Raw genomic sequence first — 144,179 nt, 5'->3', positions numbered from 1 at the left:
ACTGGATCCGCCCCTTCCTCACCAGCAGAACCCAAAGGAAATCAACAGCGGAGTAGCCCAAGGATCATCGCTCAGCCCCACGCTCTTCAACATCTACATGGCCCCCTCGCCGCCATCGTCGGACAGCACGTACTCAGCATAGTATCCTACGCCGACGACACCCAGCTCATTCTCTCCCTCACCAAGAACCCCGTTACCTCCAGACTCAACTTCCAGGAAGGAATGGAGGACATCGAACCCTGGATGAGCAGCAGCTGCCTGAAGCTCAACTCAAAGAAGACAGAGGTCCTCGTCCTCGGACCTGCCCCCTCTGCATGGGACAACACCTGTTGGTCCACCACGCTCGGCAGCCCCCCCACCCCCACAGACCACGCCTGGAACCTCAGCATCGTACTCGACTCCTCCCTCTCCATGACCCGACAGGTCAACGCTGTTGCCTCTAGCTGCTTCAACACCCTCCGCATTCTCTGAAAGACCTTCAAGTGGATCCCCCCGAATCTAGGAAGACCATCACTCATGCTCTCATAACCAGCAGACTGACTACGGAAACGCCTTTTACACCGGAATCAACAAATCCCTGCTCCACAAACTCCAGACCATCCAGAACACCGCGGCCAGCCTCGTCCTCGGCCTCCCACACCAGGAACACATCACCCAGCACCTGCGTAACCTCCACTGGGTCCCCGTCGAGAAGAGAGTCACCTTCAAGTTACTCACCCATGCCTACAAATGTCTCCATAACACCGGACCCCAATACCTCAATAGGAGAATCTTCTTCCACGTACCCAATAGAAACCTCCGTTCGGCCAAACTCACCCTCGCCATACCCCGACGCATCTGCAGAGCCAGACCAGGCAGAAGAGCCTTCTCCTGCATCGCGGCCAAGACCTGGAACGAGCTACTGATCAACATCAGATGCACCCCCTCCCTGAACATCTTCAGGAAGATGCTCAAGACCTGGCTCTTCGACTGAACAGCTCTGAACACCCCCAACCCCCAGCACCTTGAGATCCTAATGGGTGAGTAGCGCGCTTACAATTCCCTGATTGATTGATTGACCAGAGATTTTCAGCAAATTGGTTAGATAGGTCTTCCAATATGAATAACCTTGAATGTTATAAAGCATATTTTGAATTTGATTCTTGTCTCAAGTGAGAGCAAATGTAGCTTAAGATATGGGAGATGTGGTACATTTTTAATTTCTCAGAGATCAAATGGGCTGTGGAGTGCAGGGCAGTTTTAGGGTCAGGAAGGCTTTTACCGATTGGCAGGAGTGGTGATTTCGCCCTCCTTTTAAAGACCTGCTTTTTGAATTCCCTTTACTTGCGTTACATCCTGTGGTGAGAGCACATGCCGGAGTGGCTCCTGGACGCGTCTAATTTGGGGAATATCGTTCTATATTCAAGTAAGGACTTCCTTAGTCTACATCCCTTGTGGTACTTCCACTATTCATAGGCCTTAGTATAATACACCTCCCTTGTGCACTTATTCCATTCTAATAATGAGTTTTTGTTCCTTCCATTTTTATTTTCCTACCATTTGGTTTGTTTCTTTAGATTAGCCCGTTCTTCCTCATTTCCTAATCATTTGGTTCGGGACCACACCGCCCCCGGGATGGAAGACAATCTTGCTGTACTATGGACTGTTCCTCGTTATTCTATATATCTTTCACAGGATATTTACTTTGAGGTAATCTAGTTTCAATATGATATACCAATTATGCCCCCCACATTTAGGTATTTTATTTACCTTTGTCTCTCATACCATATATCTCTAGTGTTTGCTCAACTATCAACCCTTCGCATTACGTTGGAGCTGGTATTCCAATTATATTAATACTCTGATTCCGCTTCACCTAGTTTCTATCCAAGTGCATTCTGCCCATACAAGGTGCATCCCTCTTCTCATGTACTAGGGTCACCATTCACCTGGGTTTCCTCACCTATACAGCAACTGGACATAGTCACAATAGGAATATGCATGTCTAGGAAAAGGATGATAAGGAAGCTTTAGTTCACAGAGACTGAGGGGATATAAGGTAACATGTTTTCACATGGGAGTGTGATATGGATGTACAGTGTATGCATGGATATAATAACTTGAGATAAATGTTGGTTTAGGTATGTTTAGAGGTCTGCTTGAGTTCTCTATGTTGTCTAAAGGTCGCTTGCTGAGGCATTTGCTTATACATTTTTTAATAGTGATTTTTTCCATTCTATATTGAATATATATCAAGGTCGCCTTGTTCTCCTCCCTCCTATCCTTATTTTCATTGGGTGTACATTTGTTATCCATCCGTGCGTGCCCTGAAGAAGGTGGGTGGTTGGCTGATCACTAGCACCGAAACATGCGTCGGCACCAGCACTAAAGCCTGGGGTACACCTACCAAGAATTAAAATCTATACTAAGTCATCATTATATGCATTTTTAAACAATATATAAAAAGAAAAGGAAAAATGCGAATGTATATCATAAATATTACATTGCTATGTTAGAGGAATTGCAGATATAGTTTTGAATTTGACCTTCTCTGTCAGTTTGTTTCTATGATCATAGTTTAGGATTATCTACCCCTGGATGTTCCACTTGAAGGCTCTATGTATGCTTTATTTTAATAGTATGAATGAGGGAGTGCAGTAATTGGGTATGGATAATATCTATTTCTGATGAGTGTCTGAGAGATATGCTTTTGATGGGTGGGAGGTTATGGTTTGTTGAAAATATATTTTTGACTAAATATATATTAATTATCTATATGGGCGAAAGTAAAAAAAAGGGAAAAAATGAATAGTTTACAGTATGAATAAAAAAATATTTTTGATACAATTTCATATGTACAATTGTTGAATTTATTTTATGTGGCCTATACATATTGATGACTCTATTTTTAGAGCTGGCTTGGGAGGTAAGGTTTTCCTTTGTTATTTGGGCTTTCATCAGAAACCACATAGGATTGCATTGCATGTTTGATATGGACATTATGATGGGCAGCCCTGAGTTGATCATTTGTAAGCATATACATTATTCTTTTTCATTGACGTAGATGGAAATTTGCAATTTGGGCACGCTTGTTAAATTGTGGCTCAAATGATAGTGTTCTATCAATGATGAAGCCCAGTGACTTTGCTGTTGTCGACAGATTGGCTTGGCATACGTAGTCTGTCATTGTTGTAATAAAGGCTGAATCAATGCTTTTGCTGGAGTTGCAGGATACTAATAAGAATTACGTTTTCTGAGAATTCAGTATTAAGGAGTTTTCATATGCCCAGGAGAAAATGTTTTCCATGTCTCTTTTGAGAGTTAGGATGTGCTCTATTGGGGGTATCATCCACATATTAATGAAGTTTGATGCCAGAGTTTTCTAAAACATGATTTTGTGGTTCCACATAAATATTGGGATGAAATTGGAACCACAAGTAATACCTATTGAAGTCTGAACATATGAGATTGGTAAGAGGGAAAATATTTAAACCAGTAGAACACTGTATCCTGTAAGCCGACTCTGCTTTCAACCATTTTCAGGAGAATTTTATGATCGGCTGATGAATGCTGTTGTCAGATCAAGTAGAATTAAATGCAATTATCTCCTTTATCAAGCATTTGCAGAATACCATTGAGGAAGTTTATAGTTGCTGATAATTCCCAGTATGTATTTTTGCCTTTGAGGAAGTGCCCAGTACCAGGAGTGAGAGGAAGGGTTACCATTCATGTTCCCAGGTACCTTTCGGACCTTCTCAATATTAAAAAATAATTACCTAACATTAGTGAAAATCTCGTGAATTTCTATGAGTAGCTTCAGAATGTGTTTGAGTGCTATAAACCTAATTGGGCCAATGTGAATCAACTGTTGTGACCTATTCTACCTACTTAAAATTGATTAATGGAAAAGGGCGGAAGGCCACGAAATGCCACGGATGAGACTGCTGCCCTCACAGTCACAAAGGATGGGTCGTTAAAGTGCTGTAATGAAGGTATGTCCAGTTAAGGCTGACGGGACCAACATTTCAAATTGCAGGACATCAAAGGGGAATCCCCTGCGTGCTTTTTAGATTGATTAAGATAACTGTTTGAGAGATGTTCTGCTATTTCACAACCTACTAAAAAAGTGCAAGAAGCAGCTTTTCAGAGTTAGCACCTATATCAAACCATTTATAGGCTGTTGCAGAAAGGAAAGGAAATGCTAAAGAAGGAGAAGGGGAGGACTGAGCTGATCAAATGAACTAAGTGGACAAGAGGAAGAAAGAGCTAGAAGGAACCCCAAAAGAGGAAAAGGAGACAAAGCCACTCTGGAAGGCTGATTTTTTAGTTGTGGGCAATTGGGTCAATAGAAAATGTGGTTGCCCTGCCTCAATTGGACCACCCTGAGTTTACCAAACTTCCCTAGACCCAATATTCTACCTTTTAGGACTGCCCAAGGGATGCCAACTGTTTCTTCAACACCGTGATTCCTGTAGACCAAAAGGATCCATATGTCAAATGTGTCAAACAAAAAACCCACTTCATGCGTTGTTGTTAGTGGTGACAGTTGATCAGCTCTGAAAACCTCTGAATTCCCTTCATTAACTTTCTTTGGTTTGTCCATTGATGCAGTTGGCATTTCAAACACAAGTGTTTCACTTCATATTACTCATCGCCTCCCCATTACCCTTTGCTGATGATCATGCCATTTTGTAGTCTTACTTTCACCACAAACGTACTGGGACTTGACCTATTATGCAAATTAAATTGCACAGTCTACTGCACTAATGACATTATTTAACTGAGTATGGCAAAGGCTAATTAATGTTCTAAAAATCTAAGGTGAATCCAATTGCACTGATGATTGAAGAAGAAGAAACGCTCCTCTAGTCCTCAGTACTTGCTGAGTCCTGAGGTGGAAATCCATCCTTTTATTTCTGCCTTGATTAAGCAAGGGGGTCTAGTGCCTACTTTGAGTGAGTGAAATACTCCCATTTTACTTATATAAATGCCTGTCAAGAAACGTATAGATTTGTGCAAGACCTCAGAGCTATTAATGCCGGTAAAATACCCAGTGTTCTGGTTGTACCGGATCCTGTAAATATATTGTCTTGTATTCCTGCTACTTCTAATAGGTCTATTGTTGTGGATCTTTGGTCTGACTTTTTCTCTATTGCTTTCCATGAGAATAGTCAGTATCTCTTTGCATTATCATTTACGGGGGTTTGGGGGGGGGGGGGCAAATAATGTGGTGTCTTCTCCAACAGAAGTAAACTGAATCACCATCAATCTTCTCTCCAGCTTGAAAAAAGGATCTGGATAGTCGTCTTCCCCACAGGATCTGTGTTGGTTCAATATGTAGATGTTTTGTTGACTGCTTCTGATTTACCAGACCAATTCAAAGTTGACTCCATATATCTTCCCACTGAATTGGCTATAAAAGATCATAAGGCATCAAGTTACAAATTACAATTCTGACTTTCCTATTTCAGCTATCAAGGTCACAATATCTCACCAGGGGAGAAGCACTTATCTGTGAAGCGCATTAAAGCCATATGTAAGTTACCAAGACTATCACTGTCTCTTAGGTACACACTTTATTGCTAATGGTAGGTTATTGTACACAGTGGATAATGGGATTTGCTTAAACTTCTCCAACACAACATAAAGAAACACACTTGACAACGTTTTCATTAGACTAGAGAAGAAGAGATTTTATTTATAGATTTTTGTAAAGCGCATAAATGCCTAAGGGTGTATTGGCGCTGTTGCCAGCAGGAACCAGAAGGCTACAGATGAGACATGGTGTGTGCTCTAGTTGGTAAACAGCCATGTTTTTAAAAAGATTTGCTGAAGGATAGTAAGTTAGGACTGTTCTTTTTATCTATTGGGAGCGAAATCCATGTTTTGACAGTTCCTACAATGAAACTCCTACCTCCCCAGTTTGCTCTGTTAAATCTGGGGGTCTGTAGCAGTTTACTGTGGGAGGATCTTAGGTTTCTGGGCTGTGCATACCAGATCAGGTGATTCTTTAAATAATGTGGAATGGTTCCATGCAGTGCCTTGTATGCAAGACACAGGTATTTGAACTTGATCCTTTTTTAGGTCTCGTCTGAGCCAGCGCATGTGCTGCACTGGTGAGACATTAAGTGAGTGGGCTTTAAAAAGCCGACCACAGCTTTTTGTGTGGCATAGAGCGTGCGGTTACGCGCACAGTTACGAGCAGAGGCGCCATCTGGCTTTCCTCTCGCTCTCCCAAGCGCACGCACCTCGCTCCGCCTCTCTGTCTTGCTCGCACTTCAACGCCCCTCCCCCACCACAGAGCGCGTCTCGCGGCTGTGCGATCTAACTAAGGGAGGTACAGCATGCATCCGTTGTATTATTTCCAAACAAGACTCCACGTCCATTGTAAACACCTTTCACTCCACTGAGTTTTTATTACACGCATCGATAGACACAGTGGGGACTCTTACGCGTTTCTTATACTTCACGTTTTCATTTCATTTCACGTTTTTTGTCCAGCATGCTCTGTTGACTGTGAGTCCCTGCTCGGGCTCAGACTACACACATGGTGATATACTTCCGGGTATGGGATTGCTTCTATATTCCGGGTCAGGTCAGACGCGGGAACACTCTCATCCGACTTTACCGCGGGAGACGCAGAAAACATTGCGAAGATTGTTATGGGTGAGTGATAACTTTAGACTTTGTATCCACACAGCATTTAATGTTGTCATTTTGCCGCGGATATTGATGGTTACACATATTCAACTTTGCAGTCACCCCATCCCCTTTCAACCCCTTCGCCTGCCTTTCAACCCTCATGGCTGACATTCCATTTCCTGCAATCTTCACCTTCCATGTACGTTATCCCATGCCCCACTTTCCCCCTCGCCCTCCCAGAATCGTGTTTCCCTCACCTATCTTTGCTTTTTCGTCTGTCGCCTGCAATCTTTCCCTTCCCCTCTCTCTCTCATGCCCCGTTCTCTACTTCAGAAGCCCACATCTGCCTTCCACTCTTTATCTTCTGCTCTTGTTACCTGTCCCCATGCATTGTCTCTTCTGGTCACTCTTTGACATCCTTTCTTCACTGCCCTGCAGTCTTTCCATATCTTTCTCTGTCACCAACCTTGCACTCCCACCCACTCCTCAACCCTGCAGTCACTCTCACTCCCTCTTCCTCCCTCTACCCCCTCACCGCAGTCTCCTCCACCCTCCCCTGCGCCCCCCCTTTTGCCCCACGTGCAGTCTTACTCTTTTCTATCCTTCTGTCCGTCCGCCTCTGCAGTGGCAGCCCACCGTGCTCCTTTGCTGCCCCCTTTCTCTATGACCCTGAAGTCTCTCCAACACCTCTTTTCCCACCCCCACCTTCCCTCCTTCCTTCATTGCACCTCTTCCTGTCCATGGTACTGTCTCTCCCTCACCTGTCATTTTATCTGTCGCTCTGTCCCGGTTCAACGCATTAATTTGTCCACATGTACCAAGACAAATTAAAAGCTGTCTTCAGAAAGCAATGGATTCTGCATATTATTATTTTGTGAGCCTAATAGAATTAGGGTTTTTTTTGGCATGAAATACTAATTTCAACTAAATTTTTCATGAATCCTTCTTAAACAAAGTAAGTAGTTTTGTCGATGCAAATTTCAGTCAGCTTAATTGCCCTACTTAACTCTAGTCCCGCACCCGATATTAAAATATGCTTTAACTTCTTGACGGCTTGGCCTCACTGACCCTGGAACAGAAAATTTGGCATTAAAGACAGTGGAGTTCATAGCATTACTGTCAAACATTATTACCGCATGCATGTCTACTAACACTGTGGAGTAACTGGCGTTAACATGGTTTCTGCTATTCAGGGGCGTTTTCACAGGTCCCTGCAGCAGAGGGGGTCCCAATCTTTCGGGGGGCCCCCTATCCTTCAGGTGTTCACATTCAGCCCAAGGCCCATGAATATCTGTGAGACATGGGAGACACATGGGACACTCATCACATTCGGCAAGAGGACATCACTTCGCGTTACGCCACTGCCACTTGTAGTTTACTCCAGCTGTTACATTGTGTTAATTACCAGGAGATGTAATGGTATTAACATTACAGCTCCCGAAAATTAAAACAACACTTATAAAGCATCAGCATCGTTCTAATGAGGGATAAATGGGAGTTTAGAAGGGTACAGCTCCACTTGTAAAGATGAAAATTGGTTACAGCTTATTTACATATCCAGGTAGCATATCACTGTTTTTGCGAGCACTTTTTCGTATTGTTTTAACAGTTCATGCATGTACAGGACAACAATGCACTTTGGTGAGATGGGTGTGATAAAAAGATATAAAGATGACATCACCACATGACTATGTATGGTTACAGTAGCTGGAGATTCAATATGATTATTATGTTGTGTACCTGAATAGACTTTCAGTTTAGTTTCTTCTATTTTTGTAGGAGCAAGCCTCTGACGAAGGGCAGGACCCAAAATGCATTGGGCGTAGCTATGTTAAAGAAAAGGATATTTACCAATTAACAATGATGATGGATTCTATGTGATGAAAAGAACTAGGATCCTTGAAAGAAGATGAAATTAAATAAAATTTCAGCCTCACTCAGCACCACCACAGCATCACTTAGCACCACCACAGCATCATTCAGGGCCACCACAGCATAACTCAGTGCTACCACAGCATCACTCAGCACCACCACAGCATCACTCAGCACCACCACATCATCACTCAGGGCCACCACAGCATCACTCAGCGTCACAACAATATCACTCAGCACTACCACAGCATCACTCAGCACCACCACAGCATCACTCAGTGCCACCAAAGCATCACTCGGCGCCACCACAGCATCACTCGGCGCCACCACAGCATCACTCAGCGTCACCACAGCATCACTCAGGGCCACCCCAGCATCACTCAGCACCACCACAGCATCACTCAGGGCCACAACAATATCACTCAGCGTCACCACAGCATCACTCAGCACCACCACATCATCACTCAGGGCAACCACAGCATCACACAGCGCCACAAAAATATCACTCCACACCACCACAGCATCACTCCGCACCACCACAGCATCACTCAGCACCACCACTGCATCACTCAGCACCACCACTGCATCACTCAGCGCCACCACAGCATCACTCAGCACCACCACAGCATCACTCAGCATCACTCAGCACCACCACAGCATCACTCAGCACCACCACAGCATCACTCAGCGCCACCACAGCATCACTCAGCGCCACCACAGCATCACTCAGCGCCACCAAAGCATCACTCGGCGCTACCACAGCATCACTCGGCGCCACCACAGCATCACTCGGCACCACCACAGCATCACTGAGCACCACCACAGCATCACTGAGCACCACCACAGCATCACTCAGGGCCACAACAATATCACTCAACACCACCATAGCATCACTCAGCACCCCCACAGCATCACTCAGTGCCACCACAGCATTACTCAGCACCACATCTGTATTACTCAGCATCGCCTTTGCACTAGTACACCACTACATCATCATCACTCAGCAAGACCAGAGTATCATTCAGCCTCACCTCAGCATCATCCCCGCACCAGTCACCACCACCACTACCACCTCAGCATCACTCAGCACCACCTCAGCCTGCTCTCGGAATCTGGCATCTGTTGATTCTCCCCTAGCGTCTGGCCGCTGCTAGTGTTATAATACAGGTACTAGTTCCCAACCTTCACCCTCCGATTGTTTATGCCCCCTCAAAAAAAAGCTTTAGCAAACAACCATTGGAATAGGCAGAAACAAGTTGCCAGCATTGCAAGAACAAAAGAAAACTGAGGAAAAACTTTATTGTAAATACTTTTTTAATATGGTCGTTCAGTTGTACATAATGCCTTCTTGGTCATATATAAGGTAACAAAAATGCTTCTGACACTTTTTTATTAAAACTTTTCAGCATGCTGCACAGCAGCCACACTTCTCTACAGCACAGCTTAAAGACATTGGCAAAGTCAATAGATCTGGCTAAACACTTATTAGGCCCCAAAGGCGAGACCTATTGGCTATGCCAATGCTTGTCTGACTGGGAGCCAGTGCAGTGTTCTTAAAACACTGGTGACTGACTGATATTTCGGGATGTCTAGCAGCAGACGAGCTGCTGCATTTTGAAGTCACTGTAGCTTTTGTAGGTGCTGTGTGTGGATATTCACATACAGAGCATTTCCATAATCCAATCTGGAAAGGGCTAATGCTGTCACCAGTGGTTTTGCAGGTCTAAAGATATAAAAGGGCACATTTTCCTAATTATCTTTAGGATAAAGAAAATTGTGGAAGTGAGAGTGCTGATCTGATCCTTAAAGGTCAGTTTATCATCAAAGATGACGCCTAGGTTTTACACCGTCTTCCCTAGTGCTGGAAGATTACCCAGTGTAGATGGCCACCATTTAGGTGACCAGAAGGAGGTGTCTCTGCCCAAGAGGAGAACCTCTGTTTTTTCGCTGTTAAGTTTTAAACAATTGGAACTCATCCACTGATTTACCTGCGACAGACATTTGCTAAATTGATCTGCGGTGTCTTCCAAATTGCTGGAGACTGAGACCACAAACTGAGTATCATCAGCATAAGAGACAACTCAGAAGCCGAAATCCCTAATGATTTTAGCCAAAGGGGTGACATAGAGATTAAAAGTGTAGGGCTCAAAGATGCGGTACACCCACAAGGCAATCTGAATTGGTCAGATGAAAAGGCACCCATCTCTACCGATTGCACCCGTTTGGAGAGAAATGACTTCAGCAACTTCAGCGCTGTACCATTTATACCTGTGTCTGCTAGCCGGTTTACCATGATTCACCTTGTCGAAAGCCGCCGCCAGATCCAATAGAATCAGGGCGACCCTACCTCCTTCATCCAGAATAGCTCTCAGTTCTTCCGAGGCCATGACCAAGGCAGTCTCAGTGCTATGCCCTTCCTGGAATCCGTATTGAGAAGGATTTAGTATATCCTTAGATATTATGAAGGACGTGAGTTGTGTGTTTAGCGCCTTTTCTAATACCTTAGCCGGGAAGGGTAGTCTAGAGATTGGTCTATAGCCACTGGGTTCGGAGGAATCTAAGTTAGGTTTTTTCATAAGAGGAAGTACTGATGCTATTTCCCAAACATCTGGGTAGGAGCCTGAATTAATGATCTCCTTAAATATGATCACTAATTGCTCACTGATAATTTCAGGAGCAAGATGGAATATTTTTGGGGGGCATGGATCTGATGGAGCCCCAGCTTTGGCTGTCCTTACCAACTGTGATGTCTGTTCTACATTTAGCGGAGAGAAGGATGTGAAGGATTTGGACAGAGATGATATCGTAACATTCATCTGATTTTCCACTTATCTTTAGATCGCTATCAGTAAAGAATTTGTAGACTACCTCCACTTTATTCTTAAAAAATTGAGCAAGAGAGTTACAGAATATCTTGCTGCTATTGCCAGAGCAAGGTTCTGGTATTTTGGCTAGGCTTTTTACTGTCTGGAAGAGCTCTCTACAGGAGTTCTTGGCCTGCAGAATTGTTTTCCGAAAAATACCTACGTTTCTCTTTTATTATTAATTTTTTATAGTCTGTGCATATTTGATCTTTTCTAATGGATCGTAGTTTGCTCTCCCTTGCCTCTCTTTCCTTCTACAACTTTGTGTGTGGGCTCTCAGCATATCCGTGAACCAGGGCTACAACAGAATTTTCCACTTGGTAGACCAGGTCTTTTCGGGGGCTAATGGATCGACTGCTGCTTTGATCCAGGATGAAAACTTGCACGCTGCAGAATCAGCGTCAGAGGTCAGGTTGGGCTTAGATCTGGATAGGAACAATTGAAATGTGAGGGGGTCAATATTTTTCCAGTCATGGCCTTTAGCTGCTACGTGGCGTTTTGGACTCTTAAAGAAGGTTGGGAGGTACTGAGTGTGAACATTATTGCTTTATGGTCTGACCAAAGAATAGGCAGCATTTCTGCGACTTTCACGGTCAGGCTCGAAGTGAATATACCATCTAAGATATGGCCCGCAACGTGGGTGGACTACCTGTCTTAAGGTGAAACTAGTCATCGAGTCAACCAAACACGCTGTATCATGGTCCTCTAGTTTTTCCAGATGAAAGTTAAAATCCCCTAGTATTGAGAAATCAGCTGATTCGATGCTAGATTCAGTAAAAGTGCTTATGATATTAACGAAAGAATCTATTGGGCCCAATGGCCTATATATCAGAAAGCCCTATAAAAGTATAATTTTCGTTCAATTTTATTTGTAACCAATGTATCTTGCAGTCAGAGATGCTTCCTACTGACAAACCAGAGACTGGCAAATTATTTCTAAAGACAATTGCCAGTCACCCACCTCGCATGTCTGCCCGGTCAGCTCTAAGCATCGAATAGCCTGCTGGGATGGCTAAGATCAAGTCTGGGTCACTTGTTTCGTCCGCCCATGTTTCGGTGATAAATGCCAGATCGAATTTATAAGTGCACATCATTTCTGCGAATTCAAGTTTATGTTTTACTAGGGATTGTGCGTTAATGAGCATGCCATAAAACATCTTAGGAAGTCCTGGTTGCAGAAGCTTAATTGTATTAACAGTGGTGCTGGATCTAGTCTTCTCATAGCTCAAGCATAGATTGCACAGATCACATTGCGTAGGCTCACCCTGTGGGTCTAATGGGACACAGATAGGGTTCCTAGCTGCAGTATTTATTGCTAATAGATCTTTCTTTGAGTATTTGAGAGTAGGCTCTACTTCTGATGGAAACTGGCGCAGACCGGCTTGCCTTTGGCACCCCACTGCGCGTCGGCACCATAGTCCTCTTTCATGTCAGAAAGAGTGGGGTATAGAAACAACTATACTGCCGACCTCCAAGATGGCGTTGCAAACGAAAAGAGAGTGTGTTGCCCCTTCCTCCACTTAAACAGCTTGAGAACACTGCGGTAGACCGGAGAGAGGAAGACCAACGCAAAGATTGGTATGTTCACAAGGATTTATATATTACACAGGTTAAAAACAAACTTGAGTTAACATATTCAAAATAGGAGCATATTCGAGCCTAACGTGCAAGCAGTAGTGCGATAGTTAAGAACAACCAGCAGGCTGTAATGCGATTGTTTAAAATAATTTAGGCACTCCTCTGCAAGCCTTAGCGTGATTAGCTGTAATTAAAAAGTACCCCCAATGTGTGGCACCTCCTAAGCCTCGAGGTATCTATGGTTTGCTGCGCGTCAGCGCCATAGTCCTCTTTTATGCCAGAAGGAGTGGGGTATAGAAACAACTATAACGCTGACCTCCAAGATGGCATTGCAAACGAAAAACAAGTGTGTTACCCTTCCCTTCACTCAAACTGCCTGAAAACGCAGCAGTGGACCGGGGAGAGGACCAACACAAAGATCGGAATGTTCACAAGGATTTAGATAATATACAGGTTAAAAACCAACTCGGGTTAACATATTCAAAATAGGAGCCTCTTCGAGCCTAACATGCGATCAGAATTACAATAGTTAAAAACAACCAGCAAGCTGTAATGCGATAGTTTAAAACAATTTAGGCACCCCCCTGCAAGCCTTAGCGTGATTAGCAGTTATTAAAATATACCCCCAATGTGTGGAACCTCGTAAGCCTCGAGGTATCTATGGTCCGCCTTTGTAAATCAGAAACAAGCTCTTTCCACTGCCCTTGCACCGGGACTTCCTAATGAATCCAATCCATTCACCCTGATTTGTCATGAAAAAGATGGGTTTGCCACTGGGGTACAGGTGCAAGATCAGAGAAACCATAAAAAGCCCATAGCCTATTATCCTTCTGTCCTTGATGCAGTCGCAGTGGGTCTTTGACCCTGTTTAAGAGATGTAGCCGCTTCTGCCTTTCTAGAAGAATGTCAGAGAATATTGTCCCTGGTACTGCTCTCATTGTTGCTGTACCCCATGCAATAGCTTTTCTCCAGTTTACCACTGAAACTCAACATTTATACACAGCCAGATTGTTCCATTATGAAATTCTCATATTGTCCACATCTCACATTATCTTAGTTTATTGTTCCCTTTTGAATCCGGATTCCAAGTAACCTACGCCCCAAGAGAGAGAGAGAGAGAGACCCATCTGACTAAGGCCAATATTAATTTCTTTGATGCACCAATACCCAATTGTGAACTCACCTCCTATGTCGGTGACTCGTGTCTTAGAAATGATTGTGACACGCTAGTGGCCAGTTATGCTCTACATACATTATAAGAAGTTGTTGAGAATCAATATTTATCACCGGTGCTCTCCGCTCAAGTTGCTGAATTGATCACTCTTACTTTTGCATGTATACTGGAGTGCCTATTGACCTTGGGTTCCCTGAATATATCAGGGATTCTCTACCTCTGTAGATCTCCCACATAAAATAACACTTATGTAAAGGGTTTGTTGTGCTACTTTTCAGTCTTGCCATTGTTAAGTGTGCTGCCCATCAGTCATCTGAGGATGAAGTGTCTAGGGGCAATCTGTATGCTGATGAGACTGCTAAGAAAGTTGTGTTGACCCAAATTCTGATGTGACTGTGCATATCCCAAACTGATGAATCTCTTGTATTGTATTTCATATAATCTATGTGGAGAGCTAACCCTGGTGTCTACAGTCTCAACTTGAATGTCCTCATTCAAGTCCACTGTCTCCAGAAGTCCCTTCAGGTTCTGGCGAGCTATAGTTACTTCTGCTGCGCTATCCAACATTGTCTGAGCCCATTCTCCGTTCTTGAGTTGTGTTCTCAGAATCCTCGGCATGTCTTATCTTCAGACCTGCTACTTTCTTCTTGGAGAATTGAGGTTTTGTTTTTTTCTGAACGTGTTGATCGTCTTTGGACTTCACGCGTTCTTCTTTTTGATCTGACCGTCCTCTTCTTTCGGATGTCTGTGACGATATCTGAAAGGTACGAGACGAATGTGTATCAGTATCTTGATGTCTGTCAGGTTTTCTCAAATTATCCCTTTTCCTGAGGTTATACCTTCTTTCAGAGGGCTCCTTTTGAGGAGACATACCTCGGGATTGAGAATCTTTCTCTTTTGAATGTTGTTTGTTATTTTCCCACTTCTTTTTAGAAGAGGTAGGATTGTTTTTAGTAAAGACCTTTTCAGGGCTTTCAGACAGTTGTGGTTTAACTAGTTTCCCTCCCAAACTGTCTAGGCCTAATTCTTAATAGGATTTTTTCAATTATTCTGGCTTGTTCTTGTGGTTGTTCTGTTACATCAAATTCCCTTAATTTCTGGCGGATTGCCACTGATGCTGCTTCTCCTTTAATATTAGATAATATTATTGTTGAGACCTGGTCGAAATTTTTCAGTAACTTCATACCTAAATTCACAGCAGGCTCTGCCCCGTATTCCTTTTGAATTTGTTTCAGGACATCAGGTATTACCGCCGTAGACGGAACACCATGTGTTTTTTAGTGTAGATAGCAGCAAAGACTGTGCCCCAAGTGGTGCAGTCTTCCAGATGTGGTGTTATCCCCATTGGTAAACAGATTGTTAGAATCCTATGTTTATCATAAGGGCTGGTATTTGGAAATACCGCTTCGATTTGAGTAATTTTTTGAGCTATCCAGAACGGAATCTGTTCACGATTTGTGGGCATTTTACTCATGACTGCATATAAAGTCTGTGGTGTGATTTTCAGCGCATTCCCCTGGTGAGAGGTTTGTTTTGGAATGGCTATTGTTGGTTGGACTGTGAAAGTCCACATGAAACATTGAACCATTTGTCTATATATTTTGAATAACTCCTTGAGTTGAGCAAGTAATTCTACGTCTGACATGTCTTCAATGTCAGAATGAGGTGTGTAGCCAGCTAAAATCGGCCATGTTGCTCCTGGTCTACCTAGTGGACCAAGCCTGGTAATGTGATTGTAATGTTTTAGGAACCCTTTAACACAGAGATCATGCTCCTGGTATGTGAGTGGAATTTCAATAACCTCAAAAGGAATATATTCCCCAGGTGGTTCATCCTCTTTGTAGAAGTGAAACGTTTTAGTTACTGGATTTGATTCTGGGACTACTGTCCATGAATAGAATACCTCTGCCTGGTGAGATTCATGTGCCTCTATCACAAAAACTGCTCTATCACCTCTTGGTGTTAGGCCGTGTTTAATAAGTTTTAGAGTGATGGCTCTCCTTAAATTTGGAGCGATGATTTTCGCATTCTCATCGGTTTCATTAAAACCTGTAAAATCAAAAGCTGCTGCGATTTCGTCGGGTACAGCTCCACCGGTTCCGGTGTTATTATCCTCGTTTTGGGACATTGTTTAATGAAAATTGCAGAGCAAGTTTCAAGGGAATAAAGATAAGGTGCACAATATTTTGGAACACTGTATCCTTCAACGTTGAACAAACCAAATAGATAATACATGGGCTTTTTGTCCTACTCAGCTTTGGTGGATATTATCCCTACCCACTCAGACGTCTTATGGAGTATTATGAGTAGGGGTCTCTGAGAAAAGCATGACTGAGTTACTTCAGTATCTAGCGTTAAACTAGTGCCTTACCAAACCGTTGGACATGCATAGCGCCAGGACACCCCAGGGTAGCCGCTGCGCTGTACAAATTTTATTAACATGACATAACATAACATGTAGTGTAGTCCCTATAATCCTGATAGGCTCTGCGCATTGGAATAATATACACTATAGTTTTGACGTAGGACTGAGTTCAGTATGTCTCTAACGAGTACATTAAACTTAATTACTTATGTGTGCCAGCTAACTCAGAGGTCACTAGAAACTTCTCAAATAAACAAGAAGGAATTCGTTTCTGACAACCGCATGAACATGACAACTTTGTTTCCCTTAGAATCGGACCAATCTCAGAATCGTGGAAACAATAGATTACAGTTTCAGTCAATCGTGCATGCTTTGTTTCTACAGAGTTACACAGAAATAGATAGACGGGCGTTTTCAATAAAAAAGCTTTATTGAACAGTCTTATTTCTCGTGCAAGAGATATGAACTGCTACAATCGTAAGACAGAATGCGAAGTATAATACGTACAGCGTTAGCAGTAAGATGAAATAATACTGCAATAGCATGGTTTATAGCTATGACAGATATTCATAAAAATACATACATAAATAACACAGGTTAAAATCTTAATACTCATCTGATGCTTCTAGCTAGTTCTATCCCAGTGTACCTAACCTAAGTGTAGTACGAGGTAAGAAGTAGGAGCTGTTTGTCTATAGTCTAGTTTAGCTATAGTTGCCAAGATTTGCCAAAAGTCCCTCTAGGTTCTAGTCCGCTCCATACCTTAGAATGCGTGAGGTTGGAATCTCTTTCCGAATCTCGATCTCTAACACCCCGCAAGGGGAGTCAGAAACACTGGAGCTGGATTCTCTGCGAGGAGGATGACAGTGTCTGGCCAGTGCGTCAGGCGGGGAATTGACTTCCTTCCGTACTTGCCATGGTGAGCCGTGACGTGCAAGTAGGCAGCCGAACCTTGGTTTGCCATGGTAAGTGAAGGTATATTTATACCTTGAAGGTGTTTAGGAATGCCAGTATTGACATAAAAGTCGGGCAGAAGAACGTCATGAATGAATCCCTAAGGAATAGATGTTCATGCATAATAAATGAGTTCTTGGAGAAATCAATATCCAAGCAAGGGGAAGTCCTAAAGGCTTAAGAGTCTGGTTTTCCAAGAACTCGTTGTGACGTAGATGAACGGATGTAGGTGGCCATGCCTGTATTTGGTTAGCATGGATAATGCCTAAATAAGGGTAGGATTTCTATGCCTAAATATGGACAATGCAAATTGTGCCTATATAAGGACATAAATCGGGAAACCTATATACGGTATCTAAATCGACACACAACAGTATCAAGGCTCAAAGACTTATCTGATTTAAAGGATTATGCACCTGATGCAGAAAAGCAGACATGGATTTAAAAAAAACAGTAAAAAGTTACCCCACATCTTTTTCTCCACAACCTCATCAAGATGTACCCTTTTATCATCCGGATCACCAATGGTGGCATGATCTGTGCAACAAGCAGTGCTTAATTTGTAAAAGAATAAGTGCTGTGGCCCAGGTTTTTGCTTAAAAGCCTGAGACTGGCACTAAAGAATGTCAGGGGTGCCAAATACCAAAGCTCCCTAATACTGAAGCCTCTTTGATCCACCACTGGACACTCTCTGCCTCTTTATTTCACTCTTGCACATTCTTTTTTATCTTTGTTTTCTCCCTTTGCCACTGTTTTCTCATTTTTCCATCCCTCCCCCTCTCCCCTTTTGTGTTTTTTTTTCTTTCTTTTGCAATGGGTTAAAGTAGGGTGATGAAAAATAAGCGTCGGTTTCTAAAATAAGTGTCAGTGGGCTCCACCTGCAACCACCAGCTCAAATTAAACTCTGGTCTCAAGAACCCATTGCTTTGTTCCATTCTTACCTTCTTTTGCTCAATCATATTGTCAACTCGTGAGCTACCTGCCATGCACACAATTTTGGGAATGGGAATAAAACCCCACCTGCTGCCTCCATTTGCAGATGGATTTCATCCAAATGCCTAAATAATGTAATTTTTGCTAAGTCTTAGTAATTCTTTGTATGTTTTCTGGCTGGATTGAGACATACTGGGGTACACTATTGGACAGACGCTATTACAGTAGCAAAAAGGCTAATTGAGGATTTCGTATCGAGGTTGGGTTTCCATTTCAGTTATCCCGTGACAAGGTCTCTAATTTCATGTCCTCAGTAGATGAGGAATTGTGCAACGCTTGGAGATCCAACAATACTTCAAATGTGCATACCAGACCTGAGTCATTAGGGAAGATTGAGTGCTCTAATGGTACATTGAAAAATAAGCTAGTGAAAATCTGTTCTGAAACTAATATTAGGTGGCCAAATACATTACCCTTGGCACTCTTGTCAATTTAAGCAATCCAGACTCAAATAACTAAACTCAGTCCCTATTAGACTGTCATGGATTGCCCCATGTTGCTGCCATCAAACCCTCTATTGTATCCAGCCTTACTTGATCTGCTTTTACATGATGACTAAGTTCTCTAATACTGCAAACAACTCAATCACTGCCTCTACAGCTTCCATTCTCTGGTTCGACCTGCACTTCTCATTTCTCTGACAAAATATGAAGCCTAGAGATTGATACCACATACATGCCCATCACTAAACGTTTGCCTACCAGTCACTGTAGCGTGGTCCTCTCCAAGTTCTTATTATGGGGCCACTGCCAAGTACTGCGCGATACCGACCTGCATACACAGCAGCCACAGCAAGCAGACCACCAAACCGGAGAGCCCTGTTTGACTACACCAGCTGTGCCTGTGGCTCCGGCTTCTATTGGCCCATCACTGTGCCTCACCGGAACACCAGGCTTCATCAGCTGGAGCAGGAGTTTCAGATGTTGCATCTTCTTAACCTCACCAACTTCAGGATGCAACCCCTCCTTCCTGCGGATACCACCTCTGATTGCAGTAGTTGGCAGGTCTCCGACTTCTGGGTTCTGTGGTGGGTATGGCATTTCCACTGCCATATGCCTTGCTGTTTAGCTCATGAGATGGTAGTGCTTAGTGGTAGCAGGAACCAAGATATTAACTGCGCTCTACCCACTCGTAGAAGTGGTGCAGTAAATTCTATCAGATTTCACTATACATCTTCTAGGACGCCACTGCGTCAAATCCTCATGCCTGCCTCACAGCAGGCGTAAGACTGACGCAGGCCCTTTCACATGGGGCTTGCACCATGTGAAAGGATACATTGCTGGAGGTGCGTCAGTTTTCAGACACACCCCAGCAATGCGCCTACAGATACGTCAGGAATACTGACACATCTGTAAATCCTTGCAACAAGGTGCGCCGTGCAGTAAATACGGCGCATCCATGGTGTCACAAGGAGGGCGCACTGAGAAGTGTCGCAACGCTGTTTTCATGCAGCGATGCAACACTTCTCATAAATAAGGCCCTATATGTTTGGAACTTTATCTACAAGGGCAATGCTCAGACCTGTGTTTAAATTCCACTGTGTCTATTTCCCTGATAGTTTATCATTCCTACTTTCCTAACCAAACCATCACACCCCTTGCTATTCATGTTCCTGGCACTGCCCGAGGACAAGTTTGTGATATCATAATGACAGCATCCACATGGGCTACAGTGAATGTCATGACACCTACTTGTTTGTGATACCCCCTGAAGGTTGGCAGGATACTCAACAGGGTCCCGCCTCCATGAAACACCAATTCCCTGATAATTCCTAAAAGGGCAGGGCGTTGGAGGGACCTGGCAGAAAAAGGAACTGCTGGGAGGGAGATATGAAGAGATAACAAATGTTGATATATATATATATATATATATATTCACTTAAAAAAACATAGGTTTCACACATGTTATAGTTAGCTGGACATTTCACTCGTAAAAAGCCAATGAAATTCCCCCGTTATAGTTAGTTCAGATAACTCGCGTTAGTTCAGATAACTCGCGCCCGCAATCCACTGCAAATGACGTCACATATTACATCACTCATGACATGGTCAGTGGCATCTCTCATGACATCACTGATGACATCATCCTTGTGATAGAGTGGCGGTCGCGCGAGTTATAGTTATCTGAACTAACTATAATGGGGGAATTTCATTGGTTTTTTACGAGTGAAATGTCCAGCTAACTATAACATGTGTGAAACCTATGGTTTTTTAAGTGAATTTGCAAGGTTTTTTAAATGCTAATTCCTAACTATAACGTGTGTGAAACCTATGGTTTTTTAAGTGAATTTGTAAGGTTTTTTAAATGCTAAGTTAAGTATGTATTATTATATTTTTTATATATTTATTTTACAATAAACTACCTATGTATATAGTTATAGATTGACTGTATCCTGTAATATGGAATGGTCGTTTAAAATGTTTTTTTTTTTTTAAGGTTTTTCACCCCGCAAATTTAAAAAAAATAAAATGTTTTTTTCACCCTTCGGGGTCCTTCAGGGACCCCCTGACAAAGGCTAGGGGGTCAGGAACTCTCTACCCTGCCCCCTTTTCACGTTCTCCCCCTTTCTTTTTCACTGTCACACACCAAACACACAAAATGGCGGCCGACACTTCCTGATTTCGACCGATTCAAATGTTGACTGACATGGAACCATCAATCAGAATTGCGCTCGCGCACGTTAGGGTGCGCGCTTATAGATATTTATGTACTTTTAAATGCAATTTTCTCAGGAACTATTGAACAGATTGACACCATATATGCAAAAGGCACATGCCTGACCCGAGGACTACCTCTTTGCCAAATTTCAAGTAATTCTGTTCAGCCGTTCGGGCTGTACCTTCGACTAAAGGTCCTATGGGAAAATGCATGGGGAAAACGTGTTTTGGGACCCCCCTTTTTTCTCAGTCCCTGCTTGACGAATCACCCCGAGACTTTCAGGGTAGGAGCTGAGCGGCGCGCCCCATTAGTTTTGAAAATTTCGCGAGGATTCGTCAACCGGCGCCAAAGTTATTCAAAATTGAATTTTCAGATTTCCTATGGAAACACTGTCCTAACTATAACTATCTACTGGCGACCGCCAGTAGATAATATATATGTTACTTTCATAATCAGTCGACGGATTACTTTGCTCGTGCATCTACATTCATGCAAGTATACCTTTCTTGAAGAGGATTAGTATGTGACTCTCCTTATGTGCATCAACTCATGCTACAATTGTTCACAAGAAAACAAACTCATTAAAAGCATTACCTTTCACTAAGCTTCCTTTTAATAATTATTCAATACAGATATTTCTTCTCAAGCTTTACCTGAACGTTATTCAAATACTCTCAAGTTCTTGAACATCGAGTATCGCTTCACAGGGCTTGCTGTTTTTTGTGTCGTACTTTATGTTCACTAATGACTCTTTTATTATCTCTTCTAGATTTTTCAGGAATTAACTCAACCTTGAGGTAAGTATACTTTTGTTCCTAAATGGTTGTGGACCTAGAATTGTCTATATGTCAGAAGCGATTATTGTTTGCAAACTTGTGCGTTCGTAGTTCTAACTTTGTCCAGAAATAAACATGTATCAAGCAATGTGTTGTGATTTTGAAACAATCCATTGTAATCCAAATAAAACTGTCTGTGCACACAAAACTTTATGTGGAGACCCGGTAGTAATCAAAAACAGACTTAATGTCCTTAACTTTACTAGCAGTTTCTTAACAACAAATGTAAACACGTTAAGGTATCCATATCAAAGATGTAGTTCCTGTTTATATTTCACATGTTTTACTTAATCTTTCATTCCCTAAGTGTGTAATATTTTAAATCTTTGAAGCTTGCACTTCATTGTAACAATTTTAATTAATTGAAACAATAAAAATGTATTCATTCCCTAAGTGTGTTGGCTATTTCCCGGATATTTCTGTATTTCTTTTCGGGTAGCATATTAATCTTGAATAGTGCATATTTTCAACTGAGCTGCCTCCATAACAGTCCACAATTGAGAGCTTTTGAGCTGAGCCGGAATGCAGTGAGAGCTTCTCACAGTGAATATCAGTGGCTCAAAAAGCTGTTCAGAATACATGGTCGTTGAGTCCTTGTCCTCTCCATAGAGCAGTGGTTGTGTATTTCAGTTGCAATTCTATGCAAAACTGTGTGAAGGAGGTACTGCAGCTGTCAAAATATTGAAAAGGAGAAAGTAAAAGAAAATTCAGAGTTTACAGGTGAGTGGATGCATAGTGTATTTGGGGGTGGTGAAGTGAAGGAGATGTGACGAAGTGAATTCAGGAAAGAGTGAATAGAGGGTGCTGAAGAGGAAAGAGATGATGTGTAAGATGTACAGATGGAAGAGATGTGGAGAGAAAAGGTGCTTACATGTCTAGATTGAGAAACTCTGAAGACCATTCATTACCCCTTCCACAGGCCTTGGTAATGTTTCATTCACAGTATTGCAATTACATAATTGAAAACTTTCAATATTCATTATTTTCAACAAAATCATTGTTGTTACTCATGTATCTTAGATAGATAACAACCACTGAGAAAGCCAATAGCAATGGCTAGTTTATGGTATAGTATGACAGTTTTTCTGAAATATCTTTAGGCCTCATTTCCGATCAATTACAAACCCAAGAACGGTCCTCTTACAGAACCGAATGGGTCTTGATTTTTTTACCGGCTGCAAAGGAGAGAGTTTGTGCCACAGTAGGTTGTGTACTGTTCTTGCATACCTAATGTTTCATTGAGGTTACATAACCAGATCAACCAAATGTTTAATGGTGTTAAGGAAATTCACAAAATAATGATGTATTTGGTACTGGTTGAAAGACACATTTGAGGATTTGGGGATGAAGGTAATAGAGATATTAGCTGTTCTTGTCATACTTTTTGTATTAATAAAAGCCTGTATGTGCCCCATTCATCACCATCTTTTGTAGTGTGAAGTTGCGTCTAGATTCACATGCTATGCATAGATTATTACATCATCGGCTTATCTTCCCTGTGAAGAGGGAATGGAGTAAAACATGCGTTTTAATACTTACTGGCCCACTGCTACCTTCTTGTGTGCGTCTATGTCTTAACTTACAGTGTTCAAGAAAGTATGGTCTGAGGACCATATAGCTGCCAGGCATATGTCCTGTATTGAGATTATTGGCCATGAATGCCAGTGAGGCCCCCCTCTTCCTGATAGAAAGAACCTGGGATCCTGCTTCCAGTGGCCGTCAAATAATGTTCTGAGTCTCCTGCATATAATACACCACCCTCCTGACATTGGGGTGTTTAAATCCCTCTCTGCTGTATCAGTAGGTGGGGGGAACAATTGATGTGGAAAAGGGAGGCGACCCTAGCTAAGAAACTGGGGGTGTGCTCTTATGATAACTGTGACTCTATATATAGTTAGGTACTTGTACAATAAGCATTTGCAATCTGCTAATTCTCTGCCGAGATGTCAAAGAACCTAAGAAGGCTGTCTTCAATGTTAGAAATGTGGGAGAAGCTTTATGTACAAGCTCAAAATGTGCCTTCATGATTACCCCTCCAAGTACTCGATTCAGATACCATCGTGGTGAATGAAGGGTGACCAAAGGGCACAGTCTCTTAGCCCCGTCCATAACTCTTTTGATGGCGATTAACTGCCTTGTGTGGACTCTTTTGTATAAGCTGCTATTGCTGATAAGTGTACTTATGATGATGCATAACAGAAACTGTAATCCATTTGGTGTATGGGATAACTTACAATTAAAGTCTCATCTGACATGGAAATTGTTCTTGTGGCACCACACTAGATATTTTTTCTGTTTCGCAGCGCTGCACTTCCAGTATCATTAGGGAGGTCTGTGCGTCTCCCTGGTGATTCTCAGGCAGCTGTAGATGACTGAATTCTTCTCTCTCAATAGCCAAGCCAATTGCTGTTCTCTGGGGGCAGGGTGGATACTTTGCCCTCCTGTATTATGAGTGTGTCCATGTGTGATGCTATCTTCACCCATGCGCCCTGTGCTTTCTGTACTAGGCAGAACCATGCTTGATGAAGTCACCATGGGCTAGTAGAATCAGTCATGTATGTTCTAAACTCCTGTATAACGTGTGGAATAAGAGGTACGGGGAAGCGTACGCATACATCCCTTATCAGTATTAAGGGCAGTGCAGTCTCTATTGACTGTGGATAGCACTGTCTGGATGCAAAGGATCAGCATTTTTTGTCTTTGACTGTTTTAAATAAAGTTCTACCTGAGGAAAATGACATCTTCTATGAACTATTTTAACTCCCACTTGCATGTTGGGTTTGTGGTTTGGCTTAGCTCATCTGTGTGGCTGCTTCCTAGCCCTGGGATGTGGTTTGCAATGAGTTGTAGGTTCCTCGCTAGTACCCTCTTGGAGATCGATTGTGCAAGTTTTGATTGAGGGTAGGAGACCTCCCTTTCCTTGTTTGTTCAGGTAAAACAGAGGTTGGGTAGTTCATTAGGATCTGCAACCTTTTTATTTCTATCCTACTCTGTAAAGCTTTTAGAGTCAGAAACATGTTTTATTTTTTAGCACCAAGTCATCAATATACTTGGTTGTCTCCTGGCCGGACCACAGCCCTCTCACAGTGAGCTGTGTTATGTATGTAAGGGTCCAGGTTTTATGGCATTTTATTTTAAACATTTCCGTTTGCATTTATACATATTTACATTTTGACCATTTTATTGGTATTAATCCATATTTATTTTATATTTTTAGAATAAATGTAGTCATAAAATGGTATACTTCCACAAATAATTAACTGCTAAAGATGCACTCCTACTTTGATGCCTGTCGCGTTTTAGAAAATTAAGTAGTCAAATAAAGCACATCTTACAGGTAAACATTAACATTATATGCAACTATATGTTAACATCTACCTGTATTTAAGGGAATCTGGTCTTGTTTTTAAATCCCCATGGTGTCTATGTGCTTAGCAGTTGGTCTGGAATTCATAAAGGACAACAAGGAACAATTTTCTGTAATTTTCCGCTTTTAAAAATAAATACAGACAGGAAATAGATTGCTTTCTGTCTTGAAGTCCTTTTCCCTGTCAGGTATGAGATTGACTCTGCTGTGTTTATATCTTCCCCCAGGAAGATTTTCTTCTTTTCTGGATTCAGATTTTTTTTTTCAATTCACAGTAAAACCAGGACCATTTCCATGTCCTGCATTGCTCAAACATGGTCACTCTTACCAACCAGTTAAGGATAAACTTGGATAGATGGTCTCCCGAGGTGGGCTGCAACCACCATCAGGGACTTGGTTTTAAAAAAAAAATGCTCAGTGCGGATTTTATGCCAAAAGGTAACACCTCCAACTGGTAATGAACATCCCACAATCACAAAACGGAGGTATTTATCATGTGGGAGTAAGCATCTTTTAGATCTACTTTTCCCAGACAATCTTTTCTTTCCAGCAGGGAAATTAAGTCTTGTAGTGTTATTATATGGAGTCTTGACAAACAACAGATCCAAGATAGACTGCACGGTTAAGTTCTTCTTTGGGTACCAGGAAGAATACAGAGTATATCCCAGTGTCTTTTTTTAATGCGGAGTACTGTTTCTATAACCTCCTTTTGTAATAGCTCCTGAACCTCCGCTAGGATTATCTGCTTCTGGTCTTTTATGTACATCTCAGTTTATTTGGTTGTATTGTAGATGGTGGTGTCTTTATGAATTCTAAGCAATACCCATGCCTTATGTGATTTAGCACACATTTGTTTGAGGGGTGGGTACTCCCAGGTGCTTGGAAAGAAACCAATTACTTGCCTCTAAGTATGGTTTTGCAGCTTGATGCTCTTCTAGATTCACATGCTTTGCACAATTCTGCAATTAACTGGTTAGGCCTGGAAGTGTTAATATACAAAACCTTTTTCTCAGAGTGCGCGTAGACATACACCATAAGCCCACAGTGCCCCACTATGCATCCACCATTTTAGATTTTTTCTTATTATTACAATTACCACTTCTCTACTCTCCTTCAATGTGAATGAGGGGCATGTCGCATGTGAATCTAGAAGAACTTTAAGCTGCAAAACCAGAATTACAGGCAAGTATCTGGTTTGTTTTGCAGCACCAACTAGCTTTCACATTTACACACTTCGCACAGATTAAGTTTCAGCATTGCCTCACCATAGTGTTTTGTGAAACTGTGTTCTAATGACAATGTGGCTGGAGTACAGATGTCCTGCATTGTTAGCCACAAATTCTACGGTAGCCTCCTTTTTTCCTAGGTGAATGTGCTCTCAGGCTTAGATATCAGCGTCCCGTTTGCCAGTTGATATAGCTGAATAGTTTTTACTATCCATCTGGTGATGATATTCTTACTGTTGGGCCCTTAGGCCTGTGACGAGTGTTGTACAAAGAAATGCTTGTTTTTTCAAAGTTTCATGTGCAACTAGCATATAGTATATGACTGCCCTTCTTGTGCCTAGATTATTCCTCTCTGCTGGCTTAAAATCTTCTGGGGGGAAGGCTAGTAGCATTATGTATTGGCTGAAGCAAAAACATGACTTAATCTGTGGTATGAATTTGGGGCGTTTTATCATCTTATCCTTCTATATGGTTATGTACATGCTACTACACTGAGAGTTCCTGTAGCTCACTCACTCTCCTTTATAATGTGCTCGCCGCTAGAAAGGCTGTCCTTAGTAGGAGATGCTTAAGCAAGGCTTTATGCTTGGGTTCAAATGGTGGCTTAATTAGACCAGATGGGACAGTGCGTGCAGGGAACAGTCCCTTAGCTCACCCCATAAATCTTTTAAAGAGAAATCCTTAAAGAAGGATAAGTCAAGATACAAGTAAGTTAGATTAATTATGATTGCATGGTCCGGTATGCGCTTTGGGAACGTTGTTAGCCTGGCATCATAACAAGGGTCTTCTCCACTTTCTGGCATAACACGTCCTAGTGGATAGCTTACAAGCTTCTTTAATGATGTGTTTCTCTGGCAGCTCCAGGTGACTAGATTTTTGCAATCTCATGAACCAAGCCAACTACAGTAGTTACTCCGGACTTGGATGAATACTTTAGCTCCCTGCATTATACGGGTGTTCTTGTGCAGAGGTATCCTGACAAAAACATGTTTTGAGAGTTGCATCAGGTGTGAGAACCAAGGCTGCTATGGCCACCTGGGGCAATCAAAATTAGGGTCAGGTAGGAAGCTGTGAAGTTTTCCAGGACCACTGGAATAAGTGGCCCTGGGCAAAAATATCATACACAAATAATCCCATACAAGCTTCTCAACTGAGCATTCCCAAGTGACAGCGCGATGGCAATGCCTGGACACGAAGACTAGCATTTTGCGTTTTCCGATCTTTTTGTACTATGCTTTAAGGGTAGAACATTGTCTTTTCTAAAGATTTCTTTGGTTCCCATTTGTGAGAACTGCTCCTTGGCCTACATAGCTCATCTCTATGTATGTTTTCTATCCCTGGGACGTGGATTGCAATCAAGAGAATGTTTCTTGTGATGGCTCTCCTGCAGATGGTTTGTGCCAGTTTTGATAGTAGGTAAGAGATTGTTCCTCCGTGTATGTTCAAGTAGAACATTGCAGTTTTGTTGTCGGTCAGTATTTGTTCTATATTTGTGATTGAAAAGCTTTTAAGACTAAGAGAATCACTTTGAGCTCCAAATTGATGAAATCCCGGGGTGCTTGCTGAGTATTCCACAGTCCCCTTAACTTCAGATTACCCATATGTAGGCATCTGTTATGATGGCCTGCAGAAGGGGTTTACTGAACATTCTCCCATACGACATATTCCCCTGCTTTCCACCATTTTATTTCCTTACAGACATGGTTTGTTACAACCAATAGATCGTCCCAATTTCACATTAGTTGCTTCATTGGTTATTCAACCACTCTTGGATGGGTCTTCTATGGAGTCTTGTGCTTGAAATAAGGTGAATTGAGGAGGCTCTAACTGCCAAGTTTCATTACTGTTCTCACCATCAGACATAGGCGTCTGGTAAAGAGGAATCTGGTTCATTATTGCCTGCACTCTCTTTAAGGTCAGGTAGTCAATTGCCTTGGCTCTGTTTAAATACTCTCCAAGGAACTCTTTGTTTCTGTCATCAGGAAGGATTTCTTCAATTCACTGAGAACCCCAGTTGGTAATCACCTTCTGTACACTGGAATGAGCTTCCCTTAACCAGCCAATCCTCTAGGTATGGATAGACATGCATGGTTTGTTATTTCTAAGACATGCTGCCATCACTGCCAGTGTCTAGGCGACTGTGGATGCAGACTTTATGCCACAAGGTAACCCCTTTTAATTGATAATGAACTCCCTTCTTCACAAACCTGAGTAATTGCCTGTGGGTAGGATTCATCAGGGTGTGATAGGAGGTGTCTTTCAAATCTATAGTTGCCAGGTAGTCTGCCTTGACCAGTATTGGAATAGACTCTTGAAAGTTGTCATCTAGACTTGGGTTTTTATGAACCTGTTTACAAACCTTGGGCCTAGAATAGATTGAATAATCTCATCCTGCTTTGGAACCAGAAAATATTCAGGATACCACAGCATTTCTCTCATTTAAGGGAAGAGTGTCACATTGTTCTCCGACTGCTGCTTGCAGTACTTGTAATAGATCTATCTTGTCACCTTGGTGTTTTGGTGGTGTTGTGGGAAGTTTACACTCAGATTTAATACAATAACCATGTCTCATTCGGCGTAGCACTTATCGGTCTGTTATAAAGTACTCCCAGGTGCTTAGCAATTCTTTTTTTTTTTTTATATTTCTTTTTATTAAACCATTTCGACTGTCATACATAAAAGGACACAGTAGCAGGCGACAGCAATTCCAATCAGATTAGAGTCTTACAGTTCAAAAATAATTACAAGCATCTTTTCTGGCGGTTAGGGGTTTTCCATAGCCTCATCCTCAGTTCGCTGGCAGGGTGGGGGACATATATTCCCTCTATACTGATTCCAGGCTCCCCATACCTTGTTCCGCTTCCCAGGGCACCCCCTAGCTACAAACACTGATTGCTTAGCAATTCTTTTATCCTGCCTTTTATAAGTAATGCTTGTGGGGGGAAGGGTGTTAGGGGGAGGGGGGTTCATCTACTGAGGAGTTGCTTAGACCCTATGGAGTTTCTGCCCTTCATCTTTCATTACAGTGTAGATTGGCTTCATTTGTCTGCTCCTTTCAGACCCAGCTCCTCTTCTAATGGAGGGTTTGTAGACCTGCAGGGCCCCCCATAGCTTTGGTTGTTTTATTCATCAACTTCAGTGCCTCTAAAGCATGATCCGTCACTAGGCCAAGCAGGTAGTTTCTTTTGAGGTGGTGGTCTACTAGGTTTGCCTGAACCTCTGGCTTAAACCCAGAGATGCGTAACCATGCGTCTTCTTACGACTGTACCGGTCATAAGCTGGCTGTGCCTGCGGAGTCTAGGTCCAACTTAGGCAAGAGGTTGCTATATTTTTTGCTTGGTTTATAACGTATAGTTTCTTACCTGGCGGTGTAATTTTGCAGCTTGAAGAATTTTCTGGATTCACTATGCTGTGTATTATTCCGCCATCTAGTGATTGGGTCCGGAAATGTAGTATTTCTTTTTTTTTTCATAGCCAGTCAGCGTCAACATCGTGCTTCCTCTCACCTTTGGTCGCCATCTTCAGATTATTTTTTTATTTTTTTTAATTGTTCGTTTTATTTATTTCTTCCTCTTGTCTCATCTTTCTGGCGGAGGAGGGTGGGTTCGCTAGTGAATCCAGAAAATTTTTCAAGCTGCAAAACTACACAACAGGTAAGAAACTACGTTTTGCAGCGTGAATCTTTTCTGGATTCACTATGCTGTGCATAGACTTTGTAGCGGTTTGCTAGTCTTGTGGCGGTTGGGTGGAAGAGGAGCGCTTTTTTGTGAAAATATGTTGTAAGACCTTTTGTCCTACTTGTGCTTCTTTATTCATTTGAATATCCACGCAGAAGTGCTTTGTGAACATGTGCACTGAAGACCATGTTGCTGTTTGGCAATTGTCTTGAATAGGCGTATTTGCTAGAAAAGCTACTGTTGCTCCTTTCTTCCTTGTTGAGTGAGCAAGCGGTGCTCTTTGTAATGATTGACCTGCCTGTTTGTGGCACAACATTGTGGCTTGTGCAATCCATCTTGCAATGGTATTCTTTGCGACTGGTAGTCCAAGAAAACTGTTGGCAAATGATACAAAGATTTCTTCTGTTTTCCTGTATTCTTTGGTTCTTTCTATGTAGTATATGACTGCCCTTCTGGCTTCCAGGCTGTGTAATGCCCTTTCTGCTTGTCTTTGGTTTTTGGAAAAAACTTTGAATTTGTATTGCTTGGTTTACGTGGAATTTCTATACCACTTTTGGCATAAATTGTGGATCAGTTCTCATGACGATTCTGTCATTATGTATTTGGAAGTAGAGCTCATGCAGTGTTAGAGCTTAAAATTCACTTACTCTACGTAGTTATGTAATTGCAACTAAAAACGCTGTTTTTAGTGTGAGCATTTGTAGCATTGCTTTGTGGATTTATTTGAATGGTGCCTTCATCATTTGAGATGGTACTAAATCGAGATTCCGTGCAGGTGGTGGCAGCTTTTTTGGAAGCGCTATTCTTTTTGCTCCTTCTAGGAATCTTCTGACCACATGGGGTGTGAAGAAACTCTTCCCTGTTTCTCCCCTTGTGTACGCTACAATTGCTGCTTAGTGTACCCTTATAGATGTGTAGCTCAGTTTATTCTGTAGTACATATGTTAGTATTTTAGTACTGTTGATTCTCTTGTAATCCTTCTTGAAAGTTTTTCTCTAAGGCACCATTGAGAGAATCTTTTCCATTTGGCTGTGCAACACTTCCTTGTTGTAGGTCTTCTCGCTTCTTCGAGTACTGCCATTGTGCTCTCTGGTAGTCTGAGGTGAGTAAATTCTAAGTCCTCAGGAGCCATGCTACCAGGCTTAGGCTCTCTGGTTCTGGGTGTAGCACCCTTCCGTTCTGCATTGTTAAGAGGTCCTTTCTGTTGGGGAACTTGTGCATTGCCCCCAGAGTCATCTCCATTATTTGTGAGAACCAGGTTTGTCTGGCCCACTGAGGTGCTATGAGTATTAATGGTATGTGGCTGATCCTGCATTTGTCGAGTACCCTGTGTAGCAGTGGTATCGGGGCAAAAGCATAAGCAAATGTCCCTGACCAGTCTATCCATAGCGCATTCCCTAGGGACTGTTTGCATGGTTGCCTGGATGTGAAGTGTTTGCATTTTGGGGTGTTGCAAATAGGTTGATTTGCGGAGTTCCCCATTTTTTGAATATTTTTAGGATTTCTGATGGATTCATGTCCCATTAGTGGGATGCTTATGCTTGCCTGCTCAGCCTGTCTGCTCTACATTGTCCTTCCATGGAAGATGCATTGCTAGAAAGTCTATTTTCCTTGGGATTGCCCATCTCCATAGTTCTTGGAGCTAAGGTTGATAGTGTTAACGATTGTGTTCCTCCTTGTTTATTGATGTAAAACATAGTAGTTGTATTGTCTGTTTGGATAAACACCCTCTTCCCGTAAAGCTCTTTCTGAAAGGCTTTAAAGGCTAGGAACACTGTCTTTAACTCCAGGAAGGTGATGCGTTTTATTGCATCCTGTTGTGTCCACAATCCCCTGACTCTGAGGTTGTTCATGTGCGCTCCCCACCCTAGCTGGGAAGTATCTGTTGTAATGGTCACTGTTGGAGTTGGTTGTGAGAGAAGTCTCCCCTGTGCTATGTTCTTTCTGTTCCACTATGCCATCTCTCGATGAACTGTTTGCTTGAAAACCACTAGATCCTCCCAACTCCCTGTTGCCTGTGACCATCACTGTTGAATCCATTCCTGGAATGGTCTCATGTGTACTCAAATGTTTGGTACTAGATGAATGCATGAAGCCACCATCCCTAGCAGTTTGCCCACTGTCCTCACTGTCAGAGATTGCCCTTGTTGTGTAGATGTGTTTCCTTCAGTATCGCGAATGTTCTCTTTGTGCTTGGAAATACCTTTTCTAGTATTGTGTTGATTTCTGCCCCTAAGCATATCTTTACTTCAGTCTGCTAGCACTGTAAATTGGTAGTGTGTTTTGTTGATCACAAATGTCAATAGGTCTTTTTGTCTGCTGTTCATGGGGGGATGTGCAAGTAAGTTTCCCTTTAGTCTATAGTTGCCATGTAGTCCCCTTCCTGTATCTGAGGTATTACTTCTTGTAAGGTTGGCATTTTGAATTTGAGTCTTTATGAATTTGTTTAGGAACCTTAAGTCTAGTATTGGTCATAAGGTTCCATCCACCTTTGGTATGAGGAAGTACGTGGACTACACACCTTTATTCCTTTCCTTGTATGGTACCTTCTCTATGACATTTTTGTTCAGAAGCTCTTGTGCTTCTTTGAGCAAATGAGATAGTTCTTTTGCTGAACGAACCTTGTTGTTTGGTCTTTTGCTTGGAGGTTGTTTTGCAAGTTCTATGCAGTATCCGTATTGTATTATGTTTATTATCCATTTGTCGGATGTAATTTTCTTCCACTCCTGGAAGAAGTTGCTTATCCTGCCTCCCGCTGGTGTTATATGTTGGAGGAATTGTTTGTTCTTTGGGGCATGTTCTTTTTTTTTTGTTAAGTTTGTCTGTTGTTGCACCCTCTGAGATCTTGTTTGAGTGTGTGTAAACCTTGCAGTGAAGTCAGTTGGAGGTGGATTGCTGTCCCCCGCTTTGCGGTTGGCCTCTTCCTCGAGGGCGCCCTTGAAAGGATTGCCTTCAGTGTTGTTATTCCCACCCTTGCTGTTGTTGGCCCTGCTTCTGACCCTGGCTTCCTCCTTGGTCACCTTATTGAAAAGTTTGGTGTGAGGTTACAGGCTGGTGGTTACCTCTGCCTCCTGGTCTCCGTGATGGTGCTCCCCTACGCATGCCTCTGAATTGTAGTGCCCCATTGGACCTGGTTGTCTCATTCTTTCTTTAATTGATTTAATTTCTCGTCCACAGCTGTTCCAAATAGTTGTTCACCATTGAACAGGGTGTTTAATATGTTATTTTGTACTTCTGGTTTGAAACCTGAAATTCTTAGCCAGGCATGCCTTCGCTCAGTGACCCCAATCATCATCTGTCTGCTAGATGTTTCTGCTGCATCTAGGGCTGATTCTAAACATGTGTTTGCCATGTTTTTCTCTTCTTCCACTAAGTGGCTTGCCCTTCTTTGGAATTGATCTGGCAGATGTTTTAGTAGTTCACCTACTTCCTCCCAGTGTTGATATGCAGGTCTATTGATTAATGAATTTAAATTTGCGATGCGCAACTGCATTGCAGCACTTCGTTCCACCTTTCCCCCCCATGAGATCCATTCTCTTACTCTCTTTGTCTGGTGGTGTCCCCACATTAGTGGGTACATTAGCTCTCTTCCTAGCCGTGGAAGTTATCATAGAACCAGCTGGCACTAAACACCTGATTATACATAGGAACCTTTGAGGAATGTTTGTATTTTTTCTCACCCCTTGGTGTTACAGCCTTGCATGTAGCAGGTTCTTTAAAGGCTTCCTTACCCTGGTCCAGCACACTCGGTTCCTGGCGGTCTGGGTAGGTCAGCTGCTTTCACGTGAATTCACGTCGGACCCAATCGGTGTTCCTTTTTAGCCGCCAGTACCGTTGCTTACATTAGTAGCAACCTTATTAGGTTAAAGACCCTAGGACGTGGTATGTAAATGTTACTTTACCACTTATGTAGACAGTTTTCTCGTTGATCCTGATGAATTGCCTAGATCCTCCTGACACAACTGGCAAGAAACATGTCGATCCAATAGAGTAGAGCTACATGCCTAGACACTTAACTCCTAGCACTTAGCCACTCTACACTATTTTAACACGGCAGTTTACCTCTGGAATAAAATGTCAAATAGGACTAACTGACCCGTTTTTTATCCACTTTCTGCTACATCTTTTTACACTAGGCCCCTCACCCCCAAGCATCTATCGGCAGGAACAAAAGATCCCCGACAAAGAGCCCCGATTTCGGGAGCCCGTCAAGAATTGCAGCGCCGACTTGACGAGGGGCAGTGCTCATATGATGAAGCATGACACCTAGCTTGCTGGGTGTGTGAGAGCTCTAGTTCCCCCAAGGGGAATTTTCCCCCTTTTTTCCTGTTACTCTCTCTTCACGACTGGTTGGTTGAGACATTTTCTCCACCACTCTCGGTCACCGCCTGTCACTATACACGAGGAACTCTGTACCCTTCTTGCTTTCATAGCATGGGAAGGAATTGACTTCATGTTTGTGTAGGCAGCAAGGTCTCTAGGGAGAAAACAGAATTGTGGTTTTTCCTGCTCTAACTGCACTCCATAAGTGTCTGCAGCCTTCTTGATCACCTGATTGTACATCCCAATGTCATCTGGTGGTGAGGGCCTCTAGGAATACGAGTCTACCCCTTCTGATTCGGCGTAGAGATCTTGCCACTGCATGTCTTGCGCCTCCGAGGTCGCCGAACCGTGATAGGTTTGGTCCTCTTCCTCTCCTTTGGCTTCGAAGTAGTACTCATCTTTCTCCTCTGCCTCAACCGGTTCTGGCAAATTTCGGCAGCTCTAGTTCTCCGACATCTTTTTCAGTTTCAATTGAAATTTTCGGCTGAATTTTGAATTGTTTCCTTTTCTCATCGAAATCCTTCTTGCAATGCAAGATACTCGCCATTTCATCTAAGAGCCCTTTCTTTTTCTTTTCTAACACAGACGCTTGTGTTTCGGCGTCGAGATTTTCGGCCTTATTTTTGGAGCTTGTCAATGTCTAAGCTTGTTTAACCCTTTCTTTTTTAGACGTCGAAGACTCATGCTCTTCGACTTTGTTCCAGGGTTTTTGCCATCTGTGAGTCCTTGTCAAAGGAACCGAAGGACTGTTTGTCCTTGGACGCACTTGCGGTCGTCGAAATGTTTTGACGCCAAGGCACCTTTAGCGGACTTGAAGACACTCTTTCATGGGTCGGTTGACTGTTTGGGGGTGAGTTCTCTTTTCAGCTTGAACGACTGGGATGTGCGCGTCCTCTTTGCCTTCAGGCCCTTCGGCAAGGTTTTCCTCTTCTTCGCTGGAGAGGCCCAGGGCTCGAAGCTAGGGAGGTGGTCCTTGACCCTGCATGTTGTAATTCGGTCTTCTCTGCCTCTCTCACCCTTAAAGTCTTCGTGGTGAGCGCCGAGCATGCGTTGCAATCTTCGCTTCAGTGGTCCAGCGGCAGGCAAAGGTTACAGATCGGATGCGGATTCTTCTGTGCGTACTTGTGGTGACAATTGTCGCAGAACTTGGAAGGTGTCTTGTCCATTACCGCGCACAGGGAGCACCCAGTATGCCCATTCTCCATAGGACGTCGAAGCTTTGGTCTTTCTCTTTGCTGTGTCTCGGGTTAAACCGACTCAAAGGCCGGTACGTCAATAAAGTTATTTTCTTGGTGTGTTTTCTTTTTCCCATCGATTCTTCTCTCCATACTTCTGGAGCGCCTTCCGTATTTATCCAGACCCAACGGCGTAAAATAAGAATCTGAAGATGGCGACCAAAGGTGGGAGCTTCCGGAGGAAGCATGTCGACATCACAGAAGGACACCAAATTGTGGTAGGTCGACGCCCACTGGCCACAAAAAAAAAAAAAAAAAAAAAAGGAAATACTACAATTACGGACCCAACCACTAGATGGCGGAATAATGCACAGCATAGTGAATCCAGAAAAGATTCACGCTGCAAAACTGTTCTTGCCCTCTTTTGGTACTCTTCAGGTAGGTTAGACAAAGTCCTCCATGTCCTTCCAATGCTTGTGTGCATATCTGTTGAGAATAGTGTTCACAATAAAGTCATTGGGTGGTGGCCACCCTCTTCATTTTTCTGCCAGCTGCCATTATGTTTTTGCTTGCCATGACTGGTGATGGCCCATGAGGCTGGGAACATGACCCTGTATTTCAATTCTAAAGAGTCATTGCTTTGGTGGTAATAAGTTTGCCAAAAACTCTTCTCCACTGCTGAATACTGTGAAACATGGGCAGAATGGTTTTGTTCTGTATAGAGGACTTAGAAAGGGGGTTACTGAGTATCTGTTGGATACACTATGTCCATCAGTATTTTTATTTACCCCCATGATACTTTGATATATCAACCAGCGAATACTGCCTTGACAGGTACATATCCATATCTTCCAGGGGAGAAGCTCCTTTGACCTGCTTCCACAAGGTTATCTCCTCCTCCTGCGTATCAATGACTAATTCCTGTGTCAGGATGTGTGTAATGGTATTCTTACTTTTAAATTTGTACCTCCTGTGGCATTTCTTTCAGCCGAGATATTACAGGCTATGGTCTCTGCTCTATTCTCTTGGGCTTCAGTCTGTTATGGATTCCAGGAGCTGCAAGTGCATGGATACCCGATCGGGCGATTAGCCGCACTTTATAAATCTTGATTGTTATTGATTTATGGAGACAGTCTCCTCGAAGGCCCTTTTATTCCCCCTTTCTCAAAGCTCCAGTTCTAACTGCAGTGCCCTCTTTCGCTCCTCGTTGGAGGCTTGTTTTCCCTTTTCCCCAACGGGATAACACCTTTTAGGGTACTTGTCCCTCCTGTACTATTTAAACTAGTGCCCTCAGAAGTCGAGCCAGTGCTTTTCAGCAGATCCAAACTGATGCCTTTGTCTATTTGCCCCAAAGAATTGGAAGACTATTTAGCTCCTTTAACTGCAGGTTATTTTTGTGTTGAGGGCTTCAAATTGTGCACTAGGGTTTTTCCTAAAGGCTCTGGTGCCTTGATTGGCAGCCTGGATATATTTTCCCTAGATGGCTCAGACGGCTTTTTAACATGAGGCCCTGTAGGCTTAGGGTCAACTCTATGGTCCCCGACTTTTGGGTTGATTTCCTCATGGTCAGAGTCTAGGTGTCTTCCCTGAGCTTCCTCTTGATGCACGCATTTTCAGTTTTTTCAGCTTGAAAAGCCTGGCCATATCTGCAGCTAACCAAAGAGCTCTCTATACTTTGTCTTTATAAACCCAAGGTTTTGGTTTTAAATAAGCATGTAAAGCATGGGAAGTTTGTTGTCGACAGGGAAGTTCGTATGGCAGTTTAGACATAATTCAAAGATTTTGTTCCTAACCAAAATAGCAGAGGAATCTCAGTGATCTCACCTCGACTATCATTCTACCACTATCTCTAATCCCCCCTGAGGTTCCCAAAAACCTCAATGAAGCACAGCTCTTAGATGCCCGCTACTCGCTTAAGGACTGTAAAGACTCTCTTGAGGTCTTTGAGGCTATCTTCTGGAGCAGTCTCGACAAACCTCTGTACCAAATGATAGAAAGAAAATTAAATGGAGCATGTAGTGGGGCATTGTGGGCTTATTGTAGTCATATGCAGGCTCTGTTTAGTTCACTGCCCACACAGAAAATGTTTTTGTAGATCAACACTTTGGGACCCAGCTGCTAGATAGTGGTATTGTGCAAAGCATTGTTAATCAGAACACGATTTGAAGCTGCAAAAGTCCTTTATCTTTGCGTCTAGAGGTGTTGTATGTGTGCTATAGGTGGGTGGCTCCATGGAGTAACTAGGGCTTTTAGGGCAGTTCCTCTAAGGGTGCCAGCTCTAGCCTTGCCCCCCCTCCAAAAATCATCTTGGGCATCTACAATTGCTGCCACAAGGGTGTGTAGGATTTGGCTCCAGACACCCTCCTTTGTAGTTGGGCCAAACATGATGCCCTCCCCTGTCCCTTTCTGTCTGCTCCCATACCCCATCTTAAAAGGTGTGGTGGGGTTCCATACACATGTAGAATCCAATTGCCATTTCAAGAATTCAAGGATTGGGTCTACCAATGGGCCAAAGCGATGATTACCCATAAGGGACATATCCACTGTGTTGGCCTGCACCTCTGGTTTGAAACCAGAAATAAGCAGCCAGACGTTCACATCTCTAAAAGAAGCCAGCTGTCTGCTAGCTTATCAAATTCATCTAGGACCGACTTTATGCAAGAGCTGGCAATGTTTTAAAGTGCTTCTAGAACAGACTTTGCCCTCTTTTCACACTACTCTGGCAAATGGGACATAAGGTCCTCCATATCGACCATTATTGGTGGGTGTACTTATATAGGAGGCCATCCGGAGGCGGTTGGAATAACCAATGGTATATAGCCAAATCAATCTCTCAGCCCTCTTCCTTGTGATTTGATATTATTAAGGAATCAGACTCCATGGTCTTGTATGTATTTAGGGTACTGGGAAGATAGTCGGTACTGCTTCATTCTAGGGATCACTGCCCTGAAGAATATTATTCAAAAATGTGCCTGCCTTGAAGGATATAATGGATGCATGGGTAAATCTTCCATTAGTTAACAGGATGCAAGGTCTCTAGAAGAAAGCAGATGTCCTATTTTCTACTGCCATTTGCACCCCAAGATTCTCTGCTGCCTTATGAACCACCCTGTGGTATATAGAAAGGTCATTGCGTGGTGATGGTCTGGAAGAGTATTTATCTACTTTCTCTTGGGGAGAATGCCTCTATGTACCCCCATATTTTGTTTTCTCCCCCATTTGCCCTGACCTGTATCCTCTATGTTGGTGTACGTGTATAGTATTTCCTCCTCCCTGTGCTCATGTTTTCCGCACTCCTTGTGGAGGTCAGATTTTTCGCTCAAAGATTTTAGTTTTGATATTTTTACCAGCAACATGGGTGCCCTGCCTCTTGATGGCTCCAGATGTTTTCTACCTTGGTGTACCGATATGTGGTCTTGAGTCTTTCCCACGTGAGGAACTTCTGGAACAACTTCCTTGGAGGTCTAGTTCTTACTGATTTTCTCCCTGGCCTCCTCAGTCTCAACATCTTCATGCTCAGAAAATGAGTTTCCTCCAAGCACTGCACCTTTCTCTTACTTTTCTAGCTCAAAGATCTCGGTCTTCTTTGCTCATGATTAATGTGCAAGTAAAACCTAGTAATGTATCCGTCTTGGGCTTAAAAAGTGAACAAGTGCAGCTCACCAGGTGCTGCTGGAACCTCTTATTGCCCGATTCGTTTCCTCAAGTTACTTATTTTTGTAGTAATAAACCTTCAGACTAAAAGTAGAAGCGAGACCAGATTTTTCTTAAACACTACATACTTCTGTTATGCTTATTGATTTACTGCATTTGTAAAGAACACTTATCCCCTTGGGGCTGTCACAGCACTGGAAACAGCCTATTCTATCCATGAAGAGAATCACTGCAAGCCAGTCAGAAAAAGGCTATTAGTCCAAAAATGAAAAGGCCATGTTTTTAGTTTCTTCCTAAACCAAAGGTAAGTATCAGCAACACAGATGTCCAAGGATAAGGAATTCCACTGCTCTGCCACCAAATGGGGAAGATGATCGACTGCATGACCCAACTTTCTGTACTTGCTTTGTTCTGACCAAGGGTAAATTCCGAGATCTTAAATCCCAGGTGGAGTTGTAAAACTCCACCCTCGTCTGCAGAATTTCCAGCCCAGTCTTGTACAATGCTTTATAAGCATAAGAGTTTAAAGCTTGCTCTTTTTCCACTATTAAGCCAATGGAACATCAAGAAAACCAATGCCAAATCGGTCCATATTACAGATTAACCTAGCCATAGCATGTTGGGTTACCTGGAGTCTCGCAACAGATACTCTGCTATGCCAACAAATAGGCCATTGCTGTAGTCCAGTCTGCTAGTCACCAGGGACTGGACAATAGTCTTTTGTCAGAGAATAGGAATCCATTTAAACAGTTTTCTTAAAAGCTTCAGAATGCCGAGGCAGATGGCCAAAACGTGGTCTTGCATGGAAAAACTATTGTCTATAATGATTCCTTTTTTTCTTTTAGCCAGTTTCTTGGGGCTAGGCATCTTCCCCATAGAATCTGGCCGCCTTTTTCATCCTGAATCAGGTGGGGACCACTGAATAGTAGGCTGAGTCTTTTTACCAAATATTCTTGCAATTTCAGGGCAGCAGTGTGAAATATTTTGGTGAAAGAGGTTCCTCTTTTGAGGCTAAAGGCTACATAGCTTTGTTAGTGTTGGATCCTTTGATTATCAATTTTTACTCATGTTTGTCCAGCTCTGTTTATTAAACCTATGAGACTTCAAAAAATCCTGTGTGGTAGGATGATCTTCACCACTGGTGCAGCTGTAGTTTTTGGTACTGGCACTCGTAGACCATTTTCCTTTTTAGGTCTCGGCTAGCGTAGGCTGCGCACATGCGCAGTCTCGCTGGTGAGATTTAATGTTAATAGGTATTTTTGGTAAAGGGCTTTAAGCCCCACCCCTCTTTTCCATTGGCAGGCGTCACCGTTTATGGTAAACGGTGGCCAGCCATTGAAATAGAGTTGGTGAGGACGTATTTGCTCGGCTTTTGAGCCGTCCCACTTGGACGGCCTCGCGTGCTTTCCTTCTGCTGCAAAAGGTTTTTTATCTTTAGGGGGCCATAAAGAGAAGAAACCTTTTAGCAAGCGAGGCCGTCCAAGTGGGACGGCAGAAAAAGGCGAAGAAAACATCATGGCGAGCGCTTGTTAAGAAAGGCAAGAAGTTCCGCCCCTGCCTAAATGGTCTGAAGTTACAGAGAGCTGCTGGCACCTAGTCCCGCCATTCAGTGTGGATAGTGCCTACCACTCCCAGACGCTGCGTGGATATAGTCAACCACAGTCTGGGTCTGCCACTGCTCCTTTCTTTATCTCTTCTGAGGCAGATTGCGACTGTGCGACCATCAGGCGCGCATGCGCCATCCTCGGGGGCGTATATTCCTTGCACAAGTCTGTTGTTGAGGCACACGTTGCTCAGTTCCTCAGTGCGCATGTGCAGTGTGCGTGAGCTGGCCCATTGTGCCACCTCCTTTCGCACTTTGCATGCCGGCACGCGTTCAATCGTTTCTCGCCCGACTTGTGGTCTCATGGAGTCTTCCTTCATTTCATAAATTGTGTTCCTGGTGATCACCACCGGCAGTAGTTCTCTAGCATCAGCAGCGAGGCAAGAGACCGAACCTGGGCAGTGAAAGGCAGGGTGGTGGTATAGCTTGTTTATGTTGAACTCACAACATTGGTATGAGGATGTAATCTGGCACCTCAGGACCCACGGAACTGGAGACATGGTGAGACTAGACTGAGATCACGGTGGATCCAGGGACACCAGAGGCCGAATGGATGCGAAAGTCGAGGCATAAATCACAGAGCATCACGTGTAGATGCATGCGGGGGAACTGGTGTAGCAGCAGGACATCACTGGGGCTCGGAGAGGTTGCATGGCGAGGGTGGTTTAAGCAAGTGGGTTCTAGGCTCTTCATAAGTGCAGAATACGTTTTCACCCTGCTTTTGCACCGCTCCACACTACTCAAAATTAATACACCATCTGTGTGCGGGTGCAGAGGTGTCAGTGGCCCAGCATCGGCCATTGTAAACAGCCACCTGATGAGATCATGAAAGCAACGTGGGTGTCACTGCTAGAGCTTTGGACCTACTGCCCGTCACGTATTATTTGAGGTTGTCGTTACTCGAGTTATAAGAGCCTTACTTTTCAATGTGGGAGGTGGAGCGCAGTGATTACTTCACTCAAATGGCTCCTGCAGCCTCCTACAAGTCCGGCGTAGTTTGTGATTTGGCTGCCCTTTTATTTTTGGGGATACTGCATTGTAGCCCGCCATGTTGAGCTTACTGACCCATGTACCTGGGAATGTTGAGGAGGCTGTTTTCTTGCACAGACCCTCCTGGAACAGTATGGCCTGAAAGTACGATACTCTGGTTTCAGAACGAATGTATGGTCAATGGAATGTGGCCTTCGCTGGGTTAAAATATTTCAGCTACATTTTTGTACACCATAGGGTAATGGTACAGAGGGATGTCTCCGTCATGCTCCTTTTGGTAATTCTAAAGAAAATATTTGGACAGCCCCATTTGCTTATGGTTAACCTTTTGCATGTTAGTTGTTGGTACAGATGTATATGCTTCTCCTTTAGCTTTGCTCCTCAAACATATGGGCTATATGCCTTTGGAATGTCACTTGAGATAACTAGGTCTGTGGGTCGTTTCTTGTGAGGAGCACATTTAATGAGCCTCTGCTCTCTTAAAATCGATCATGATATAACTTTATTCCCATGTAAGTACTGCAGTTATCTTTTTGAATTTTGACTTTCTTCCTCCAGGCCAGCCCAAATTTTCCTTTGCATACCATGTCAAAGTTTTCAGGCTCCAGCTGAAACGTGCAGACAAGAATTTTGTTGAAAATGACCCAATAAATACAGCAAACTGCACGTGAATGCCATCCAACAGCCCCCACCTCCTATTCCAGCAGCTCTTATTTCAGTATGGCAGACTATCTAATCAGCGGCAACACAGGCTATGTCCCTGAGGATGGTCTTACTGCCCAACAGCTATTTGCCATCGCAGGCGGCCTCACTTACAAGTAAGATGCATGCTTTTTATACCCTGCATTATATTTCTATGTTCATTTTAATCCACAGTGATCTTCACACACAGAGCCGTCAGTCATTGTGTGGTCACTTGCTTCCATGTTGATGTTTAACTTGTAAAGGACCAGTGTATTCTGAGGGTGCATTATCTTCCAACCGCTCGACAGGTTATTTCAAGCCTGCACTTCCTTAGGAGTAACAGTCTTGTTTTGTTAGGGTTTTAAACCTCATGTGGCCATAAGTGAGCTGTTTCTGGACCTTTCACTGACAAACTGGCTTTTACATCTCCAAATGTATTCAAAACTGTCCTTGATCTACCTTCTGAATATTGGTTTGGGGCTAGTGTTGAATGGGGAGAGGGCATGCAGGCCTCGGTTTGTAAAACGCAGCAGCAGGTTATTTAAGGTGTACGCGGTTTAGCCTCGTACATCAGAAAAGGCTAGCTTATGCAGTTTGTTGATAAGGTGGCTATCAGTAACACCTGTAGAGTTCTCGTCAGTGTGTCAGATAGCACTTTGTGAAAATTAAATGTTGCTTCCCCTCAGACTCTTAAGTCGTCTTTCCCCTTGTAGATGGTCTTTCCAGTTCAAGGGACTATAAACAAATGGACACTAGACACTTATTAAGTCCCTCGAAAGTGCAAGGATGAGTAGAAACTAAGGCCACGCTTCGTCTGTTATGGAAGGTATACTGATCATGCGCTCTACTGAAACTTCCTTTCGTCAGAGCTCTGTAGGGCTCTGAAAACTGTGTATAACATTGCAGTTGTAAAACTTTCCAGAGAAAAACAATAATGTGGTTTGTTAGAATGGCACTTAAGATGACCCTTATAAAGAAGTGGTTCAAGAACGGTTTAGGTAGGCTGTTTTTCTCTAAGGCTGAATATGCAGTGTATGAGCTAGAGCAGCTGTCCATTTGCGCATCTTTGAAATTAGGGCAGAAAAGTTGGCTTTGATGTTTTGTCTGGCTCACTTTGCATACAGTTTCCACTCATAACATATGATAATTAGACTAGAGATTTTGTTAATTAACATTATAAATACCGTTATTGTTGGTCTTATCAAAAGAGCTAAAGGTAGGCATTGTATTAATCACGGATTTCGCCACTCTGTTTTAGGTTTCATGTAGGCGTTTTACGCAAGCATTACATAAGTGGAGCTTGTTTGTGTCCGAAGGGCCTGCAGATTTGTGGGTCAGCAGAGAACTAGAGCCGTCTTACTTTGGCCGCATGCTTTTAAAATCAGGGCTCCACCTTCTTCCCAGTGTGATCTTGATGTCTCGTGCTAGTCCCACTGACTGCAAAGCTTTTTTTATTCTTAACGGAGTTCATCTGGTAGTGGGAGGCAATGGCGGGCGAACTTGATCCTTGTGTTTGGCATCAAATTGACGCAGGAATTTGGGAAATCCAGACTGGCAGGTGCATCTATTTCTTCTCCTTTAATCTAATTTCGGATGTTAAGCACTTGTTTCTTAACACATTTAGAAATTGAACACGACTTGTGATTTCAGTGTTCCCTAAAGTACATGGCAGTAGTTCTTCTCTTTTTTTGTATTGGAGCATTTGCATAGCACACAATACGTTGCTGAAGTCTTAAACACATGGGTAGTGCATTACACCTTCTGAGTGTGCGGTTGGAAGTGTCTTTGCTTTTAGCCTCTGTGAAGTGTTTACATATTGTGCGTATTGACCACTGGGGTGCAGTAAAGCTTTATATGGGAAGCATTGCTTAGTAGTGTGATGGATTTTTTTTTTGTCATTTGTGTTATACTGACCGCTCCGATTAGTTCTGTAGGTCTCTTCATTGAGTCAGTAGTTTTTTTTTTCTTTTGCGTTTTAAACCAGATTTATTTTGCTGGCTGTGGCAGGAGGTTGTCTATTCTTTGATCTTATGGATTGGGAGGGGTGGAGTTTACAATTGTAGCTGAAGGAATAAGAGATCTATCTGCCCTCATAGAGTGCGTTAGCCCTTCTTTAATGTTTTCGATTATGAGACATCAGGCGAAGAGGATTTTTAAAGTGCACTGCATTGTCACCCTCCATTTAGTCGTTCTAGGATGCTGAGCTCAGACTGACTATTTTGGACCCGCAGTGTGGATTCTGTCGAGTCCTCCATTGGAAAGCCATTTGTAGCAGATCTCTATGGGCTTAATAAGCCTGTCTGGTTATTATTGAGTGGTTTGTTATGCAGGCAGTTATAGTTTGTGCCGATCGCAGGTTCCACGATCCTTTCATACATTAGGCCTGTTCCATTGACAATTTTTTAATGAAATATTATATAACTTATTTTCCCTCAAAAACATTGAACCATGCGGAAAGGAACCATGCCTAAGGGAATCCTGTGTCCTCTGCTAGAGAAAGACAGTAGACATTGATGTGCACTTTAGAGTTGAAATTGTAATGGCTTGGCTTTCGAAAGGGTTTGGGTTGAGTCGTTTATGCAAACAAATGTACAGACACATTTAGTTATTTCATTGTATGCCAGAACACTAAGTTAATATGCGTCATGTGAGCTGTTCACTCTCAGCACAGCCTATTGATTATTTCCACCCAATTTCATTTGAGATGTCGACCCAGTTTCCCTGACCTGGTCTGCAGTTATGCACTACTGTTTTAACCTGGAAAGCTGTTCAAAACACTTGACTGATTAGAACCTGCATTTGGGAGCTTATGTTGTTTCACGAGGGGGGGGGGGGGGGGAGGCTTTACTTTTGCCTGTCCTTTTATCTGTTTGAAGTCTATTGTAAGGTCATGGTTGGTGTAAATATACAGATTTTTTTTTTTTTTTTAAGACGGACCCTCCCCCCTACCCGGCCTGCTCAATTCAGACAGAGTAGATAACTAGTTCAGGCATGGGCTGTAATAATGAGTTTGTGTCAAGCTAAATATCATCTGGGTACTAAACTGTATAAAAGTGAAACATTATTACACCGCTTGATATCAATCCATTTGATCCCTGGACTTAAACTGTGACATGCTTGTTGAACACTTTCACCAGATCAAAAATCTTGGCTTTTTATCTGTTTTTCCGGTAAACCTGATGCTTTCACAGCTAAACTTAAAAAAACAAAAACCAGCTGATCGTCAGACATTGCTATTGGTGTTGTATGTTGTCCACATGGGATTTTGTTTCTGCATCGCTTCACAAATCTGCAGGCTCATTAACTGGCAGTTGTTCTGTCTCTGACATCAGTGCCCAGAACTTTTACTTATGTTGGTTTTACTATTAAAGGCAAAAATCCTACTTTTGAATATAGAGTGAGTTCTTAAAAGCAGGTTACTCATATTCAAATTCTAAAGCTAACAACTTCACATTATCTGTTGCATGGATATATCACCCTCCCAGGCCGGCAGGCAACAGTTGATCCCGTATCCTAGAAGTTCTCTCCTCTGTTATGTTGAAGTCAGCAAATTATATTGTGTTATGCGATTTTTAACATTCATTTCAGCAATGCACCTTGTAAAAGACCCTCCTCCCTGATGGAGTATTTTAGGGCCTTCGACATTCATCTTGTAGTCTTCCTACTCATGTCGCAGGACACTTGCTTGGTCCACTGTTCTCTGCAGGATATCCAGACCGAATGCCCAATTCCTTTAGTATGGTCAGACCATCTTGCCATTACTTTCACTATCTCAACCCCCACTATGCCTAGAGCTCAGATGCACAGGTCAGTCTCCCACTCTGAAAACGGTTCGAAGTTTAATACCTCTACTCTGAACTCTATGCTAAAGACAAACCCTCTGGCTTTGAGCTACTCAGTGAAGGCTGATTCTTCTAGGCTTGATAACTGTTTTAGATACTCACTGGATTCTCTGTTACACATCAAACGTGTTATCAATTGTAGATCTCTTCCTCCAGCTCCATAGTTTGAAAATGCATGCACAAAAATAAACAAGCATTGAAAATGCAACAGGTCTCGCCTTTGGTGAAGTTAAAGCCTTTTGCTTATAGCAAAGCAACTGGCTTTAACGTAAAAGGCGAGACCTATTGCATTTTAATGCTGGTTAGAAGTATTGTGGCTCAGGTTAAAAAAAACCAAAGTCTAGTCGCAGCCGCAACCTTCTTTAAAGTCAGAATCATCTTTTCTAGGGTACTTAACTCAGAACCATTCTCAAAATATAGCGACCAGCATTAACATGTATGCTTTTGAAACTCTAGTACCTTTGGCTTTATATTCCTTGCAGGCTGCACACCAAGGCTTGCTGAAAGCCTTGCTTAAATTAAGAAGCACATATCCAACCAATAACTCCATACGTGAAGTATGCAAATCATGCCCATCATTGATCATGGAGCAAAAGCAATAGATTTGCTAAACATACTGTTTGACCATCTTCTCCCAACACCTCCCATTTCACTCCCTACATTATTTTGGTGGGCAATACCACCTTTTTCATGCTTAAGGTCACAATCCACTTCTGCTGGGGACACACTAGGGCTTACCCAGAACGTTAACACCAATACGATGTGTGTAACTGAAATAATAGTTGGACATCATAAGTAATAAGTTATATTTTTATTCATGTTAGAATTTCTGTCAGTGTTTTGAACGTTAATGTTTAGAGAGTTTTCGTACAGTTTCCAATGTCTCAAGATCCAATATAAGAAATCAGACAAGATCACAAATGGAAAAAAACATTTTAGAATGGTCGCAAGATTTACTCTCTTGAACACTGCTGAACATTTCTTTTCCCCAACGGAGTTTACAATGAAAGTGTGCACTGTATTCACGTTCCACATCAACATAATGGCATCATTACATATAAACTCTTTAAAAATATACTTCTTTCAAAAGACTTGACTACTATGTACACTACAAAAATAAATTTTCATATAAATAAATTATATGGCATACTTTTATCTTTGTAATTGAAATGACACAAACCCACTCCTACCGCAATAGGCAAGCGATGAGACCCAGTTTGAATTTTTTTCCTTTTAACTCCTCGCACTAAAAAGTTACAATGAGTCCATATTGTAAGTGTTATATACTCTTTCCTATTTAACATTAGTAAGCACTCTATACAAATAAAATTCCATTAGAACGTAGCTGTAATAGAGTTTCCAATAGAACTATAAATCCCTGCATTTTGTTCGTATTAAACTGGCATGACAAATACTGTGAAATAAACACATAATAGAAAAATATAAATATCACAGAAAGTTAAAAAACAAATTAAAATAAAACATTTGAAAAAGTTGCTACCAAATTGAAATCTCCCACGCCAATGTGACTACAGGAGAGTAGGATCTCATGTGCGGGAAGCAGCAAAAAAAAAAAGAAGAAAAAAAAACGAACAAGTACAGAAGTACAAGATGGACAGAATCTGCTAAAAAAGACTGGGAGCACAAGAACTACAAGATCAGATAGAACAGCTTTCCCCGATTTTGCAACGGGTTGGCAAGAGGCAAATGCAATAGCATAGTCCTACAAGTATAACATGTACATTTGGCAGCTGGAAGTGTATAAATAGCAGCCTAACAAGTTTGTTGCTCGCAGTGGCAGTACACAGTCTTGCTGTCAGCAGAATTTTCACACAGGGAAGACTGCTAGTGGCTCGAAAGTGTAACTACAGATTTGGCCTACAAGTGTGCTCACAGGAAGTGTGCTTACACTGCAGAATGAGGCTGGGCTATTTAGTCACTGAAATTTCATAAGCAAGTGCCCAATATGTTGTTTCTCAAATATGAGATTATTGCAGTGCTTAATTTGAGCCTGTGATTTCTGGTGCATTGCACCTGCACGTGATTGTAAACACCGCCGCTTGTGACAGTCTGCCACAAGGTGGCGGTGTCTAATTTAGAGAAGACCATCAACAGTTAATTATTCATTCAATATACATTAAAAATGACTATTACCTGCTATTCTTATAGCTTTGGGGGCCTGAAATAGACTGAATTGTCACACTTGTGGAAGTGCGATGGTTAGTAGTTGTGTGGTTACAGCAAGCTGCAATGGCCTCCTGACAAGAGCCCTGGCAGGTGTTTTTTAACTAAGCACTGGGTTATTGAAATAGCTAAGAATCTTAATTCTCAGACGGTCAACCATACGCGTTTTATTTAATCTGAGCGACCAACAAAATAGCAACACTAGACCCACATTAATACATTAAATGTGTCGAAAATTATGCTATTGTGACAAGTATTCAGAGGAGTGTAGGGCCACTACGTTGTCACATATGTTGCAACCTACAAGAAACGCTGCGTGCTGAATAAGTGGTCCAATAGCACATTCCTGAGGAAGTGATGGAAATGCAACAAAGCTCTTTAAATCGGATGCCATCATGCTCCTCTCAACGCAAGTTAATGCCATATTGCTTCCTGAGAGAAGGGGCCCAAAGGGAAAAGCATGCCTTTGTAGAGATGCAGAGTGTGCAACAAGTGAGCACACACAACTACTAACAGGGAGCAGGAAATAAATGAATTGTTAGCTGAAGTAAGTCTGGGACTTCTGTTAAGTGCTCAATGCTAGTTTCACCGGGGGCTCAGGGACGGAATACAACTCCCAGCAACAAGAGTTTTATAAGCACACTAAAGGCAAGCATAAAGTAAAATAAAAAAAACATGTTTGACAAAACAGAAGACAGAGGAACAACTATAGAACCTGCACACATTCAAACCTACGTTAGACACCAGGATTACCGTGTTCTTCATATTTGCGCATTTAAAATATATTTATATATTTATATATATATTTATATATCACGCATAGCGTGTTTGACCATGAACTGTAACATTTCATACTACCACAGGGTTGTGATATGCAAAATAAAAAAATACCAATATAAAAAAAAGACATACCGTTACAAAACAAAATCCAATAACATGAGCAATATTTGCATAGAATTACACAAGTAAATTATACAATATTTAAGCAGCAGCAAGATATGCTGAAATCTATGACTAGATTAAGCTTGGTTGTGGCACGAGAGCCATGTATGACAAATACAGACCACCCACACACGCATACACAATACACTTTAAAGAGTTGTACAATCTCAAATTATACTATTTTACAATGTTCATTTTTATAATACATGTGTACACCTTTTAAATATTTATAGAAATATTTAACAAAATATTACAATAGGTTACAGTAATAGTAAACTGTTGCCCTGATGCAGCATATTCTCTTCCATATGTTCAACAAGTTCTTGTCAAGGATCTGGAGAGAAGGGGGTTCCCATCTTTGGCCTTTTGCGCTTTCTTCATTCACCTAGAAATACATAAGACATTCATTTGGCATAGAATCTTTTATCAAAATAAGAATTTGTCACCAAATACTGGCCTACTGCCCAAACCATGCCAGGAAGTAGGTTCACCCAACTTTTTATTTTACGTATGTAGTATATCATACCCATTAGCAATTCCGGGAGCGTGGAATGTAATTAAGTCCCCTGAGGCAGTTCACAATCCCATTAAAACACCCAGACTAGGTACTCCTATTAAGAATAACTTGGTTGACTCGTATACTTTGGCTCAATGCTTGGGAGGACTGGCTTTATAACTGGAAGTACCTCTAATACCTTCATCATTCTCAACCTATTGCATGTGAAGGTTGATAGTGCTTCAAAAACGTGTCAGAATGATGAGATCCGATTTCACTTTGACAGGGGAGATTAATTGGGTTAAGAAAAGGTATTCAGCTTCCAGGAGCTTGTGTTCAGAATGTAATCCATACTGGGCAGTAGCTGCCTCCACATACAAAGGGTGGTGAGATGGGTGGAGGAAGCGTGGGGGGGGGGGGGATCTATACAGATATACACATCTATACAGATATACACATATCTATACAAATATACACATATCTATACAAATATACACATATCTATACAAATATACACATATCTATACAAATATACACATATCTATACAGATATACACATCTATACAAATATACACATATCTATACAAATATACACATATCTATACAGATATACACATATCTATACAGATATACACATCTATACAGATATACACATATCTATACAGATATACACATCTATACAGATATACACATATCTATACAGATATACACATCTATACAGATATACACATCTATACAGATATACATATCTATACAGATATAGATATTTTTTTAAAGGTACTTACCTTAAGCTGGCAGCCGCCTCCGGCATTGCGTTGCGCCTCCTTCCTTGTCCCAGTAAACACTGGGACCCTGTGCAATCCCTGTGCTGCTCTCATGCGATGAGAGCAGCAGGGGGATTGGCCTGAGCGGGCTGAAAAGACACTCCACTCAGGACAGGGAGTCTGTGCTGTTTTAGTGCACGTGTGTTTGGCTATCTCGGGCTGGCCAAACATACATGCGCACTTCGAAATGGACATAGCACTCTTCCTTCCCCCAACTCCCATGGCCAAGCCCGCCCCTCCCTACAGGCGCTGGTTCAGAGCTGGCAAATGAAAAATAAAAAAAAAAGATAGAATGTAGTTTTATTTTTCACCTGCTGGCTCTGAGCCAGTGGGGCGATGCTCCTTCGCCATTGTGGAGGAGCCGCCTTCGATACTGGTAACCTAGACTTACTTTAGGCAAGAAAATAAATTCTAACTAAAATAAAACAATAGCGCTGGACACTTACGTTAACTGCAGTTGTTGCGGTGCGACTTTTCTTCACATTCAACGTCCTGTAGTTCTATCACTTCCACCTTAGAGTTCCTTCGCTCATGGTGTACATTAAAAGGCACATGGGGATCGTGAAAAGTCCTAGGGTCCATTTCATGATAACCCTCGTAGGATGGGAAGCCCCCACAAGAATTATGGCTGTGCAGGGATGGGTGTACAGTGACAGTAACTGAAGCAGAGGCAGTCACAGTAGTGATAGGCTGGCAGTAAGCTTGTCCGCAGGCCCCCATGGCAGTGAATGCTGGATTTCTAATGTTCTGCGAATGGGAAGCATGCCCAGAGCGCTCCCGGCTGCTGGGCACAGAATGCCCTTCAGTAGACATTTCAAAAGCATCCCTGCGCGGCCTGTGAGGCGGCATATGCAGTCCTTCCCTCGCTTCCAGCCGGGGATACTGAATGTTTTGATGCAATGGCAGCTGGGTTCTAGCAGCTGGATTAGAAGGCGGCCTCGCACTGGACGGTTGACCCCTTGCAGCATCCGGGTGGACCACCTGAAAGTGAAGTGAACAAACCTAGTCATTTTGCGTACAAACAAAAGGGTGCGTCTTTTAGAAGTAATTTCATAATCGGATAATTCAAACACTACTTACGGGGCATATTAAGATTTTTAACCGGTCTTAAACCGTGATGTCAACCTATCAACAAGGCCAATTTACTATCTCAACTACTCATCTTGACTATTTTGGAACAAGATTAATATTCACCTTTACCCCGCGCCGCCCTTCACTGCACCTCTCCTCAATTATTAGAAAAGAGCCTTTAACATAGCATTCCAGGGGGGGGGGGGAAATCGGCTAGGTGCCAGTGGGGAAACTGATTGGGTGACACCCCCACCCCAAACACTTGTTCAGGAGGATTAATTAGCATCGACCAACTGAAGTAAACATGTAGAACTTACGGTGGATCTTGGAAAGATGGGATTCCCAGTGGCTTCCACTATGACGTGATGAGGGGAGGGCCCAGTGCGTGGATGAGCATCATACTGCTGGAACTCTTCACTGATCCCAGACACAGTCGTTTGAGAGCTGTACTCAGAGTCCGAAGTGTCTGATCCATTGTTGGTATGACCTGGAGGCACCGTAAACCTCACTACGTTGGGTGGTGGCTCTGGCGAAGGCATCGGCAAGCTGTCTCCTCCATTGGCAACTGAAACCTAAAAGACAAACATTTGTTTTTCTAAGAGCCACGTTACAGCCGACGGATAACCCAATACATAACAAACGGCAAGACTTAAAATGCATTACGCCGTTTAAGTCACAAGAAGGTAAAACAGAAGTACAGTGCAGTTTTGTACCCATTTAAGATATGTACCCAAATCACTGGACTCAACCAAGCTGAATTTTAAAAAGTTCTTCGACATGTACCCAATTTGTATCACTTGCCAAAATGCCCATTTGTATGAAAAGAATGTTTCAACGAGAACGTCTTTACTTTCGACGCAATTTGGCTATATAGGACTGTTCAACATACTGCAGCTCAAAAATGTCGACAAGTTAATTTTTTACAAGCAGAAAAGTGTTTTGAACATGCAATTTTTGACAAGCTGCGAATCAGCAATGTTGCAACTTATTGCAGGTATGACCACTTTGAACGGGCATCTTTAATTTCCAAAGGCACCCTGATCCTAACCCTAATGGGGGGGGGGGGTAGTGCTTTTGATGCAAGTGTGAGTTTCTAAACACAGGAAACCTCTTTTGCTGGTTATTTACCATAAGACTGACAATCGCATGGATCTGGCAAGTGAAACATGTGGACCAAAACTAGGTCAACCCACAGCCATGGATAAAGGACCGTATAGAAGCAACAGCCAACTATATACTGGAAGTAACCATTAGCACAGGCAGGGAAAAAAGAGCAGTACTGCAATTACTTGCACTCAAAGATGGTCACGGTACCGGGAACAGAGCAGTGAGGTCAGAGCCGCCGAGCAATGCGGAACACTAATTTTAAATGCTTAACGTCTCCATAGTTATTTATCTTCTGAATGGCGGATGTTCTTCCGATTGTTGCCTTATTTAAAATCGAAATAGGAGGATTTATTTATTTTTTTAACACTCTGCTGTGTTAATAAACCTACAAAACCTTCTAAAAGATTATTCAATTTAACCAAAATACTCCAGATTCCGTATTTGCTCACAAGACTGAAGTGGCCATTGGGTTTAACAGATGCGTTTTACATATTAGTAACTTGCACAAACAATTGCGTGGGAGATCGGACCTACCCATTGTTCTTTTGGGCAAACATGCCACTTAAGCTTGGACCAAGCCACATATCACAGATAGTATGGTGGAAAGCTGGAATGCTACAAGTGATTACCAGCAGCTAGAGCAATTGCAAGCATCCCCCCCCCATCACCTTTCGTGTGCTTGATGTACGCCCCTAGTGGCAGGGGTATGGCCAGACATGGGTCCCGGGCTCTCTGTGCCACTGCAATCAAGCTATATGTGGCTAATGAGCCTTAAATATGGGCGAAACTGGTTTTGGGTTGCTTATGATCTAGTTTAGGGAGTACCTGGCCTGGCAGTTTGGACTGGACGGTTTCTACTGAGCAAGGTAAAGAGTGATTTGCGTATGCTGGGTCCAAACTGAGGTGGCACAGTGAGGAAAGCAATGGGTTGGGATGCGACAGAGCGGTTCCCAGTGGTTAGACAAATTGCAAGCATTCTTCACATCACCTTTTGTGTATTTTATGTGAGAGAACAGATACCAATAGTTGAAAATAAGCCAACGGCTAAAATACTGTGCAAGGTCACACTAGAAAGCAATTCCTCTTCCTTCCAAAAATGGCAATTCTTTTTAGAACGCATGCTAACCTCAGGACAGGGACCAAGGATGGACAGCAGAACTGGAAGTAGCACCAATCCATTCAAGACGCCAAGAATGGTTAAGATGGCCAAAACAGCGAAGAAGTACCTGAAAAAGTTTTGAAACAAATTAAATATTAGTCTGCAGCAGAGCAGCCACAAATTAAGTAGTTTACTGAAAACACAACTAGTACATGTTTTTACCTTGTTTGCTACATTCCACAACCCAAAGTGTTAGTTGGAGGGAAGAGAGAAATAATTAGTTGGTAAATAAAACAATCAAAGCCTGTGCACTATGTGGCAGTTTTCACGCATGAGTAAGAGACACAAAATATGGCATGCAAACTGAATAGCTGAAAATAGCGAGTGCACAAACAATACAAAAAGAGGGGAGGGCGTATTAGTGAAGACCAAGCAGAAACAAGAAAGCAGCAGAGGATGGAAAACGCACAAAGTGTACCATAAGAGCAAAAGCTGGCCTCTCCCTGAAGCTAAAACCACTGAAAAACACTCCAACATTTTACAGCAGAAACTTTTAATTAAATCTCTAATGATCAGAAGCAAAGCTTTATCTGATACATTAATCACAACTTTCCGCCTTGAGTTCTGCACAGTCCGGTTTTACCAAACAGCTCAAATGGAACTTTTTTTTTTTTTTTTTAATAAAAACACAGGAACCAGCTTTGGAGCAAAAGAAAAGGCAGCTCATTCTGTGGTAAGCTTGGGCATTGTGTGGAGTGGGAGAGCTGCACAAAAGCTGGGCTGCACTGCGGGCTGGTCTTTTGTTGGACAATTTAGCATCTCTGAATACACTTGTTTTGCAGCCGCCAATTGAAAACATAAAGGCCAGAGGAGCATGGCAGGAGGAGGAAAAGTGCCCTCCTTTTCCCACCATTGAAGGCCAGTGGCGGGGACTCTCCGTGAATACCAAGGTAAGAGTCGTTTTCTTTGCTGACTAGATAGCTAGGGCAGAGGCCTCAAAATAAAGACTCCATTTTGAGCGCACGTTCTCACTTTGGACCGGAAACGCAGGCTTCGGAAAGACCGGATGTCTCTCCACTCTACGGGCTCGGCGCACTCTAGTCTGTTCGGATGCACACTTGTCTCGCGACTGGTAACAGAGATATGGCCAATCGGTGTTATACGCCAGATTTCTAAAAAGGGCCAAAGGTCTGGCTGTGAGACAGGGTGGGTTTGAATTGGCTTGCAGCCTCCACACCCATTTCCCCGGCACCCTCCTCGCACCGCTCTGGTTCAGCTCGGAGAACATATCCTCGTAAAATTACAAATACCCGGCTACTCTAAACATCTTGGAACCTCTGAACTACTTTAGCAAGCCTAGCGAGTTTTTGTCCTCGACCAATGTAAACTGTGCGGAACTCGAGACCGCGCCATAAATCAAAGAACATTTGCAGCGCATCGTTCCAGCGCTAGAATAAACACGGCCGATTACATCTGTCCGCTCACTGTAAACGGCCCTTGTTAATTTATGCAATCCTGCAGCACATGTCTAGGCCCGCCAACTCTAGCCAGAAGTGTGGAATGCTGGTGAACCCCTAAAACGATTATGCACACTGCTTGCTAGGGAAAGAGCCTGGAAAAAAACAGGCAATACGTAACACGGACTGATTAAGATGATGGCAAATGAAAAACTGTGACAGAAACCAGCAACATAGCTACAGTTGGACAAACGAGAAGCTACGTAAGGAATGACGGAACTAACCCAGATCGCCGTACATGATGGAAGCCATCACAAACCGCTTTTGTGAAAAAGTGCCGAGTATACGGTCAATTTACTCGCAGCGTTTCAACAAATCCGCCATCTTGGATTGCTGCAGCGAAACACATCTTAAGAGGCACGCTCTGTTAGACCCGGACTTTGTTTAATGGCAGCATGGACATGCCTTAGGTGCATTTTGAAACCCAACACTTGAACACCCTTTGCCACAAGGGCACTTCGACAAACCTCTGCACGGAGGGGGCGGGGGGACGCGGGCAAACCCTGTGCGGTAACCATGGTATGTGCCATCCCCTTTGTGTTTCGCAGCCCCTCCCCAATCCCCCCCAGTTTGTTTGGGGGTTTTCTGCCCATAAATCCAGCTACAAAGAAACAGTGTTACCGCTCAGATCACCCAGAGCTACACTGCTCGTTTTAAGAAAGGATCAGTTTCACTGCACTTCTCAAGTTCTCCTTAAAAAAAACACGGCACCCCTCTCGCTGCCGAACACAGAGTCTTAATTAAATCCACAAGTAACAGCCCCTTTCTTCCGAAATGTGGAATTCGGCTGACGTGATTTTCATCCCAAAAAACTTGCCTTTTCAGTTTCAGCAGCCGGACAGACCTCAGTAACGAGGCTTAGCCAAACACCAATTTGTTGCAGGAGATTCCCACGATGGCACGGGATGTTTACATTTCTACCTCGCTGCTTTGAGAATGGTGTACTTTAATGTAATGGGGTACAGCTTTAAGGCTTTCCTAGCCATGGCAGGAATGCATGGGCATCCAAGCTGCACACACTAGCGTAGAAAGTGGTCACGAAAACACTTGGCAGCGGGGGCACAGGTTTGAGTGTGCAGTAACAAGGGTGCTCTGCAAACATGCCAACGTATCATGCACAGCCGTTAAACAGCAGGCGACTGGAGCAGCTAGAACATAAAGAAGGCACTGTTTGAAGAACAAAGTCATACTATAGAAAAAGAAAAAAAAAAGCACAACTTTTACCTCACAATAAAATCAAATTCAGATCCTGCAAGCATCAACACGCCAAGAAGAGTGGACACGGCTCCATCCAACACTGGTGCGAACATGTGTTCCAGAGCAAGGACAGCTCTCCGGTTCTTGTCACCAATGGCAGTTAAAAAAGCCTGTAAAATTACAAGTAACAGTGATTAGACCTTGGTGCTCAAGATACATTGGCTCGCAACGTAACTGTCCCCCCAATTAGATTGTACACAAACAGCGACAGTACTCACATTTCCTGATCTTGGCCAACATAACTCCCTTTCTTAAACCTTTATCCTTGCCTAGTTACATGAAATGTGATTGTGCCTCAAAAAGGAGTATAGGAGGACCCTGGCTCCAATGTTCCTACTCCTGCAAAGGTCTTAAAGATTTTGCACCCTGTGTTGGCAAATTCACATCCAGTGCAAAAGTACTGGGAACTACCTACCAAAGCAACGTGGACCGTGAACTCCACTCCAATACCGACTGATGCGATAAGGATGACTACAGGCACAGCACTCAGCTTTATCCCGATCAGCCCCATCATGCCAAAGAGCTCCACCGTCATCAGAGCAAGCACCATCACCTGAAAGGATACACAAAAACACTGTAAACTGTTTGGTCAGACCACCAAGAAGCAATGAATGGTTCAACATGTTAAATAAGTAATCTCAGATGAGAGCACAACAGTTCGCATGGGCTAGCAATGTCTGCCACAAGCATACTGTGCCATCTCAGTCTAGGGATTACTTCAAGATTTCCCATCAGGACTTGCAGCACAATATAATGAGGCGGCAGAGAGCACCAAAGGTTTTATTTTAAAGTGGACGAGAGTAGTCCGATGTTCTGCTCAAGTTAGCCTGTGCATGCTACCAGAATAGCCAGCTAACAAGCGCAAGATGCGCATTTAAACACTTTGTGACCAGTGCTTTGAATAAAAAGGCTAAGTTCGCACATTGAATGAGGACTGCCCCCTCTATTGCATGGAACGGAGTATACAGCGGTGCTTTCTATTGCTTCCCAAACCATGTACTACAGTTTAACATGGACCTGGTATATCAGAGTTAAAAAGAACAAAGTTACTCTGAAAAAGCGACATCCTAACAAGAGCGAGTTAGTAGCAGGAAGAGGTGAGAGCGTTACAGAATGCGGGGCAGGCAGATTCTGCCCATTTAAACACTCTACATGTCGAACAATTATTGTATGCTCAATTTTTGCCTACTGCAACAGACGTCCAATCCACAACACACAACGGAGCACCCCTTGACCAAGTCAGTCCAAAAAGGGGTGCTGGGGTTTCTGCAAATCTGACTGGTCAATCTCACAAGCAGATTCCCCCGAGAGCAGCTTAGCCATCCACTCAAGGCCCAAAGGGAACAGTAACGCTAGATTTATAGTGAATGAGCTGGTATGAAAACACTTCTGTAATGCAATGGAAACAAATTCCGATTGCTAGAGAGATGTCGAGAAAGCACTACCTGGACAACCCTGGTACAAAGCACAAATCCATTTGACATCTACAATTTTTTATATGCATACAGAAATATTTTTGGTAGACGTCAATGTGAAAAGTCAATTCGTTAATTCCCTTCCGCCATTCTTAAATGTTTGGGGTTTCTTTTTTTGGGGGGTGGGTCAATCTGGGAGAAGTTTGACTACTTAAGGCTAAAAATATTCGTGCTATAAACCTTGTGATGCAACTACTGCTTCTATGCAATATTTTATTTTTTACATTATACGACTACACATATATGCAGTTTATGTAGGTTATAGGTACTTGGGTCAATTGTTGTTATCACGGATGATCCATCTCATTAGAATAGGCATTTACGAATGGGCAGGGAACACCTAACCAACAAATAAGCTTTTGTTCTTAGTTAAACTCCTCCCCATTTAGACAAGTACACCCAGTAAAAAAAAAAAAAAAAAAAAAAAAAAAAAAAAAAAAAAAGTAGAGCTTCAAATCGACGTTAACTATGCAAGGCAATATAAAATAAAGTTGATAAAAGGCTCCTTTTAGAAAAGTGCTGCTCGTATGGCGCCCACGGGGACAACATTTCTCGGCAGGAGTACCCCGCTCAGGGCCCAGTTCCTTCAGCGCTGAAGCTCACCCCATCTCTTTTCCTGGCCCCTCCCTGCCTCATCCAAGGTCGAATAAACATTTCATGAATGATGTAAGAGCCACACTGCACCAGAGGCCCAGACATAAACAAACTCTCGCCGACTATAGCAAGAGCTATGCTGAAAGGAATTCGACTGCCACAGAGGCCCTTATAAACTTACAATGATTCCAGCTGTCCAGGGGTTCAGCAGGAACAGGGCACACACCAGGAACGTGCAGGCCAGGACCACGCTGATGAACAGGAGGAGCCAGTGGCGGAGGCCGATGTACTGCTCCCAGAAGAGGAAGGGGTAGCCGTTGGGGTAACTGGCCACCCCCAGGCTGGAGTAGTTGTTGCATATTACCCGCACTTTCTCAATCGCTTCCACGAAATCTGACGTTTCACGCAGTCCGTTGAGGTAGAAGGGAAACTGGGCGTATTCGATGGGGGGCGACGCTGGAACTGAAGGAAGGGAGAAAAAAATTAAAAAATAAACAAACGTTTTGACCACTGTCGATTTCAGCTAACGTACAACACCTTTAAGATGCAAATCCACCAATAAGACAAGAGGGAGGCTAGATGGAAATGGATTAGGGTGGGAGGAAAAAAAATTGACTTCGCATAATGGCTCCGATGCCGCATTCGGCTAGCGAACTACCGTACTTTAACAACCCGGCTAATTAAGCCCCTAACATCATTGCGCCCAATAGCAGTACCGCGCGTTGTCGTTTCCTGAACGTTATAGTGTGCAGTACAGGATTGGATTTACAACTGCAAACATAAGAGCATAAAAAAACCTCAAAGAGGGCATATGATCCTGAAATGTTTCAAGTGCGATGTAAAATCAGGATCAGCGAGAAAAAGAGGGAAAAAAAATCCGCTGGGGTGGGTGGTGGTGGGCAGTAATTCAAATAACAAGCGTTAAGTTACGGTCTGTGTGTTCTTGAGCAGGCAGGGTCATTCTGTTGACTTGCTAAACATGATTTGGCTATTATAATCTCAACTATAAATTTTCATTAAGACAAGACTTGGCTGGCTGCCAAGCGGCTCTAGGGATCGGATACAGTACAACGGAGCCACTAATATTTCCAGGCACTAACCTCAACTTAAGCCTCCTCATTTAGGCCCTTCTTGTTCCTTACCCTGCCCTCTCTCAACACCACCCTGCACACAAACTACAGACAGCAGGCAGTCAAATACTTTCAGGGCAAAAGCCAACCAGGGAATCTAAACATACTCCCATGAACGCCCCCTCCCCAAAAACACACAATGCACATATGATTGGTAGGTTGGTTTTAAGAAAACAAGGGAAAGGCGGGCTCAAAAATGTCAGTCCAACTTTAAAGAGGTGGCATAAAAGTCTATCACACAAATGAAACAGTTGAAGAAAACCGGACAAAGCCAAGGCGCTCTAACTTCACAATAATCACATCTGAACCAAGGGAGCCCTTGATTCCAAGTCTGGCACTGCTGCCCAGCTATATACAGTCACCACTCCTACAAGCATGAATCCCACAAGACTCGTATAGAATATTGGATAGGGTTGCCACTGCATAGCTGGAAGGCATTAACAGAGCCCTCAAAAAACTGCCACTTTAAATCAAGTCACAATCTAAAACATACACCGATGTAAGGGCCTCTCAAGTTCCCCAAACTCTTTAAGCTTAAACTGAGCAAGTCCTGCACGCACAGTTGAGGCTAACGCTTAGTAAACTTCACACAATACATGTACTCACTGGTCTTCCTGGATTGGTCTGCCTTATCATAGATCCATTCGGAGGGGCCCGGTCTGAAACTGGCCTGGGAGGCAGCATAGGCCACAGGGTCATTGCTCACCCATGCCGTCAAGTAGACGTAGAACAGGTTGGGATTGATGATGCCGTCCGCATCTACCAGACGTTGTTTGGTCAACTGTAAAAAATGAAATGGGGGATACATTCAGAGCTCTACTTGGCTTTCAGATTTCCACAAAGCACAAGTCGTCAAAATTACCAGCTAGTTCCGTACCAAGCTGAACACAGTCAACACATATGGCATCCTCGATATGTCACAAAAGTTCAAATTTGGGAAAATGTTTAGAAGTTCAGTTTCAGGACATATCACTTAGTCAGGAAATTTACAAAGCCAATGAAGCAGACAATGAAAAAGCTTAAAAAGTTCAATTATTCAAATTCTGCTATTAGAGAGACCTGGCCTTCAAAGGCTATTAGTGAACGTTTTCTCCAGGGTCTACAGATGGGATAGGGACAAACAAGGCTAACGGAAAGACTACTCAATAAAGCTATGACTGTTCAAATATTCAATATTACGTTAACGGGGCAGGGAGAAGAGGCAAGGGATTCATGAATGTGCTCTGAATTGCCATATCACAGGAGATTTGAGGAAAAATCTGTAAAAACCATGACACGTACTCTGACCTTCACCTGCAAACTACACTAGCACGCCCTTTGGGAAACAAAAAACATGCGACCAGTGTCAAGGGGTAACATGTTTGCAGATGCCAATCATCATGGGGCTAAAATGTATAGTGCTAAAGTGCTCATTTGTTATACAACCCTCCACCCGCCCCAAAAAACGAAACCTCACGTGTCGGTTGAACAAGAATTATACTGGTATGGTTCTGGTCAGACACTGACTTGGTACATCCAGTGTTAGTAAATCAAAAAGCGATTTTAGAGAGACATACGATAGTTAAGATCTGGATTCACTTTATATAAAAGGTTTTCCAAATTGTTGGATGCAGAGCAGTACGCCACAGTGCGCTGCACAACCAGAACTTGCAGACCCTCTTTTAGGCACTGCACAAATAGTTTTCTTCATCTGCCCGTTCCTTGCTTCTCAACGCCACCCCTCGCTCTCCCCTCCCATCACTGACGTGGCTCATCAGTAGCAAAGGTGCTACGAGCCCTAATGAAAGCAATGAAATTGGGTACCACCGTCTCAAGGTAGACCGATACAATAAACAGCCACTAACTGGGGTGAAATGGGCCCTTGCGCCAATTTACTTGATGCACTATTGATCGTTGTGTTCCTGGGATTCCTCTCCCCCCCCCCCCACCCCCCCCGTTCTAGTTTGCGGACCTTCGCCCAGGAAGACAGTTTTACAGTGTTCCAAGTTTGGCACCTACCATTATATGCAAATGTATGAAATAAATAAAAGGTAAGCCTCAGTGTTTGCACAGGCTCCATACGATTGAAGTTCATATAGCATTGTTCTAGCCCAGGAAGCCACCACAGACAACTCATGCTACCGGCTACCTCTCCAACTTATTTTATTAATGCTCTTTGACCAGAGCGTAGGCCACCGAGGGCACGTGGAGCCTCAGGCTTTACGTCACAGGACAAACATTGATACAATGAACTGGCCTAAGTGTCTACTGGCTGTAGTATCTCTGCATGCAGAGTTGCAGCATTAAATCATAAGACAACGTCACTAATTCACAACTTCACTTCCTTAAATACCGAGCTCTGGTCACTTCTTGGGCAACACAAATCACCAGGTCCAAGGATGTGGACAGATTGTCACTCAATCCGAGAGTTTAAATGGACAACGTCACAGTAAAACAAAAAAAACAAAAAACTGCAGGTGGGTTGGGAAAATTTACTCTAGCAAGCATGGCTTGTATTAGACCCTTTGTGCGAGGCGAGTGCACCCGGAGTTTGGGATGTGTCCCTTGACTCAACCGCCTCCTACAACCATAGTAGTCTCCTCCCAGAACCACCTGCCCCGATCAGTATCTTTTCCACTTGCGTCCTTTCACTGGTCTGCATTCCAACTTTGGCAGTGGAAGGATTGGTCAGAAGGAAGCATTTTAGTGAGTGGGTGATTAAAATCATACAGGCATGCCAAACACTCGGGATTTTCATTAGCGCAATCTTAAGTGTGGAAAGAAAACTAATGGGATACCTGGCTGAAGTCTATTTCCTTGTCTCGGTTTCCAGTTTGTACCAAAAGATGGTAGGCAAGTACTGCATCGTCCGAGCCATTACTGTAGTCCTCTTCCGTGATGCTTTCAGCTTCCCATTCATGGTCAAAAGCATCCTGCAAACCTATTAAAAGCATAAACAGTCAATGGGTAGTAATATCACCGTCACCTACCAGCCTCCGACAAAGATTCACTGTCTTGCTACAGAGTAGCCTATTTGCAGCTCCTCATCTGTACAGTGCAAGAAATGTAGATTCTCGAACTTTAATAGCTCTATGGAGTTGTACTAAAAAACCTCCAGTTACAAGATAAAACGATGCTACCATTTGTGTCAACAGCATAAAACAGTTCAATAGACAGCAGCTTGCATTGGCTAATTTTCAAATACCTGTACACACACTCACTATAGAAGCTGAGAGATCAAAGGCAATCAATGGAAGTGTATACTAGAAGGCGTCAAAATAATGCAATCTGGTAACACAATTCACCCAGCCCCATCCAAACAGTGCTTGCATCCTGGATAAGCGGTTGACGAGGCAATGCGCAGAGAACAACCGCAAGAAAACAGATCCATGCCAAAACAGAGGAGAAAACGGAAAACAGCCAAGCAGGTCAAAAGCACAATCTGTGGTAGGAGGATGCGCACAACACCATCAACTAGCTGATGCTACTGCGGATAGCCAAAGCCACAGGTTCTTAGACCGAACTTGAAATTCCACTGCAGGGACGAAAAAAAGCCAATTCTTGACTTCAAACAGAAACTCAGCTGCTCCAAGCCCAGCGTGAGCTAACACGAGTTTGTCAATTTGTTCCATCTGTTAAACTTGTGCAGCTAATGCAAGTCCTGGGATTCGCTGCCAGCATGTGTAAAGATCACAGCCAACACCTAGCTGGTCTCCCCCATGCCACCCTTCCAGGGCTTGAAGGTGTGACGGGGGATCCGGAGTGAAGAATACAATTTTCATTAAGCAAGAGCAGGCGAGCGGTCATTGGAGACCGGAAGCCAGAGCAGTCCTATAAAAGTAGCCCCTGAGAACAGGGGGCAAACTACATAGCCTGCAGAGCTGAAGAGCTGCGGAGGGGGGGCAAGGGGCAAACATTAATGGAGATCGCCGTCCAAGGCAGAGCCTGGTTACATAACACCAAGATTCCCAGATCCATACGTGATGTGCTGGTCCAGTCAAGGTTCCCTTTTGCATTTTGGAACATGTTGTCCTGTTTTATAATGGAACAAACAAGACAACTAGTCCCAGAATTCAAAGAAAACAAGCATTGGCATAGCCAATAGGTCTCGCCTTTGGGACCTTATAAGTGTTTAGCCATGCAACAGTTGCATAACTAAATACTTATAAGGTCCTAAAAGCGAGACCTATTGGCTATGCCAATGCTTGTTTTCTTTGAATTGGCTATGCAAAGCGAAAGTGAAAGTGATCGCAATCACGATCAAACATCAAAGCGGCCGTGCGGCCGCAAAAGTGAAAGTAATCGCGGGAAAGCGCGGCGCGCGCGCCCGCGCACATGCACTGTAGCTCTAGGCTGGCCTGGTAGCACTTTTTGGTGCCCTCTCAATAAGTCTCGCCAGACCAGCGCATGCGCTGGGTCAGGCGAGACCTAAACATGGACTAGAGCAGCACACCAGGCATGGACCTACGACACTTGGCAGGGCTAAGGGTAGTCCAAGTACAAGTGAAAATTCGGCCCTGCTCACTCTTCCAGAGTACCACTGCTCCTCCATCACCAATGACCCATGGCACCATAGCAGGCCCCAGTCACCTCTTGCTGACACAAAGCCCTACTACTGCAAAATAAAGTGCTGCAAAAATGCTAAAAATGTGCATATTCGCGCCGCAAAATTTGCTAACTTAAGCTTCAATATCCTGTTCTGGAAACACTAGACCATTAAGCTTGAGCACATACTCTAAATATGCCTGGTCATATCAACACAAGGGCCTACAGGTCAAGAAGAAAAGGATGAAAATTCTAGCGATAGCCTACCTTGCAGCCAGTCTCGAAAGTAGTGCAACCACATTTTGGGAAGCTTTTGGTCTTCTTCCAACAGTATGTACTTCACGCTGCTGAAACTTTGGTGCAGATCATAGAGTAAGTGCTGAGCATGGGCATAGTCCACTTTTTGTGTCACCACATACATGTTGTAGAATGAAAAGTACTTGAATTGTGCGGCAATGAAGTCATATTCCCTAGTTTCCCGGGGCACAATGTCTGTAAGGTCCAACCCATCCCGCACACAGGTAGTTCCATAAAGGCTGACACCAAGCAATCCCAAAAACAGGAAAATTACCATGATCTGAAATTTAAAGAAATTTTAGTTAGTAAACAATACCAAATAGCAATAGAACTAACAGAGCACAACTACAGTCATTCAAAGGTAACAAAATGCAGAACATAGAATCCTTTATTTCCAGGGAGAAGTTAGTAAGATGCAAGTAAAATCTTGGTAATAGGAGGCCGCTTTTGCTACCAGCAGAATGGTGCGGAGGGCTTACTATCCAAATCACTATGAAATGTTTGTACTTCACAATTTGATGTGAAGAGTGGGCAAATTATAACCTACTGCACAACAAAGTGGATACATGTTCATTACAGTTTCACAATCTGTGAGCGAATGACCATTATTTTGGGTACCAACTCAACAAGTCATGTTGATGGTTCTAAAAGGGGCATGCAAATGCCTGGATTTAATAATATTTTTGAAACCTGGTGCAGATATCTCACTAGCGTGTCAGGGAAAGACTTTGAGAACATGAGTTAAGCTAATAGTCAAACCAAATTCGAGCACTGTACAAGACAGAGCACTAGCACTACTGGGTCGCAGTCCAAGAACCTTTGAGAAGTGGATGAAGAAGGAGTAAGATAGCAAAATAAAAAGAAGCAAAGCAGTTCGATGTCAAACTGTGTAAAATCAACTACTAAAAACCTTCAACTGTGCATGAAATTACCTTTGTTTTTGGCTTTAAAAGGAACGGGGCGTAATGTTTCTCAGCAAAGCAGGAAAGTGTCCACTTGGCACATGGGGGCTCAAGGCAATGTATTCCTGAGTCAGATACGTGGGAAAGTAAATCCCTTGTGGAACTTGCACTTTCTGGGCTATTGGCGGGGAGGTTCTCCTGCGGCACAGCAACTGCTGGCTGTACGGATATTTCCGAGACTGGCTCAGCCGTTGTGTAGTATGCCTGGGTGCGAGGATCGTACTCCGTGCGCAGCTGTACCGTTGACTGCATAGTGATCTGAGTTTCGTGTGCAAAACTATGACTGCTGTAAGGTGGCGGCGGGCTGTACTGAGAGCGGTTGCTGGGGTCTCCATAGGCTTGAGGTTCAACTCGGATCACCCGACTGGCACAGGGTCTGTAAAGGAACAAAGACAACTGTAAATACACTTCCAACGTCAAACTGGACACTTTGATTTCTATAAAGAGGGGCTTCCTCTATTAAGAGGTCCAGCGGACCATAACTCGTTTCATCCCAGGACACAAGTAGGTACTGCAACAACCAGATTTTATCTTCACTGACCCCAAGAAATTCCCATTCTTAAGCAGAATCTCTGCATATTGTCACTATCATTTCTAAAATGACATGCATACAAAATAGTCTGCTGATTTTAAAGAGCTTTAGAATGTATGGTGCGGATGGAAAAGGCCACATTATTAAATAACTTCCACCAACCTTTGTACCTCAGTAGTTTAATCGAACACTCCTTTATTCATGAAAATGCCAGTGAAATAGTTTTGTCAAAATGCTTAAATACGTGATTCTAATAGGTCTGGGGCCTTAATTGAGCTATGTAGTAGGTAGTGACAAAATTAAAGAGGTTTGAGAGTCAAAAACTGCTTTCCAAGTCAAGAGGAGAGATTGCCAAGAAGGCGCAGGGCTTCAAATACAGTGGCCTAAGACGGGGAGATGTGCACTTTACTACGCTTAGTCAACAGCCTTAAAAGGCACTATCTTTTTAAAAGTACAGCGATGGCAGAGCAAGCTAAGGTGCACCAAGTACAAAAGCAATGACTATTCAAAACTACTAATTGGCATCACATTTCAAGAAAAGGGGCTGCTGCATCCTCTGCACGCAACATCTCAGTGGTGTTCCGACATCCAACAAAAAAACAAACCTCACGCTGCCGTAAGCGCTGGTCAGGGGAAGCAAGCACTTGAATGGTAAGGGCTTGCAGAAACCGAAGAGAATAGTAAAATCTTTTTAAAAAACTACGTTGTTTCTCTCGCTTGTCAGCCACCTTACCTTGTGAAACAGCAGAAAATATCGAGTCTGCAGTCTTCGCGCCGGTAGAGGTCCATGCTGAGGATGGCAGGGAAAATGAGCAGGACCATGGCAAAGTTAAACACCACCACCACTGCTGCCTGGAAGGCAAACACACCATGAACACTCAGATGAGTTTTCCTGCTGTACTCAGCGAGATGCATCTTGACAAAAAACGCAATACAAAGGAAATTGTGCAGTGTGATGTGAGGATCTGGTATACGGTCATGTGCAACCCCTTGCCTGTCTGATACAGCTTTATTTAGTTTTCACTTTAAAAAAAAAATAAAAACGTGTATTTTGGGGTTCTGTTGGTTTAAGTGGAGATTTGACAATGAACAGAGCACACAAACACCGGGCTGCCTGCGCACGCACACACCGGAGCCCCCCTCCCTCGCCCGGTTTCTATCCCAGGAGCAGGCCGCGCGCACCCAATCGCCCAGCGCGCGCAGACGCCACAGCTCCCCTACACTGGGAGCCTGAGCGGAGGCATCTGCAAGGTATCAGTAATCCCCGGCTTGTAAAGCTGGCGGCTGCTGCTGACTGATGTGGGAGAAGAATGGGGAGTCTGTGCTGGATCTGGGGCGGGCGCAGCTCGCGAGGCCGCGCGGCTGGGGCCCTGCCCAAGGTATACGCGCTCGCTTGCCATTCCGGGCAGACCACACAGCGCGCCGGAGTTTGCTTCACGGCCGCGGGCGAGGAGCAGATGAGAGGGCCTGTCAGCCGGAGCTCCACCTCGCTGCCGCTGCCTATCTGCGAGCTTCCTTCGGAAACCTACCTCCTTTTGAGGTAAAGCTTCTCAGGCCGTTCAGACGGCGCTTGCGGCACGTGACTCTTACTGAGGGAGGTTAAAGGAGGGGCTCCAAGAGGCCGCAATTAATACCAAAGCTGGGACCGGCGACTTGCCCCCTTGGCACTACCAGCTTCCTTGTAAACAAGCACATGTGCTTGATAGGGGGCGGTTCAGTGGTTTAAAAAAGGCGAAAGCAGCAACCTTAAAATCCGAAACTACGTTTTCTAAACAGGACAACACATTGACCCACCTAGGGGAGCAAGTGGACGTTTTGATTAGTAGGGGAAAATAATGCATAACGAAATAATGCAGCACAAGCTGTCAAACTTCTGATCAACTGATGTGCCAGATAAGGAGAAGATTAAGACAATTACCAATATGCCCCTGGTACCTATACTGCACCCCTGACCTACAGTCACATCTATAATATGCATACTAATCACTCAAGGGCACTGCGGATTTAACTAAAAAGCATCTTTGGAGATAAGCAAACCAGGTTTAAGCGTGCATTGAGTCAATCAGAAACAATGACGTTTGCCTCTAAATGTGCAGGAGGGGTGATCAACATGAAACTGCAATTTGGATTTTTGCACTGAGAAAAGGTGAGGCGCATTATTTGAGGGTTCCTGCGCGCACAGCAGGGTTTGGGCCGGTTGTGCTCTTCCGTAGTGCAGAAGAGGGTGCAAATGCTTGTGTTGCCCATTCCATTATATTGAGTGAATAGAATGCAAGCTCCTGTCTGTGCAAAGCGAAATTGATATATCAGTTGCACTCTGGTGTGGCCATGTGAAATGTCTTTGCCGATACACCGGTGGCATATTACTGATGACAGTGAAGCATACCCAAAAAAAAAAAAAAAAAGGGACGGATACATTTATCTCAGCCACTGGCAATTGCATCCGAATGAATCTTTATTTTAGACACCATGCGACCTCAGTTTGGAGCCAGCCATATGCACATCTGTCTTGACCCTGTCCCTCGTGGTAACAGTCCAGCCCGAAGTGCCAAGCCAGGTCCATCCTGAACCGGCACACAAGCAACTAAGGACAGGTTTCACCTGTGGGAGGACCTGGCAGTTCGGGCTGGACTGTTCCAAAGACTGATTTACATAAGGCTGGGTCCAAACTGAAGAGGCATGGTGGGCCAAAAAACGATTGGGATGCAGCCCAAGCGATTGCCAGTGGGCAAGATTAATTCAAGCATTTCATCCATCCCCTTGTTATTGCATTTGATGCCCCAAGACTGCTGGGTATGCCCAGATGTGGTTTCCAGGCTCACTGTGCCACTGGAACCAAACCCTATATGGCTGAAAAGCCCTAACTAGGGGGAAAACCGGTCCTAGGTTGCTTGTGTTTTGGTTCAGAGGACCTGGTCTGGCAGTTCAGGCTGGATTGTTTCCATGCAGGGTCACTGATTTGCATATGGCTGGGTCCAAACTGAGGTCGCATGGTGGTCAAAAAATGATGGATAGGGATGTGGCCCAGAGCGATTGTCGGTGGCTAAGATTAATTCAAGCATATCAGCCATTACTTAGTTGTTTTTGCCTATTACGGACAACGGCATAGGGGCAAAGAGAACCCTGGTTGGTGTGCTAACTGTGCAGGAAAAGTGTGGTATAGACTTTGTGTACCCCCTGCCTCCTTTTAAACTAAAAGCTGCTGTGAAAAGGGATAAACGGGGTCATGCCACTCCTCCCGCTTTGGGACTGTTCCCACAGGACCGATGGAAAGGGTCAAGCTTTTTCCTCTATTGGGGATCCACCATCTCCACCCTTCTGAAGTCAGGCTTATGGGTTTCCTGCAGATATTCGGACAGCTCAGGACAAGACTTACTATTGGCGTCTACATGTACAAAGTGCACAATGGGGCCCTGAAGGCCGCACAAACCAGTCTGATTATGCCCATATCCTTGGAACCCCTAAATGTCAGGGAGGCTCTTGCACAGCAACACTTTAGTTTTAAGGTCTGCTTAGTTTCCATGCAGAACTCTTGCCTGTGCTTATACTAACGCAATGATTGTGTGCTCTGACGAGTACTTTAGTACTTTGTTTGCCAAGCTGGCACATAAGCCCTGGATCAGTAAACCAGCGCAGAGTTCCTCAGCAACAGCTAGACTGAAAATCTGAATCTTACAGCAGTGGGCCAAAACACCCCTGCCCCCTTTTTTTCCCCAAAGGGCTGGAATTACAATGTGATCCACATTATGAACTCTGACAGTACACAAAAATAAGCGTTGAATGGGCATCTGCAATGGGAATTAATCTAGTCTACGACCCGAGAAGAAATATACAATATTCCAATGCTTTTAAGAGAAGACCATCTCATACTAAGCTATGAAAAAAAGGTTCTGTGTTGGAATAGTCACTGACATTTGTAACTACCTTATTTAGCTAAGGCACACTGTGCAGTTAGTGTTCACTGCTAGAGTGCATACACTGCCTTTAGTAAATATGGTGAAAAAAAAATAATACCACAAAAAACCCACAAACCAGTGTGCATATGCCAACACTTGCAACTTTGGTTGATACAGCAAAATCGGTTTTCTTGTCCCAGGTCAACGTAAATAGAAGAGGAGGTAGGAAAAAGTAGGCATATTTAAGGATTGAAAAGCACAAGCTTTGAAACAGACCACACACTAAAGCAAACAAAAATGCTGACAGGCGTTCAACCGGTGAAACCAAAGCATTGCTTGGAATTTCAAATTAAGAAAAGTGGAAAAATAAAATTAACAAAGTTAAAGATGGCTTTGATTTGCTCTTTCTTGCATGTAGGATTGATCTCGCAGTAACCTAAAGGTTTTGGGTCTCACAGGTTTGTGACTCCAGACTGGCAACCAATAACAGCTGCAGCACAAGCCTTCAAGGCCAGGGCGTACTCTAGCCAACTGGGTAAACATAGGACCTTTAATGCCCCTTATTAGCTCCTGGGGCTGATTAGGAGTGTCACTTCACTGCGAATTTGCTACCAAGCAGTGGAACAATTCAATAACCATGAATAATTTCCCTAAAATACCGATGGAAAGAACATGGTAACACAAAAAAGCTTCATCAGAAAGGAGTGGAAAGCAGGGTATCGCCCAAGTAAACAGGATATAATCATTCAGAGAGACGCAAATCAGCAGGTCAATACATACAAATTTAACATCAAACAAATACAATGCTTCAGACATATACCAAACCCTTCTCAGACATCTATCGACCATTACTTAGAAAAACAAACAGAGCGCAACAGGTTGGCTTCCATTAATGACACTTCTCAATCTCTGATCAAACTACCACTTACGTTTGCCGCACTGGTTTGCGCATAGGGTAAAACCCATAATCTTTAGCATGGACTTGTGCTACCTATCTCTCATGAATTTGCAGCCCAACTCATGGGAACTCTAGATTTAGTTACATGGATTGAGCGGTGCACGTGTGGAGAGAGCAGGCTTGGTGATCAAAGCAAGTGAAAAGTTTCAACAACAAAAAAAAGCATTCACTTGTACAGTGCTCTGTGAAAGAACTAGTTTCTCTCACAGACTACCACTGCGTCAGACCTTTATAAGCCACTACAAGAGTCAAAGGCTTTCTACAGGTTTTTCAAAGTTCGGGAACACAGCACAAACTCTGCTGTCTGATCAAATGTCATGTCAAATAGCATTACACAATGCAGAAATATTTGCACCTTCCTCCAAACCAAGTACCACTTGCAGCCTCGCACGTTCCTCGCTTCTTCACGTGCCATTTTTGATCACATATGGTCAAAGGTAGCCACCATTCCTTCCTCAAACGTAGAAACATTTAATCTCATTTGTAGCAGGTCATTTCCACAGAGTTAAAGGAATAAAAATAAAATACTCTCAGGAGCGGGTGCTAAGCTAGCCTTTAAACCCCACTTGCATGCTTACTTGGAGTGAAAACGCCCGCAAAGCTGGGATGGGTATCAAGGCAGCCATAAAGAAGGCAGTGACGTTGCTGATGGAGGTCAGGGCCACACTGGCCCCAGTGCGCTTCAAACATTCCCCAGTCCGATCCTGCAAAACACAATTACAAGGGATATTGAAATAAACAATTCCAGTACAGGTAAAGCAGCTTATTAAATTATATTTAAGACTAACAGATCAGACCACAAACAGTTTGCACAATTGGGTAAGTTTTCAACCCAGTAACAAAACAACTCCCGGGCAACAGATTTGCAAAGTCTCCTCTTTCCAGGACGGTACGATTTTTATTACTTCAGTCAATACTGTTTCGCCAAGGAACACATAAGTGGCACAACTACATTTGTTTATAAGCACATCACAAAATAAAGTGAAGCAATAAAAACACAGAGACCACACAGAACTTTAGTCTCAGTTCAAAGTCTAGCAAGACTCTTGCTCAACACAAAGTGGTTACCACAAAGGTTGAGATTGCAGTCACTGGCGGCTACGTCTGTGAACAAAGATGCATGCGGTAGATCTTGTCTGCAGAAAACAAAACAAAAGCAGGCAAATACATGTTGCTTTTAAAACAGACATGTCATTCAGCTCTGAAACTTCACACTCTGAAGATGCCAAGATGAAAGACAGAGGTGAAGAGGGAGCGGTGCCCGAAAGCTCGAGTTCCATCAGACAGGATGGCTGCATTCTTAGTGATAGCTACTTTACAAGGGATATGGGTAACAAAAAAAAACAAAAAAACCATTTCTCGAAATGTTGGAGGAAAAAAAGTATAGTAGACAAAAATAAAACAACGCAAGTGTACTAAGTAGTGTACTACTCAACCACAGCCTCACATTTTTGGCAGGAAAAAAGTTCGAGAAACGCAGAATGGTTTCAGCACAAATAATTCCCTACATTGATGGCTTCACTTTGTGGTTTAAAGATTATATTTAGCAATCACCTCAAATGGAATTCGTTTGTTCTGCCCAGTTTCACTGAACGCATGTGCCAGTAGGAAAACATCGTCCACACCAACTCCAAGCGCAAGAAAAGGCAAAACCTAGAACAACAAGCAGCAATGTTAGGAGGATGGCTTATGGTCTTGTTGCAGAGTTAATTGAAATACACAATGGGTCCTACTTTTTTACACAAGTCATTTTGAATAACATACATTTTAATGTAAAGTAACTATGTAGGCCAACAAGCTAGTTGACACAATTACTAGAGTGTCCTATGACCAGGGGCGAGGGAGTGGGGGTGGGAAGGGGTACGCCCCCCTCAAATGTAATTCTGATCAATAGATGGGTACAGGTGCTTTCAGTTGGGTATGGTGAGATGTCTGTAGGATTTAACCAAGAATGTTTACACAGACAGATAAAAAATGCGCCTAATCCGGCTTTTGAAAGTCCTCCAAAATGTTGGTTATTTTACAAATATTGTGTTCTCTCTTAGAACTCCTACCAATCCTCATTTCTTTCCCTTGCCACGGTCCCAGAGACTCCTCTCATGCACCCTGCTTGTCGTTCGGATTATGTCTTAACACTATATATTAGGTCAGCCGGATTGTTAGAAAATCTGAAGCTCACCAACCCCACAATCTTATTGACCAAGCTAAGCCACTGCCTACGAAGTCGAGGACAGACCGCGAGAGTCCAAAAAGTCGTTTTTACTGAACATAGTCAATTTTAGTAAGAAGTTCACATACATATGCATGGATTGTCCACACTAGCCATCAATCTTAGGAACTACAGGGATATGCCTTGACACATCTCCAACTATGCTAAGAAGAAGTTACCGTGCAAATCAGTTTACAAAGTTTGAGTGAAATTGTAAACACTTTCTCAGGGTGCAGAGATTTCCTCTTCATCCACCTTAAAACACCTACAATTTTGTGGCATATATATACTTTTACCAACTGCTTTATGGCATGCCAAAGCTTCAAATATGGGATCCAAGTCCTTGTTCAATTATAAGCTTAAAGTCCTTGCTTGTATTTTGAACACCCAGATCATGGCATTCATGGATAAGCAGCCCTTCGAAGTCTCAGTTCTAAATTAAAGGCTACTTGAATGCCCCCCCAAGAATCAATGTCTTAAGTACCTGAGTTGTGGCTGCATTAAAGGAAATTCCAATCAATGAGCACAGGCCCAATCCTGCAGCCACAGACAGTGCAACCAACAACACTCCTGCCAGACCCACGGCACCCTGAGACTTGGCACAGTCCCACCGCAGCATGGTTAAGCAGGCATAGGCAAGCTGTGGACAGAAGAGAAACAAATACACAAACGTTAAACATCACACAAAAATAAAAACCCACAAGTGATCTTGATTTAGTTGTCAAATAAATTTCACGCAACACAACTCTGCCTAAAATGTACAATATATATGCTACAAAAAGTTATTCACTTGAAAAGTGCATTTTACCATTAATAAGTAGCCACTCGCAACACGGATAACACTGATGTCAGAAAAGGACTTTAGTATATCGTCCAGCGTAGTTGTAGTGAAGGAGAGCACCTTCTGAGTAGAATTTTGTGGAACACTTCGATGAACAACCTGTAAAAAAAAAAAAAATTAATGCTCTAAATAGGCAGACAACATCTCCTTTTGAATAACCATGAAAATGTGCCTAGTGCAACAAAAATCACTTACAAGATAATGTCTATTTTATGAGGTCTGGTAAGACCGGTTATAATACTGCCTGCTCTGGTTTTGCCCAGGAGCATTTCCATCTCACCACATGATATCGGCCGTTTGGTACATTATTCCTCCTCCTAGTGAGTCACTGCAATGGTATGAGGGGGTATTTTATATTTAAAATTACACTTAATTTGACACATTAAAATGGATTTTACATAAGCATTGTATATAGGAAGAAATCGTTTGTTCTAATTTTTCACTGCACTAAGCTTTTAATATTTTATTCAGAAGTCAAAATGCAAGCCTTTTGGCTTTGCCAATGCTGGTTTTTGTGCACCACTCGTAAACAATAGGGAGCATGTGTAAGAAAAATGGCGGCCAAGTCCCCAGGCTCGCCAAAGGACGTATAGCGCGCTGCTAGCAGGCAGCTTACAGCATGTGGTTTTGAGTCTACTGGTAGAGCATTCGGACTCTTGATACACAAGACGGATGTCTTTTCGTCCACACAACCCTACAGCATGTCAGTAGTTCTATCAGATGTCCCTCGAACCATGCAACAAATATTCTTCGGGGCAGCACTGCTGCTTTTCTCGACTTTTAATTGACTGGCGAGTTCAGTGGGGGTCACGGGCGGCTCTGCAAAGGTCACTGCCTGGGAAACAAAGGCCAGATCATGTCACATGACCTCACCACGGCGACTGCAGCTGTGAACAGAATCTGGGCCTCCCTAATGTTTTCCAGACACCTCTGTTTTTTTTTTGTTTAATTTCACTGCGTACTCCAGCGAAGCACCGATACTGGCCAATTCTGTGAAAACGAACAAACTGATTGGCACAAAAGCTAGTATGGTGGCTTCCCTTTACAGCTACGAAAAACCTCATGCGTTTCACAGCACCCCTGCATTTACACCACGTGCACTGAAAGATTAATATGGTAAAGTAGGTGCATGAAATCAGCAATTCCCTAAAGAGGAAAACAAAAGCAAAGGAGAGGCCTCACCGCTCCCTGGGTGAACTGTGCATACAACAACCGGGGAAATCAGCACTGGATAAAGAAAATCCACTTCTCGATTCGTGCACTACTTCGCACTTTGAAGCATACACTGCAGGCTTTACAGATCCAAATTTGAGCAGATTTCAATCTAATTCAGCTATTGATTAAAGTAAATCAAAAACAAAGTGATTGTGCATGTATACCTTAAAAAGTAGCTATCACTGCCAGACTCAAAGTATATTTTAGTGCAAAACGTTACTTTCGCATTTCAGATGGCTCCGTATACTTATGCACCAGACATCTAGTTGTTAGTTATACTTTTGTTGAGGACACAAAAGGAAAGCACAGAGGGAGGCTGCATTTACAGGCCACACCATGTTGAAGCGATTTAGAACACCAAGAGATCAGAAAATAAAATGATAAATGGGCCCTTGGCGTTTATTTGTACGCTACCAAGACAGCAGGAGGTGGGTTTTATGTAGGAGAAAAACACAAACTGCTCTTTGGATAGTGTAACACCTTAAATAAAAAAATATATACAACAAAAGAAACCTGTGCTAGGACTTAAAACAGGCATACAAAGAAGAGCGCAAAGATGTGTTCACCAAGATGGGCCAACTAGGGTGGATTGGATCGGGCTGCATTAACCCTTGCGCTTAAAGGAGTCATTTAATTTTTTTGGTTCGAGGAAAAACATCTCTGGGCCCTTCGAACGTTTGGGTCAAACGGATAGCTCGAGTTGTTTTGCTTTAAAATATCCATTAGAGGATCACAATTTTAGAGACAATGAAGAGCGTTTTATCGCATAGTACTATCGAGACAGCCTAAAATTGTGATGATACAAGTATTAAAAAGGTAATTGGAAAAATAATGCAAATTGGATCACGAGTTATATGAGGGACTGGTGAAACTTAACTGGGTCATCAACCATCTTAAGTAATTAAGTTCTCAAACCATATAGTAATGGTTTTTTTCTTTACAGGGGTGAACGGTGTGAAGGAGCGCAGACTACCTTTCCAAGGCAGCCGAGAACAATATTGTGAAGAGACAAAAATAAATGTTTTTTACCTCAACATACATCCTCTGCCAGGCCTCAAGAATGGCTGCAGCCTTGTCTTCATTCCAGTTGATGTGTAAAACGTCGTCGTGTCCCCGGAAGTGCTCATACATTTGTTTGGGGGTCATTAACTGGAACATTGTCTGCAAAGCCTGGGCACTGCAAGTCACCAACAGGAGAGAAAAGAGAAGAAACATGAGCAGACTGCTTTTTACCCCCACAAAGTCAGAAAGGAGCACTTTGAACTAATGCAAGGAGTAAAAAAAAAAACAACAAAAAAAACAAAAACACAACACATTATGAATGGAGAACGGAAAGCAGCCAGGGCCAACTGTACAAGTGGCTGCTTTGTCACATGCAAAGGAGAACCACGTCGGCCAGGTGGTACGGCACTTACATTAAAATTAAACAACCCATTTCCTTTCTTGCGTATATAAAGCAGGAAGATAAGCACGGATACTCAAAGCAGATCAACTTTAGCAGGGCCAGGAGCAAAGGCTAGTCTGGGGTTGAGAAGCATTTGGCTCCGCCTGAAGAGAATTACCAGACGTGCACCCATGACACACTGCAGAATCAGTAAAGTACACAAAGGATGATTATTGTTTAACTGAAGCGCACTGCATCCCCTCCCCCAGGTTATTCAATCACGTTCTGCAGAGACCCGCAAAGTCTAGATCTGCAGGCCACCGATTGGCAGGCCCTCCCCCTTTCAGGACGTCCATGTATGCTCTGCTTCTGCAATGCACCTGGAGTCACTTCTTGAGGTCTAAAGGAAAAGCAGCTCGCGACGGCCTGAACGTACTCAAACCTAGATTTACTTCAAGCTAAAACATCTGCAACCCAAAACACTGGTCAATTTATTTGCATTACACAATCAAATACTATGCACTTAACTTTTAAATAACAAGAAAGTGTGCAGGGTGTTGGGGAGTCAAGTGAACCACCACAAAGTCGTCCAGAAACGCAAATCTGGCTAGAAGACCTGTCCACTGCGTGTCCCTTGCAATTTCAACATGATCAGAAAATGCTATTGCAGGGGACAAGCAGCTGACCCACTAATTTCTGTCATAATTCCCGTCACCAGGCTGAGTGCACTTCACCTCACAATAGGAAAACCCTCTTAATATGGTATTACCATTGACCGTGAAATCGCCACCAGGTGTGAGAGAGGGACAACAGTGAATAATACAGTTACCCTGGAGGCAATACGTGATAAAGAGAGGCACAATTTACATACCACGATTACATGCCTAAATATACTTTTTTTTTTTAAATAACAAAAAAACAATGAAGCTTCTCCATCTACGCACCAAGGATCCGGACCAACATTCCCATATCCACCAGGGACATCCAAACACCGCTCCAAGTTTTTTGGGGAAATGTCTAAAGCTACCTCTTGAATGAACGCAACATCATGATGCAGTAACAGTCCACCTCGACTGAGAAACCAGGTCTCCTTCCAGTCACTTAATCACTATTTTCTCTTTGACCCTGACCAGTGCTTCACTGCTGTTCGGCTAGATCAAACAAAAAAAACAAACTAGCAGTTGCAATGCTATAGGTCTAGTATTTACTAGAGTTTGAGCTATTCGCATTGTAAGTGACAATGCCTTTTTATTTATGTGTTTTTAAAACCGATAAATAGCAGCGGCTGGTGCAGGTAAGTGTGGTGGGGCAGTGTGCTGTCGACCGACAACTGAATAGGAGTTATTTAATTTGCCCTATTTCATGGTCTGTTGACATACCCCTGCAGCGCACCACCCCAGCGAGCTTACCCGCACCTGCCGCTGCTGTAAGTAAAAGGCATTTTCAATTACAATGCCAATAGCTTAAACTCTTTCAAAAATGTGAAACCTATTGCATTGCAAACGTGTTTGGCACCCGTGCTATATATACATAAAAAAATACATTAAAAAAAAAAACAGCAGGCAGGACGTGGCTTTTTGAGAAAATAGTGCTCAGAGGCTGTAATTCAAGCCTACAGAGGAACACACGTAACAGAGAGTGCCACCATGGGAGGTTACAAAATGACAAGGCGGTACTAAGGAGCGACTAGTAAGCCTTTTGACCAATGGAAAGCCACAGTTTACAGTGGACAATGAAAAGCCAATGAAAAATATGGGAGGAGCTTCAAGTCCCTACCTGAATACAGCATGCCTCGCAGAGCAGCGCATGCGCTGCCCTACCTCGAACTAAACAGTACATACTTTCAAACTAGTAACAGGCCAGCACCGCCCTTGAAAGGAATATGGACTCAAAACCATTTCACTCTGCTCTTTCCATATGCAAAGGAGATAGTTATTTAATATATGGTTCATAATAAAGTTCAAAAGTCTTAACGTTCTCTAATTTAAGTTAAATGCATCCTCAGTCTCATAACTGTGCATTTAATATAAAAAAATACAATTAGATAAAACCCCCAGGAGTAATGCCACATTATGTCCGAGTCCTGATCCGTGTACAACATCCTGCGATTCAGGGAAAGTGGCTTAATATCCCCATTTGCCCCGAAAATGTATAGTTTAATCTGGTTTTCGCGTTAAGTACTCTACTGCTCTTGGGCAATGTACGCACTGTATAAAACTGCAACAACAAAAATGGCAGAACTTACAATGTACTGCTCATCAAGGTTAAAAATAAAAGCCTCTCATACATTGGATCATCGGATTAAACTTCAGATGGGCAATCAGGGCATACCCAGCACAACCAAATACAACTGAACCCCCCCTAATTAATCAATCATTCAAGCACTCATGAGCAGCTAAGCGAAGCCACCCAACAGCACCTTAACTTTCTACCACATCTAACAACCGGAAAGACACCGAGACAAACTTCACTCTGAGATCACAAGAACACCTGGCAGCTCAAACACTATCAAATATTTTGGAAAGGGTTGCCGCCCCCCCAAAAAATAAAACTCGCCTCTCCTTACACATTCAGATTCCACACAGCCAACAGACCAGTTTATTCAAACCACACAGTACATGCACCTACACACAATGCAAATGACGGTTAATTAGGAGTGGACACCCAATAATACAACTAACTTTACACACGACGACCCCCATAGAAACTAAATCAACATTAGTTATGTTAAACCTTTATAAAGCACACGCACACCAACAAAGGCTTCAAGGCACAAGTAAGAACAACACAAATCAAAACCTAGCCTTAAGCTGGTTTAAAAGGCCAGGTTTTTACGAGTGACCTGAATCACAGATAGGCAGTTGTGGTTCCTATGTGAGAAGGCAGAGTTTTAAAGGTGCGGAGCAATCACAGAAAATCTGGCACCTCCCAACCTCTTCCTTTTAGTCTATTCATACCCGAGGTGACACTAAAAGCAGCAAACCATTGTTGACCTTAGATATAAAACTTTTCGTTTGACACACAGGAATGGCCATGCAATGGACAATCTTTCACTCATCTACAATGAAATAATAAACACAACCATATACACTAGATAAACCACAGATTTATATATACTCTATGGAATAAATAAGAACACTCTGATAACTACTACCCAAACAATTGAGAGACTACAACACATGGACTCAAATCCCACAGAGAACAAAAAGGGTGCACAGAAATCAGACAGCAACAGGAAATGACAAAATGTAGAAATGCAATACACAGGGGTTGGTAATTTATCAAGGAACTTTAGACCAAATCCCAACAAGCATTTCTGTCGTTTCCAATGGGACGCTAGGAAGCAGCACCCTGAGATTTGAAGTAATAAAAATAGGAGCTCAAAGCAAAGACTCTAGAACTACCAACTAAACGTTTTGAGAGCATTACAATGGGTAGAGCCTAACATACATGCCATCACCAAACCCACCTGTTTTGTAAGCTTTAGCAACCCACTGCAACTATAAGATCACAATAACGGAAGTCGACAAACCTTGAAAATGAACTAGGAAGTAAAAAAAAAAAATTGTTTAGCAAATACCTTTTAAATAGTCTAAAACTGACTAAGTACTCCCATTTAGAGTATAACACTTGCATGGACTTAAGAATACATTAAGTACTGTCTGAAGCACTCATGTGAGGTCGTGGCATAAGCTACGCTGTACACCATTGATCAAGGTTTTCTAAAATGTCTTGTAAATTACATAGAAAGTAACTTTAAAGCCATTTACCGGAGGAGTGTTCCATTGCTGTTCTTGACCGTACCACCCACAATCAGTTCTTCTTGCCAGCGCATGTACTTTTTCGACAGTCCATAGCATCCACCACTCAAAATAAGTGCCACATCAGGAGGCTAGAAGCAACAACAACAAAAAGTGAAGAGTTTATTTTAAATAAAATTACAATTTGTTTTACGTGTGTAGGAAATCAGCTTTTTCTACATGGCTATACTAGATATTTCGACTTTTGCTAGACCCTATTTTATTGCTAGTTTTTAGACTTTGCACACAGCCCTAAAACATGGAGGAATTGGCAAATCATAAATTGGCCTCATGGCATGAAAAGTTAACGATCATCTGTGCCAGCAGCATTTATTGTGCCAGCGATTGGTGGGACAAAAGAAAAAAATTACCTACCATTGTAGGGACATGTAGTAAATGAATGCTAACCATGTCCCACAAGGCCCTTAAAGCTATTTTCACTGTGGCAGGTCGAGCTGTCGTAAGTAGAAAACTAGAGTTCAGATACAAAACCTACTACTGTATCTTAGAAACGGGATCAGCTAGAATATTTATCCCACTATTTGTTATTAAAATCCAGTGGCAGTCAGATTTTTTTAATAAATATTTGGGAAAAGTAAATTTTTAGAAAGTTACACTTTACCCGACTGAATGGTCAGAAGGCTAATTAGAGTAAACCTCTGCAAGCTCGCGACCTGTGCTCAGCCTTTAATTGGTGTGAATGAGGGTGAAATGCCTTCCAGGGACAAAAAATAAGCTAACCAGAATGGGTAGAGACGACCTGTGAACTCACCAGAATATTCAGAGCGGGGCTGTGGGTATCCTGTGACAGCACAGTAAAATGCTGCGCGAAAGGTCTGTTGGACTATATGCAACACATGGGCCACATTTTAAGGGGACAGAACAGGATACCAAGACAATTCTTGTGGAACCCCTCACCCAGTTTGGTTTCTGATGGCCCCTGCTTTTGTCCTGAAAGACTCCTGTCTCTGGGTTTGTTGTGGGTACAGTGCGTGCTTCAAATGGGTTTTTAGTCCTAGATGTGGGAAGACACTTGTGATTTCCTTATGACACTCCCACATGGTAATTCAGCCATTACCACACTGGTACTTTACCTTGCAGATATGTATACTTTTTATGTCATAATTAGGACATTTAGAAAACAATTATGTAAAGGATAGGTATGGTTTAAGGGGTAATGGAGGGTGGAGGTAAGGTTTTTTTAGGGTTCGGTATCAAGTAAAAGGGAGGTAAGGGGTTGTTAGGGTTCAGGGCGGGCAGAGGAAAGTGGTTGTTTGAGCACAAGGATAAGGTTTGCAAACTTGAAAACTTTTCCTCCCAGCTGGTGAGACTTTAAAGTCTAAGGTAAAATCATTGTCCAGAACAAACCTGGTTGGTCTACCTGACCTGCACTCCATGTACAGCCTCAAATCACATCTAGTTCTCACTCTAACACAACCATTATCCATCAATTGCTCTTTGTGCTTTTTGGCATAATTTCTACTTAGTTCATATCTTTGGTTCCCCTTATTGGATTTTTGTGATTTTGTTCATTAAATTTCACTCCATTTTCCTAATTTGGTTTGGGATTTATTGCTGTGCATTTTTACTTTATTACTGTGTGGTACTGCATAAATACTTTACACACCACCCCAAGTCACACCGGTTTGCTCTGTACCATAGTTGCATGGATAGAGCTCAGGTTAATTTAGTGACTTTGATGGTTAACCCCGACATGAATAGGGATGTTTCCTTGAGGTGGGCAGTCAGCCACCCCAAACAAAAACCCAAATTCTTACAGTGTGGGGTTGGAGGGAGAAGGTACACACTTGAGAGCTTTGTGCACCCGTTTCAAACGAGCATTGGCAAAGCTAATATCTCTAGGTTTAATGTGCCAACTCATGTAACATTAGACTACCTGAGAAGAAGCCATCAGAGGTGGACAGAGTACTATAGTTGTAGAGTAGTCCTCGTTCTAAAAGTCACCAGCGAATGGCAGAAAGAGGCTACTTGAAAAGAGCCAATGACTGAAAGTGACGGCCCAAAGCCCACTTGATGTAGATCATTTACATGATCTGTGCGACAGCAGTGCTTCCAAAACCCAGATATAAAAGTGTTCAGAAATCTCAATGCTACTTCATTCAGAAAAATTCGCAACATAGAACAAAACTCAGATTGTTTTTCTTCTTCTTTTAACACACCAGCGAGAGCTGCAAACTTACTTTAGTTGAATTTTTGTTGGGGGCTGTGACAGGACATTCGGGATCTGTGGGATTCAGGCATGGCCGGTTCATATAACCCTGGCCGACCTCAGCCTTGTTAAGCAATTCCTCCCAGCTGTCAGTCTGATAATTTATTTTCTTTAACTCCTCCAGGAATTCCAAAGGGTCGAACTGTGTCCACTGTAAAGGCGCGTGCTTTCCACTGCAGAACACAACATTTGAAGAACGTGATCAAGAAAAGTCTTCAAAAGCAGCTATCATCTCATTGCATACACATACATATTTTTGGTGACACCTCAAGATCGAGAATCTTTGTATTCCTGTAAATTAAAGAAGTCACTATTCTGCAGCTGTGGAGTACACAACCCCTAGTTTGTTTTGCCCTCCAATGCAGAACTGCAAGCAGCACTGCACGGGTCTGTTTTTCAATATAATTTCAACATCTTTATTCAAGACTTAGTTGACTAATACCTTCAAAAATAAAATGAGCATATAGTAAAAACGATTATATATACACACACATACATATATATATATATACACACACATGCAGCAGCGTCTCCACCACATGCAGTAGGCCAGAGGAACACCAGCCACCGCTGCTCTATCACTCGGAAGTAGCACCTCAGCAGAGTCCCTTCCAAGGAAAGCAAAGCCATTGAAGCTCACAAACAGAGGGGACTGACGAGACCTCTACAGGCAGAGCAGGCTCCAGGGGGTGAAGCGGAGGCCCCGTTTAGAACTGTACAAAGGGCACGTTTCATCATCACGTCGGGTCGTCGAAATTAATAAAAATAAAAAAAACCCGCATATTGCACAATCACCCTGAGGACTCAAAGTTTAATTGTGAAATTATACTGCGCTGGAAGGGATTCAAACATCATTCCACCAGCATACTTGGGAGGGTGAGTGATGTATTCAATGACAAATGGTAACTTTTGCAACCTACAAAAAGGTGGTTTGCTAGTGCCGCAGTAAGGATACTATTTTAGGGCATAACGCGCTCTCCAGTCATACAGACACGGGGGAGGGTGTAAGAGCTCCAACAGCAGTTCGCACAGGATAATAAGCAATCTGTACATGGGATCAAATGATAAGATCTAGGGTGCCACTAATGATACAGGTGTGAAAAAACTTTGTGCGAATGTTTAAACTCCCTTAACTCCACACCCCCAGACAGCTTGGCAAACACCCAGATACCTGCCTCTGAGACATGCACGTCGCGTCAATTCACTAAAAACCTCCCCTCCCCTTTAAGCATCATCATCTCATCGAAATGCATCCAACTCGCTTGCTCCAGGTTTCAAACCACACAGCACAACCTTTACCATATTTTTAGTTAATTGCCCTGAAACTGAAGCAAGCACACTCTCCCTAAAGCGATCCTGACATTGCAGACAGGAGGCACTACTACACAAAACACGTAACCAGCGACCAGCACAATCACAATCAGTCCACATTTAACAAAGCGGCTCTGCGGATATTTTCGCCTTTGGACATATACTGGGGCACACTATGCAGTGGAGTTTGCATTTTCCCTTAGTGATATTTCCATGTTTTTAGACCCCACCCCTTTTCATTACCCTGTTTTTTGAGTGCTGCTCTTCAGTGTTTGAGCAGCAGGCAATTGCTTTCTTTTGGGGTCGGGGGTGTAAGTGGAAGTCCACAGCCCGGGATGTGAATAATGCAGACTTCTACAGTCCATATCTTTTAAAAACTTGTTAAGAGGGAGGAGGAGGTCTGTATCCCTGCTGCTTGTCACCACCCTGCATCAGTCGCCTAATTTATGTGGTGCAGTGTATGCGGTGACATGGACATCAGCACCAAAAGCTAGCAAGAAGGGCTGAATCTGGACTAACAATATTCTTTGCAGCATTATGGTATGCAGGGGCGAAAAGGTAATGGCGGTATTAAGAAAGGCAAACTATTTTACATGTTAAAAAACACATACGGGTACAGACTAGTCTTTGGTTGGCCACTAAGGTGACGAATTAAAAATCACTTTATTAAATGACTACCCTATCAAGACAGATTATATACATTTTCGTAGTGATACTAGACACCTAGGCCACTAAAAGAGAGGAAAGTAAGAACTTACGGTAGATATGCTGTTCCAGTTTGTAGTTTAGCACCCTCCCAAAAACAGTCCAAAGGCGTGATAACCAAACACGGATAAAGAGATTCAATAATCTGTCAAAAAAAATAAAAAATTAAAGTGTCTTAACACCAGAGAGGAAAGTACAAGCACACGAATAAGACACCACAGTAGGAACCCAAGAAGGGAAAAACTTAACAGAATATATATAAAAATAGAACACAATGGAAAGTGAGGACTTGAGAACAAAACGGCATACATACCTTGGTCACTATGTAGCCAGCTTCTGTGATAAGTTCTCCTGATTTATAGCATAACTGTTCCAAATTCCATTTCCTAAGAGCACAAAAACATGGACTTTCATTGGCAACGTTTTTAAAACCACTCCTGCTTTCACCCATCATATTTTCCCACTGCATCCACAAACTGTACAAGGACATAGCAGTGATGAATAGCCGCACCGCCTACTATTTTAACAGCAAGTCACCTGTAGAGTTTATTTTTCCAAAGCTTCCGCGAAAAGAGAAAAGCAATACTGTTTTGCCAGGACACCGATTTCACAGGTAACTAACAGCGGTTTAATGAATTCAGACAAGTCCTCTTTGGGACACACAATCACTTAATTCCATGCAGGTTATCTACATCCTTTAGAACAAGGTTGCAAGTGGAACAGGAAAGAACACAAGTTAGGCCTTCTGCATCTGCTCTGGGGACCTGCCTGCCGTCATCTCTCTCTGCCATTTGGTCTTGATGGTTTCATGCCATCAGACATTTCAGTACTCCATAAAGTTAATATTATATGCATACACTCTCCAAAACGGTTGTCTTTCCACTCTTCTGCTACTAAAACAGAATCCTCATTAGGAAGAATTAAGACAGCTTAACTGCAGCACAATCCTTAAGCGTCCCACCTGCTCTTAGCACAGTACACAATGAACACAATTCACACTGCCATGCGTTACCTGTTGTACATGTAGACTTGGACCCTACTGGCTTCAAGTGCAGAGTGGAGGTGTTGTCGAAGCGCTTCAGAGGTTAGTACGTTAGCACCATCTTCTTGCGGTGTTTGAATCATGAGCTGGGGATTAAACATAGCCTCCTCTCCAATCTTCTGGCGTGTGTAGTTTAATTCCCGACTCACTCGTCCACCAACTATTGGAAAAACAGACAATTTTATAGACAACTTGGAGATATGGTCATTGAAATCGAAATAAACCATATGATGGGCTGCACAAAAATCCACATTCCAACATTTTTCTCAAAGTAGGGGTGAAATCCTAATAATTGCAGCTTTGGCGTTGCACATCTTCAGTAGCCTATGCCATTTATTAGACAAGTGACCTGAAGAAATCTTAAACTCCAAGTCAGCCCAAGATGTTACAACTGAAGGAACAATCACACTCCCGAAATCTGTTTCATCAACTGTTTACTCTTTGCTGGTGTGATAAATGGCATTTAAAAAAAATAATGAGTTTATCTCGGATACCAACTAAAAAGCAGTTTAACCATCACAGCAACGATCAACTTATTTAATTGCTTTCATGAAGAATGTAAGATTGAATAAGAAAATCACTTCAAGTACACAAGCCATTTTCTGAAAGGTCTTCTGTATGAGCTGGACTCTAAAAAATGAGTACACAGGTGTGTAGATTGTCACAACACTTATTCCGCTTTCTAAACTCCAAAAACAAGACCTCTAGATGGATATTTGTGCACACGCATCACTTCCAGCTCGACAATCAGACTAGTACACATTTCGAAAACCTGGGAGCGGAGGGTCAACAAAAATCTTCAGTGAAACACACTGCTCAAAATTCTTAGAGCCATGGTTTTCCACTTTGGTGGGCAGTAGTCCATAAATGTGGGCATCTAATGGGAAAGTATTCGTATTTGGTGGGTGGAAAGAAGCAAGAGACAGATGTCACCTCTTAAATAATTGTATCACAGAATGGAGCCTTTCCAGAACCCTGGACATGGACGGACCCTCTCAGAACCTTGTTAGGCTAACAATAAGCACCCCGCCCCCACCCCTACTCAAGTCCAGAGATGGTGGCAAACCCAAGTAATGGTATAATGCATTCAAATGATCAGAATAATGCTCATGCCACTAAAAATCGCCCCTGGTCAGACCCATCTCAGTGGAGTTGGTTAGGTTATTCTACATAAGTACGAGTCGAGTCCTTCATATAAATTATTTCCCTTTCCTATTGTATCTAGACAGCTCAAAAGGTTCAACACTTGTGTCAAAGGGCTCCTGCTACACTGCATGGTCCATCTGTTCTGCAACAAGCTGGACAAATTACATTTCTGGTGCAACAGTACCCTAGTAAAACACTATACCTTCATGGCTTCACCTATTCAAAGTGGCTGCCTGGACATGTACGCATGCACCTATCAACATTTCACTTTTATATTAATAAATCAAATTTTAGGCTGACCAATTAAAATATCGAGAAGTCACCACATGTCAATTTCTAGTTCCTTATATAGTCATTTTTTTGCTCCACTAGGAGCATATACAAGCTCATCTATGCTCCCACGACACATAGGCCATCAATATCAGCATTTTTAGCTAAATTAAAGTTTGCTTTCAGAACACAATGTATAAGGGGCAAGGAAATCGAGTCTAAGGAAATCCCCAACTTTATACGGCAATGTATTATCAAAAACCGTGCAAAGAGCTGAGGAAAACACCTGAAATTAATTTGGGAGGCACAGCATCACTTAGTCTTGGGGTCCTTTCGATACTTAGCAGTATTTAATACTTTCTAATTGCAAAGCTCTGCATTGAATAGTAGACTAGAATAGCGTACTACAGGTTAGACAAGCGTTTAATGGGTAACATGAGTGGTTTTATGGAAAGGTTTACCTGTACTGAGCCAGAAAGTGAAATAGGCGGGCCCATCTACTACCTGGATGTTTTAAGATGCCCAAAACTAAGACTATCCAGTCAATGAAGTGATGTCCTTCTCATCTGCCACTGTACTGGGAAAAAGCCGGTGGTGTCCCTAAAGGAAATTTATAAGAAAAAGTGTCTCACTATTTTAACATATGGCGTGAGTGTGTGGGCTACATAAATCCCAAGCCCCTGCAAAGTGTACAAAATAGTGTATTAAGGAGACTCTTGGGGTTTCCTCCGATCTGTTCCACTCATAATGCCCATCAGGAGCTCGGGATGGAATATGTAGAGGGCACTATTAACCTAGCCCCTTTGGTGCTCCGGTGTTCCATATGGATAAACCCGCACGCCACTTAACTGAAGCTGTACAGAATTGTTTACGGTGTGACAGATATGGCCATCCGTTGGCTTCAATACGGGAAGTTAGGGTTGAGTGATCTGGGAGAGTCGCAAACCTTTCACCAGCCTGAAAGGATGTTGGAGCAGGATATGGACCGGGTCAAGTTGCTGTTTAAACAAGACACAGAACATGTTAGAGAATTACGCGAGTCTTCCTAAATTATGGTTCGAGAGCACGCTGCTCTGCATGTGACCCCGGGAATGGCACCATATTTGGGCTGGTTTGACTCCTCATGGAGAGGATGCTACCTACACCATTCAGCGTAGATTCCGTGAGATGGCACTCGAGTTTCCCTTTTGGGCAGTTGGGGGGGGGGGGGGGGGGGGGGTTTGTAGTATTGTGAGCCGGACAGATACATTGAGCGTAAAGACTGCACTGGATAATAAAACGTACATCTAATGAAAGAGCGAGTGCACGCATCACAAACAACCTGGGTACAGCAAATAATCAACCTAACCATTTTTAAAACAACCAAACCGGAAAGGATTCCATTTTGGTTGTACTCCTGGCACAGTCCTCAAGGAGGACCTCACTCAGTACAAACAACTATTACCAATGGTTTGATAGTCAAGTGCCAACAGAAGCAAGTCAAACAAGCAGTGGCAAAGTCAAGAGGTAGTGCTATTTTTAAAAAAGCAATGGCTCACATTGGAGTAAGGGTAGGACAGACGATGGTCGTTCAGCCACCCTGCCTTCAGAGCAACGACGGGCTCTGCCATCACCGTCAGTGATAGACTATCACTACGGTCTTCCACCCGGTACAATTGCATTAGGGGACTCTCTATTGAGTCTGGTTGTTAGGCATGAATTCGTGAATCAGATCAGCGATAGTGCGTCACTGTTTTTACTTCACATTCGGTCCAGATGAAGTGCCACCAGACCCGCTAGGGGCTAAGCAGGAACGAAACATGTCTACCTTATCACACTAGCCCTATAGGATCATTATATCCAATTGGGGCCTACCACTTAATTAGGCTAGTGCTCCCCGACTGCCCTATACCTACTTTAATACAAACACCCACTTCACTAACCAGCCCACTACCCACACACCCGCACTCACCCAACGTCTTCATCCCAAATGATCTCCGCCAAAGAGCCCCATCGCGGGTGCCAGGACATTGCAGTGCCTATCCGAAGAGGAGCAGGCCCAATGATGAAGCATGACATCCTCCGGGGTGTGTAAGGGCACACCTTAGAAAAGACCTTAGTTTCCCTTCCTTAGGAACTGCACACCCACCGTATTTCTCACTCACGTTTTATCCCCATCAAAACGTCCTATTGGTCCATTCCCAATGCAGCTTTAGCAGGCTACCGTTAGCAAATACTTGGTCAGAAAGGAGTAACTTGCCCCCCCCTTTTTTCGTTTTCAACTAATGAACCACCTCATGTCCTGTGCTACAAATATGCACTGCAGAAGTGGAGGCAGGTTAGGCAAGTAGATATGATGGTTACATTGTATGATGGGTATACTTCGTTAAGCAAAACAACTTAAGGATGGTAGGGGAGTATGGTCTCTAGAGACCCAATATAACAACAACGAATGGCTCAAATATAATTGTGACAAGTGTATACTTCAGATGTAAACCAGTCCCTCATGCATTCTAGTGGATGTGGAAGGATACAGCCAAACAAACCAATAGTAAGAAGGCAAGAGAAATACTTGTGTGCGCATCCAAGATGAGACGGACAATGCCCTATGCCACTGGTGAAGGCTCGTGGGCCAAATAATTCAATGGATAAAAGATGCTGAAACAATGCGTGTGCATAGAATACAATATTAGCCATGAATTGTGCAAGTGGTGTGACAAATGAACCATAATTTTTTTTTTTTTTTTTTAAAACACTTTTATTTTAACCCAGCATCAAGGACTATAAAAGCGGTGCAGAAGGTGGGCACAAGCAATAAAAAAAATAAAAAAAACGCACTCTACACAGACTACCCACTTCTAGCTAGAATGATTAGGAACCAATAGTGAGTGCATAAAGCTAATACCAGACACTCTTTATTAGAGAGCAAGGGGCTTGAAGGTGGAGAACCTTGCTGTAGAGACACGAAAATAGAGCGATCATTATTGTTTCCACTAACAAGACTTCAAACCTGGGAAATGATTAAAAACTGCTGGCTCGTCTCTGGGTTTGAGAACCCCACTATGTGGAGGCAACCTCACTTAAGAATCATAGCTTGCGAGGCTTTGATTCCAAGCATGTTAAGTTACAATGAAGTTGGGAACAGTGAAAAGAGACCTGATCAGATTAATGAAATGAAGAAGATTCCACCACAGAGATTCACAGGAGCGTCCTCCATGTCCGGGTTTACAACATTTCTGGCCTTTCAGCAAGCATGTGTTGGGCGAGAGCAGATTGCGGTTTGGGGTGTTGTATGAAAGGAGGAAAAGGGTCATATATGGCTTTGTGACAAATGGTAAGCACTTTGAATTTGATTCCCTTGTCTACTGGTCGCTAATGAAGAGTATTAAGATGACTGCGTTAGTGAGGATCTCGGGGAAGAATTAAATACAACTCTTACTGCTGTGCCTTGAATTATTTGCAGCTGGTGCAATGTATAATTTGAGATCAGTGGGTTACAATAGTTTAATCTTGAGCCTATGACAGCTTTGATCGCTGAGAATTTATTTTCAGAAGGCAAAGAAGATATTCGCTTTCTTAATTGGCATAGATGGAAAAAGCATGTGGCGGTGAGAAGTAATTTGGGACTACAATCCAGAGTGGAATCAAAAACAAACCCTAGGTTTTGAACAGTAGTGGGTGGTGCTGTGCGGCTTCAACGGGGGTGGGGAGCATTGGTTTAGTGCGATCCAATAAAACCCATGCAATAAACTTGGTTAATGGGCCATTGTTCCTTGGGGATGGGATGTGTGGTGTAGCCAGCAAAGTAGCCGGGTACCAGTGCTGACAGACACTTATGTGAGCAGTTCCTGAGGCTCCTTCAGTTCCCTTAGCCACCATCGGCAAAAGAGGCTCGAATGGCCACTTCTAGCCACTAAGACCATGAGTTGTTTAACAGAGAGCAAGCGGCTTGTTAGCAACATCAAGGAAGGCACCTCAAAAGTCCTAGGTGCTTGGAGGTGGGAGTAAATGATTCACTTGTGGTTAGACAGCTGGAAGTAAATGGGCTGACAGTCTAAATTAACGTCTTATTCCAAATACCATAGAGCAGAGTAGTATTAAAGAAAACGTGCTTTTTCATCTATTGTGGCTATAAAGTTAGTTTCTGCACAGACCCTCAGAGTTACTGTCTAATGGTGCCATCGAGAAGTTTGGAAGCCCACAAAGTAGAAGAGCAGGCCTTCTCAGTAGCCAAAACCTACCCACCAGGGTGGAAACTATAAGGCGAGCAAAAGTTTGCTTATGGTATTCCAACAGCTTTTAAACTGTCACACTAAAGTAAGCGTTGAAAGTAAAGCCTCACAAGAACTAATCCCAACGTTCCATTTCGAAAAAAAAAAAAAAAGTGTTTCATTTTGAGTAGGAAAAAAAGCGGGAAACACTTTCGCGGAGAATTCAGGGGAGGATTGCACAAGGGCCACTTATGTATGTATGTATGTATGTATGTATGTATGTATGTATGTATGTATGTAAAACAATAGTTACAAGGATGAACAGAAGGTGAAATAACTAACATGGTGCCCGATAGAAAGGAATAAACATCAAGTAAAGTGAAAAGACGAAACAAAAGCCATTTAAACTGCAGGTAGAGCAAGACGATTGGGAGTCAAAGGAAGAGGAGGGATGGTTGTGTATGGGGGGGGGGGGGGAGAGGTCTCCTCTACAAAAAGGAAAAACAAACGAGACATTGTAAGGTGGTGTGCGATTATAGAGTTCCCCACCAACGATCAATCAAGCATATGTGTTAATAAACTTTAATAATGCACCTTCTGCTATTGGAAATCTTATATTCTTAGCTATTGAAAATTTATCCAATTTCGGGTACTTCTGAACATCAACTCCACATATTTGTTGCTAACACCTCTACCCTTTCATTTGATGGATACCATTTGTAATTGCTGAGTTTAACAACTCATGGTAGGTCTCATGAGAAAAGTACTCCATTCCATTTTCAGCCATTACTTCTTTTTGCAGTGGGCTTATCTTGAATACAATATCTGTGGAGTAAAAGAATGGTGTGAAAAAACTAATGTAAGAAGTCTCTTAAAATAGAACGTTCTTGAACTAAATAGTTTAAGAGGGGCTGTATAATTAAATTCTTATTGGTCAGTGCAGAATAAAGGGTGGCCGATCCACTAGGGCAATGATATCCTATCAGTAAGGAGATGTGCCTGGATTGGGTACGGACAAATTGTTAGCAAGGGTGACTGCGTTATTGTGAATTCCAGATCCCCGTGGCAGGTTCATAATCTTGTTTAGTGTTAATTCCCCAAATATTCTGAGAAGTGCTATATCTTTGGTTCTCCATCCGTATTTTTACAAGCCATGTTCCCCTCAGATGCAGGATTTTACACAGCAGTCAGAGCCAGTAATGCGTTGCCCGCACTTTTTCTACGATTATCATCAACATCAATCCATGTTATGCGCCCCTCTAGATCATTCGGTTAAGATGCCATTAAGGGCACCTACCCAAGGCCTGGCAACAGCCACCAATAGTTCAGGCAACTTTTTCAACTCGACAGATTCAATGTTTTATCAAGTTTGGATTGACTCCTAATAGTGGCCCAATAAATCCCCGTACAGATAATCAATCGTAATTTTCCACCTGACAGGGTTGAATCCCCAAGCCTTAATCAGGGGGGTTATATACCATATTAAGCTAGAATATTGCTGGCCTTAAAGGGAGACTTCACGATCCGGATTGGTGAGCCTTTGTTACTGCATACGATACAATAGCTTTTCGGGAAACTTGGTCTATGACTCATATCACTTGTGATGGCTTTGCATGTTATTCCTGCCCTGCCATTCCATTACGAGGTAGAGGATTGGGTGGTCTGGCGATCTGGGTTAGTCAGAGGCTCCACGTGAAGATAACTTATTGACTCAGGACCTCTGATCTTTTTAACTCATAAGATACTTTATCAACTTGTCACGATTCTTTTATTTGATCAATTTTTGAAATACTGATTTTTCAAATAGTGTGTTAATTTTTCTCATTTAATTTTCTTTACAATCTGCAAACTGTAGAGGATAATAGGAAATTACAGTCTTGCCATCTGTTGTTCAGCGATTTCAATCTAAAGCTGGTAAGATATACCTGGGATCCAGGATCACTCACCGAGGGTAATGGTAGAACCTTTAGAGATCCTATAGGGGAGAGAGGTCCAGTTTTCTTGAATCTCACTAGTTAGTTGATTTTCTTGATAACACTCAGGGGGGACAATGTATTTCAGCCAACTTTTAGTGAGGAAAGGTCATGCATCAGTCCATTGATTATATATTTGCATATCGCAATTTTCTACCTTGGTTTTGCGAAGGGGAGGCCATAGAGACAGAGAGGAGTGATCATAATACCCCGGGTTTCAGCCCAATTACCTCTGTGCAGACAAAAAAAGTTACTAATGTCCTCTCCTACAATGAACTCTCTGCAGATGGCCTAAGGCATATCTGGCATATTTTCATGAGTTAAATCACACCTAGGCCCGTTTCTGAACTGTCTGACTGAAGGGAATGGAGATGCCATGTGGACTCATTTTGGGTGCTTACATGAGTATCAAACAGATTCTACTTAAGCTTATTCAACACAATAAGGGAGTACTACATTGGTTTGACGAGCACTGTTCAGCAGTCAACCGTAGATTGAGGAAAGTCTAGAACTCCATTCCGAGAGTTCAGTCCAAGGTCTGAGCTGCTCTGCAGAACTAGAACATTACTCTTAAAACGAGGAAAGATGCTTTACATTAGAGACACTGGGGAACTCTAGAACTCGTCACTGATGGGAAAAATAGCACACTTTTCTGGGATTGGTGAAAAGAATTAAAAATAGGAATGTCTCAGTAAGCCCTCCATCACTACGTAATTTGGCGTCAGATTGGGTTGAGCAATTTTCTGTCATTTATCACAGAGGATACTGTAGCTATGGCCCGTACCTTATAACAGACTGAGGCAACCGTCGCCTTTTCTGGTCTCCCTACCAGAAGTGGAGTTGGCAATAATGCAGTGTTCAGGAGGGAGAGCTCCTGGCCAGACTGGATTCCTATTGACCTTAAGTGTGGAGAGGATTTATGGGGTCCATCGATTACTAATGTATTTAATTGCTCCCTCAAACTTAATATTGCTCAATCCTGGACCCCCTCTATTATCCCCATATTTAAAAAGGGTGATAATTTGTCAAAAGGGTGATCATACATCCCCTAAATGCTGCCAACCTACATACACTCGCTGACAGTACAATCTAGATTATAGGAAGAGTAGTATATATAGTAGCCTTATTGACTGGGCAGAGAACATTCCCAGTTTCAATTTGGGTTCCGTTCGGGTCTAGGTTCAGTGGAGTAATGTTTAAATCTGAGCTTGATAGTGAGCAAATACGTTCACGTAGAGTGTTGCCCACTGTACCTGGCCTTCATGGACCTATCTACGGCTTTAAATCGGTCTAGGCTGTGGTTGCGGTTACTGGAGGATTAAGGGGTAGAGTTCTCCTTCATGAACTTCTTGCCCTCTGTACATGCGGATCTGGTGGCCACAGTTCGATTTGGCATTAATGGGGAAATGTCACCAGAATTCTCATTAAAGCGGGGTGTGCGTCAGGGATGTTTAATAGCCCCATTGCCTTTAATCCTCTATATCCATGGTTTGTGTCCTCATTTGACCCTGGACTTAGTAGATACCCTTGGTATAGCCGGCAAACAGGTGCAGGAGTAATTACTAGTTTAGCTAGACTCAAGGGTAAAGGATCTATCACCCCACTCATGAAAGTATACAATGCTCAGTGCGTTCCTGCCGCTATACATAGGGCTTACACAGCTCCTTTTTTAGAAACTGAGGAAAATCGCATATGTCTGAAGCTTTTGCATCTTCCTCCAGCTACCTCTGGTTAGATTATTCACCGAGTTAAAACTAGATTATTTTGCAGACAAGGTCCATCTGGCTCCCATGCTGTTAAGGGTTAAAGTGAGGATGAAACCAGAGGAGTCTCTCCAGAGATATCATCACAGACCAGCGCGTACCACCTTAGCTTGGACGGGGGCTTTCAATCCTTGGCTGAATTATATCCGTAATAGTTTCTTTGTAGCGGAGGAGCGTTGCCACACAAGGGGGGGGGGGGCTAATTTGTTTTAATTATGCCCCTGGCTTTACAAGAGCTAAAGCTTTGCCCCTGCACTAAACTAGTCAGTCATTGCCGCATTTTATATTTTTTTGTACCTATATTAAATTTTGCGCAAAAACAAGTCCTTATTAAAGAACATAGGGATTCACAGTGGCAGAGAGGCCTATCATCTGCAATTACTGAACTCCCATGAAGTGAGTTTAGAAGGTTAGTTTCCTTTTAAAATCTGCAGTAAGACCCAGGATTTGAATGGATATGTAATTTATATCTAGTTTTTATATCAAACTTTTTATAGTAATTTGTGGCAAAATTGCCAAATGTGAAATGTTATCAGAATGGTTCAGTTTTGTCAGCAGGCAGCCATTGTGAGCCTTGAGTAAAGAAAAAGTTTACCTGTTCTTATATTGTTTAATGCATATTTGTAACTATGTTAGGAGTCTTATTGTGTATTCATGTGTTCTTTTATGACCTTAGCAGGTCGAATAAACATTTCTTGAATTGAATGACAAGCTTTACTAATGCACCTGCTGATATTGAAAATCTTATTTTCAGCTAACTAAAATTATTTATCCAGGTTAATTCTGAACATCAACTCCACATATCTGTAACTGTTAAACTGAACAATTACAAATGGTATCCATCAAAAGAAAGGGTAGAGTTTAACAACTCGTGGTAGATGGGTCTCATGAGGAAAATACTCCAATCCATTTTGAGCCATGTGCTCTTTGATTGCAGGCTTATATCCAATAAGATCTCTGTTGAGTAAAGGAATGGTGTGAACAAACTAATGTAAGAAGCCTCTTAGAATGTAAAGTTCGTAAACTAAATAGTTGCTCAACGCTTTTTTCAAAACACCCCAAAAATGGCTAAAGTGAGAAAAAAAGGAATATATAGAGTTGAAAAAAATGCAAATGTCTGGAGATTTCTTTTTTGAAGTGATCATGCCTCAAGTGGCCGTAAGTCCAGTGCTAAGCCATACAATGCTCTAGTGTATAGTGAGCTTTCAATTATGGCCATGAAAATATCCTAAGCTTTGAAAGTAAAGCAACAATTTATTGCATTCCGATTTAGCTAGTCGGAAGCTGAATTTTGGAACGGTGTTCTAAATCTAGCCTACTGGATAAAAGCTCGAGAACCACCTTCCATGAAGGGCAGTTATGACAATTTAAGATAACTCAAGCTAATGCCACAAAATTACTAGAATATCGGGAACGGAGACCTGCAGCACCCTTAATCCAGGTTGGACTACCCCAAACACAGATCATTTTATTTATTACAGTGCTTTTATCCAAGGCACTGTACAGACGCAAACAGTACAATACAAGAGCGAAATTATAACAAACCAGGCACAACCAGATTTACTTGATTGGGTGGTAACAGGAGATATTCTTTCAGAAGTTGAAAGAGATTTAAGGCAGATCAATTAAAAAGAGGAAGATCCTTCAACATCTCGAAAGCAAAAAAAAAAATAATATCTAAGCATTACACCTTCTGTTAAGTTAAAATGCATACAAGGTGTTGCTTTCTATATATCCGGAGAGAGGGCAGGTTGCTGGGAATGACCTGCACCACTGGCTACCAGTATGGCTTGTCTGGTACCATTGTAAGCACAGTTCAAGACAAAAAAATTGAATGGAAATCTATTGTACATAAATCATACAAGAGTTGTAAATCCGTCTCTAAATAGGTCAGATAAGGGCCTATGGTGCTCTAAAAGAAAGCCTGTTCTCCTTAAGAACCCAGAGGTGCTCAACCAGCTAGTATAGACAAAACTGTAAGACTGCATAAGGACCAGGAAATTTCAACTTTCACATCTTGCTTTTCTGAGGCCACCGCTTGTTGATGCCCACTCCACCACTTGAGGAAAAGAGTACATAGTTTACTACCAAAAGGGGGGAGCCCTATTGAAAAGCAACATGGGTTTGGGGTGGGAAAAAGAACATGCCTTAAAAATGTAAGGATTAAAAGTGAAGTCCAGCAGACAGTGTTGGATACACTGGAGAGACCGTTCTGTGCACAATGACGGGATCCATGTGAACTCAACATGCAGTGAGCTGACCAGTCTATTGCAGTGCTACCAGACAACCAAGGGAGTACATGGGCCTGTGAGCAGGGTGAAAGGAAGACAGACACTGACAATTTGTGGAAGTCAGTATAAGAACCTGGTCTCACAATCCAGGAAGAAGGGCCTGGGTACTCTACCTCAACACAGTAGATACAGAGCCAAGACACTCTTTTCAAGAAACCAAACAGCATCCCTACCACCAAGCACGATTATAAAGGCAAAGGCTCGTATAGGAGGAGAAGGGATGGGCAGACAAGGTCATCAACCCATTTTACCAACAAAAAAAAAAAAAAAAAAGGCGTTGGGGGTGTGTTTGGGAATAAAAATTAAAAAAACAATGGCAAAAGCAGGCATCTCCGACTGTATGTAAAAGGACTAATAAGGTAACCCAGTGTTTCTTCTTCCTTTATAGCGGATGCCCACAGAGTCCATGCTCCTCAGAGGAACCCTGAATACCAGCTCTTCCTAACAGACCCTACGAGATGACTGGTAACAACCAGACCTAAGAAGGACGACCTGTACTTGGAAGAGATTACATAATCCTTTTACTGTACTTCTTTGGCTACAGGATCTTTTTCTGCTCCACAGTCTCCAAGACATGCACAACTGATTTGTCCACCATGTGACTGCTAAATGATCATTGTAAATTTAGATAAACTGAGGCAGAGTGGTAAAGAAAAATCCTGGGGGGAAAATGCTACACCTAATACAAAAAAATCTCATCTATAAGACCTCAGGATTAAATAGCCGAGCATCAAACAGATACAGTAATTGCCTATAACGTAACTGCATTGTGGAAGGTTACAGAAGGGGGGAGCTTAAATAAATCTCAACAAGAAACAAAACCGAAAAGGTCAACTTGCATAAAATCATGGATAGCATTCAGAAAAGGATGTCCATAAATTAAAAATGAAACCGAGACTTGAGAACATATGAAATGTAGAAGGCAGTGTAAGAAACCCAAGAACCCCCACAAGAATCTTTCCAGATGATCCTGCTAACCAATGTTGGAAATTGTCTCATTGCCTGGACTAGCAGATGTTCCAATTCATATCCAATTTCAGTACCCAAAGTTTAATTCAACCTCCCATTCACTAAAGAACCTCACGTAACTTTGCAGTCCGGCCGCAGGCCTACTTGTGACTTTCCCCTTGGAGTTTGGTCACCTTCCTTGAACCACATTCTATTTATTTTTTAATGTTCATCCCATTTCAATTTTTTTTCATGCATTTATTGTGTCTTGCGCTGCATCATCTCTCCATTACAAAAATGCTGTGAATGCAAGGCTACGAGCAGCTTTACATGTTTAACAGAATCCAATTCCTTTGGAATAAATGTTTATCAGACAAGTAATAAACTGAAAGATTAGCAACAGGCAGCAGTTACCTTAAGGCAGAGGGCTAGAGCATGGCACCGTCTTGAGTACGGACACCAACCCTGAAGACTGCGGTCACATTGCAAAACGGACGGGGACCCCCCCCCCCCCCAAAAAAAAAAACGGTTTAAAGGGTCCGGAAAACCCTCCCAAAATTATGCATGGTTTAAACCACGAGTCATGGAACTAAAGTACCCACATACTGGACAGTGGCACTCTTCAAATGCCAACAGGGAGTAAACAGGTGAGGAGGTGTTTGAACATTATACTCCTATACCTAAATTTAAACATTGAAGTCTGAACTGGGTTTATAAAGTCTTACAGCCCAGCAGAAACGAGAGTCAAAAAGCCTAAGCATCAACAGAAATTGGCAGGACTGCTTCTTAAAAATAATGATTCTACCCTCAAGAAAAATGCCTATTGACAATCTGAAGAAACCGGAGGAAGATCAGCGAAGGAAAGATGAAGCCTAAATGTTCACAATCATCCCAAACATGAAAGCTGTTTCCAGCAAAGCTTAGACCCTATCGACAAACAATTCTGTTAGGGAGAAAGAGAGAAAAGGAGGAAAGTACTAGAATACCTATGGTACAATCTAAAGATGGCTGAAACTGCACACTTGTGGACCAAGGACATTAGCCAGTCTTTGGTTCCCTGCTGGGATTTCAAAGTCATGCCATACAACCGAAGCACAAAAGGCCTAAAGTTCAGAAAAAAGTTCAAGCACAACTTTAATATCTGAGGACCACAGTTTGAAGTTTCAAGTTTATTTGATTAGACCTCTGCTGAGGTCAACAAATACCAAACACATAAATGAGGATTCCCAGCATTTACAGGCTGTTATTGGGGACACTGGTCAAATTTCAGTTGATTTTGTTTAATCAACATGCTGTTGGTCCAGGATGTTGACTTTAGCATCCTTCCGAACCAACTGTCTAGGCCAATTTTAAGATTTTGTGTATAGGTTACAAAGGGTTGTGCGTGAAGGAGCTGTATGCAATGCAACAACGCTGAAAATAGACTGTTCCAATTCACCACTTGAAGCCAATAGCATTTCCATACAAATTTCTCAACTACAAAATAGATGCAATTCCTGGGCATAACCATCAGATAACGCAAATAAATTCTATAGAAAGAGAGCCAAGGGCAACCTTTCCGGGCGCATCGACCGTCTCTGCTGGGAGGGAAAATGCCACAACTTGAGAGTAGCTCTGCTGCTTGTTTGAGAACATTTATAAGGGTGCCTTTTGTTGCCTCAGCTGCCTTCCCTGCAGGAGACCAGCTTCTCGCTTACCCTTTTAAATCCTCTCCTTACAGCTTCAAATATTTGTGAGATGTTAAAAAGCCTTTTACAACTCTCGTCAAAATTCCACCTACAATACGGTTCAAATCCAAACTACCTAAAAAATTAGGAAAATAAAAGTTCTTGGAATGATGTTCAGTACTCTAAAAAGTAAGTCCGTCTTATAGGCACCACTAGCGCTGTATTGAAACGTAGAAAAATGGAAAGCTGTGAAAATATTGTAACGCCTAACGTGATTTCTTTCAAGAGCCTCTCCCGGCTGCTTTCTGTGCCATCTGCTGCCCGAGTAGGTTCCCAGTGAATGGAGCGGCACTGAAGCAGAACTGCTCCCGCACTAGGGCACAATCGGGTCAGGTCAGCACTCCCTGGCACACTCACAACTCCCACCATCACGACATCATTACATGACCACCTACCCCTGGAGTGCGCAGAATCAGTCATAGGTCCCTTTCTCACACTTCCTCTACCACACGCCCCAGAAATGCCCGATGGCAGCGCTACTCCAAGCCCAGACCTCCTGCCGCAGAGTACCAAAAGCAACCACGCCCCGCTCCCAGTTAGGCAACACAAAAAGCTTCCACTAAAGCGGCTCTGCTCTCAACCAGAACCATTCCCCCAATTTGCGATGATGTACAAAAATATGGAAGCACGGGGACCAGATCGACAGAGTACCAAATGCAAACGCCCCCTCCCCCCCATTTAATCAGTTTAAACCTTCTTAAAAAGCAAGTGGAGCGGCTGCACGGCCAACCTCTCCCTGCGCATTCAGCGTGTTGCATAACATTAACCCCGCTGCCTTCTGCGGGGCTGACATCACCTCGGCTCCATTCTTCGGCGCGCCGGCTTCCCATTGGCTGCCCCTCCGGAGGCCACACGGGACCCGGGACAATGGCAGCCCCTCTCTTCACACAGCCCCCCTCCCCGCCCGATTCATCGCAGGCACGGCTGCGCCTGTGCATCTGCGCAGGGGAAACCTCACTGGGAGCCACTTTTCAGGATTTTGTTGAGTTCGGGATTAGCTGGATTAAGGGACGGTTCGTAAGGACCCCCTGCAGCTGCGAGGAAGTTTCATCACGGGGTCAGCATAGTTCGAACCATAGTCTGTCAAGACCAATCGAGGGAGACTACCAAAAATCGAGCGAGGGGGGAGCCAGTTTATTAACACAAAATAAACGCGCGTCGAGCCGCCCAAAAAATGTTCTAGACATTCAATCAAACCACCTGGGGTCGCTATAGTAGGAATGTCCGGTATAGTTGGAAAACGACAGTTTATTTCGGTTGTACAAAGACCCAGGCAAAATGGTCCACCGTGTCAGACCTTTTATTTAAGTTAACACAGTCAATGTGCCTGCTGTATTAGGCCCAAACCAGCATCCGATACACAAATGAAGTCGGTCCTTTTAAAGAACGCTTTTCTAGGTCAACACTCATGGTCACATACAAAACGGCGTTACCATCCGAGCAACAGGCCTCGGACACTTAAGGGTGGGCATTCCAGCATCCTGCGCATAATGTTTTGCCAGTCCAATAAAGAGGCACAAGGCTTATAAATGTGGTTAAAAGCGAGTCTCATGCCCCGTGTTTAAAAAAAAAAAAAAATGGTATGGATAAAAAAAATAAAAATAAAAAAAAGACTATGTGCGCATTGTGTTTTGGGGAGATTCTTACCGAGGGGCCTCATCTACAAACTTGGCTGTTCAATCAAAGCCTGATTTGTTCTATTTCTGCTTTCTCCCGTTTGCTGCATTCACCACCCAGAGAAAAGGGGGCACTGCAGCGGAGGCTCTGGCCTGCAGCTGTAACACAATACTTTCGCACAGCCCTGTCGACCCCTGACATAAATTTTACACCGCAGCTGGCATTTACACACTTAGCATTACCATATGTATAGCGGGCTCTCTGCTAATTATGCTAATCGCCTGTCCAACTCTCTGCTGCGAAAAATGGTTGTATTTAGCAGTCCACTGGCTACCAATGCAGCTTACTGTGTGGCTGAAATGTACATTCAGGCTGCCCTGAATGGCAAGATTTTTCCACGTTGCTGGCTTCATTCAGGCCACAGAAAAATTTATTCAAGTCAACTGGTTTCAGTCCGCAACAAAAAAGTTACGAGAAAAAAGTGAGCGTGCTCCTGGCCTAACATTCTAAGTCTGCTTGCAAGCAAAATGATAAATCAATTGGTGTGGGAAACAAAAAAGGAGCGCGCTTTCTTTTGCAAGCCATGTGAAACTGTATCTTGTGATAAAAGGGAGGCCCGTCCCATCCCTCCAGAACTCGGCAACAAGTAGCAAACGGGGAAGTGACAATTCTCTGATGTTACAGCTTTTGTCTTCAAGGAGGGGAAGGTTGTGTTGGCTTTTCACGAAACCCCCCAAAAAATCTGGATAAAGCACAACCAACAGATTCTAGTATGTGCCACAAACGCAAGCAATGGAGGGGCCACACTGCTTTGACACAAAGGGCACAGTGCAGGTATAAGAAAGCCCTACTCTGCGCCTACCTGGAAGATGGAGAGGACAGCAGCAGTACAAGAGACAGCAGAGCTTCAGCACTGCTCTTGTGCAGAGCCATTACTTTAAAAATGGTGCCCACCCACCCAAAAAAAAAAAAGTTTACAGCAGCCTCATGGACCAACAGGAGCACGTCAAGCTGATAAGGGGGCCCCAAGTGTAAACAAGGGGGCCCCAAGTGTAAACAAGTACCTCAAATTGTTCACCCAAGATCACTGAACTAAACTCCGGTCGTTACAAAAGATTACACAAACCAAATATAACTGGAATTTGATTAGCATCTCAAAGAATTGTTAACAATATTTAAGTACTCATTGACTGCGAACGTGCTAGACACCAACATGCCTAATAATCCTCCCAGGTCAAAATTAGGACTCGTGGGCCACCCAACCGGTGCAAAGCCAATTTTTTTTTTTTTTTTTTTTAACAGAAAAGCCCATTTAATATTCCACCCTACTGCAGGCACCAACATTATATATATAGGGAGGTGCCTGCGGTATACACACACATGTTTTTATCACCCATGTAAACACTAACTAATGCTATTGTAACAATTTGCAAAAAATGCAGAAAAAAAAAAACTGTTTAGTAGGTCAAGGCCAGACAAAGAACAGAAAACAAGAATTCATGATTTATACACACCAGATCAGTACACTTTAAAATACCTCTCAAAACACAACCAAGCACATGTGAACCTAAAAAGACAATATGAAGAAAAAAAAAAAACTTCAAGGAACTATGTTCTACGCAGATTTCCATTTGCGGATGGAGAAGCCCTTGTCGGGACAAAAACTTGGCTGGTCAGCCTAAACACAAACACTACAACTACTGTGCTCTTTTCAAAGCGTGGAATTCTCCCTTCACCCCCCCCCCCCCCACTTTTTTTTTTTTTTAAATTAATGTGAGGCGGACCACCCTGCACTCGTGGCAATGACTACTATTTACATTGCAGTGCTTGACTGCAAATACATCTGGTATTTTTGGGCTGGATTCCTAAACTGGGGGCCAGGCACCCTTAAGCAGTGATTTAAGGGAGTCAAGAAATTATGCACAAGTTGACCTTGTGTGCATTTCCAGTTATAGTGATTGCAGAACCCTTTTCATCACCAAAGGTTGGTAGGTAAGGAGAGCACAATACGAAAATACTTGCTTCTTTATCCCTCGAGAGTAAAACCGAGCTAGAGTATCGAATGCACCACAAGATGGCGGTCATGGGCACAACACAAAACTAAAGGCAACAGTGCAGGTTCTTAAACATGTGATCACCTTTCCAGCGCAGATGTAACCCTCTGCAGCACAAACGAGAAGGGAAAACACCACATGAAGGGAAATTCAAAAAATAAAACTGACATCAGTATCCCACATCATCGTCACCACTGTAGGTCATCCACCTCATAAAAGTATTGTGCAAGTAGTCTAACTGCTACAATTACATGCTTCTTGGACTGCCAAAATGTGTCAATGTAGTAGTGATGAATTTGAGAAACGACAGTCCAGTAGGGCATGCCATGCTATGCTTGAAGTTCAGACCAAGGTGGAAACAATAGACATCCGTTTTTATATAGCGGCCATATTTGGTGAGTGGCATCATGGGAATGTCCAAAAGAACTGAATCAGTTGTTGAGCAGGTTTATGATGCAAGCATCCTGCTTTGTCAGTTTCTTTTTGGGGTAAGTAGGCAGCTCACAACCAAACAAGTTTTCTGAGCACACTTGCAAATTGTGCATATTGAAAAGTCTTAGTCTCGAAAAAAAAAAAAAAAGTCAGCAAAGACGACAGTAGTCTATATAAAGACTGGCTGTACAGGAAACTAGTTAATATAAAAGTATGGGACTCTAAGATGTATAGGATCGAGGCCAGACCGACCATTGCATGGACATCATATTGCATCTCTTATGATAGAGGTACACCATCAGATGAACTGAATATCTAATATTTGTACTCTTCCAATGTCAATGCTGCTTCCATATTTCAAAACAGGCTTCCAAGCTAAATTACCCATTTTGCTGTAGGCAGGTAATAATTAGGACTGATTTCCCCAATATCACGTTATTGCTTCCTTGTGATGAAGAGCAGCATTTTTAACCGATGCCTGTCACAGCGTGTGGTCTAGCTGGAAATTTCAACAATGACAACATCAGTTCTCAGACTGGAATCATCAACATACAGATTGCAAGGTCATAGGCGAGACTGCGTTAGTGATACCCATTGGCAGTAGCTTAACTATTTACTGGAACAAGGAGTCAGGAGTCCAAATAACAGTGTCTCAAAGTAGTTTCCATTAGCATCTGGAGGCTAGTAGGTTCATCTCAGAGTTCCGCATCTGCCGATGGTGGGAGCATCTACAGATTAAATGGCAGTATTGCTCAACGGATATACAACTCCATCACTATATCCACTGTCAAACCCTCCAATTCCCACCTCCCTCAACAGGAAGGGTATGTACTCCTCTGCAGACTGAACACCATATTGTGGCCTTCCTGTAGCTTACACTGGAGTACAGGACGGGCGCAAACACCTTTGCAGAGGAAGAAGAAAGCCATACTCTTCTACCAGAGCCGGTCTACACTCCTAGACCATGACAGTAACTGAATACTGTATTTTTTCATGTCCACGCAGTGCCAGAGGAGCCAATAAGAAGCTTGGAAAGCAAAGTTACAAAAATTTGTGGCTCCCGACACTAGCAAACTATAGATTATTTTGCTAAATTGCACTGAATGTCAGGCCCCTGAAGCAAAGGGGGTAGGAGTGCAAAGCAGCAGCTACTTTAACAAATATCCGCCTGCCAGGCCATCTACTTAAGCAGAAGTGAGGCACTGCAAGGAGCAGCATGTTAGTAGAAAATAAGGTACCATTAGAGCATTAACCAGTGAATCATAGCATTGGCAGAGGACCAACGATGCTTCGTGGGAAAAACAAAGTGAACAGGTACCCAGAGCAGAGCTTGGACCTGGAAGGGGTGTTTAAGCAGGGAATGGGATGCCATATTCTGCACCATGGGTTATCTTGCAATACCGATTAACTGTGCAGAATATGTGTCTTTTTGTTTTAAAAAACAGAAACTTTGACCTTTAATATCCTTATTGATTATTGTTGGGAGGTTTGAGCAGCATTTTTGCTTGCATCTGCTTGATCCTGCGGGTGTCCGTTTTTGAGCCGAACCGCAATTTTGTTAGGTTAGTGGCCCAGCTTCTCGGACCCACACATGCATAAAGGAAATGCTGGCGTGAACGCGCAGCGGGCGCCCCGGCGGCACGTCAAAGGCGCGCCTAAGGCAAGCCCGTCTGCGCCCGTCCGCGCTAAGGACGTGCTCAGCGCCAGCCATGCTGTCCCGGTCGGAGGAGGGTTGGGATGCGGTGGAGACAGCAGAGATGCAAGATGGAATTATGTACCATTGGTGAGGCTGGAAGGGGTAGGGGGGAATTTACATTTGAGCAGACGGCTTTCCTTACTTCAGCCTTTCTAAAACAGGGCATTCGTACCTGCGGGCTGCTTAATGTAAGATCATTACCCAAGCATTGCGTGGAAATTCAGTTGCTGCTGGAACTCCAAGAATTAGAGGCATTATTCATGACAGAAACGTGGACCCACTCAGAGTGTGAGGTAGATCCAGGTTGGGCTTGTCCACCTGGGTACAAAATTTTCCACAAACCTAGACTGAGTGGGAGGGGGGAGGAGTTGGTGTGATCTACAAAGCTTCCTGGAATTTTGTGACAATAGATATTGATGTAATTGAAGGATTTGAATTACTCTGTTTTGCTATTAAGGACGCTCATGGTCATATTTTAACTGGGGTTGTCTGTTATAGACCACCGGGGGCGCTGAGTGTGCAGCAGCAGTCACTGTTGGAGACCATCACCAATCTGGCTGCCACTCGCGCTAGATTAGTGCTTCTGGGGGATTTTAATCTGTGGCTGAATGGTACCCTTGATCTTGGCTATAATGTCCTCCAGTCTTGCGAAGACCTTGGCCTCTACCACACTTGTGGAGAGGTGTGGCTCACTGGTTAGAGGCGGCAGACCCGTAAGCAGAGAATCGGCCAGGGACCAGGGTTCAATTCCCGACGCGGCAGGGTCGTGGACCAGGGTCAAAACGGGCTCGATAATTCTCGCCTCGGTACCTACTCTAACCCGGAACACACTCGGCAACTCTGGGCATTAAGCTTGCCTCATCTCTACAACGGCCCCCCCCCCACAGACGCCGGGGATGCCTGGTTTCACCTTGGAGATACCCAGAAAGGGACCATCTCACAGGGAAAACCAGGACGGGTTCCCCAGTGGTCTTCAGCGCCAGGATACTCCATGGAGTCACAGTGCGCTTTACAAGTACACCCACATTTACATTTACCAGCGGGTGGCCAAGGCAACACAGAAGGTGGACATACACTTGATTTAATCTTCTCATGGGACCAAGTCCTCAATATCGTGGACATTTTGACGATGGACTGGTCTGATCATTTTTTGATTAAATTCTTAGTGCCTAGTCCTAGCCATAATACTCAGGTAGCTAGTACCGAGAGCAATTATGTTAGCAGGGACTGGAAGGCCCTCTTAAGAAAGAGGACCAGCTCCTGTGTTTTACCTGGAAGATTGTTTTTCGCCAGTTAAGAAAGTGGAGGAGAATTATGTATCCCTCTGCTCACAGATTACCTCTGTATTTGACTTAACTGCCCCACTAAAAGATGATAAGAGAGGGCAGACCTTCTGAAACTTGATTGTTAACAGGCAGAGAGAAAGTGGAGAAGGGGATATGATGATAAGGACAAATTTATTTGGAAAAGTCTGATTGGGTGTTATAAGAAAGAAAGAAATATGGCCAAAGCAGACTATTATTCCAATAGTATCTTGAATGCTCATAATAGACCGAGATGCATTTTTTAAATATTGAATAATTTAATTAGTCCCGACTGCACTAGAGTCAGACCCCCCCCCCCCCCCCCCCATCCCAAGATTTGTGTGATAGTCTGGCAAGATTTTCATGATAAAATTAAAACTATTGCTGACCTGGGTGAGGATCCTCGGCACTCCGAGTTAGAAAGTCCAGAATTTAACGGTCTTAGTGGCTGCTCTTTGGGTGGTAAGGAAATCATACCTAGAGGCTCGGAGAGTCAGCCTTTTGATAATCTAACCGAGTTTGCGATACTCTCAGAAGACGACTTTGGTAAGGTGGCCCTAGGGATTTCTTCGGGTTCACCTTTGGACCCCCTGCCACATAAACTGTGGAATGAGTTTGAAGCAGAGCTGTTTCCTACACTTCGGCTGATCTGTAATCAGTCTCTCCTTAGTGGTGTGGTCCAATCTCAGTGGAAACAGGCACTGGTGACTCCTCTGTTAAAAAAGTCCACTTTGGACCCTGCCAGTCCCAAAAACTATAGACCCATCTCCCTCTTGCCTTTTCCGGCCAAAATTGTATAAAGAGTGGTTGGAAGCTACCGCTCAAATCACCTCGAAATAAACAAAATCTTAGAGGATGTACAATTTGGCTTCCGGCCTGTGCATGGCACTGAGACTGCTTTGGTGACCGTGATGCGGGCAGACAGAGGGCAGGCAGCAGTTCTTATTCTGCTTGACCAGTCTGCCGCATTCGATACGGTCAACCATGTCATCCTGTTGAGGAGGCTGAGGAGGTTGGGGTGACTGGCCTCGCTCTGAGCTGGTTCCAATCCTTTCTTTCAGATAGGAGTCAAGCAGTGGCCCTTCCTTCTTACCAATCTGCCTTTACCAACATCACGCATGGTATACCTCAGGGTTCTGCAGTTAGCCCTATTCTTTTTAATATTTACATGTTACCCCTGATTGCTGTCATTAGGGCGCATAATATTAATCTAGTAAATTATGCCGATGACACGCAACTGATTCTCTCCTTAGAGGGAGATCAGTCAACTTCTTTGGAATGGTTTCATAGCTGCCTGCGGGCCATGGCTCACTGGTTGAGGGGAAACTCTTTGCAATTTAATGCTGGAAAGACCGAGGTCCTTTATTACTCAGACGGGAAGGTTCCTTCTGTGCTGCATGTAAACTTTTGGCCTTTAGATTCACCTACCGCATTATGAACGGTGGAGAAGGTTCGGAACCTGGGCGTTCTGTGAAATAACAAACTAACATTGGAGGCTCAGGTTAACCAAACAGTGGGAAGTTGCTTCGCCATTAGTCGAACTCTGCGAAAGATCTTTCCCTCAATGCCTTCCCAGGCGCGAGCGCTAGTAGTACAAAGTACTATACTAAGCAGATTAGATTACTGCAATGCGCTGCTACTTGGGTCCCCGAAATATCTTTTAGATTCAGTCAACAGCAGCCAAGTTAGTATTAGGCTGGCCTAGAGATTCCTCATCCTCACTGACTATGGCGGAGCTGCATTGGCTCCCAATTAGACAAAGAATCCAGTTTAAAATCTCTCTGCTTAGTGTTCCAGGCCCTACATGGGATCAGGCCCGTCTCCATGCAGAGAAAGTATGAATGGTACACTCCAGGGAGATGCTTGCGTTCCTCCTCAGCTAGACTGGTGACAATACCTAGAGTCAGGAAAGTTAAATCAGGCGGCAGAGCCTTTGGTGTATCAGCTGCCAGACTATGGAATGAGCTTCCGCTGGAACTGAGACAAGTCATGGACCTTTTCCCTTTCAGGAAGAGATTAAAAACCTGGGTATTCCCCACTACCTAGTTTGTTGTTAGCACCTCGGGGTTTACCCACAATTTGTGCATTCGTGTTTGTCAGCGCCAGGATGCCTGCTAGGTGATGGCGCGCTTTACAAGTGAGATAAATAAATAAGATCAAATATACACCAATAGCCCAAAACTGGGTTAACCATTGTAATTTATATTAAGGGTTCTTCTGTACAGGGGACCCAGATAAAGAGTACTGAACTGACATGTTGGAGGTGGTCAAGGTCCTTGTCCACTGGTCAAAGGCTTACTATGCTCACTCCATGCCCATCAAATGAAGAACACAGAAAACCTCACATGGTGGAAACTCGACCAGACGTGTCCAGTGTCAACTTGGACCATTACAAGTGGTCTGTATTGGATCCCACTGCTGGCATACATGTTTTGCAGCAAGGGACAAAAGTCCATCTGATTATAGTCACCTGTTTATACAAGTTGGTTCTTCTATTTAATCAAGAAACAGGCCGCTGGAATCAAACCAAGCCAAGAATTCCATATAGTCTTTTCTTCTAGGCAAGAGTGTGACCTTGTCTGCGGACCCATAGACAACATTCAACAGTAAAAGGAGAAACTGAATGTGCAAGTGAGTTTTAATAATGAGTTATAAGGACTTGCTGAAAACCTACTTTCACCCAGCACAACATACACGAAACAGCCCAAGAGCCCACCATAGACAGTAGCATGTAAATGCACTGACTTGGACAGTAAACACTAGCCGTCTACTGGACACCAGCCCAACAGGCCACAGAAAGTACAAAAAAATAAAAACACACACAGACTTCTAAACATAAACGTCATTGTGGGAACCAAAGAGCCAGACCACGGCAACAACATTAATCTAGACCTCACCAGAGGACCAGAATTAAACAAACTGACTAGATAAGGCTTCTGGCGGTGTGTGTTCTCCTTGGTTTCTTAAACTTGTGACACTGATGCTGCCCTTCCTTTTAGAGCTGTGAAGGCTTGGGTGGTCGGCCACATCCAGAGAAAAGCTGGCTAAAGTGGGCCACGGTTCTCGCTTTCAATCCTGTTCTAGCTATCCCAAGTGAATGGAGATCATTTTGGGAGACAATAATTTCCTCAACAACGCCCCCCCCCAAAAAAAAAACCCACCATGATCGCTCCAGACCAAACACAAAAGCACAATAAATGAATAATCTTTTCAAAATGGTTGTTTGCCACTACTTTTCTTTGTGAGAAAAAGAAATTAACAGAATTAAAACGCTGTGATCCAACATGTACAGTATTAACATTTTTTTTTTTATTACGGGAGGTGGCATGCCACTTAGTAACTTCCCTTCAACCTCGGATCATTCATGGTTTGCCAGTAAAACGTCTTTCTTGGTAAAACAATTGCATCTGTGTTATTAAAAAATAATAACTGTCTATCGTAATACCGGGCTTGATACAGGCGAACGTGGCTGATACTTGCTGCAAGTCACAAAAAAAAAAGCACCATGGGACGATAGCATAAAAAACACTAACAATAGGAAGACCGCGGGGCTGACAAAACATTGGTCTATGAATTAGGAATACGAGGTCGATAGTGACAACGGTGTTAGCTATAAACACCTAAAACCGGTCTAAAGCAAACAAATACAATTTGACAAATTTGCAAAGCTCTAAAGGCATAAAGGACTAAAACCAACGTGGGCACAATAAGACACCACCATCTTACTTTTACACCCCTTCAGGCAGACTTTAGCTTTAAAGGTTAAACTTCATTGGAAAAAAAACCAAATGTAGCATATTTAGCAACAAAAATAGGCCACATTCTGCGCTCAGGCATGTGTCTTCGTCTATGCCTGCACAAAAGTAACATTGTTTCCCCCTCACAGGCCCCTAATTTCCACTCTCATTCAGCTTCTCGCCCTGTACTCCCTTCTGTTTATACAAAGTCAGAAATATGCAGGGGCTGCTAACTCCCTGGTTTATTTGTCTGCGGCCTATGTACGTGGCCAGATCATATAAACCCAACTGAAAAAACACACAAGCCAAGCATAAGTTTCTCTCTATGTAAGGAGGGGCCCATCTGAATTCGTGATGTGCTGGGCTTCAGACAAACTACTCTTATAAACCGAAGCCTTTCACTTAGGCCTGCACTGCAAGCTTCTCCTTTACACCCTCTCCGCCATTTTGAAGTGCATGTATGGTAAGTGCATACGAGACTTTCGACACAGATAATCCCGTGTCACTTCAGACACCAAAAAGCAGGTTAGTGGTAAGGGTGCACAGTCCCCATTGGCCATCCCAGTGGACTAAAGGCCCACAAAATTACACGTTTAATATGTAACTAGCGTAGCTCACAGTCAACTAAACCGGTGCTAAATGTATTCTGCCCGAGTTATAGGCTCAAGCCACAGGCCAAGGTATTTAAGGAGTGAGAAGGCTTAAAAAGGCAGCAAGACAGGGTCAGCAAGGTCACAAGAAAACGCCACCCACTGTGAGCACAGGGTTTTAAATTGAATAGAGCAGGAATACTACAGCCCATGGCTTCTGCCTACAGCCAGTCACCCGCCCACAAACCAAGGTCTACAAAGAAGCTCCCAGCATTCCAACGTGCTAATACAAATTTACATTTACAGGGATGTAAATGGAGGGGGGGGGGGGGGTGCAGTGACCCTTTTATGGCACTGAAAGATTATTGGCTACAGTCATGCCTACAGTGAGTGAAGTCACACTTGCGGCTTCACGTTCATGCGTGTATAAGTGTGCAGTCCATACCAGAAGAACGTACATAAAAATGCAGCCTCCACAGAGAATCCACCAAACATGAAGAGACTGCTGTAACAGGAATGAAGCAATTAAAACACTCAGCCTTATTAATTGTACATATGGGAACTATTTAGGGAAAAATGCAGACTCCAACCTGCAGCAACCCAGCTCGGGTCACAAGGAAATATGCCAGGCTAATGAGCACATATTACGCTGTAGCAAGCGGATACCCCTTCCAACAGTTTCCCCTGTGGACAAGCCACCCCCATTATAGACCTCTGCAGCCACGCACGATGCGATGCATCTATGGCTACAGAGAGCCCAGGCGTCCTTGAAGTACTTGCACAGAAGTGACTCATTCAACTGAATCAACAACTTTACTGACAGCCCATCCATTGTATTAATGTGAGCTACCTGTAAAAACAACCCCAAGATGGAGTCTATCAATCACAGACTGCTCTTTCGTCATCAAATAACCATTGGCATAAACAGAAAAGGCGCATTTTGAGCTACTCTCGTGTGGCACAAATACCGGAGGAAAATGGGCACCAATGCTGGAGATAGTTACCACCTGTCAGATGGGGTGCCCAAGTTCCCCATGAGGTTTTGTTACAAGTCGGACAGTTAAAAACACGAGACAGCCTTGACCAGCTACATGTCAAGAGACTTGGCTGGCGAAAAATCACAACACATTGCATGCAGTCCAGATAATCAAGCATCGCATGTTAAACAGTAAATTGACGTTCTTGTTACCTGAAAGCCACAAATAAAGTTAAACAGTCACCTGACCAACAGAATGTCCTTCTTTCAATAGCAAACAGAGTTCAGTTACACAGGGGGAAAAAACGCATCCCAAATCAATTATATAACGTTTCCGTATGCTGGCCACCCCTAGATTTAGTGTGCAAGGAGGACTGACTTTAGGCAACGTCATTGTAAGTTTTGCACATATTCTCATCAGTAAACAAAAATGATGGTAAATGGTTACAGAGCGTCTATGTTATAATGCGGTATCAACGCACCACAAACAAACGTAGATACATTACCACACGGTTCCAGAAGAGCGGGCAACGTTAGGCTTATACTGCTCACAAGTATAAAACAATATTTAAAGCCTGTTCCCCCACAACACCAACAGAGACTTACATGTAAACAAAAAAATACACCAACTACACACGGTATATATATATATATATAAAAAAAATTTAAACAGTAGTGACAACTACCAAGCTATCGCAAATCGAGTGCACAACTACATGGTTATCAAATCGGGAATTACCATGCGCGAGAGGTAAGAAATCAAAGAAGAGAAAGATACAAGTTTATTGAAACACATTACTCACGGATGGCAAATATACACTTACAAAAGGGCATGTCCCAGTAAATCTACCTCGCTTGAAAATTAAACATTAATCTACTTAGAAAACATGCGCCTGACTGCTTCGCTTTCTTTTTTTTTTTTTTTTACCTTGAGACAAATGTTTTTCCCTTCGCTCTGAAAGTTGAAAGCCGTCCAAAAAAAAAGGACCACACACAGGCAGGAGGGCTGGCTGCAGAGAGCGGTTCTGGCTGCTGGGGGCAGTGCAGGCTCTGACAAGATGGCGTCCCAGAGCAAAACAAGCATAAAAAGGGAGCCCCGAGCACCCCAAACCTCAGCTGCCAATCAACCCCCTCCGAGCGCGTGGAGGTCCTTTGTAGGCCCATAGACCACTGCAGCTGCCTGCTGAGTGTAAGGGGAAAGCACGGGTCACATCTTACCTTCCACCCAGAGCTCCTCCACGTTGGTCTCCAGGTTGGCGGCCCGTAATCCAACGGCGAAAGCGCCAAAGATGAGCAGACCCACCGCCAGGAATTTGCCGCAGTTCCTCTGAATATAGCAGCCCAGTCGGAAGAGCAGTCCCTGGAACTTTGCTCGCAGCCAGAGGGGCGCTTTCCGGCCCGAAGCTTTGCCCTGGAGAGGGGAGACAGACAGGGCTGGTGAGGTCGAGAAGGGCTGCCTCGCAAAAAAGGGAGGGGGAGGGGGGGGGGGGGGGGGGAGACAGAATGGAGAGGGGGCATGTGAAAACAATCAGGATAACATTGAGAGTGCAGAAGATGGCCAACGGGGCTGGTGCAATGAGACGTACACGAGGCTAGGGGGGCAGACACGGATAACAAAAACACGCGGCATCTGGTGAAGCCCGCTGTCATGACAGAGTGAATAAACACATGGAAAAAAAAGTGGGGGTTACTTTTCCACCCAAAATAAGACTGCGTACGTAATATATTCATACACTTCCCCACCGCTCTCCACAACGGGGGTCGGCAAATGCCACAACAGAGGCACGCTGCTTTTACCACTAAACGGCCAGGTTGTGTGTGTGAGATCAGGTCGGCCTACCCCGCGGAACTCTGTAGTAAATAGGCAGGTCCACGTGGTGGGGGTGGAGTAAAGCCAGCCAAGAGGCAGTGGCAGGGTGTCTGGCTAGTCGTGCTTTAAGGAGCAGTGCCGGCGGCCACCAGTGCCTGCAGGGGTCTGGATAACCTCCAGGCTGGAGTCCGGCGGCTGCTCCCCGCGTCAAAACACAGATTGCGCATAGCCTGAAGGCTCACACCACATCCTGACCGCAAGCCACGGACCACCTGGGAGGCAGGGGAGGAGGGGCTCGGTGGACCACCAGCGGCGAGTACCCATGGGCGCAGGAGGATTCGAGGACACCACCCCTCCGGGGCACCAAGAACGCACCTTGGAGATCTGCTCCAGGGCGAACGCCGCGTCGCAGTAGCTCGGCCGCTGCAGGTACTCCGGGTCCAGGGGCGGCCGGACGGCGGCGGCTCTTCGGCGGCCGCCCCGGTTCCTCCGGCGGCTGCTCAGCCCAGGAGGCGCGGCGGCCCCACTGCTCTCCCGCTCGGGAAGAACCATACTGGGAGCGCGGGACTGCGCTTCAGAGCCTGGGCGGCGGGCAGGCGGCTCGGTCTGGGCTGGCGCTGCTGGTCCTCATGCTGCTGCCGGCGGGGCGGGCTGCGCGCCTCCCATTGCCACATTTCGCGAGGCTCCGGGGGGCTCCGCCGCGTCCCACATCCAGAGGCGGCGGCTGGGAGGGGGCGCGGGGGCCGCTCCAGCCTCTCCTGCCCCCGGGGCGCGTCCAGCTGGGGAGTTCGGCTCAAAGTGGGCGCCGGGGCGGGAGCACAAAGGACGGTGATCCGGGGATCTCAGCGGCGCGTCTTCGGCGGGCTGCTGCTGGTGGAGGCCGGTTGCTTGCTTCGAGGACCGGGGTGCATGGCCCGAGTGTGGGGCTCCGGGAGCAGTCTGCCTGCCGCAGCCTCCGCGCGGTGCAAGGAGCAGGGGATGCAACCGAGGGCAGCGGGGAAAGCCTTCTCTGTCTCGGCCGTGGAAGGGAGGAGGAGCCGGCGGAAGGCGGGCTCGGGCCAGGACCCGCCCCAGGCCTGTCAGATGCCCCTGCTCCGCCTCAGCCATTGGTCGGGACCGAAATTACTCTGCAAACACGACTATTATTAGCTGCTTAGCAACAGCTCGGCGGAGCGCAGGACCACCCAGGCCGTCCGCGCTGTGCGAGCCTCTGCGGCTGCGGGGGAGCCCCCTCCCCGGCCTCCAGCCCTTTAAACCCACACCCGCCCGCAGGGAGGCGGAGGGGGCGCGGGCCTGTGCTGAGAGCTGCAGAGAGAAGTGGCCTCCCTCTTCCTCCCCCGGTCGCGGGAGGCACCCTGGCCCCAGGCGACGGCAGAGGCTGGGAGGTCCAGCTCCCATTCCCAGGCTCGCATAATGACAGGGTGCGGGGGCAGGCAGAGGGGGCGCGCAGCCCGCTGCTCTGTTTTTCTTTCAGTCCCACAGCATGGAAGGAAAAGCACATGTCGACGAAAATAAAGCATTGCAAATCTAAGCAGAAAGTTACTTCACTAAGAACCATATTTATGAGATTCTTTTCTGGAGAGGTGTGTGGTGGCCATGCTACTTTCTCGATACGTTTCCAATCACATCAGATTTACTCTTGTCCTTCACTCTGGTTAGAAGGTTTAGCACCTCTAACACGATTTGCAATGAACGCTACACGGGACATTGATAAAATGTTGATTCTGCTTTAGGGTGCTTTAAGTCGCTAAAGTAGGAAGCAGCAAGTGTTTCCAACAACACAATTAGCTGACCCACAGTGAAAGGAATTTACCCTGGCGTGTTTTTGAGTGGCTACATTTCTAAACACACTACTAGATACTGTCAAACTTTTTTTTTAAGGAAATCGCACTATTAAAAGTGCAGATAACAGTGGCAACATAGCTCTTTGCCTCTTGCTCCTCGCACTGGAAAACTGTGTGACCCGAAAGGTCTTCTTGAAGGAAGGTGGCCTATCACCCACCTAGCGAAGTTCTACGCTGATCCAAGTTTTGTGCTCTTGTGCAGCTAACTAAATACCAGAGTCCCATGGCTCGGGTACTTTCAGTACGCACACTTTGCCAGCCGAATGCACCCTACTGTGCATAACCTTACATGACACATTATTATACATATCCCCGCAACCTTTTTAAACGGAGAAGATGACAGTTTAAGTTTTTACAATCCAAGCACCATACCACAGGAGTTATACTTATACATTACAATAAAAGTTGCAAAAATATTCAGCACAGACGTCTGTTTTGAGAACAATTCCTGCAGAATGTGACAGATGCGATGCCATAAAATACGCATGAAACAGCACGGTATTGAGATTACAGACCAGGCATCCGTGTGTATTTACATTGTTAACAGAACCCCACCCGAGGAGCCGAATTGCAGCGGGGAGGCACTGCCGTCCTGTCCCGCACACTGACAGGGCCGCTCACAAGGTACTATCGTGGCTCGCGAGGTTGAGCGGCCTTGTCTGTGTGCGGCCGCTGAGGCACGAGGACATGCCGGGCGAGCCGTAGTACATTCCTGAGGCCGGGGCTCGCCCCCTTCAGCCCAGCCAATGATATTCAGCGCTGTTCCCTGCAAGCCAATAGAGAGGAGGCAAGAGGCACCTCCATTCATCCCGCGCCGCAGCCCGGGGGGTGAAGGTAGAGCCGGCCAATCCGCTGACCGCAGAGGGCAGCCGCACACAGCGCGAGCGCTGACGGAGGGAAGGGGCGCCAGATACAGAAGGGCATGACGCACTGGGGGCGGTACTCCAGCACACACAGAGCAGACCCTACAGACGGGGCGGGGTCCTAGCAAAAACATAGCGCAGCTGGAACAGGCAGAGGCAGGATACAAGCACACAAGGACCAGAGTACCAACAGGCAGATGCAGCGTAAATATGGAACAGACTGCAGACCCAGGGTCCAACTTCGTGACGCATGTGTGTAGCACGTCACACGCAGTCATACCAGTGGTGGTTCTGAACATTAACAGAGGAAGCAACACGGCCAACGTATTCTAGCATGTGTGTGCATTCTCAAGATGTTCTGAGGGGATAGGCAATCCTTACCGGCAAATTATGTTCTCTTGGGGAGGTGGTATAAGCTCCGCCGACCGTTCTCATATCATTATACCTCCACAAAAGCACTAAATACCACCCAGTGAAACGTGCGGGAGTTGATTGTTGCGTGGGGGAGGGGGGGGGGGGGGGTCGGTTAGAAGGCTTGGGTTGAGGATAACGTATCTTTGTAATGAAGATTGCTTGCAGGTAGTCTGGACATTACCCCATCATCCCTCTTTGATAATACAAAAGCTAGGGATGACTGACTGAGGCTTTCTGACTGCCGTACATCTAGGTTTATTCAAACACATTAAGAGGTAATAATGTTAGTATGACACAGTAAGTGCGCGTAACACTGCCCTCCTGGAATCATAACTCTAACCCCCTCCCCCCCCCCGCTTAATCTCAAACACAGAGTATTTCTATTGTATGGTTTACTACAATCCGGTCTCTCGAGTCTGCATGGTGTGCGCTGGAGTGCTGCTTATCAAAAAAGTGCAATGTTTGAGTTGTACTGGTTAGTATTACTAAAACATGCCAGAACCCAGGTCTTAGGATGTCACTGCTGCTTTGTGTAGAATATAAAACCACCTGTCCCACTAGAGCTCTTCAGTGGCAACTACCATCGTTCACCCTATGTACTGCTGATAGATTTCGTTGCAATGGGCACTAATAGTTGAATGTCTCTGCAGCACCCACAGACACGGTCTGTGCTGAGGTGCTGTGCTGAACGAAGAAGAGGGGCTTAGGGGTTGCAGGCTGACCTCTCCCTAGCCGCCCCACCCCACCCACCCACCTCAAGGACATCTGGCTCCACGTGCAATTACAAGTTTTAACATTTCTCTCTTTTTGCCCAAAGTGTCTTCTGGCCAGAAGCAAGTTGTAAACTCACATGACCGACTTTGCCAAAAGAAACCAAGAGTTTTACATTGCAATGGTACACAGACTCTGGGTGAGTGCTTCGCATTTTTTGGGGTCAAATGTCATATTGTGTGTAATTCTACTAGTACCCACTGACACATCATGCAATTCAAAAGCAAGTGAATGAAAGATTGGGTTAGAACCACAAAGATTCAAATTAATTCTATATAGATTACATGTTGGCATTCGCAGTGGATCATGGGTGCAACCTGTGAGCTGTTTTGCTCCCATTTAAACTTGTAGAGCTACTAACGCAACCTGCAGGTCCCGTTAGTAGCTCTACCACACCCATAGAGAAATTTTGACTTGCATGCGACATGCCATGCTGAGCAGCAGGAACACTGACCCAATGACAGTCTTAGGAGGATTAAACCTTTTGACTAATAAAACCCAGAACACAGCCCCCCCCCCCCAAAAAAAGAAAGAGTGTATAAACCATCAGTGCTAGCGTATCCAATAAACCTAGAGGTGCACAGCTTTGCAACAGGTGCTTTGACTCGTGAGCCAAGTTATAATGCGATCTGTTTTGACTAATTTGGTGCGGATTTCAGAGGGATGTCTATTGGCATAAGTTTGAAAACTAAGATGTGCCATGCATACCACTCTCAGGGCAATTAAACCAGTACTTCATGTTTGTATAATATTTTTCTAGACTGTTTGCTATAAAGGAAAAGGCAACACTATTCATGAACTCGTAGGTTTCTTGTTATTCACATACTCTGCTGATATTTTCCCATCTTAGGAATGATCACACATTTACGTCACCAAGGCAACAGAACCCCACCCCCCCAAAAGCAAATAGTTATTTGGGAACTATTTTCCACAGCCAAGTACCCCAAAGAAAACTAAATCAGTTGTCGTTTTCCTCAATAACCCCTGGTATTCTTACATAACTTTGCTCCAAACGGAGGCATAATCTTATGTGAGCAAATGGTTGGCGTTTCCCTCCCCTTTTTCAAATCTGGCATGAGAATGTGGGGATATTACTTTAATGTCTGCGTATCGTGCTTATTGCAGGGTCAAGTGGCTGCAAAGCCACAGTGCTGGCAGATCCTAGTAGTGGCAGGGCGGTGGGGAGATGGGCACACAGAGAAATGGGATTCCCATAACCTCAGCCGAGTAGTAAAGCAGTCATAATTGGAGAGCAGTGGACAAAGATGCCTGCAACCCTGGATTCTCACCTTTCTGGGTTTCTAGTATGAGGTGTGCCACCCAGAATTGATTTGCAGGTTAATGCCGATGCACATCAATTTTGTGACCATTTTCCTTAAGTCTGCGTTTTGAAACTCAAGGTCTTATCAATGTGTCTGCAGCATGGGGTACATGTGGGGTGAGGCTCTAGGGCATTTACCCTTTTAGTGCGATTAATTATATCCAGTGGGAAGGGCTTTGGCACATCTTCTAAGGGATGATGCATTTTCTACAATGCACTTCCTCAGAGCATCACTGCCTAATTCCACCACAATTATATACAAGGCAGGCCTGTCGTAAAAAATGCAGTGTTGACAGACAAGGTTCCAGCCACCATTCACGGAGAAAGACACCAACAGGCAGGGAGCAGGATTCCAGCAAACATGACTATTCTAGCAGGAGTTAGTTTAATGTTAGCTTGAAGACCACAATTACTAGTGGTCCAGTGACAACATGAAACAATGCCCCCCCCCCAACCGTGCAAACTTTAATGACCCCCTACCATATCACTTAATTGGCGCCTCTTTTAGATATACAATGTATAAGAAATTTGGGTTATTAGTTTAGGGGGAGGGGGATGTACCCAACTCAAGTAATCATAACTCTGGTCATGGTGAGCCACTAAAACCTGAGTTCAACCCCCTGGTAGCTATGGCACAAAGCAGACAAGTTTAACTTAAGAGGCAATGCGTAAAGTATTTTTGCAGTACTCAAGAGTAATAAAGTGGAAATGCAAAATAAACATTCCAAAATGAATTAGAAAAATGTAGCAAACAAAATTAAACCAAAATGTCAAAAATCCATTAAGGGGAACCCTAACTATACATTTTAAAATTTTTAGGTAGAAATGGTGTCAATAAGCACAAACTGCCAATGATAGTCAATGGTTGCAGTAGAACAGGATCTATGCACAATCGGACGCTGCCTGCATTGGAGCGAGAGTCAGATACCCTAACCAGGTTTGTCCTGGTCAAAGATTTTACCTTCTGACTTTCTTACTTTAAGTCCCAATTCCCTACAGGACTAAACTTCCAAGCAACTCCACCCCTCCCCCACACACCCTTGGGGGGAACTTAGAGACTCTCAAGCTGGTAGGCAAAGGCCAAAAGGCATGTCCAGTTCAGGTCCAATTGCCACTAGTCAACTGGGTAGTTGTTGGTTAAGGCATTTTGTAGCTCATTGTGTTCCTATTGTTTTAACAGGGGATGAGCCTTATGTCTCCTGGAGTCAACTTCTTTCTCTTGGCTACAAGAGGAAGAGCAGGTCCTGTTTTGAAGGGCTCTTCTCAGGTCACATACAGCAGGTTCAGGCCTCTTGTGATATTCCAGAATGCCAGGAGTATTCTGAAGTCAGTGCCTGGAGATGCCACATTAGTGCCTGCAACAAGCTTGTGGGTGGGAATGACCCCAACCAATCGGGTAAAGGTTCCTGGGGCTAAACCTACCTACTTTAGATATTTTCAAGATGCCATAAGTCTCTGGCCACACTAAACGTGGGGTCTGAGGGCTGTTGATGTAGGGCGAGCGTAGTTTTAATCCTAGTGTCCCCCCCATCTTACACTAAAATCCATTTTAGGCAGTGCCTGTACTCCCAACAAACTTGCGACAAAGTTCTGGGAGAACAAGAGCAGAGTTTTCACCGACCAGACAATGGATAAACAAAGTATTTTGACATTCTATTTCGCTCCTTTGAGGGGCGCCCCAAATGTGATATGCAAATCCCTAGCAGACTTGTCAAGCAGGTCTTGACACTCCAGCAGAATCTGACACTGATATCACCAGGAGATTCACTGTGATTTAGGCCGGTCTTGTTGGCTTGGGGGGGGGGGGGGGACTGCTGAAAGAAGGATGAAGCCTTTGGTGTGAACACTTGCATGTGACAGGGGAGGTATCTTAAGTGCACCCTGGGGCTGGGCACAGCCCCAGGCCATCCTGTCATGGGGGAGGAAAACCCCATCCTACATGCAAGGTCTATTGTCTCTACTTTTGGAGTAGTTCCCACCTCCCAAAGGGGGGGGGGGGGGGGCATCAGCAGTCAGGTGACAGTTGGAAGTCAGAGAGGCCTAGAGGCTCTAGGCAGGAAACATGTAAACTTTTCTAATGTACCTTTTCTTTAAATAGTTAAAAGACAATTTTCTAGTCGCTACCAAACAGCAATCATAATTATAAAGTGTAGTAATGTAATTCAATACTTGCCTATTAAAGCAGTCAGTTTTACCACAGTGTAAATAGCTTTTAAGCCGTTTCACTATAAGGACAAGTGGATCATTACACTTTTACAGGTCTTAATTTAAAAAACAATGCACCCTGCCTTTTTTTGCAATAGGGCCTACTTAACAGAGACATATTAAATATTTAAAAGTTAGGTTTAGGCCTGTCAAAAACAGGTTATTTTGACAGGTGGAACTGCACAGTCAGACTACAATGATAGGCCTGGAGACATGCTTTACAGTGCTACTGCAGTGGATGGCGCTTTGAGTGCTGCAGTCCACTGGTAGAATTAAAGTGACAAGCCCAGGTACACTGGATAACATACTAGGGACCTATAGGCAAATAAAATAATCAGGTGTATACCGATTTTACAATGTAGAAAGGAAGGGCCAAGCACTTTACCATTGGTTAGCAGGGGTAAAGTGCACAAAGTTCTATAGCCAGCAAGCATATGGTTCTGCAAAACATTCGGGATGACCCTGCAAAAAGGGCACATTTTCGACAAAAAGGTCTCAGTCCGAGTAGAGCCCTGTGACGCAGGATGTACAGCAATAGACTGCAGGCTTCGTTATATCCTGCTCAACAGAAATGTTTGCAAGTTTTAAATTCAGCGAGAGGACCCTATGTTTGACAGGCAGAATGCGTCTTCAAAAACAAGCACACAGAGCATAATTCCAACATAGGATGGTAGGGCACATACGAGTCAAGGCGTGAGCTGTGGCATCATTAGTCCAGGATCCTACACATTTGGGGTATGTTGTATCACTGTTTTATTTGTTACACAATGGCCCAGGGTTTCTACACAAGCTGGGCAGGGCTCCCAATTATGAAGCAGTGTCATTCCAAGCAAGAAATGCCCACCTCAAGCACACAGTTCCACTTCATGCATGTGGCAATGCTTGAGCATACAAGCATACATTGTATCTATAAATTGATCAGTAGGCCTCTAGCACATCTGGTGCCTGCCATTATCCTACCTAGTACAACGCACAGCAATACCCAATGTTGGTATATTACATAGATGCTTCAAGGCAGAACTATACACGGCTCTTCCATAGCAAGCACATACTCCCCACTGTGACTGAATCCCTTGCCTTGTTATAAGTGAAATAAGCATGGTAACACTGCCCCCATGACCAAAACAAAGGGTGGCACCATTAGGCTGAAGAGGGAGACTGCGTCATGAGAAGGGTGTGGCAATGGTATAGGTGCTTCTGGCTCCCTCTGCTCTTATGCAGTTTTGAGCTTTTCTCTGCACGCAACAGACTGGTGTGAGGCAGTAGGAAGCATGTCATTGTTGTGCACTGTTGTTGGGGCAGTTGTCCTGGGAGGCTATAGTGCCCTAGGGCAGTGTTTCCCAAGTCACCCATGAGCAGATTTTTGGTGGGTCGCAAAAGTCCAAGCAATAAATTAAGATGCCGGGTAAATTCTGCATTTATCTCGTCACATTTGCTGCTCTTCATAGACAGAGATCCAATGTCAGGCTATGTCTTCTGACCAATTGTTGCTTATTTATTTTTTTTTTTTACATGAGGGTTGGTGTTTACAAACTCCTCCCACTTAGCAGTTGGAGAAAGAAAACGTGATGACAGTCTTGCTGGGGTGCAGGAGGTGTGAAAGGAAAGTCTTTAGGATGTAAGTTTTTCTAACACACCAATCCGTAAATACACCATACACATTGTTTAAAACAAAGAAAAAGGGAACTAACTTTTCTCAACTCCTTTTCTGAAGTGAACAACCTTCCGCAGAAATAAACCATTTATGGCAGCTGTTATTTTTTCAATGACTATAGTTCATTATACAAAAGTAGGAATCTCTTTGCAAGGCACCACACCACGCCTTATGAACTATAGCAATTTTTGAAGTGACCTACATTAGGCTGCATAGAATATGTGGTTTCAACTTTTTACTAGCTGTACACCTTGATGGTTTTCATTTTGCACTACAGATTCAACCTTATTTCTACATATTTGTACATATTAAGACACGTGATGAAATATTTAAGAGATTACAAGTCACCTCAATGTTCCAGGACATTGTAAAGGAACTTGCCTTTTTCCTCAAAAGGGTCGTGAAGCTCCTCTTCGTCTTGCAATATCCTTATAATGTACAACGGGGGTACTTTATTCCCAATACATTGCCACCAAAATCGGTTAGGACAATACATTTGGGAATGATTAGGAATGGTTATATATAGCATCAACTTCGCCTATTTGCATTTTTATACATTTGCAGCACATTGTAAGTTAAGTTAATCACGTGGACTACGGTAACTCAACAAATATAATGCAAATAGTACAGTTGCGAGGTGTAATGCTCAGAGCTACAAACTTCGGAGCTGGGGCACCAGATTTGAATCTCGTGTTGGCTCAACATCCTGCGATTCTGGGCAAATCACTTAATCTCCCCATCAATTGTGTCCTTAACCAGTGCTCATGGAAAGCGCTGGTGTTAAGTGCCGGTGCTGTTGGCTGCGTGTAACAGACGGACTCCCCCTGAATAAGAGAAACTACGAAAAAGCATCAGTTGAACTCGTGTTCTGATGACTGTGCCTCCTGCAGTGTTATACGTAAAGTCTTTACCTTGAAGTCAGCAATTCACAACAGGTCCCGTTAATCAGAGAAAAAGACGAAAAAAGACTTACTAATTAGACCAAGACGAATCTGTTTAACAGTCAAGATCTTCTACGATTCTGGTAGTCCCTTCCGATTGATATCGAGTGGCAACTGCGGCATATTGGTGGACATCTGTCCCATCACCTACAATTTAGGCTGTTATACACCTCCTGTGTCCTGAAGAAGACCCGATATGACTATGTACAACGACTGGTTGATATAGGGTCGAAACGTTGACGGTTCTACAGTCCCTTACCAATTGGAAATTCCTTGTATATACCATAAAAAATTAGGACATGTGCCTTACAAGGTTTATTCTTTATCCATAATTAAGCTGCGGACTTTTTTGCAAATTGTTGCAAAAAATGTTTGTGTATACTTGGATTTTATTGATAATCACGTGCATATATTGTAAATATTTACACTTTCACAACTACACTTATTCACTTTATTCACTTTGTCACTGCGTCGTTTTTTTACAAATATTGTATATACAGCCTTTTCATTTTTGTCCATATTCAAATGAGTTGATATCCAAATAAAAACCCAAAAAATAAATTGCTGTTTTTTCGAATTGTAATTCACTGTGCAATATTGATTATTTGGTTGATCTATTAATGCTGTGTTTTGTGATTCTTCTTAAGAAATTTTGTTGCTGTTTGATTTATTTCAATTTCAAGTAACTGCTTCCCTTTGGAACCATTGTTTATATTATGTTGGCACTGGAAACCATCAGCTCAAATTAAGCACTGAGTATTTTGAAGACACCATTGTTTCGCTATGAAGGGCATTTTATAGTGCATGGTTTCTTCTCTGCACATGGTAACCTATTCCATACTCGGAACAAGGAAAGGGAACACTAACCAGCATGCTGTGATTTGGTGAAGAGTTAGTCACGTACAGGTAGGTCCATACCCAGGGAATAAAAATTGTGGAGTGCTGGTGGAAATCTTGGAATAGTCTTAAGTTATTTGCCCTTTCAGAGAGAGGCCTCTGTGGTACTCAAATATTTATAGGCGTTTCAGCCATATAGGCTGTGTGGTTGGTTGCAAGAGACAAATACTCATCCTGAACCAAGGAATTGTCTACTAATCCAGCAAACAAAAGTCTCTCTACCCACCGGAGAGATAGATTTTCAAAGAACTCTCACCCACATAAATCCTGTGGCATGCTTCATCATAGAGTCTTCGCCCATAAAGTCAAATACCTCTGGGCAGGCTCAAACTCACTTTCGGAGAGAGCACTTTGATATCAATGTGGAGGATTCCTTAACCAAATTTAAAATTGCCTAAAGAGGACCCCTCTGGAGCCCAATTTTTTCCACGGGTCTCTTTGGAAAGTTAAAAACATTCTGATATTCATGGGGTCATTAGTACTCCAACGTCTGTTTTCTAGGTTTACATGTTTCATACAGCCTTTTCTGCCCCATGGGTCAAAGAGCTTTCTTCAGGATCCAAGACATCCCTAGTAAGCTCGATTAGATTAACTCACTTTTCCCTACATGCTCTTCAAAGCCTAGATCACACGTCCATTCATGCATCCAATAAAAATATAACTTACAAACCGCTTGGGTTCTTCCTCGATTTGTTCTTAGAGACACAGTCGGATTACAATTGATTGGAAAGGATACGACGTGAAGGGCAGAAAGGGCCGAACATATGGTGCAGGGATCCAACACAAGTACACAGGGCCGTGCAGAGACTTATGACACAACTTTTTCAATCATATAAAGACACCTTCTCAGATACGCCGAGGCATATGATAGGGCTCTTGCAAAAGAGATGGAGAACTCTTCCATGGTTGGATCAGGGAAGGAGCATGAGAACAGCAGGCTTTCCACACAAGGAAAAGTAGGGATTAAATATATAGCAGGCAGGCTCTAATGTCCAATAGGAAAGACCCATATGGCAGATTCTACATTCAGCAAGCAGTGCTGCAACGCCCACATGAAGGTAAACTTAGATGCCGAGCGGCTCCTACAAACAAGATATGAAGAAAAGGGCTTTTGTATGCAAGGAGCTCACTTCCACTGTATCGGAGGCGTGATTCAAGCACCCACCAGACAGACAGACAGACTGAACAAAGGGAGCATGGAGGTTGTTTATCTATTTCCACAGCACAAACTAGACCCGAGGGCACGAGCGTGCTTTCCAGTGAAGTGTGGGAAAGAGGAACAGACACTGGCTCTTACAGAGAATACTTGTACAAGCAGAACCGAAGAAATAATTGGACAATAGTCAAACAGGTTCAAAATCCCAGTTTAAACTGAATGGGTGGCAAGAGTTACACAGGTAGTACTGAGAAGTGAGCACTGGGTACATATGTGGGAAGAAACTAGAAACATATGCCTGAAGTTTTATGATGTCTATTGGACAGAATCCTAACATATAGAGGCACTGGGTGCATCCATATCATGGGGAAATTCCCAAACTACATATAGCATGACTCTTAATTAGAACTGCAGTTTTTTCCCCTTTGAGTGCCTTTCATTATGGACATTTCTTAACCATACAAAAATGGCTTTAGGGCACAGTGAGAAAACCCTATGAACAATCATAAAGCAAAGTGCTTACAAGCAACAAGAGCAGATCCTAAATACACCGAACAAGCTCTTCCTATGTGAGAGACGTGGGTCAAGCGAGGTTCCTCTACCTGGAGGTAAGCTCCTTAGCCAGAACAGTGCTTTTTGCCTGGAGGGATAACAACAGCACACGAAGCAACGGATTCTTCACACCATCAGAAAGGGATTCATATTTGCAAATGGACCCCCTTCAGAAGTGCAAGAACATTGAGACCAAGCACTGTTGAAACAAACACAGAAGGCTTTCCAGAGCGGGAAGGGAACTTTTTGTTTAGAATACTTTTTCGTGTAAGGAGCAGGTATATTAGACCGAAGAAGCTGCAGCAGAATTCAGGTTTGTACATCAGTGGTGGGAGGGGGGGGGGGAAGGTTTTTGTTAGATGGATCAGGTCTCTGTAGCGCACAGCCTACTACTAGTATGGCTACCTATTGCTGTTGGCGTTTGTTCCTTCCAGTTCAGGGGTCTTCATAGACACAGATGGGCTCGTGTTCCCCTTACATGAACCATATCTCCTCATACAGTCCTCTTCCTTTGTGAAACTGGACTTTTCATTGGTGACGCAATGCAAGGAACTGCCTTAGTCATGTAGCTGCTAATGCCCCTGGCGCATGGTGGAAAGGTGAACCCCATTCTATGATGTATTTTTTTGGGGTGGGATTCCCTTCATATATGGACCACGGGTATCCTTATTTAGAACTCAGATCACATACAAAGAGGTGGTCCATTCCTAGATGAGCAGGGTACATCTACCAAGCTTCAGATCTCTTGCCTTGACATGGTGTCCTTTCACATGCAGTAGGTCGCTCGTAATTGGTGAGAGAAACCTCCGCGGAAATCCCTTGCATCCCGAGAGCCAGACCGAGAGGAAGGGCCTTCTCCTACATCGGGGACAAGACCTGGAACGAACTCCCCCTCAGACGAACCCCCACACTGCAACATTCAGGTAGAGCCTCAAGACCTGGCATTTCAGAGGACTCCAAGCTGCCCAATATCCCGCCCCCACCCTGCGCCTTGAGACCCTCCCGAGTGAGTAGTGTGCTTTACAAATCACAGTTTGATTGATTGATGCATTCCTTCATAAAGCAACCAGTGCACACACAAAAAAACAGTCAACCATCTCCTACAACTTTGCATGCATAGACTGGGGCTCTTTCGAAGGAAGCCTGCGCTTCAAAGGCATGTTAGGTATTTTAAATAGTAGATTATAACTGGAGTCCATCTGGTTTCTTCCAGGATGAAGGCGTGCTGGTAAAATGTGTAGGGGGGGTCCAATGTGGAGCAGGGCTGTGTAGCTGTAATGTTCCTGACACACATTCTACTACTGGTATGTTAGAGTCTGAGGATTTTTGGAGGTGGAACCACTCTTGGTGTATACCAAGTAGGTCCATTCACAAATTTACCGAGAAGCAATACCTGTAAAGGGCGGAGGATCCTATTAAGAGTAAATCTCTTCTAAGGTGCTGTAGGGATCTTTCATGGAAGAAGCACTTGCACACAGCAGGGCACATCTTACCAGGATGACATCATTCCTTACGTGAATCTGGGCTCTTCATAGGTGTATCCCAATGTTCAATACTTGGAACATGGCTTTACATAGACAAATGTATAGAGCACGCCAACATAGACGGAAATGTATAGTAGCCTTGTGTTATAAGGCCTTGTGTCCATATGTATTCCGAGATCAGAGCCTTCGCTTGGGGGTGCAAGTCTACATTTGAGGGTGGGTGAAGCATGCTGGGTGAAGGTATAGTTTCATACTGCACTTAAAACATCAGCTGCTCAGGCACTTGCATGTACTGGTAATGATGGGCTCTTACGACAAAACAATGAAAAAAAAATATATATATATATATATATATATTTTTTTAAAGTGAGCGGACACCTTGCCCAGTTGTGTTTGCGCAAATGCTATGTCGGACCTACAACTAAAGAATGCTTGTTTAGATATGGGAAGGGCGCAGAGCTGGGCAGCCCAACACACCAGCTCCCTTTTAGAGCGGAGTGGTGGTATGCTAATCTGCCTGCTGCAACAAGGCGTCTTGTTGCTTTGGCGCAGGTTGGACAAAAGCCATGAAATGCCCATTGAGCTGCAGTGGGTGGTCCTCAGAATCATTCATACATCTCCAAACTAACCAGGATAATGCGAGCGTCTGCTCTTTGTTCTGGACCCACACAATGTGTACACCAACCATTTGCAACACATTACTTGCTTTGAAGGCGCCATCATGTGAAGAAAAAAATAAAGAAAGGACAGTTCCCTTTACACGATTATACATTGCGAATAATAGGCGTTCAAGAAAGTTCCATCGTTAGCTGAGGTTTTCAGATAAGCTGTGACATTTAGTGGACGACCCCTTTAATGCAATTAGATGAACCCGACCTCAAAAGAAGGGAAAGTTATGTGTACGGTTGTGCAGAAGACAATTGCAGTAGATGTCTCCTGGAGTTTCTACTGCTTATCTGACATCAACAACACTGGACACTCCATTTACATATAGTCACTATGCGTTTTCAGTGTGCGCACATTAGGAAATTAGTGAGTTATCTCGTACACTCACTGAAAGGAGCGTTTAGTGGTCTCGATCAAGCTGGGGCTGGCCACTAAGAGGACACAAAACCCGCATCTTACCTTTCAAGCAGTTAGTAGAAAAGGAATGTGTCTGACTCAAAAGGCATTCTCCACAAGGGAGTATGACCAATGCATGCTCAGGATGAAGGGGGTCCAAGTGTTTTAAAGAAAACGAAAAAAGGTTTTTTTTAATCTGTATAGAGTAAAGCAAAAGGTGCGTTTTCACCAATGTCTAATCCTCCTCTGTGGCATACAGTGACCAGGGCCACTGGAATTATATGGTAGGGGAGTACCACATTTTGTGGCAGGTTGATTAAATTAGGAGGCAAGAAAGGCAAATGTGTAATGCAGTCTATATCTGATAGAATTCATTGCTTTGTCATTTTTACATGTTACCAGTGTTTGAGCTAAAGTTTCACCTCATGAGCTCAAGTTTAGTTTATCTCCTAAATGAACCAGAGTCTCACTGTAATCCTCAAACCCCGGATGAAAAACGGACCTCGACTCCTTTCAGTTTGATTCCTTTCCTTTTTTTCCCTCTCGTCTCACACCAGTCGACCTTAATTTCTTTTACTGCAATACTGCAAAAAGGGGGTGGGGTCACCTCATTTCATAGATCAAAACCACTTTAAACCCCTACAACTTGACATTATCTCTTCTCTGCCAGCCTCTCACCCCAACAATTCACCTGAAACCAGATAGTCCCCCACTAATGATCACGCAAACTGGCATTAATGTCAGCTATCACAAAGTAACCAGAGTGAATGAACGGGACTAATCCCAATAACCAACATTTACTCACTGGATCAACGACTATCCTTGGGTTCCAGAGTAGTGTGCTACTCGCCATAAAGTGTTTAGGGGTAGTAAGCAGTATAAAACATTCAATTACAATTGAATACATCAATAAGCAAATGAAATGTAACCAGTCAGCCTTCCACTGGGGCAACAGGTGTCGCCACAGTTTTAGTACCTTATGATCCGTTTGAGCGAGAATTTTTGGGGGGATAAAATCTGCAGATTACGCATGCAATGGAATATGTGGTAAATACACAATTGTGCACAAAACGCAGAAGTATCGCATAGTTCCAATGGCCCTGACTATGACACAATATGGAGTGGCCTCTACTCCAGAGGAGCCCCTGTGAACGCTAGGAATACATGGGAGGGGCCTGCGTGGCTCAGAGCATTGCACACGTTGTACAGTAGACCGTGTCTCCGAAGGCAACAGCACAACATGGTGGCACTGTACAGAGATGAGCGGCCTGACAGCAGCCTCGGTCCCAGGGCCCCTTAACGGCAGGCTAGCACTTGAAACAGGGTGGCGTGGCCCACTGCACTAGTGAGCAACAGTCGGTGCCACCCAAGGAACTCTCGGAGCAGGCTTACACTTTAGGGGAGGAGTGTGCCTTAGACAGCACCGGGTCCTCTCCCGTCAGACTGGCACAACGCACAAACAACTGGTAATAACCAGTGGGGCCCAGGCCCCCCGTCAGCCTTTTAAAGCCATCTATGTCACCCAGAAGCAGTCGGGGGAACCGTGGGTTCGTCCCCCGAGAAGGTACTTTAAGGGGGACTGCTTGGCCTAGCAGTTGTCAGTGTGGTCCATGCATGTTCCCTTCACATGTAGGCTGCTTATTTAAAGGGGTCTGCGTGGCCCAGAGGACTGCAGAACGACCGAGCAGCTGTCTGTGTGGCTTGGAGTGGCCAAAAGCTGAAGTCACCAATCTGCTATAGAGCCGGACGCGTTGCCCGGGAGCAGCCCGTGTGCATCAGTGGCCCCCAAGGGCCCACTCACTGCAGGCTGGTACTGTCGAGGGGACCGAGACCTAGCAGTAGTCAAGGTGAATGTCTGCACCCCCACCCCGGGCCTCTCACAGCGGGCTCGTACTAGGGGGCCGCGAGGCCCAGCAAGCAGTCCCTGTCGCTCGCTGAGGCCCAGGGTCCTCTCAGGGCAGACTGACTGGCGGTGGTAGAGAGCTCACTCCAGAGGAAGTGCGCCGAGCTGTGCAAACCCCTCCCACTGCCCCCACACGCCAGCCAGCGGATAACTTCTAATTCTCCCAAACAGAGAAACAATAGGGCATTCCTGCCGCTGCTTCCAGGGGCGCGAGGCGCAGCCTCAAACCAAACAGGCTCTGTCTTAATGCCTCTCCCCCTGTGGTCCTGCCTGCTCGGCGCGCAAGAGATGAATTACCGCTGGCATCTAATTGGCCTGGTTTCTGTTATGTTTAAAGAGAACGGAGGGGGGGAGGGGGGGAGGGGGGGGGGCGGGTAGAGAAGGAAGAGGTGTCCGTGTAAAAAGCCTGCCCGCGACCTGGGTGGCCCGGCCAGGCCTGCCCCCAATTTGCCTCATTGCTGATGCATGTGAGCGACAATGCTGGCGATAATGCCGACCCGATCAATCCCGGCACTGTTTACACTCGCGCCCTTTGTGTTTCTAATATGCATGGCCTGAGCATGGGAGGCTGGGGGTGCTAGGGTCCAATTTGTACCATCCAGAGAGCCCAGGGGTCAGATTGTACCATCTCCGAGAGTTCAGGGGGGTGCTAGGGACAGCACGGGACATCTCCGAGGGCTGAGGAGGGAGCCAGGGGGCTCCAACTAGCCTGTCTGTGGGTACGAGAAAAAGCCGGGCAGGTGGCGATCTAAGCGTATCCTCGTCATATGGGTACTTCCAAGCACATCGCATGCTCCTCCATAGGTGCCGAGTAAAACACGAGTTAGATACGAGTGGAGGCCTACATAGTACAAAGGACACAATTTAATTAGATTCAACAGAGTTACAATCTTGGTGTTCAGTACGTGTGTTTGTAGCTTTTAATTAATCAACAACCAAAATAGAGTAATGCAAGTTCCCTCTCCAAAGGCGGAGTGTGTCCTGGTACAGTTTTCTTATATAATATCCCCTATATAGTTTTGAGCAGGGCACCAGAGGTCTGCGGTAAAGCCTCATAGGAGGAGAGCATTCAACACAACACAGGGCCCAGCGAAGGCTGCCCTTTCCTGCGCCCACCTCTTGAAGTAAACATTGAAACGTGGCTGGAAGAAGAGAAGAGGAAAAGGGGCTCTGGGGAAGGGCCCATCTATCCGGACTGCTGGTGAAAAGGCCGATGCGATTGTCCGGTGAGACGAGCTTGACAGATGTGTGGCTTTCTGGCCGAGCATTCACCCCCAAAACAAGCACAGGAGCAGCACAGTTTTGTGTAAACACCAGAGTAATGGGGACAGTAGTAGTTCAGAAATACCCACCTTCTATTGCCCATACATACTTCCTAAACATATGGTAGTAACATGCCCTGCACGGGGTACACATAGAAGCCAGCAGATGTTTTCCGGTCTATGATTTATCGACCATGCAACTCAGTAACGATCAAGAGTTCTAATCTCGGATTCCCCATTGTGTGATCCTGGTCAAACCACCGTATCCCCTCCGTTTCCTCATCTGGCAGACGCCGACTTTGACAGGTATGATTAAATAGTGTTTTCCTCTATGTGGATAAAGTGTTTTATATACATCTCAAAAGCAAGGTCCGTTTGAAGTGACCGTCAACAAACATGTGACCCGCTATTTTCTTTCCGTAGCGCGCGTGACAGCACCGGAGTAAGAGCCAATGGCGCCCTGGGCAGGGCTGCGGACCCGCACAACGTTCCTCCAGTTTACAAGATCCCATAAGACGCGGGGGGCAACAAGCCCTTGCGCTGCCCATCTCCGGGCCTTAAGAAGAGACATTAATGCCACTGATCTCCGCCACCGCCTCCTCCCCTCGCCCACTGCGCGCGCAGCACGTTTACCGCCGATATAGGCGTGAGAAATGAAAGGGGATAAGACAATAGGGGCGCATTGTGCGCCCCTCTTTCACACTGCTAATCCGGTTTACACATCCCGCCTACACGTCTCCACGGGGCTCCGCGCGGTGTGTGGCAGCGAGTGAACCCGAGGTGTGTGGAAGTGGGGGCGCAGAGAGAAAGGAAAGCGGGCTGTCGCTCCAGGGTTTACAGCCAGGGCTATCAGAGCCTCGCTTCCACTGCATGGAGACGAGACAGTATGCCTGGGCTCTCCACAAATATTTACTGGTGCGACATGCCACCCGCTATGCTACCGCCCTCACAAGCGTTTGAGGGTACATTTATGCCTCACAACTGCGCCCAGGTGGATGTGTGTACAGAAACGGGGGTGGTGGAACCCGGCGGCTGTAGACCGTCTTTTTAAAACGGTTTGACCGAAGGCTGACCGGTGACCCACTTTAGGCAGGTGCAAGATGCGGTTCCCGTTTCATAAAGCATCGGATAATTCTGTAAGGGGGGGGGGAATCTGACTTTAATCCAAGTGGCGCAGCCTTGCCAGGAACTGCCGTGACGCCGAGTTACGCTGCACGCATCTATACGAGGTGATCAGAGGACAACCCCCAATCTATGTTTTAAGATAGACCGTCAGTTTTGGCTAAAACACAATAAAAAGCCCATGCCATGTTTTATTCAATTCCCCTTAAAAGTATTCCTCGCTTGAACAAGAGCCGCACTGTCATGGAAGTATCCCTACCTTCCGGAAGAAAATCCCAGTTTTTGGCAGGTGCCAATTGCACTAGAACGTTAAATATATGGTGGACATCCCACCATCACTGAAAACTTTCAAGGGCTGAGTGAGAGATCCATACCGGTTATAAACCATCAGGCTGTCGAGGAGGCAGTACCCACATTAATACGCCGGTTACTCCAGGGGTAAGGTGGGTATAAAGCCAAGGGGCAGCGCGGCTGACTGCATGCAGTACCAGCAGCACACCCATGTGCGGTGGAAGCCGACCCACCCCTGCCCCGGAGGCCCGGGTCAGCACCAGTGCACCGGGCTGAGGTGTGGGGGCGACGGGTTGGTGGAGTTTGCGTCGGGACATAATGTGTCCTCCGTGCAGCACAGCTGGGATGCGGGGGGCACTTAGAGAGGAAGGCATCCCCCAAGCGTGAAAAATGGGACCCGGGAGACCTCGTATGAAAATTAGCATTCATCCGTTTCACCCCCTTGCCTGCCCTCCCTGTGCGATGCCCCCGGAGGGGCAGCTCTCAGCAGAGACCGAGACACGACAGAAATCACGCAGGAGTCGTAACATACGCCATCCCATGAGAGGCCAGAGCATAACGCAACAGGTACACACACTGAAACCCCCACTGTCAGGCCCCGGCATTGCATGTTGTAGCGCCCAAAGCAAGTTATATAGGGTCTAGCGCACGTTATCCAGCGGCATGCAACCTAATACATGTATGTGTCTTCATGGCAAAATCTGTCGTGCAACGCTAAATACCTTATATTGAATTCCGAAGCGCACTCCGACCGCAACCATACCACACACCCCAGAAATAACTTGTTTTAACAGCCAGCATTTTAAGTCACTGTCATCCCTTTGATCAGCTCCATCACACCGCGGAAAATCCAGCAGCAGCAGTCTCAGAGCGTCCTGACAAGTCGCACGAAACACTCTCTGAGCGGGGACGGCGACAATTAGGGTTAAAACAGTCTAACACAGCAGGTACTGGTGCCCCCGCATCCAAAGCCCCATCCCCGATGCCGCGGGGGCTTGGCCCGTCCCTACCTCCCCGCCAGCGGCCGCGCTCCCCCGTCCCTTACCATGTCCCCCGGGGCGCGGGCGTCCCGCCGGCGCGGTCTGTGCTCCGGTGCGCGGCTCTCCGGTGTCAGCAGTGCGGGGCCATCGGGAGCCGAGCGTGCGCTAATCCTCCGCCTCCTCCCGGGCTGCGGGCATCACGCCGAGTGCGGGGAACGCGCACAATTACATGCCTGTTCCTATTAAGCAGCCCCATCGTCTCCACGTGGGTGGTCCGGCTCCCTCGATAGGCAGGACCTGTCAGAGTCACGTGACGGGCCCGGAAACCTTCACACTCTGCGAGGAGCCGGCCGAGGCGGCACATCTTGCTGGGGTGGGAGTCGGTGTGCGCCGTGGCCCGGGCTTGCGGGGTAAACAGAGCGCTCCGGCCGGGGCCAAAGCTGGCTGTGTGCGGGCTGGGGAAGAGGGGTGCGCCGGGGAGGTAGAGAGGAGCGTACCCAGTGGGAGAACAATCTCGAGAAGTTGTGTCTTTGCTAACCAGTAGAGACAGCACACCACCTAAAGGGAACAATGCTAAGCGTAGAGAGGGCGAGATAAACTGATAGCTATGTTCTTTAAAAATGCTGGAGTTGTTGCTGGACGCTTGGTAGTTCGGACACAATCCATTTCCAGTCCTGGACTTCTCACATACAAATAACGGCTTTTAGATGTATTGGTCTAATTAGTTCAAGTGAAGCATACCAGGACTACAATACCCAAAATGCACTAGGCAGTCTCGTAAAGTCTAGGACTGGAAATGTCAGCCATGACAGTCAGTTGCACGCCAACAGCAGATTCATTTTAAAAGTGCCTACACACATACAAGTTAGTTTTTCCTGGTGAGGAGCCTTTATTTTTATTGTCCCGCTGTGTGGGTTTGCATTGGCTTTGCAAGTGTGATGCAACCCTTGGACCCACTTTGTTGTCTGTGGAATTATTCTGAAAATTTGGCAGTAGGCAGGGTGCTTTCCACCAGGCATTCATTCACAGGTAAGAGCAGGCTTGGTGTTTTTGTTCTGCAGTATCTGCCCTCTGTCTCACCCCATGGGCCTAAGCAGGTAGTTAACAGACCAGACAGTGCTAATAAGGGCTCCTTTACAAAGGGTGTGCTGCTGTTTCAGATACAGCATTAAACATTTCAGATTAGATGTGAGAAGTCAATTCATTGTTGTCTTTGGGGCATGGACACCAGAATTCTAATTCCACTCCCTCACTTGATATAACTAGGTGATTCTTGGCAAATCATTTTATCTCCTGGGCTCACTGCTTTGTCCCTTTTAACTGTTAAAATGCTAGTGTCTCGCAACCGCCAAAGACAAGAAAGAAGATGATGTAACCCGAAATTCATAGTAGAACCTAGGTAATAGGATGCAAGAATTACATTGCTTCCACAGGTTTGCTGTAACAAAAACACATTTTCAGTTATATGTATGGATAGAGTTAAGAAACAAGCAGTAACCTTAAGAAGACTGTGACAGGCCAAAACATAAAACCCATGTAATGTATAGGAAACCATGAGATACGAAAGTGACAGACAACTCCAGTGGGCACCACATGCCCCAGTGCACAGTGATCACACTACTGAGTCATAGATATAGGAACCGGATAATTCAGTTCAAAACATATGTATCTTATTAGATCTTGTGAGCTTTGGTTCATATTTTATAATAATTAGGATTGTACACCAATATGGATGAGAGTATATTGAACCCTAACTAATTCATAGAATTATAGAATCAGGCACTTTGTCTAAGCACTTTGCCACTCTCTATACATGGGACTTAAGCAATTACCAGGGTCATGTTAAACTTATTCAGTGTTTGTTAGGTTGTTTGCTGGTAACATCATTGTTTTATATGTCAGGTAAATTGTATCTACATACTGGTATGAGACCGTTTGCTTGTTTTAAAGTTTTTCTCTCTTTTGCAATGGTTTTAATAAACTGATACAAATAAAGATTGTTACGTACGTGATGCCACTGGTGAAATGTTGTGGTTTGATTAATAGAAACAGTGAAGCTAGTATCTTGGTCCAGCAAGTGGCACGAGTTTGAAATCGCAGGCCAATCCCATGAGTTCTAATTTATAACCAGAAAGGGAGTGGTGGGGTTGGCTATTCATTTTGTCAGGCCTCATCCTGCTTCTTGGAAGGCGTCAAAGTTTTAGCTCTAGTGAGTGAAAAAGCAGGTAACTATCAGGGTGAATATCAGACTTAAAAACTACTGACCTGGACACTGGGAGACCCACGAAAAAGGCTGTCAAAATGGAGTGAGGGATGGAGAGCCTCTCAAGTATCTGTTTCTTGACAATCCCATCCATTTATCAAGTTTCCCACTCGTCACTATGTTTGAGTGCAAAGTCCCCTCTTCATACTTCAGTCTCCCCAGAGCGGAAACAGGTCGTGCCTGAACAGTGCTTAATCGGTAAAATAAAAAGTGCTGGTGCCTAAAGTTTGCTAAGGACTTTGCGGTTGGCTGCGTGATCTTGATTCCACCTTATAGCACTTTAATCCAGCATGAGGCATCTCATGCCTCTTAAAGTCACTCTTTCGGGTTCCTTTTCATCCCTGCTTGTTCCCTCTCCTTGTAACACTGCTCTTCTGTCTTTCTTTTCCTCCTTCTTCCCCCCCCCCCCCCCCCCCTCCTTGTGGGTTTTTCTCTCTCTTGCTCTGGGTAAAAGTCTGATGAGAAAAAATAAGTGGCAGTCCCTAAAAATAAGAGCAGGTGGGTTCCACCTGCAAACACTGGCTCAAATTAAGCACTGCTACTGATGCTTCTTTGGCTACACTTTTCATCTACCACCTCCACTACCAACTCTCTGGACTCGTATGCTATCCGTTTTGACTTTTGAATCTCTTATGCATTAGATCATCTAGCTTCCCTCAAAACCATTTGCTGCAGCAGCACGCATCCCTCTACACAATGCTTGAAACGGAAACATTGAAGTACAAGTACCCGGTTCCAGAGTACCCACTTGCTCCTGAGAAGTGCCCGCTCTCTCCAATTAAAAGTATTGCACCTTTACTGGGAAGTGCAGGTAATCTACTCTCCTTCACCCCCCCCCCCCCCCAAATAGCAAAAAAAGCCTTGGGTACTAAGTACCTGACAGTGCCGACCCATCTGAAGCACTGCCTCCACCCCTTGCAGCCGCAGAGAGCTTAGGATGTGCAAAGACCAATGTAACACTCATTAAAGGAAATGGCGAGCTGATTATAGTGGCTACACCAAAGCCCGTTGTCTCGCCTCATTTAAAATGTCCAGATTCAAAATTCACTTCTTTTTTATCTTACTCTTCCACTACGATTTTCTGGGGCAATAATTCTGGTAAGGAAATATTCAAAATCGTTAAATCATGCTCTCCTGCCTTAACATTGCCATACCTCCTTCACAGGAATTTTACCAATTACTTAACTAACATTTTATACTACAAGATAGAATACATAGACTGGTGCCTTTGTTGATCAAGCTTTCCATAGATTCTATCACTTTTAGCAGCTTTTGCCCCACCTACTTTCTGCCATTTACCGCTTGGATTCTAGAAAGGCACATTAACAACTGTTCCACTGAGTTTTGTGAATCCAGCCAATGTCTTCATTCAGTGTATTCTGCTGCGGCCCCCCCTCCCCCCACCATGGCACAGAATCTATCTTCGGGAGATTTCCAATGTGCTTTGGTCATGTGTGGATAAGGGAGCTGTGCTGCCCTGGTTCTCCTGGACCTCTCAGAATTGTTTGATATGGTGCCTCGCTCCACAATCCTGACTAGATTAGCAGTGTCACTGATTGATTCTTATTCTGGTTAAAATTATTCCCAATAAGTTCCTTTCGCAAACTTAAGACCACCTTGAAGCTGCTGTGCTGTGGGGTCTCTCAGGGAACCTCATGAAGTCCACTGTTTTCAACCTGTTATCCCTCCTGTACAACTCACGTGTACTTCTGGTCTTTCACTTATGATGTACACTGAAGACACCCAGCTCATCCTTAATATGGATGATGACCAATGGTCCTCCCAGTCTAATTTTGAAAGTGCCTTGCGAAGGTAAGACAAATGGATAGACGTGAACACTTTAAGCTTAACTCCAATAAGACTGAAGTTCTTATCAGGTGGAAGACCTCCCACATTATGGTCCTCCGGTTGCTAGTGTACTGATCTTGGTACACCCCTGGCCAAATCCATTCAGAACTTTGGATTTCTCTGTATATGTATTTATGTGGTATTTGTGAACCTTCTCAAAGGCGGTGGACCACTGTACTTGGTCAAACGCAAAGATAAAGTCAAGTGCTTTAAGAGTTTCCTGGTTAGTAGACTTTTGTTGGTTTATGATGTAGTGTTCCTTAAAGATGCAGGTCTTCAAATCTTTCTTGAGTTGGAGCGGGGTTGGGGTGGTTCTGGTGGATAAAGAGATAACAATTTGTTCTTGTCTCAATTCAGTCATTTTGCTGCCAATAGTTTTTTCTATCTGCGGATCCTCCAGAAATGAATCCCAAGCCCCCCTCCCTTTGACTCTGGCATGCCAGCAATTATTGGTTTCCTCTTCGATTACGGGAATTCATTGTATCTTGGTATGCCAATCATCTTCTGTGTAGACTCTTAAGAGTCCAAAATGCTGCTGCTCACCTCATTTGAGGCCACCTAGCCAGTCTGCACTTACTCCATGCTGCTGGACAGGTTCTCTTTAAGGTGCTTTGCCTTGCTTACAGGGCCTTCCGCTGTACTTCAGCTTTAATTACTTTTTCATCCTTAAATCCCTAACCACACCCATCGTTCTATGAACCTTAACTGCCTTCACTTTCCCTCCATCTATAGAGTACTCATAGGTGATTGGGAAAATCATGTGTTGTCAGATATTGTTTTAGGTTGTACTAGTGTAGTTTAATCTAAGGCGACCCCCGAAAAATTGTGCCATCAGCATGTCCATGATAAAGTTACAAAAACTGTTCGCTCTGGCCAGATTCATGGTGGACCATTTGTCGGTGACCGAGGCGAAGCAAGATGGAGTAAAAAGCAAGACTACAATCTCTGCACAGAGCATCTACCTACTCACTAACAAAAATCTATACATGAAAAATGACACTGACATTTTACTTCAATACTACTCTCGTTTGTAATTCACTGTTTTGAACGTCACAGAAGCTTATGTCTTGTGGTGGCTTGCTTTTTGCCTCACTTTTGGAACATACCCTTCTACTTTCCCTTCTATATTTCAATAAACGAGTGGGTAGCGTTTCACACTTTCATGAAGAGGCTTTTGTATCAGGGACATTCATGGAGCCATGACCTCTTTAATGAGACGAATCGCTTATCAAATAAAATATGTGACCTCAGAAGGGCAGCACTGGCGGCCCTATCAGGTCAGTAGTAGAGGCTGGTGAACTTTCATAGAGGCGGGGCCTAAAAGCTCACCCAACTGGGTTCTGCAAGTAAGTCGTACCTCCACTCAGGGAGCTTTGCGAGGAGCCTTTGATCTCCACTTAAGACGATTTTGAAAATATTGGGACCAGGTTGTTCATTTTCTGCCTGATCTCTTCTTTAAAAAGGTACCAAAAGGCCATATATTGTAGTAGCATTTCAGAAGGGATACAGGAAGCCGTTAAATACATGGGAAAAATCAACATGTCTTACAGCAGTTTTTCAACAAGTATTACCCCTCCACCCCTCCCCCCCTCCCACCTCCCCCCCAAAAAAAACCATAGATCTTACACGAGGCATTTCTGTGTGACAACTAACTTAATAGATATATCACAATATAAGCAATGCATGCTCTTTTGTCTATCAGACAGCTGGGCACCCGATAGAGACGCTTGAAGCCACTCAAATGGTACCAAATGATCTTCAATATTTCAGCATTTTATGGATACCACCAAGTAGATCAAGGCTGGTCATTCTGTCAGTGGCGTTGCACAGATAGACTAGGCCTGCTTTTGGGCCAGAGGTTGTCACTTTCGGGGCCAATGGGCAGAGCTGCACTTATAAAGCAAGCCCTAATTGAAGTAACATCTCTTGAAGTATGTCTGCCTGGTTCATACCATATCCTTTCCTACACATAATCTTGATACACTCAGGAGCCCTCAGTGTGCAGCGAGCAGGGCCTCTCTCAAGGGTGATAAATGGTCTCTTTGAGACCCCACTCTGAAAATTAGCATTCATCTGCTTCACCCCATTCCTACCAGCCCGAGAGAGCCCTCAGGCGACCAGCTCTCAGGAGAGATGGGAACTGCAGAGGTGTCGTAACATATGTTTTCATGTCACCAAAAGAGGCTACTGCATACCACTATCCAAAACTGGATAGCTCAGTGAGTTAAGCACTTGTCCTTTATACTTGTGACACCATTGATGAAGTTCTGAGATTCGATTCCCAACAGTCAATTGTCAATTCATAGGTAAATGGCAAAAACATGTTACACATTCTGATTATTTTTTTATCCTCAGTTGTTATTTAATCTCACAAATTACACCCTGTGTGATAAATTCCTGTTGACATTTATGATTCCTGAAGCACAAAATGTGCATAACCCACCTCCTCCTCTGGGTGTAGCAGGGACCACACTTCGAGTCTGAATTACGAAGCTTTTGTTTTGTTTGTGAACGCAAAAAGGTATTTTCAAATGTACAAAGCCTAAATTGCAAATCTGTAACCTGTTACTGAATTGCAATTTGAGATTGTGAATCTGTACTTGCAAGGGGGATATTAGGGCGCCCCTTCCTAAAACCGATTCACATTGGTATGTACAAATGTTTTGCAACTGAAATGCAGGCACAAAACATTCGCGTTTTACATCTAACTCGAAGTTGATTGTAAGCCATTCGCAAAAGGAAGGGGTCCCTGGGACCCCTTCCTGTTTGGGAATGAAAATAAAAATATTTTTTAAGAGCAGGCACCTACTCTTAAAAAATGAAAAAGAATAGCGCTGGGTTCAACGATACAAAACCTACTCACACACTGGCGTACTTCTCACATCCTGACGTTCATAGGTTGGCTACACCGCCTATGGCATGTACTTGGCATGGAGAAGCTGACATTAACGATCGCAGGCGAGGGATCCAATATATCGAATTGTGGCAACCTTTTCTAAATCTATTAGCCTCTGAATTCCGGAAAGTCACCTGTCCCCGATTTCGCCGCTTATTACGCCTCTCTGACACACAAAAGGGGGAGCGATGATCGTGACCTAGTATAATTTGGGCAGCTCCGGTGGTGGACAAGGAACAGGGGTGGAGGGGGGGGGATGGGACTGGGGGGGGGGGGGGGTTTGCAATGTTTATGTATTTTTGTTGTTTAATTTTATTTCGTGTAGGCTATCCTACCTTACTGTGGCCCCCCCTGCCGAATTGGCAGTTCCAGCCTGACCCTTTCAGGTCATATATCTCGCAATGTTAATAGCATGGTGACTAAACCTACATGATCATTTTTTTGTTGCGTATGTTGAAAATTCAATAAAGAGATTTAAACATAAAAAAAGAAAAAGGAAACGTTTCTTTTTTTTTTTACTTTATGGAAAACTGGCTGCATAAAAATAAAAGTTGCTTTATTTAAAAGCAATCACAGACATGGTGGTCTGCTGACCCCAGTAGGCCACCATCCCTGTGAGTTTTGCGATTTCCAATGGATCGCAAACTGAGAACTATCTCATTAATATTCCTGTTTGTGACCCACAGGGAATGGCAGAAAGTGTAAAACACACTTATGTACTTTAATGTTTGCGATTAACAAATAGGGAATCGCAAAAATTTGACATTTGGTCATCATGACCACTTAGCTTAGTACATCTGGCCCTTTGTCATTTATGAAAGTAAAGAGAACCTGCTGGCTCACAATGTGAGATGTGTAAGGAATGCTGCAGGCTGATTGTTGAGCCATAATGTCTTCAATTAAAGTATCAGTTGAAAAAGCGTTATCTCCCGCGGGAGTAACGTCTCTTACTCAGCACTCCGTTGTTATGTGGTTTCAAATAATTGTACATCAATGATACACTTTGTGTTTATGAACACTTTCTTTTATTCTTTTGATTCATTTGATCACTTTAGCGATTGTTTTCCCATAATGTTTATGCTATTGCATTCATAGCATTCCAAGAACATTGTATTTTTTCAAAAATAATCATCATATTTCTGCCCTATGCATTTCGGGCAAGCCCTTCGTCAGGGGCGTGAATTCTTTTTAGTTGGTTCTATCAATGTCCGAGATGACTATCATGAATCACAAGTTTTAATCACATGGATAATGGTGGGAGTTTAAGATTCTCATTTCAGAAATCTAAACGTAGTTCGGGTGCCCGTGCACATTCCTTTCGGATTTTCCCTACTTCAATTAAAGTATCTCATGCAGCTATTTTACAAACTTTCCACGATGAAAATTAGTGATGTGGCATCTGCTAGTATTAAAGAAATCTTCACCTTGGGTTTAGGTTGTGTCTGATCAAAAACTAGCAGTCTGTAAATGGCAGAACAAACCAACCAGGGGGTCGCCCTTTAATCGTGGGTGGAGACAAACTTGTCAAGTACAGTCAGGGTCAAATTTATATTCCACCTCACATGGCTTTCTAGCATTGGTCACATGATAATTTCACAATGCATACAAGCAGGTGCCTAACTGAGCTCACGAGGACTAGGATGATGGCCTTGAGAGGTAGAAAAATGTAACCTTTTTTTACATGAGCAAACGTTTCTCACCTTTTTGTGTGCCAATACGCATCATCCCTCAAAGGCAGAGACGAGCGCTTCTAATACCAAAGTTAGCACGAGCAAATAAATATGTCTGAAGCAGGTTACCGTTACGTTAAGACAGAAAATATGTATGAATATATATTTGAAATATTTTCTAATGCTTCCCTCTTGCAC

General features: G+C 43.9%; 1 protein-coding gene across 2 annotated transcripts; it reads right to left on the bottom strand.

The window, feature by feature from the left end:
* Positions 1-47,252: 47,252 nt before the first annotated feature.
* On the bottom strand, positions 47,253-135,521 carry PTCH1 (patched 1). 2 transcript variants are annotated; one of them, XM_085632901.1, is made up of 24 exons: positions 135,370-135,521; positions 113,991-114,183; positions 86,029-86,218; positions 85,330-85,402; positions 85,070-85,161; positions 82,972-83,173; positions 80,741-80,862; positions 76,616-76,763; positions 74,339-74,470; positions 74,015-74,170; positions 72,876-72,974; positions 71,900-72,025; positions 67,201-67,319; positions 65,906-66,311; positions 64,944-65,253; positions 62,930-63,072; positions 60,759-60,933; positions 59,204-59,484; positions 57,369-57,506; positions 56,921-57,063; positions 54,207-54,306; positions 52,291-52,545; positions 51,349-51,883; positions 47,253-49,967 (listed from the first exon to the last, which is right to left on the bottom strand). In XM_085632901.1, the coding sequence occupies exons 1-23, from the start codon at positions 135,370-135,372 to the stop codon at positions 51,350-51,352; spliced, it is 4,140 nt and encodes a 1,379-aa protein (XP_085489027.1). In that variant the 5' UTR covers positions 135,373-135,521; the 3' UTR covers positions 47,253-49,967; position 51,349. The 2 variants fall into 2 exon arrangements, with proteins under 2 accessions (XP_085489027.1, XP_085489026.1); XM_085632900.1 differs by lacking the exon at positions 135,370-135,521 and adding an exon at positions 114,958-115,595.
* Positions 135,522-144,179: the final 8,658 nt, after the last annotated feature.

Source organism: Triturus cristatus, chromosome 2_1 (assembly GCF_964204655.1).
Source record: "Triturus cristatus chromosome 2_1, aTriCri1.1, whole genome shotgun sequence".
Classification (NCBI taxonomy): Eukaryota; Metazoa; Chordata; class Amphibia; order Caudata; family Salamandridae; genus Triturus; species Triturus cristatus.
Note: the sequence above shows the minus strand (reverse complement) of the source record. Positions and strands in the feature narration are given on the sequence as shown.

Coding starts and splice junctions, on each gene's coding strand:
- PTCH1 (XM_085632900.1), bottom strand. CDS start 115,134: ATGGTTCTTCCCGAGCGGGAGAGCAGTGGGGCCGCCGCGCCTCCTGGG. Junction 83,174..85,069: donor ACTGGAACAGCATATCTACC/GTAAGTTCTTAC, acceptor TGTGTTCTGCAG/TGGAAAGCACGCGCCTTTAC. Junction 57,064..57,368: donor TCACGGTCCACGTTGCTTTG/GTAGGTAGTTCC, acceptor GTAATTTTACAG/GCTTTTTTAACTGCCATTGG.